Source organism: Chionomys nivalis, chromosome 13, assembly GCF_950005125.1.
Source record: "Chionomys nivalis chromosome 13, mChiNiv1.1, whole genome shotgun sequence".
In the NCBI taxonomy this organism is placed as follows: domain Eukaryota; kingdom Metazoa; phylum Chordata; class Mammalia; order Rodentia; family Cricetidae; genus Chionomys; species Chionomys nivalis.
The window spans coordinates 51,585,641-51,729,819 of NC_080098.1; the positions used below are offsets into that span (position 1 = coordinate 51,585,641).

Genomic DNA, 144,179 nt, shown 5'->3' on the forward strand with positions numbered 1-144,179 from the left:
CAGACAAAACTAAATGTCAAGATCTAGTTGGTGGGATATTAGGAAATGAAAGCCAGAGGTTTGAGGTCAGATAAGATAATGTAGACAATTTGGGGAAAAACAAATACAGTGAGTTATCTCAAATTAAAAACATATCCCAAGCCTGCTTTTAATCATTCAAAACGAAATGTGCCCACCTGAAAGCAAAATTAACCTTTACACATAGGTAGGGCCACCTTTACACATAGGCAGGGCAAGAATCTCATGCATATCATATTTCCCTAAAAAGCTCAGAGAGCCAGGTATTTTCCAATCCCAAACTATTTGGTGTCTAAAATCCCCCGGTAGTATTTAAGATAAACATATTCGATAGAGAGTTATACATTAATGCAATCACTGGAATAAGTAAGGTCTGGACAATTAGAAAAAGTACAAACCACTGTAGTAGCCAGTAGATCTACTAATGGTTTACAAAGTATTATCTCCAGGGAATATTTATAGCTCAGTAGTTTAAGAACCAACAAACTACCTGATCCATTGCAATACACATTCAGGGCTCTGGGGCTGAAAACTGCAGAAAGTAGCAGACTGCTAAGAAGCAGGGGCGCCATTGGGATCACTCAGGTGTGTGCCCCCCAGTAAGGCACCACACCCGGAGGAAGGGCTGGAAACAAGGACACCTTCTGTGACCTCCATTCCAGGGTCTGCAGCCTTAGCTTCCCGTGGGTAGGGAGGCGGGTCACCCTCCTCTCCTGACTGTACCAGGCTTAGTGGCCCAGGACGTCAGGGAGACCCTGGGGGTGGCTTGGGCTCTTACTCATCCGCCTCGAAGACCCACGTGTCCTGGCCGGCGTCTTCTTCCTCGCCTCCTGTCTGGGGCGCGGGTTCCTCCTCGTGCTGCGTCAACAGCTCGGAGGGCGCCGGCTGGGCCTCGGCTTTCCTGCGGCGGGAGGACAGGGAGAGAGGCGGCTGCGGGCCGCGGGCGCCCCCGGCGGGGTCGCACCCGGGCCAGGCCGGGCCGCGAGAGGACGCGTCGCCCAGCAACTACCTCGGAGCTCGGAGCGTGGCTGCCCCGCCCCTCCACGTTCCATCCAGACCCGAGCCTCCTGGGGGACACCAGGCCCGCGGGGGCGCTGCCCCAAGCCCCAGCTGCCCTGCAGGCGGTTCAGCCAATCTGACATCCCCAGTGCCCTACCCCTGTGGGGCCCCTGCTCCCCACTGCCTTCCCCAAGATCCTCCTGGGCCTTACTAGTCCTTCTTAGCTCTCTGGGAAACTCCTGGAGTCTTTTTGATCACTCCTGGTCCTTCCCGGACCCCCAATTTTGGGGACATTTTAGGCTCTTTAGGGCTTCCCTGGGCATTCCTTCTTTACTTTCCTTCCCTAGGTTCTGGGCTTCCTAGCGACCTGTGGGTCTTCTTGGCCCTGGTGAGGCTCCACAGGCCTTCTCTGGGTGTGGCTGAGGACTCTTGAAGTGGCCAGTAGGCCTGTGGTACCCAGATCCTGGCTCACAGACATCTATTCCAATATACCTAGCCTGTCTAGGATACATTTATATTATGAGTCCAGTTTTGTAACCCCGAATGAGCATCTCCTGCCACCTCTACAAATTAAGTGGAAAAGAGGTGAGTAATATATATAAATTTTATATAGTATAATTAGAACTTATACACATTAAGTAAGTGCCTTTTCTCAGAACAGTTTGGTATAGAGAAAATTTTTAAGAGCCACTCTCTATATAAGTAAATGACTATTAAAAATGCCAGTATAATGCAGTAATGACATTTGAGGGGTTTTGTTTGTTTTGGTTTTGAGACAGGGTTTCCTCTCTGTAGCCCTGGGTAGTCTGGAACCTGCTGTGTAGACCAGGCTGGCCTCGAACTCAGAGAGATCTCTGCCTTCCAAGCTGCTGAGTGCTTGGATTAAAGAGTTGTGTCACCATGTCCAGCTTTGAGGAGATTTTTAAAAATTGTTTGTTGATAATACTTTGTCTGATTATTGAACACCAGGCTCTAGACTCAAATTCCAAAAGGTTCAACAAATACACTGGCTCTGTAAGGGTTGGGAGCACTGCCCTTTTATCTTCTAGAAAAATACATACATAACAAACACTGAACATAATTTCAAGAGCTTTGAAGATCTTTGATGACTCCCCAACCCGGTCCAATAGATGTCTGTCTCCTTCCTCTGCACTTAGTCTCCTTCCTGCCCACCTTACCCTATTTCATAACCTTTTATGTTTATCCCTTTGTACAACTCGCAGTGTTGTTTATGAGCCTGCTTAATTGGCCTTAAAAATCATCTGTTTATGCACAGCAGTGAGGGAAAGGGCCTCATCTGCTCAGTCCATTATGTGACCAACTCTACTTAAAACTGCTTGGAACCCATAGTGGGGGCGTAATCAAGTGATGAAGAGAAAGACTCATTCCCCGCAGGCTTCTGGGAGGTCTAGCCTTCTCCAGGTTGTTTCCTGTCTCCCATAGTAGCTCTGACATATGGCTCGTCAGATGCTCTCCCAGGGCTTGAAGAAGGAAATTTTAATTCTTCAGTGCAGCTTGAAGTGGTTATTTCCACCTTTCCTCTCTAACTCCTTATACGTTTCAGTCACATTAGATAATTTCACTATTGTGCCCAACTCTCCCTTTTACCAGTTCTCCTGTTCTGTTCTAACCTGCAGGTTTGAATTGGAGTCAACTGCTGAGGAAAAATGAACAGCTAACCATTCACCCGAGACTGCTAGTCTGGGTTGTATTATAGTGGCTTGCTTAAGTCATTGATTAATGTGGTAATTTTTCATCAAAAGATATAAAATTTATCCTTTCTACATTTTGAAGACAAAATCTACCCTTATTCAATCTAGCAGAATATATGGCATACAGTAGGCACCCATAAAATGCTTGGGTTAACTGAATTACTGTCAAACAATAATTGCCGGCACGCACGGTTATGTTAAGGGTGCCAACCATGCTGCTGAACATTTTATATGAATTACCTATTTAATATTCAACTCAATGAAGCAGTTACTTCTAGTTGTCCTAATTTGTAACTGAGAAATATGAGCTGTAAATAATATTAAGTGGCTGTTTTCAATTTACAATTACTTTGAAAAATTGTGACTTGGGGGCCATCACTCCCAGCCAATCACTCCTAGGGTATATGTAGCTTGGAATTTTTCTTCTGTCTCCTCTGGAAACAGAAATTATATGTGCAGTTGTGTGTTGTGCATATGCCACATTCATGTATCTAGCTTACTTGGTCTCAGCTTCCTTGTTTAATGTCTCTAGTTCTGCCTTTTCTTTTCGTCTTCCAGGTTCCTAAGAATCACTCTGAGGTCTGTACACCCTCTAAGATTCTCTGTTATTCTCTGTGGCACAGGCTAAGCTCAACAGCCTCTCTTTCCCATTATCATCCCTACTCAAAGGCTTTTCCTTTCATGCTTTGATGACATCAAAATCATGGGTCTCTTTTCCTTTGTCACTAAATGTGAACAACTATAGGTAAGTATAAGCAGTTAAGTATAAGAAAGCAACTAGAAGTGTGGTACCTTCTCCAACCCCTTGGTTCTGATTTGACTCTAGTGCACACTGGGGAAGTTTGATAGTAGGCTACTTTCTTAGTAGATCAGATCTAGGATTAGTATCCACCATTGGCCAAAGAGAATGCACCTGCCTTCAAGGCCTTGGCCAGCATTCAGTTCTTAGACATAGTTTCAAGATGGCTTTAGTTTAAATTTGCACCTTTCTAGTTAATACAGAGGGAAACGTGTTTTTGAACCTGAAATAGAATAAGGTGAATGCCTCTGTCCCATAGTATTTGTCAATCTTTTCTACAAACTACAGAAGAGAAGATTTGTTATTAATTTACTTATGTTTCTAAAGAGGTCAAAGGACTGTCAGATTCCCTGTAGTTGGGGTTACATGGTGCTGTGAGCTTCCTGATGTGGGTGCTGGAAATAGAACTTAGGTCCTCTTCGAGAACAACACATGCTCTTAACCGCTGAGCCATCTCTCCAGTCCCCAGCAGAGGTTTGAATCAGAGGAAATGATAGCAAACCTTGGGTTAGGAGTTTAAGAATGTTCAGTAAGCCCACCTTAGCTTCTCCTCTTATGGCAGAGATAACAATGATCACAGAAGGATATTATTGTGGAAAGCACCTCAACATTTCTTAGTTATTCTTCATGGAAAAGATTTCCATTTCTGCCTGTCTCTCAGTGCCTTTCATATTTTGGTACTCATCTTTCAGGTATACATGACCTCAGAATCTCCTTCAGAAGGATTGTGTAAACATTTTTCAAACAAGAGAAGCACACACATCGGTGAATCCCACATCCCAGTGTGGTGCTTGGAACACGTTTTCTGTCACGTGTTTCCTATTTTATTTCACTCTTATGGCTGGACTTGACCCCTGGGATTGCATTTCTGCCTAAGCCTTCTGGTTCTTTGGATGCTGGTAGAGAGCTGTTTTCCTGGCTGTTTGGGATAAGCTTACTTTGAGTTTGGGTCTACTTTTTACTAGGGACTTACTTTCCGGCACTAGGACACGCTGAGCTGGGATCCTCTTTCTGGGAGTTGGGGCCCTCCAACCTCAGCTGCTGCGAGCCAAATACTCTCTTTAGGACGCTTCCTTTGAGAAACCTGGAGATGATCTTCTTTCTCTGAACGTTGCTGAACACTCTGCCTTCTGGGAGCCAGCTGGCCGTGTCAAATGCACAGCTGTGGTTTGCTGGCAGCGGAAGGTGCTCAGGAGACACAGGAGCCATCTTTGAAACAACAAAAAAGAAAGGAAATTGCCTGTTACCTAAGAGCTAGTTGTAAGAGAAGAAAAAACAACCCTGGGTGTTGCCCTGTCCTGCCCCGTGCTGCGGTATCAATTTATTTAGTAAGTCTGGTGGCAAGGCAACTCACCCTCATGCAGCAAAGCAAGGGCACTGGGCACAGCAGAATTCTCATGGCATTGTTCATTGGAGAAAAGAATTGGAAATAAGATTAAAAACACAAACATTGGCTGCATCTGGACTCAGAAATGCAGGCTGGACTCTGCCTAGGAGCATGAGACCAAGGCCATCATGCTAGCAGTCTGCAGTATGTGGCTAGTCTTCCAGCCTCACGGAGCTCCCATCCCAAAGTTCCTTCCACCACAGTATGCTTAGAAAAAAGCAAATGACAATGGCTCCTACAAGTCTTACTTATTGTAGAAAATCAGAACCAGGCCAAAAAGAAAAATTCATCTGATGGTCTGTTTCACACAAAGTGGCTCAAACATTATTCTAATGTGCATATGGACAGTTCTTTTTCTTTTTGACACAGGTCTCTCTAGGTAGATCAGGCTGGCCTTGAACTCATAGTGGTCTTCCTGCTTCTGCTTCTTGAGTGCAGGGGTTAAAGGCCACCAGGCTCCGCCTATGTACTCTTTCCTTATCCATTTATCTATTGATGAATGGCCAGCTAGGCTTCCTCCCCATATGCTGGCTATTGCCATAGTACTTTGAAGAACACAGGTATGCAGGTGTCTCATCATCATAAGAATCTTATTTCCTTTGGATTACCCAGAATTGGAATGGTTGGTTTTGGATGAACCTCAATACTGCTTTTCTCAATGGCTATTGTCCCAGTTACCATTTTTACTCACAACAAAAGGGGATTTTAAAGTTCCCATCTCTCTGCCCTCTTGTCAGCACTTTATATTGTCTTCTGTTTTTAGGGTTTTATTCTATTTAATTTTTTTATTTATATATATATATATATATATATGAGTGTTTTGCCTGCATGTATGTATATTCACCACACATGCCATGTCTGGAGCCTGAAGAGGCTCGAAGAGCGTGTGGGAACTCCTGGGACTGGAACTAGAAATGGTTGTAGCTACCATGTGAGTGCTGAGAACCAAGCCTGGGTCCTCTGCAAGAGCAGCAAATGAAGTGCTCGTGATGACTTAGTCATCTTTCCAACTCCTATTTTGTTTTCTTCATAATCAATAGTCATCTTTTTTCAAGGATAACTTTTTTTAAAAAATATTTATTGATTTATTATAGATAAAATATTCTGTCTGTATATATGCCTGAAGGCCAGAAGAGGGCACCCGATCTCATTACAGATGGTTGTGAGCCACAATGTGGTTGCTGGGAATTGAACTCAGGACCTTTGGAAGAGCAGGCAATGCTCTTAACCACTGAGCCATCTCTCCAGCCCTCAAGGATAACTTTTCATCATGACCTACTTTTGTTTCCAGTCAATGTCCATAGCTTCAGTTAACTATGAACATTCCACCAAGTGCTACTTAGAGTGACACTTTAGAGCATATTGTCAGTCAGGCATAGCTGTGCACACCTTTAATCCTAGCACTCATGAGGAAGAGGCAAGCAGATCTCTGCAAGATTGAGGTCATCCTTTCTGGTCTACATATAAAATTCCAGGCCAGCCAGGGCTACATAATAAAACCTTGTCTAAAAAACAAACAAAACATTGCTAGTCACTACGGTCAGGCAATCTTTGGAAACAAATTCCTATATCAACACAGCTTCAACATGCCATTTCCTTTATTATGAGCCCAAAGTTTATGAGGCAACATGCCCTGATGCATTCTTGTTCACAATTTTAGCCTTTCAAGCATGTGTTACACAACCTTGAGCTGAGCAAATGTGCCTGTCATCTTTCCTTCCTGAATTATAACCTTAAATGACGTTACAAGGAGACAGTCCCTTGTTTGTCCCAGCCACCCAGCTAGCTCACACCCAAAATAACCACACAGAAACTGTATTCATTAAAACACGCTTGGCCCATTAGCTCTAGTTTCTTATTGGCCAATTCTTACATCTTAATTTAACCCATTTCTATTAATCTGTGTATTGCCACATGACTGTGGCTTACCGGCAAGATTCTAACCAGTGTCTATCTTAGGTAGAAGATCCATGGCATCTCTCTGACTCTGCCCTTCTTCCTTCCAGCATGTAGTTCTGTCTTCTCTGCCTACCTAAGTTCTGCCCTATCAGGCCCAAAGCAGTTTCTTTATTCATTAGTCAATGAAAGCAACACATGAACAGAAGGACTTCCTACACCATTTCCCCTTTTCTGTTTAAACAAAAAGGAAGGCTTTAACTTTAATATAGTAAAGTTACATACAACAAAACAGGTATCAAATAAGAATTACAGTTATAATACTTATATTTACTTTATCTTTTATCATAACTAAGGAGAACTATAACTATGACTATAAATTCTTCAACTCCATCAAAGGCTCCAGAAGGATATAATATTACCTAAGTAAACAGAAAGTACATTGTAAGAAACTTCCAAAACTCTAGAAATGACAGAGACATCTCACTGCTTGGACAGTCACCCAAAGTTCTTTTGTACTATTGGGGCATCCATCTTTGGCCTTCAGGCCCATAGTACCTAGCAGACTTTTCCATGAAGCAGGAAATATCAAAGACAGTTCAATCACTTTCTTCTGTGTCCTGTAGAATGTCTGGCAGACTCTTTCATGAAGCAGGAACCCCGAAGAACCATCTCACCTTTGGGCAAGTGTAGCAGTCATCTCTCTGTGGGTACTGCATGTCCAGTGAAGCAGCCCAGGCAAGAGCAGTTTCTTGCCCAAATGGCTAGCAAGCTTCATACGGAGCCTCTTCGATGCCCATCTTCCTCTTGAAGTAGCTCGTACTGCCAGGAGCAGACCGTCTCATTGTCATGAAAAGTCCTAAGTTATTAAAAACATTTTAAATGCCATATTCTGTAGTCTTTGAAAGATATGAAGAATGCCTATCCATCTGAAATATATCTATGCATGTCTAGAAAATCTAATTAACATGATTACAAACTTGACTATTATAGATGATTATCTATAAACCTGTGTTTCTTAATTATACATTACATTTTTAAATGAACTATACAATCAATACCTTATTCAAAATCAGGAATACATATACACATAACAAAATTAACCTTAAATTCGCATCAATAAAGCAAGATCTATACCAATGCAAATTATTTATATCTATATCATATCCCCCTTTAAATGTAAACAAACAGTTATAAACAATATTTGGAAATATGGGTGCAGTTTTTTTCTATCCAAACTGCTTTGTGCTGTATGGGGGTGCTGTTAATCAGGTCTTTCATGGTGTATCCTGTGTGCTAGGTTCATCTCAGTCAGCAGTTGAGCAAAGTAATTTTTTGAGGGTGTTCACAGCAACCTTTCAGAGGGGCATGGTCTATCATACCATATTGATCTAGAAGCAATCCACAGGGTCTCATCTTCTGTGAAAACAAAAGAACCTCTTTTTCCAAAGCGTCATATCCTTAGACCCAAATTCTGAAGTCAAGATACATTTATAATATACATGTTGGTTTAGCTTAGCAGCCCATTCAACGAAATGTCTCTCTGTACTTAGCTCCTTTCCAGTCAAAATTTTTAAGGAAAACACAATAATACACAAAATCCAGACTCTCTGTGAATTTTCCATTTTCACATGGCTTATTTTTCTTTACTTTCTTTAATCTATGATTATCTATACTGTCTCTTTAAAGACTTTACGTTTTTTAAGCATTAACTTTATTTTTATGACTCTCTATACTCTTTTTCTTCTCTCTTCCAAGCCTACACACATTTATTCAACATTTAGAGGTTATGTCTGAATCTGTCCTATTGTGAATCTGTAATTCTTTACTGTCCAGGAGCACTTCTTAAAATGCTAAGCGCTTCTTAAAAGCTTAAATGGTGCCATTAGTAAGGGTAATACGGTAACAGCTGTTTGCCTGCCCAGTCTAACAACTGCGCTATTATAATGGCAAATATGGGAGTTCCTGCCCACATTCCACACATTTCAGCATGGCAGAGCTGCTTGCATCTCTGAGCCATGCACACTGACCAACTTCCAGGCACAAAGCTGGTCCACGTTGCCATCAAACAAGCTGCAGCAATCTTTTCAGAAACCCCATCCAGATGCTCTGTCTCCCATAAGAGACATAGGTTGCGCTGGTGGCACAGGCCAGAAAACTGGTATTTTAAAACCGCCACTTTTTTCCTGCTTAGGCTGCTGAGCTAGGAAAATCTCTCTGTAGTATGCTTCCAGAAAACAGCAAAAAGCTGTGTTAAACTCTATATTTGTATCTATAATTCCTTTTCAAGCCCTTTCAGGTTTTATGTGGAGTTAGTTGACCATGTTGAAGCACCAATTGTTACAAGGAGAGGGTCCCTTATTTGTCCAGGCTACCCGGCTAGCTTATACCCAAAATAACCACACAGAAACTGTATTCATTAAAACACTGCTTGGCCCATTAGCTCTAGTTTCTTATTGGCTAATTCTTACATCTCAATTTAACCCATTTCTATTAATCTGTGTATCTCCACGTGACTGTGGCTTACTGGCAAGATTCTAGCTGGCGTCCGTCTCAGGTAGAAGATTCATGGTGTCTCTCTGACTCTGCTCCTCTTTCTCTCAGCATTCAGTTCTGTCTTCTCTGCCTACCTAAGTTCTGCCCTATCAGGCCCAAAGCAGTTTCTTTATTCATTAGTCAATGAAAGCAACACATGAACAGAAGAACCTCCTACACCAAAACAGAGCTTGCTCAAGAATGTGCCCATTCTTAAAGTGCTTTTCTATATGAATATGTATCAGCTTTTCCAATGAAATCCATGCGTTTTGTTTTGCTCTAGGGGGATGCTGCTTTGGAAATAACCCATATTGTCCTGCGGTGGGTAGTAAGTCTTTCTCCATTCTTTTATTTCTTGGCCTTATGGTTCCCCAAATACAGACCCATATATTTCGTTACAATATAGGTCAATTTACACAGTGTATATAGAAGACATTTAAAAATGCTTTCTTCCTTTTCTATTTATGAAAATGAAGACTTAAGAGTTATGCATTCAACTTTGCTTAGAAGAAAGAAGCCAGGGTGTGTGTGTTCCAGTTGCCATCATATTTTGTCCACTTTCTCTGTCAATTCTTTTTTAAAACACTTATGCAAAATTGAGAAACACATTGCATTCAAGTGGTTCTTGTTAGTTCTATACAACATTTTAAATGGGTTTATATGGGTTTGGTTTTGTTTTTAAGTCTTCACTTTTTTAGTTTGAAAATTGAAGATAAAAAAGTGGAATTTCTTATTTCCTGCTCTGGACATAAACGATCTATGGAGTACAGTCATGTTATTTTAAGGTTTTTGCCCAAGGCTTTGCAGTGCAGCTAAAAAAGCTAACCAACATGAGCTGCTTAGGCTACCGAGAGTGTATGGCACATGGTCTCACTATTGCACTGTGACTTGCATTCCAGTTCAACAAGCATTGAGTAGTCATAGGGAACCCTGGTGCCCTGTCTGGCTAGTGAGCTAACAATCAAGGGGGCAACTCTAACCATGCTATTATTTATATTTTCATTGCAAACTGGGGAGCGGTTCTTGGTTTCTTCTCATTTGCTCCAGGTGGGCTATGAAGTTTGGGGCTTTGTTGGTATTTAGTACTTGTTTTACCCACTGCTCCTTGACCTACAGTGAGAAAAAACTAACAAGGTTTTATTTGTTTGTTTCTTTTGGCAATCTGGAAAGAAAAGAGTAAAAAGCAGACAGTCCCCTTACCTGTATTAATCTGGACATTTACTTAGTTTAGGACCGTAAAGCTCTTCCTCAGGTCTACAGGGAGCAGAGCTGATGTAAACACTCTTTTTGGGGCCTCCTAGGTCTATGAAGTCTTTATGCACACACCAGGTACAAGGTCTCTAAAAGGGGAGGATAGCACGGGCTATGTGCACACCAATTGATTTCCTTTCAAGAAAACTCACTTTTTCTTCTCAGAACTCATCCATATCCAGACAGGACACTGGAATTTCTGTGGAAAATCTCTAAATTATTTGGTAAGATACCTTCCCGAGGCAGCTTTTCTCTGCTTTGAAGATGCAGAACAAGTTCTGAGGGTTCCAGGCCAATACTTGGGCCATTGTGATGCTCAGAATGCAAATCAGTCAGAGACCAGAAAGCTTCTTCCATCACCTCCTCCTGGAGATGGCAGCAAGCTGAGGCAAAGACCAGTCACAAGACACACTGGCACATTTCGTGTGTTCTGCTTGGTTTTCTCTTTAACTTAACGAGCCATCATGGGAACAATCAACAACAATCCTTCATTCATAAACGTCTATGAGAAGATGAAAAATTATACCCAACCCGACACCCTGTGTCACACATTCAACCTTCTCTCTAACCTTCACAAGTTGCTTCCGAATCACTTGGTGGAAGTGCTTCATTCCTATAGAAGTGAAAGTGACAAAATCAAATGTAAGTGAGTAGGGGGCAAATGAGAATGCATATATTTGCATGATGTTATGAACCCTCTTCTGTTAGCTGTGAGCATTAACTTCTTTACATTACAGGTGCCATCAGTTCATGAGATACATGCCACATCATGGCTTGCTAAGTCTAAGTCTGTGTTCTCAGAACAGGCTGTGAATTTGCCCATGGGTCAGGGTCTCTCTCTCTCTCTCTCTCTCTCTCTCTCTCTCTCTCTCTCTCTCTTGATGTTTTGAGACAGAGTTTCCTCTGTGTAACTTTGGAGCCTGTCCTGGAACCCGCTCTGTAGACCAGGTTGTCCTGGAACTCACAGAGATCCACCTGCTTCCTAAGTGCTGGGGTTAAAGGTATGCGCTACCACTGCCCGCCAAAAATACACCTGTGGAAAGATGACCATGAGCCATGTACAGGTTTCCTCATTACAAATTAAGATGTGGCTTTGATGTTGAGATTGGTGCGAGAACTTTCAAGGTGAGGGTCAGATTACAAACTTCATTCCTTGCTTCGGTTCTCTGCTATTCCCTTCTTCTTTTGCTAGGAAGAACTTGGTTATTCCCCTTAAAGTAATTTTAAGTATATATTTTTTATTATTTAGTATTACTATTTTGAGATTGAGTCTTGATAGGTTGCCCAAGATCATCTGAAATTTCTGAATTTAAGTCATCCTCCTGCTTCAGCTTCCTGGGTAGCTGAGACCATAGGCATGTGCCACTCCATATAGTGAGTAGTCTCTAGCTTTTGCGGTTGGGAGTGGTCTGGTGGTCTTAAATTGGGTCAGGATGGTTGAGAATTTGATTTGTTGCACTTAATGAACCCCAACCTTGAATTGTTTAACTAACTGTAAGATACTGGTAGATGGCAGACACCTGTGCCCCAAAACTTGGAAGACAAAATAAAAATGTGCACACTGATTCAAATAAGGCAAGGACTGATGCATGTTTACCTGTTGGAACTAAATTGGTTGTATTCAATTTAATCCCTTTTTCATAATCCAGAGCATTATGAATAAACACATATATCTAAGTTACATTAGACATTCCACATTACATAAGGAACACACGCAGAATTTAAGGCACTTAGCACAGAACTTCCCAAACCAGCTACTTTTTTACTCTGCCCGTACCTTAGTTCTTCCTTTCGCTCCATTCTATTGACTTTTGTTGCTACCTTTAGGTGAATTACAGGCGAATTGCATAGCTTTGGGGAGTTATATTGCAAATGAAATATCAGTTCTGATAGAAGCTTTGAAATCCACTCTTGGCATGTTTAGATTCTTCCCACTTCCCTCTGCTCTGGTGTACTGAGACTCTGAAGCCAGAGGAAGGCAATGGTGATGTGCTGAGTCTGCCTTTTTCCTCTCTCAGCTTTTCCCTTGGGGAAAGGAAATGAAACAGGAATTGCTCATGTGAAGGGCAGGCATATGTAAGCGGTTCTGGATTCTTCTGTTGTGTCGGTGTACGGTCTGTGGATCTAAAGTCCTCCATAGACTGATGATTTGAATGCTCGGTCCCAGATGGTGGCACTATTTCGAGTGACTCCAGAGACCTAGCAAGTGGAATCAAACCGGAAGAAGTAGGTAACTTAGGGACACATTATTACTGGCAACTTTCTGATGTGCTTTTTGGTTCCTGGTTAGCTATGACGGAGACAGCTCTCTTATGGCACTTGTTCCTACAGCCATGATATTCTGCCCAAGCTTGTGGGATCCAGCGATCGTGTATCCAGACCTCTAAACCATGTGCCCAAATAATCAATCCTTCTTTTAGTTGTGTCTGTCAGTTCTGATAACAGGGTGTAAACCTTACCCTCTCAAGGCAGTTCCACATTCTGTCATCCTCGCTGCTGTGACCATCCAGAGTCTCTAGCAGTAAGAGGCAAAGGTCTAAATCCCAAGTCTCTGTTATTGGAGCTCCAAATGCAGAACACTTGTTAGGCCAAACAGCAGGAAGATGGCGCTCCAGATTAAAAGCAAGACTATAATCTCCACTCATTCCATTTCCTCTGGGAAGTTTCAAAATGCATGATAATAATAAAATAGTAATTATAACAATGGTATTACAACTTACTGTACTTAAGAAACCAACAATATTATCACTGGTCTTGGCACACTTAATGTATGCATTTTAGCGAATGCATCTCTTAGACTAAGATGATAAATTTTGCTGGGATAAAGGGGTGACAGAGCTGAAAGGTAATTACTAAATTGCCAAAGTACAGCTGGGGGAATACCTAACATGTGAGATCCTGGATTCCATCCTTAGGGCCCGGTACACACACAAAGACTTTAAAGAATCTTGCTGTGCAGAGGTAGAAATGAACACTGAATCATGTTAATACTTATTCTACCACCAGGTGAGAATTCTGAATTCTCTGGCATGGAAAAGGTCCTAGCAAGACATCAGTTGCCAAGAGAGGTTAGTCTATCTCCGAAGCCAAGCAAAATGCCCTCATGGAAAAGAAAAAATATCAACAATATCAGTGGCAACTGGAAGAAATGCCATATGTGGAAGAAAAACATATATGAACCACCCATGTGCACAGTCATTGCCAGGTAGGTGCTTGGGCTTTTGTCTCCTGCTTATGTTTAAAGAAACACAGAATGGTCCCAGAAACTCTTCATTCCAATCCCTCCAATAAAAGATTTAATTTGGCCTTTATGAAACATGGAGGCTATGGAAACTGGCCTTGCCTTCATAAGACTACACAGCTTCTGCTTTCCCATATCCCAAGTTACTGAAGAAGCCCTCAGTGCAAGCAGACTTGTGGAGGTGGGAATAGTGGTGTGTCACGGTCACCTGTGCCTGCTACCTCCTGGTCTAGTGTGCAGAGATCTGCAGGACTGCTGCAGGATTGCTGGAGAGGGACCCATCCACTCAGCACCGCCGTTAGCATGACCAAGGACCAGACCCTTGGCTTTATACCCAGTCTGCCAGATTTTTACACTGGGAAAGGAGAGAGTCATTGTAAGGATGGAACACGTCATTGTAAGGAAGGACTCAAGTACTCTCTGGCCTTCATGGAGATAGGCAGCAGCTGGAGCCCTGCTGGGAGCTTTTGTAGTTAATACCAGTGAGGAATAGCCGGTCTCAGGCTAGGTGAGAAAGCCAAGTCTTAAGCTCTGGTTACTCAGCAAGCCACCTTATTTTGAACATTTCCCTGCCCATGACTTCTGTTTGCTGCTTTCCTATTGCTGACTCTTCTGTACAAACTGTCACCTGGGCTTTGCACGTAGTAGGCATTCACAAACTGTTATTAGGCTGACAGGATAAAGCAGAGCCCTCCCTGATCTTAACAGATGTTAGGATGATAACAAACAGAGGTGCAGCCCATGAAGTTGCCTGTACTAGAAGCATCCTCTGAGCCCATCATCCTAGTTAACAAATCTCCTTGTCTACTTGTCCCCTGGTGTCCCCAGTGTCAGACCTTGCCAGGTAGATTTAAAATTCCACAGCTAGAGATTGGGTCTCCTAGCCATAGCATGTAAAGTCACACCAACATGGCTGCCCAAATGTGAGCTGAACAAGGATGACACAAGTGGACATGCCAAGGTGGACAGAGAAAAGCACACAAGGCCTCAACCCTGTACAAAGAATACAGGCATCTGAGGAAAGCTGGGAGTGGGAGAAGTGGTCTTCTCCAGGGAACAGCGCACCAACTGGTTGTCCAATGCCTAATGGTCAGGCCTGAAAACACACACACACACACACACACGAACACACACATATGTAACATTATACAGACAGAACAGGTTACATTTGGAAATACATGTATGTATGCAATAACAATTAGTAAAAAGAGACCTTGATTTTAAAGGAGAATGGAAAGGATTTTGAGGGAGGAAAAGAAAGATAGAAATAATATAATTAATTAAACTATAATCTCAAAAAAAAAAAAAAACCAAACCTATAGCTAAAGAAACTAAAGTTATGTTATAAGAGGACAGTGGTCATTAGAACCATGGCATTTTCAGGGTAATACAGCAACACTAAACTTTTAAAGGGTAAAAGTTATTTTAAAATATTCAAATTAAGATTATGTGATCATTTTTGGAGGCCTGTTTTTTTAAATCAAGTTTCAACATCATTAGAAGGCTGTTTGGGGTATGTTGCCTTCAAATGGAGTGACATGTCTTATTTAACATCCTAGCATGACCTATGGGAATGTGGCTTGACTATCAGCACCCAAGAGTGGATTCTTATCTTGACATATTTCCTTCTACAAACACACATCTGCTGTCCATGAAAGTGCGGTCTGTTTTGTTCATTTGTGGGTTTCATTTGTTGTTTAGGGTCTCTGAGCTCATATAGAAACAAGAGCACAAAAAATCAGCTGGTGGCTGGCAACATGACCTTCTAGACACTTGAAAACTCTATCATCCTTACTCTCTTGTGACTTAACTGGTACCCTCGAGAGCATCCATATTTGAAGGCAAGCCTAGGTGTCCCTAAAGAATATTACCAAGAACAACGTCCTTGTCTAAATGTTGTGTGTAGCACTGTTGGCTCTCCTGCCCTTGGTAATCTGTAAAATGACAAGATCTTATGTAGTGGGAAAAAATGGCAGGCAGAATTTTGGCAGGTATAACTTTCAGTGAGAATGCGTACTTTAATATGTGTAAATGTTAGACTGAGCCAACCACAGTAACCTTGAACTTAACACTGGCAAATGTGTTTAGTATTTAGAATCTGTATCTTCACTTGTAGAGAGGACAAGGCCTTTCCCTAATGAGGATTTAATCCATTTTCTATTGCTGTTGCAGAATACTTGAGACTGGGTAAGCTACAAAGAAAAGAACTCCATTTAGGCTCATGGCTCTAGATGATAGAAAGTCCAAGATAAGAGCCCGGCAGTAAGGAAACGTGGAAGACAGGGAGAAAGCAAACAGGGTAGCCTTTCTTAGAAACAATCTTCTCTCTGTGTGTGTCTCTCTCTGCGTCTCTGTGTGTGTGTGTGTTTGTGTGTGTGCAAACCAGAGGCCAAGGTTAGATGTCTTCCTCATTCACTCTCCAGCTTATTTTTGAGATGGAGTCTCTCACAAACCTGTAACTCTCTATCTTAGTCAGACTGACTGACCAGTGACCAAGGGACCTGCCTTTCTTCATCTCCCCAGCACTGGGATTACAGGCGTTTACCACACCCAGCTTTTATGTGGGCGCTGGGAATTGAACTTGGGACTCCATATTTGCAGAGCAAACACTATTGACGGAGAAATCTTCCCAAGCTGCAATGAAACTAGTTTTGTCTGGTTAGGATGAGTTAACATAGTCCCATCACATGGGCATGAATCTCTCTTACTAAAATCCCCACCACAATAGCATGAAGAATCAAGGTTCTAATTTATGAGTTTCTAGGGAGCACAGTCAAACCATAGCACATAGTGATGGTAGTCATAGGGTCACACACTACGTCACATCGGCTTTTGACAAAGATCTTCCATTTTGTTACGTAAACAAATCAGTAGTCCCCGAAGCCATAGCATGCTATAAAATAGACTTTCAAAGAATCTAGAATCACAGATGGTGGTGTATTATCCCTGCTGGAGAACTTGGCAGGATGCCAGAACTCACTTTTTTATAATATTGTAAATCCTTTCTGGAAACTGCATGTAAATTATAATTGTAAACGGCATTCCTTGGCTCACTGTGTCATAGTCATGGGCTCTGGGGCTCCTTTTCTTTTTCTTTTGGAAAGTGTGGCAAAGTTGTCTTGAATACAGGATGGCTGAATGATCCACACAGGGACTCTAGCTTAGATTCTAAACTATCTTTTTTATTAAAACAACACCGTAGTAATCAGAGACAAAGGTAGGTGAATCTCTATGAGTTTGAGACCAGATTGGTCTGCATAGGAAGCTCCAGGACAGTCAGGGTTACATAGTGAGAGCCTGTCTCAAAAGACAAAAAAGTGAGCATGATCAAAGTGATTATATGCTCATATGAAAATACCACAAAGTTGTTAGTATACTTAGTATGCAATTAATTAAGTACCCTAGCCAGAAAGAGGTAGGAAGCACAATATTATGAGGCTGCCACTGGTGTTGCATAGCAGCAGATCTACAGCAATGTTTTTAATAAGTAGAAGTACACTCTAACCCAATGGTAAAAATATACCATTGTAAATACATAAGCTAACAACATATCATTGTGAGGTATTACGTCCTGAACATAATTTTATGTGCTATGTATCACTGGTTGCATAGTAGATTTGTTGGCACCTACCTTAACACAAACTCATGGTGCATTTATTACAACTTTAGAATGTCCAAAAAACAAAGACTCACTGGGAACTTTTCAGTTCCATAGTGATCCTAGCATCATTGTACCTGTGGTCCTTCATGGACCATTACTAGTTGATAACTATGTATATCTATGTAAAGGTACTAGATACAGACATAGATGGATGTCATTCTCTATTTTTATAAAGAACCCTATCCCTTTCCATAAACTCAGTGTTTGTATAGTTATAACTGTGATTAAGTGGAGTTAATTTTATAGTGTAATAAGAATGGTCTCACTATGGAAATTAAGAGATTAAGCAGAATTATCTAATGAGTGGGAACTGAGCATTGCTTAAATAAAGAAGGCAAGAATTTGTTACCATGCTGTCCTTCTCTCATTGTAAAGAGTTGCTGGGTATGATGCTGGGGTGAGGAGTAGCTAAAGCTCTGGCAGAGTGGTACAGGGTTGGGATCTGGGTCACATGTTTCAAGGTCCTTGGCCTCTTATTCAAGAAATTGAAATAAAGGCTCACATAGCTTTTATTCAGAGAAAAGCTATAGAATAAGTCGGAACACACTGCAAAAGAGCAACACACACACACATGAGCAACAGGCCATGAGTGAAGATAGTCAAGGGCTTTGGTTATTGTTTGCATCTCTTCTTTCTTAGGGTTCAAGAGGAGGAGTTTGGTTACTAAGGGCTGTACCAAGGGTGTTTATTATGACTGATAGATTAGGTAATATGATCGTTTTTCTTCTGTGCATGTCCCTGCCTATAGTGCATCTGATTTTAATTATATATATATGCACACCCAATTATGCACAGACATTGGATAATACATAGGAGATTCTTTCTATAAATTTACTTGAGGATACAGTTTTGCCTTACTGCATACACAATATTAATTCATGCTGGACCAGCCTACTCATTCTTTGTAACTAAATACATTGGGAATATATTTGAATAGAAACTATTTGATTGTTGTTAGGGGAGGAGAAACCCATTCTACTGTTTTGAGAGAAGTGTACATGTAGCCTGATGCAGGTAGGGGTTCAAAGTTGCTAGATGTATTGTTTGGAGAGGGTGCATGTATATAGTATGTGTGGCATTATTAGAAGTGGGTGGTCTGGAGCCCCAGTGGTTAAAAGCAGGATATGCTCTTGCAGAGGACCCAGCTTCAGTTCCCAGCACCCACCTGTTACGATTACACCTTCAAAAAGAAGGGGGAGGAGGAAGAGGAAGTGTGCATAACCCAAGCCAGGTAGAGTCCCAGGTCATTATTCCTTTTGCTTGCCTGCATGCACAGTCACTCTGTGCCTGCTGGAGCCTCAAAAGACTACTTGAATTGCCATCTCAGGAGTGGGGCCCAGGTCCTGCCATTCTTAGAATGTTCTCTTGGTGAACAGAATTTGCAAGCAGGAATGACAGCCATTGAAGCCCTCCTAGCCATTTCCTTGTGCTGTGTAGAGTTTGCCATTTTCAACATTCCAAAAACAATCACATAGCATTGGGAAGATGCTAGCTACCTGGCTGCAGAAAAGCCATGTCCTGAAAAATGCCTTTCTGCTCTCAAAGTCACTGATGAGAACAAAACTGTCCTGCAGAAAAGAGGAATAATCCAGGAAGAGAACCTAGAAATGGAGCCCAGACCCTAAGGAAACAAACTTGTAGCCAAAAGTTTCTGGGAAAAGAAAATACATAGGAGCAAAATAGTCTTCAAAGATCAGACCTTAAGAAAGAGAGCTCAAAAAATACAACTGAAACTGTTACTAATTACATTTAAAAAGCCATAGAAAAGTTTATGTCAGAAGTCAGTAGAATGGTCCACATCTTGTTTCTTTTTGTTGTTTTGTGTGTGTGTGTGTGTGTGTGAACAATATCACATTTTACACAGGACTAGAATATAGAATCCAGATAGGTAGTGATAACTGATTTCATTTCTTTTGGATAAATACTCACAATTTGTATTACTGGATCATATAATTTCCCTGGAATCATTTTTAAGGGATAAAATATGATGGGCAGCAGGCACCAGCAACTTGTTCACATTTTCATAAAACTGAATGCTTCAGACTAAGATTATTGTGATAAAAAAAATTGAGACAGAAAAATGTACAGGCTTTAATAAGTTAGCTAATTGGAAACTACTGAATGAAAAAAATGAATGGTATTTAAATTTTTATTATTTTTTTAGATAATATAATTATATCATTTCCCCCTTCCTTCTCCTCCTTTCGAACCCTCCCTTATACCCCTCTACTCTCTTTCAAATTCACGGCATGGATCTAATAGGCAGGGGCCTCTGCGACCATCACAGTCAGCAGAGCAACAATCTAGGGGAGGCCGGAAGATAGTTCAGTTCAGCATGACTAAGCAAGTGTTGGTTCTAACTTCTGAAGTCTGACTCCAAGTAGTCTATTTTTAGGCATAGTTAAGCATAGCACAATATGAAAAAGTTTCCCAGTGATAATTATTGCAATCCTACGTGCACAACAAAGCTTTATGACATGACTTCGTAAAACTCTTTTTAAAGTACCAGTGACATCTTTCATAAAGATGGATTCTATAAAGTGGCCGAGACAATCAAGATCAAGATGAGGCTCTAGGGAGGACCTGATGTGGCCTTGGCCACACAGATATCACCAGAGCAGAAAGAAAGTTATACGCCTCTGCCTTTGAAGAGACAACCCTGTGTGTTAACATTCCTGCTTACTGTAGTTCTTTGCCTTGGGTTGAGATCTCCTGAGCTGTCTGTCCCCTTCCGTGTTAGCATGTCTATGGTGGTGTCATTGTTCAGATGTTTAGGCAGACATCATTGTGAAACGTCACAGGTATGTGTATCTTCTGACATTTCAAGGAAAGACAATCTCACAGAAAATTCCCCTGTTTCTCTGGTTCTTTTTTTTTTTTTTAAAAAAATATTTATTTATTTATTATGTATACAATATTCTGTCTGTGTGTATGTATGCAGGCCAGAAGAGGGCACCAGACCTCATTATAGATGGTTGTGACCCACCATGTGGTTGCTGGGAATTGAACTCAGGACCTTTGGAAGAGCGGCCAATGCTCTTAACCACTGAGCCATTTCTCCAGCCCCCATCCCCTGTTTCTCTGGTTCTTACAGTCTTCCTGCCCCCTCTTCTGCCATGATGCCTGAGCCTTCAGTGTAGGGTAGTGTTGTAGATGTGTCATTTGGGACTGGACCTCACAACTCTGCATTTTTGTCGGTAGTGGTTTTCTGTAGTGGTCTCCATCAGAAATATTCCTTTAAAAGGCAAAACTCCACGCCAGTTTTTGTGGGCTTCAAATAGATCGTGAAAGGCCTTGTCAAGTTAGGTTAGGCAGCTTACAGATGCCTCACAAAACACCGCCCGGGGAACATTGCTTTTCCAGTGAAACAATTCACTGTCCCCTGCTTGTGTAGGTGTGTACTGGGAGAGAGGTGGCAATGAATATTCTTATTTGTTTTCCTCCCATTTGCTCCATTTCCAGGTGGGCAAAAAAGAACATGCAACCCGTGGAGGACCTCAAGTCGGGGATCCAAAGACTTTCCGTACTAGGCCCAATTGTCTCAGTCACTCCTTGTGGGCGCCAAAGTGCTGTCGTGGTATTCAAAGACACGACCTCAGCTTGCAAGGCTGTGAGTGCTTTTCCGACCATGTCCACAGGCACTATGTTCCAGTGCTCATGGCAGCATCGTTTCATGTCAAAAAACGTAAGACTTTCTATTGCCGAAAACCTGGTTTAATTTTTAAGTAATTTAAAATTTTTTTGAAATTATAATCACATAATTTCCCCCTCCTTTGTCCTATCCCTTCCTTGCACTGTTCCTCATCTCTCTCAAGTTCATGACCTTTCTTTTTAATTGTTCTTACACACACACACACACACACTCATTTACTCACTCACAATGTGTGTGTGTGTGTTTGTGTGTGTGTGTGTATGAATGTGTAACTACAACCTGTTCAGTCTGTATAATGTTACCCATATGTATCTGATACCAGGGCTGACTACTTGACATTGGATAACCAATGTCTCCCACTCTCAACATTCCCCCAGCTGCCTATAGTTCTGTCTAGGGTTGAGGCTCCATAAGCTTTTCCCCTTCTAGCTCGGCATGTTCATTGGTGTTCATGTCTTTTTTAGGCAGCCATGTTGATAAGACTTCATGGGCGTAGCCTATCTTGACATTGTTAGGAGGCATGATCTTACAGCAAAATTCCTTTTCCTCTGCCTCTTATAGACTTTCCACCTCCTCTTCTGCAACTGTCCCTGAGCTTTAAACACGGGAATTGTTTTGTGGATGTGTGACTTCAGCAATAGGGGGAGTATCAGCTACTAAGTACCACAGGACCTGTTGTTCTCTGTATTTTGATCAGTTGAAGTTTTCTGTGATGGTGTCTGTCTGTTGCAAAGACAACTCTCTCTGATGAGGTGTGAGGGCTACCTGTATCTATGAATATAAGGGTAAGTATTTAGGATGTTCTTAGGAGTTATACTGGTTAGTAAGCTGTCAATAGTAGGTTCACCTCCGAGATCTATGACTTCACCAGCCCTTGATAGATGACTAGGTTTCCAGCACCAGTCATGGTTTTTCTCTTGTTGAGTGGGCCCCCAGCCTAACCAGAGAGTTGTTGATTACTGCCAAGGTATCTCTACTACTCTTAAGAGTACAACTCTGCTCTGTTATCATGACATGCTGGTCTTTGTTATGGTTCATAGGCATCATAGCTGGGTAGGAATATTGTCTGCTCCCCTCTCTTGGAAGCTTTCACGGCATCTTCTGGTACCATGATGGCTGGTCCTCAGGGAGGCAGCTTTCGGGTTAAGTGCAGTTTGGATCCTCGGTGCCCTGTGTCTTAAGTACATGGTGTCTTCGGCAATAGGGACTCACCTTCCACTTCTGGGAAACTACCGAGGGCAACCGCAATCGTGTATAACATTTTGCAAGTCTCTTGGACATCTCAAAAAGAGGTTATTTATGCTTATTTTAGGGGCTTTGTTAAGTAATTTACAGATCTTTGGAGGAACATGCATTGTCAGCTTAGATGTAAAAGTTTCATTTAAATTGTGTTCATATACCTAGACTCACATGTGTTCTGGGTCTTTTTAGGTAACTAAATAATAACAAATAAATAAATAAATAACATAGCTCCTTACAACTTTTTCAGACATCCTTTCTGCTATTCTACTCTCCCTCTCCTTCTTTGGTATTTTTCTTCTTCCCCTTCCCTAATTAGAGACCCCCATTTTTTCATTTTCCCATTCAAATCACTTGCACCCTAATATACTCCCATTGGTCCAGTGGTCCCCTTTCAGTTTCCTGGTTTCTATGGTTACTCTAGGCTATATACTCACATGCAAAGACTTGGAGCTAGGAATCACAGACTAGAGAGAACGTATGATGCTTGTCTCTCTAGGTCTGGTTTACCTCACGAAGTGACCTTTTCTAGTTCCATTACTTTGCCTGAAAAGTTTGATTTTGTGTTTCTTTATGGATGAATAGTACTCTATAGTATGTGCGTACCACATTTTCATTATCCACTGCTGGTTGAAAGATGTTTAGACTGTTTTATGGTTTGAATGAAAATGGCTCTCAGGGGCTCATATATTAGAATAAATGGTTCACATTTGGTGGAACTGTTCTGGAAGATTATGAGTGTGACCTTGTTGAAGATGGGCTTTGAGATTTCAAATGCTCATGACAAGTCCAATCTCCCTCCCTCCCCCCCTCCAACTTGAAGATCAGGATATAACTGAGCTACACCTGCAGCATAATGCCTGCCTATCTGTTGTCACGCAACCTACCATGATGATCATGGACCCACCCTCTCAAACTGTAAGCAAGCCCCAATTAAATTCTTTTATAAGTTGCTTTCGTTAGTCATGGCGTCTCTTCACAGCAGCAGAAAAGCAACTAAGACAGGTTGTTCCCATTTCCTAGACATTGTGAACAAAGCAGTAATAAATATGGCTGAGTGTATGTGAAATAGGCTGTTAAGTCCCTTGGGTATACTCTGAGGAGTGGTAAAGCTGTATCATATGGTAGACTTATTTTTAGCCTTTTGAGGGTTCTCCACACTGGTTTCCAGATTGTTTGAACTAGTTGGTTTTTTTTTTTGGTTGTTGTTGTTTTTTCAAGACATGGTTTCTCTATGTAACAGCCCTGGCTGTCCTGGAACTACCTCTGTAAACCAGGCTGGCCTCAAACTCACAGACATCTGCCTGCCTCTGCTTCCTGAGTACTGGGATTAAAGGCGAGTGCTGCCACTACCACCCAGCGTGTTTGAACTAGTTTTATGAGGCCCCATTTGTCAATTTTTGACCTCAATTCCGGGTTAAATGGGGTCTGATTTCAAAAGTCCTTCCCTACATTTATATCGCGTATAGCACTGCCTGTATTTTCTTCTAGCGGTTCCAGTGTTTCAGGTTCCACATTTAGGTCTGTGGTCCATTTGGAGTTAGTTTTTGTGCAAAGTGATGGGTACAGGTCTAATGTCAGTCTTCTACAAGTGGGCATTCAGTTTTTCTGGCGCCATTTTTTTGAAGACACTGTCTTTTCTTTTCTCCAGTGTATATTTTTGATACATTTGTCAAATGTTAGATGGCTACAGTTACCTATATGCATGTTTGGATTTTCGAGTTTGTTCTGTTGACATACGTGTCCTTATTGTGCTCACACCATATTGTTTTTATTACTTTGGCTTTGTGATATATACTGAGGACTGAAATGGTAATTCAATAGCATTTCTCTTTTCGCTCTGGCTCATACTGAGGTCTTTTGTGGCTCCATATGAAATTTAGAGCAATTTTTTCTATTTCTATGAGTAATCAATGGGAATTTTGACTGGGATAACATTGTATATATAAATGGCTTTTGGTGGAATAGTCATTTTTAAAATAGTCATTCCACCAATTCAAGACCATAGTTTCCCTTTCCATTTTCTAGTGCTTTTGGTCACTTTCTCTCTTTGGTCAGACATTTAAAGTTTCCATTGTAGAGATCTATGACCTCCTAGGTTAGATTTATTCCTGGATATCCTCCATAAATTCCTAAGGCTTGTTTTATGGAAGTTTTTATTTGTCATGACCAAGGCATTCTCACCATAACTTCTATGTTACTTAGAAAAAAACCACCGTGACATCCGTGTTGTTCAAGTTCCCAAAACGAGAGCTCACGGCACACCCTTCCTCTGAGAGGTCTAGCTGCTGCGGTGGACTTCACAGTTTTACTTTCCTGGATACAAACTTCAAGAGTGCGTTCGAGCGTTCTTCTGATGTCAGCCTTTCTTGGATGATAGTGCTCTCTTCAGCGTTAACAGCGTGTAGCTTTTGCTTCTCATTTTTTCTCATTAACTCTTTGGAAATTTTCATGCTCTGTTGCAATGAAACCAAGAATAAGAGTTATTCAAACAGGAATAATATTATATGATTCTTTTTTGTTTGTTTGTTTGTTGGAGGTAGGGTCTCTCTACATGGCCTTGGCTGGTCTAGAGCACCTATATAGACCAGGCTGGCCCCCAAATCATAAAATCCACCTTCTGGGCTGGAGAGATGGCTCGGAGGTTAAGAGAACTGACTGCTGTTCCGGAGGTCCTGAGTTCAATTCCCAGCAACCACATGATGGCTCACACCCATCTATAATGAGATCTGGTCTCCAGAACACTATATATACATAATAAATAAATTAAAAAAAATAAAATCCACCTTCTGCAGCTTCTTGAGTGTAGGAATTAAAGTAGCACACCACTATTCCTGGCTATTTCTAGTTTTACAAATTGTTTATTTGAGTGTATGTGTGTTTTGACTACTTGCATGTGTACGTACCGTGCGCATGTAGTGATTACAGTGGCCACAAAAGGATGCTAGGTCCCCTTGGACTGGGGTTACAAATGGTGAGCCACTATGTGGGTGCTAAAAATTAAACCGGGGCTCTCTGGAATAGCAGAAAGTGCTCTTGGCTGCTAGGCCATGTCTCCATCCTCCTTTCTGCCTTTTCTTCTTTTCGGTTTTTTCTTTCTTTTTTCTTTTCTTTTCTTTCTTCCTTTTTTTCTTTCTGTTTGCTTTTTGAGACAGTGTTTTTCTGTGTAGCTTTGGAGCCTGTCTTAGAACTCATTCTGTGGACCAGGCTGGCCTGAAACTCAATGAGATCCACCTGCCTCTGCCTCCCAAGTGCTGGGATTAAAGGCATGAGCTCCCACCACCCAGTTACTGTTAAATCTTTCTTAGATGTGCAGGCCTCTCAAGCCTGACTGTGTAAAGATGAACACAGTGAGTGTGAGGCATCTCTGTTATACATTTCTAAACAGCCCTAGATGGATACAAATCTTCTGGTTCCAGGATCACACACTCAACAGTAAGAATGTAAGATCAGCCACAAGCTACTACCTATACAAACTGATGTGCTATAGAGTGGGGTCCCCTAATTATACTCAACCTCCTCACCTCCCACCTGAATTCCAAAGGAAAAAAGCTGAGTGTCTACTGGCATCCTTCTGGAATCATCCCCACGAAGGATGTCCCATTTGACCTTATAACATGGAAATGAAATGTCTAGCTGGTAAGTTCTCTTTAAAAACATCACTATTCCCAACAATATAGTAACTTTCATCAAAATCTAGAGGTGCTTAAAGCCAGCTAAAGACATGCCTTGCCATCTTAGGATGTGTCCTCCTAAGGCACACTTTCCCCTTGGGAAATGATTTCCACATCCCCATAAGTAAAAACCAAATACTAACATTTGGTGAGAGCTTCGCATATGCTTTCAGCCTGGTCCAGATTTTTTTCTCAAAAGTGCTGTCAGGAAAAACTTCAGTGACGAAGCCTTGAGCACAGGCTTCTTTTGCTGTGAGCTTCTTCCCAAAGAGAAGCATCTCAGCTGCCTGCAATGCAAAGCAGGATGTAACCACAGCTTAATAAAGCAAGGCTTCAGCTGACTTCAGAACAGCCAGCCGCAGGGAGATGCAAATGTACTCATGGCTCTTATAAGGTTGCCTGACTTTCACAGGAACAGGGAAGCTAATGGCTGCAACTGGCCAAGGGTTTACAAACAGCTGAGACCAAAACTCTTGAGGGGAGGGACTGGAAGGCCAGCTGCTTCTGTGAGGGTCTGCGTGGGAGAGGCAAGAATGGGAATCTCAGGGCAGAAATGACTTGAACTTTTAGTAGCTGTGGTTTTCTATTTGTAAATTATAACAAGGTGGGGGTGGCATAGCAAAACTATGGCCATAGGGTCAAGCTTTTGAAACATTCAAAATTCCCTTGTCTGTCTGGTTGTCCTAGTGCTGAGCTCTGAGCATCTTCTTTGCCTGCACAGATACTCAAATTGCTTTTACAGGAATGACTTTTCTATAAAACTGGGGCCAATGAGCAAATGTTGTCTCTACAGTTGCAATTTCTCTTTTAGAAGAGTAAATACTTCTAACAATTGAAGTCTGAAAGACTGATACTATTCAACTTTTCAAAACTTTACTGATTAATATGTTGGGCTCTGTGATGTCAACATGGTAAAGTTAGACTATTGTATGCTGCTGCTAGAGACATGCATGGTGCAACCATTAGCAGCCACTGGCTGTGCTTGTGAAGGATCCAGGTTAGACTCCCTGAACCCATATGGTGGCTCACATCATATCTAATTCCAGTTCCCGGGGATCCAATATTGTCTTCTAGCCTCTGGAGGTCATGAGTGAAGCAGTGCATAGACATGCATGTAGGCAAAACACTGATATACATAAGATTAAAAATAAATCTTAAACATGTAATGTATGGATATACATTATGTGTGTGTGATGTGGGGGCATTTACAATAAAAAAAATCTAATCGTCAGCAAGCATTACTCCCACATACACCCCTGAAGATGGCAACCAATGTCTGCTAAGCCCTTCCCTCAGTCCCAACTCTTCAGTTCTGTCTCATTGTCTTTGGAGTCACTCTCCAGAGGACAGACAATGGATTTGCATGAATAGAGAGTTAGACCTGAGCAGCCAGTAGGCCACCTTGGGGGTCTCAACAGGAGTCTCAACACACAGTATAACAACTGGTAAAAGGCAGTTCTGACTGGAAGTCACAGTAACTATGGCTTCATGGGGCTGTTAAGAGCTGGTGACTTCTGGCAGTTTACATGGTCCCAAAGAGAAGATGTTACCATGTCATCTCAGAGGTTGTTGCTCGTCCACACAGTTAGGTGGCCCTGAGCTGACCACATCTATAAGGTTTCCTAGTCCCAGGCCTTCAAGGACTGTCACACAGCTGTGGAGGACAAGGTCTTCCGCTGCCACCAGTGCTCCAGCTCTAGGTCACCAGCTGTCAGACACGGTCCCTGCATCGTGAACTGCAGAGCAAATATCCTGACCCTCCCCTTACGTCGGTTCTCCCCTTGGTCTGGATTTTCCATATTGCAGAGCAAATAGTCATCCTGCAAACTTTGCCCCAGGGAAAGAAGACAGAGTACAGGATTGCCTTGGCAACAAAGACAACATACTGCATTTTAAGTTTTTCTAAGTTACTTTGCTGAGCCCATTATCTTCGGAAATGTGTAAGAGGAGCATGCTTCTGGGCCCTGGCCGAGGGAGGTAAACGGAGTATGAAATGTTGCCTATTTGAGATGAGGGGAGAAAAAAAAGCATTTTGAGTTACTATTTTAACTTCATAATTTTCTCTGTCTCTGTCTCTATCTCTGTCTCTGTCTCTCTCTCTCTGTCTCTGTCTCTCTCTCTCTGTCTCTGTCTCTCTCTGTCTCTGTCTCTCTCTCTCTCTGTGTGTGTGTTTCAGATAGTCTTGCTATGTAGTGCAGGCTGGCCTAGATGTCACTATCTCTACCTTAACCTCTCAGGTGCTAAAATTACAGATATTTATTAATTACTGTGCCCATCTCACAGTTCTTTTTTTAACCCTTCTTTTTTTTTTTTTTTTTTTTTTTTGGTTTTTCGAGACAGGGTTTCTCTGTGGTTTTGGAGCCTGTCCTGGAACTAACTCTTGAAGACCAGGCTGGTCTCGAACTCACAGAGATCCGCCTGCCTCTGCCTCCCAAGTGCTGGGATTAAAGGCGTGCGCCACCACTGCCCGGCTTAACCCTTCTATTTTTATTTTATATGAATGGTTGTTTTGCCTGTACTTCTGTGTACCACATATATGCAGTGACCAGGGACACAGAAGGTGTCATAGCCCTGTGGCTGGAGTTACAGATGGTTGTGAGGCACCATGTGAATGCTGAGAATCGAACCCAGATCCTCTAGAAGAACAGCCAATGTTCTTATCTGTGGTAGCTCACTATTGTGAATGGAGACATTTAAACTAATACTATGTGTTTATTCTATGCACATATTATGTGTATATATACATATAATGGGCATAGAATCTTTCTGTCCCTGGTGTCTTGTCTTTTTTAGAACATCACACACACAGAATCTATGTTCAACGTTGTTCCCCATCACATAGTGTAAGGTCTGGGAGTCACCCATGCATTGCATACTGGTTGCCTCTTTGTTGCTGATGCTGTGTGGTTGTGTCATCTTTTTTTAATCTACATGCACTCTTTCCAGAGTTGTGGCTATTATCAGTAGGTTTAGTCAAGAACCATAGACCTGCTTGATAAAATGTGTACGATTCCCATTTGTACATAATACCTCAATGAAGCTGAGAAACAAATCCTTTTCTGATTATGTCTATCACAGAAGTAGTTGTGGATATTTGTGTACACTTTCAAGTCTCATGGGTAATTCTCACCTTTGAGTAGAATCACTAGTTGTGAGAAAAGTGCATGTTTACCTTAAAGATGGTGCTGACCTCTTCCCCAGAGGCACTGTGATATCGACATCCCATTTTGAGATGTACTTGTTCAGCTTCTCCAGGAGCAGTTCTTGCAGCTTAATCAAGACACTCCATGCCTTGTAGTACCTCATGTTGTCAGTTTATGTCTTTTATGGCCAATGATGCTGAATATATTTTTTTGCATACTTAGTAGACGTGGTTATAACATCTTTGGTTATAGCTAACACGCTTCTCAATATTTTTAAAGTTAAATGATTTGCTTTAGCTGTGAATTATAAGAATTATTTTTAGACACAGGTTACAAGTAAATATCATGCAAAGATTTTTTACTGATCTGTGGCTTATCATTACTTTTAAATAAAAATAAAGGCTCTTGCTACATAGCACAAGCTGGCCTCAAACTTAAAGCAGTTCTCTGCTCAGCCTCACAGAAGAGTGCTGGGATCACAAGGATGAACTATCACACCCTGCTGGCTTGTTTTTTTTTTTTTTTTGGTGTGTGTGTGTGTGTGTGTGTGTGTGTGTGTGTGAAGGGGTAGTGGTGAGGAAGAGTGTAGGAGAGGGTCTTGTGTAGCTCAGGGTGGACTTCAATTTGCTGTGTGGCCAAAGATGACCAACTCCTGACCTTCTGTCCTCTCTGCTTCCTAAGCACTAGGAATACTCCCACACATCACTGCACACATCTCCATCCATTTCAATTTCAGTATGCCTATTTATCTATCTGTGAGTGTGTGTGTGAGTGTGTGTGTGTGTGTGTGTGCATACTCAACGACAAACGCCTTTGCTAGAGCAGCTGTCTTGCCCACTCCTCAGAGTTCTCTCTCTCTCGTTAATGTTCTCTCTCGTGGTTTAAAGAGCCCTTATGTTTCATTTCTTGTGTCTTTTTAATTTCTCCTCACTGCCAATTTTTACATGGATTTTTGACTGATTGCTTTATAAACATGTTCTTTTTTTCCTATACTTAAGAAAAAATTTTCATGAGACAAGGTCTTACTCTATAGCTCAGACAGGATGGCCTCAAACTCATGACAATCTTCCTGCCTCAGCTTTTTAAGTGTTGGTATTACAGGTAAAAGTCAACACATTGTTTATTTATATAGTTTTGTTGGATAATAAATATTATTAAAAGAATCACCGATGTAAGTAGACAAATACTTAAACTTAATTTTTAATGGTAAGACATGGTAGTTATTTTAATGCATATTTGTGAGAATATATGAATTTGGTAGCATATAAATAAAAACATAAAATACTCTCATTAATGTCACTTTTCTTTTTCACCCCAGAAACTTTGGTCAAGAAAACACCCTTAAAGAATATAACAGACAACGTAGCTTCAAGAATATAATCAGAAAAGAAACCACAGCTAATTGGACATAAACAGGTACACATGAGCATGGCAAGGAGCAGTTATTGCATTGCTATTTCCAAAGATGGAATGGTGGATGCAGTTAAGGGCTAAGGTTCTAGCAATGAAATGATTAAAAGTTTTGGGACAATCCCTTACCCTCTCTGTGACAGTTTCCTCTATCTGTAAACCTAGTATGACCTCATAGGGCTGCTGTGTGTATTGTGTAAAATGTGTATATGAATTAAGAGAGTACCTGCGCACTGTGGGCATGCATACATCTATTTGAAAAAATTTAAAACTCACATGGAAACGGTGCATTTGCCAGTAGAGAACCTACTAGCATATTTAGTTGCTAGTATTTAAGACCAGTATCCATCACAGACAACAGCACAGTGATAGGCATTTTAATAGGGTTGAATGTGAGCCTCTTGTTCAATACAGTATTTGTTTGTGAAGTCAATAAAAACCCAGGGAATCTCTTCAGTGGTTAGCCAGGAAACTTTGGCCCCTCCTAAGGAGAAGGCAGTAGAAGAACCTGGGGGCTGCTGGTCTATGATTCTGGGGTAATTACTAAGATAACTGTCATCACATCTGTGTTTACAACAACAAAACTCAGAAACAGCCTAAGGTTTCAGAAGCCAGGCACTGGTAAGATTGGCTAAGTTATAGAAACCAAATACTAGCACTGGTTTCCATCTAAGTGAGTTTTCCCCCAAATAATAAATTCCACACTGAGTATTTAAGGCTAGACAATGTGTTACTATGAACTGCACACAGTTAGTGGAACCAGTTAACTCACATAGTCGCCCCCGCAGCCAGAGACAGCTATAATAGATCTATTCACTTGGTAAACTTCCTAGATATAGTCCACTATTATTGACTATAATTTGTACACTGTACATTAGATCCTTTTAGTCCTATGTATCTGCTTTATATCCCTTACGTCACATCACTCCCACCTAACAAAATGGTTCCTGCCTTGTTCTTTTCCTTCTTCCCTTCCTTTCTTTCTCTGATGCTGCTGGGGGAGCCAAAACAGAGCCTTGCTCACATTAGGTAATAAATGTTCCATTATTAATCCAAACCCTACTTTCAATTTTTAAAACTTAAATCTTCTTCTTTGTATTTTGCATATGTTCAAAATATTTTATTTTTGGTCTCTTAATACAGTAAGAATAAAAATTAAAATACTAAATGCAATGGTGAACACAGGTCTAAACTGTGTTGTGGGCTCAGGACTGCTTGGGGCTTTAGTTCTTTGATAGGCAAGGGAGGGAGAGCAGTAAACGATCACAGTCCCTTCTCACTCTAGATGACTAAACACTAGGCTTCCTGAACTAGGAAAAGAGGACCAAGCAACCTGTGTGGAGGTTATAGCCTCTTCAGCAAGCTTTCAATCATCTCTGAGCATTTGGAGGCAATATTAAAAATAAAAATTGAATAAATATTAAACTCTGATTAAAATACAGAATCACCAGAGTTGGGGTTATGTTTATGGCAATATATGTGTTTAAGAAAATCAATGAACAAGCAAGGAAAAAACCCAAATTGTCAAGTTAGACTGAGTCTTTAAGAACTATCTAAATGACTGCATTCTACCACTGTCTTGCTGTGTTTTCTGTGGCTGTGATAAAACAATGACCAAAAGCAACTTGGAGAGGAAAGGGTTTATTTGGGTTATAGGTTACAGTTCACCATTGAAGGAAGTCAAGGCAGGAACTCAACAGAAGCAGAGGCAGGAGCCATGGAGCAGAAGTGCTTATGGGTTGGCTCACTATGGTTCACTTGGCCTGCTTTCTAGTACTGCCCAGAGCCACATTTGATGGGCGGCAATGTCTACAGCAGTCTGGAACCTCCCACTTCAATCCTTAATCAAGGGAATGCCCCATAGACAAGCCCACCGAACAGCCTGAGGGAGGCAATTCCCCAACTGAGTTTCCCTCTTTCCACGTGACTCCAGTCTGTGTCACAGATAAAAACTAACTGGCACAGCCCTTAGCCGCCATATGTTTGTCTCTAGTCAGTATAAAGGAGAGTCATGGGAGCTCACTCATTAGCCAGGAACAGAATTACCTTGTCAGATGCGTAGACAGCATCAAATAGTCCCAGAAGGGTGACGGCGGGTCCTATAGCTGGGCCATTTACTACTGCTACCAGAGGTTTGGGAAAGTCTATAAAACCGCTTACAAGTGCCCTACAGAAATGGAAATAGGAAAGCAATACATATTTCAAAGTAGTACTACCTAACTATAGAAAGGATTGTATACATTAAAGCTGACACCTCTCTAAAGGGTCACCTTCCCAGGCTAAACCAAGAGCCTTGTAAATGGGAGGTCAGACCATGACTCCTACAAGCTGAGCCTGATTCACACTGTTTCCTGGACAGTGAGTTCAAGGCTGTGGGCCAACTGTGGCCTGAGACATCATGATGGGTGACTACATGCATAACTGCATATCACAGCTCAGGGGGACTGAGAGACTTGGCAGAACTGGGATAGGAAGGTGAAGCCCCAACCCTCCTTCAACAGCTTTCAAGACTCCTTCCAGTGCACAGCCAGCATCTGCAGACACTGTCTATTCACCCTGCTGTGTGGGAACTCAGACCCCCTCTGCCTCTTCCTCACCGTACACTTTGCACTCAACCTCATGAGACGGCAGGATGAAGAGGGGGATCTATGGCGATCATGATTAAGTGACTCAGCACAGACAGTGACTGTTTACTGTTGGGGGATGAGGAGATGACTCATCATTTAAAACATCTGCCAATCAAGTATGAGAAGTGGAGTGAAGCTTGGGTCCCCAGAACCCACATAAATGCTGTCTGGGTGTGGAGACCTGCTTCAGAACTCTGGCCTCAGAAGGTGGAACCTAGAGCAAGCTGGCTAGCAGGATTAGCCATGTGTACGAACTCTGTATTTAAGGAAATGTGTCTCAACAAAGAGGAAAAACAATCAAAGATGATTCTAATGTCTACCTAGGACTCAGCATCCATATGTATATACATACCCGCAAACACCTGGGCCTACACACATGTGAAACACGTAAATGAACAAGCATACCATAAACACATAGGGGGAAGTGGGGTGGGGAGGAGAATGAATCCTTTGGTATGAGACAAATGTCACACTTACCTCAGTGCCATAGCACACTTTATAGCTAACTCCTGGATTTCACCAGTAGCATTAATCAAGTTATTTAGGTCATTCCCACTACAGTAATAGTCACCAGCTCCTGCGAACAGTCAATCAACAGAGCCACGATTCCTTCATGTTCCAACTCATTCTAGAGCTATGTGCATCTGCTGTTTGCAGGGCTCAGCCAGTCACTAGCAGAACACTAGTGAACCTCATTCACACAGTAGGGACTAGCAAGACATGGGTGTTAAAGAACCTAAGTCAATGCAGATGGTGTGACTAGAACATGACAGATGGCCACGTGGTATGACTATGGAGCAGGCTCAGTCTATTGTGGTGTTTAGAGTGGAGCTCACACAGGAAGGGGCAGCTGGACTGAGAGCTGAACAACAGGCAAGGCTAGCAGAGATGGGACAGTGCAAATGAGATTCTGTGTCTGTGGTCTCCAGGGTCTACACAACAGCCTGAAAGAAGAGCCCCCAGCGCTGAAGCAGAGAAAGAACAGGGTGCAGGGCGCGGCGGGGGGGGGGGGCTGCTATAGTCAAGATGAGTGGACAGACTGTGTGGGACTGTCTAGATTACAATAAAAACCATTATCTCTATCTTTAGACCCATTGAAGGTATGTGCTTATTAAAGTATAGTTTGCTTACAATGAAAAGGTTACTTTTTAATGAGTTTTGTTTGAGACAAGATCTCAAGGAGCCCAGGTTGGCCTCAAACTCCCCATGTAGCTGAGGATGTCTCTGAGCTGCTGATTTTCTGCTCCCACCTATGGACTGTCAGTATTGAAGTCCTGTGTCACAATACCCCTGCTGGGAATTAAACCCAGGGATTCCTGCATGATAGGTGAGCACTCCATCTCAGCCTACTTCCCTAGCACCCTAAATAGTTTTGATAACTGTAAACACTGGAGTGATCCCAACCCAAAACAAGACACAGTGATTCTCCCTTATTCACACAAGATAGATTCCAAGATGGTCCACAAATCCCTGAAACATGGGGATGGTACCAGGCACTAACGTATGTAGTGTGTTTTTCTCCTTTCCTATTTATCCTCTATACCCTCAGGTTTTACATCTATGGATTCAACCAACAGAAAACATTTGAGGACCAAAAAAAAAAAATCATTTGTACTGAATATTGACTGAATATTTCTTCCTTGTGACTGTTCTTTCCTAAACAATGAATACTGACATAGCATCATTCTGTGTTAGACATTGTAAGACACCCAGAGGGGATCCAAGATCCTTGGGATGTGTGGGCCTTCTATGCAAATACCAGATGATTTTATACAGGGAACATGAATGTGAAAATTACTATATTGATGAGAGTCATGGACTAGTTCCCAGAGGGTGCTGAGGGTGACTGTACGTGCATACCTGTGACAAAGTTCAACATATAGATTAGGTAAGATATTTACAGTAACAAACTTTAATAATAACAATATGCTATATAAAGTTATTTAAAACATACTGTGAATTTTCTAGACACTCCTACTTATTTTTAGACCAAGGGTACAACACATAACTGAAATTTTGGGAGGCAAAACAACCGAAAGGAGCATTCAGTTAAGAGGGGCTACTGCACAGACGCCTCAGAATGCTCCAAATGTTTTTTACCCTGCCATCCCAGCTGCCGGAGGCAGTCATATCCAGACTCCACCAGTCAACAGAGCAGAACCTCTCTCCAATATTGTAGAACTTGCATGAGTTGAGCCAAACAATGCATACTTTTATATTCTTGATTTTTCTGAATCTTGTTTTAAAGATACGTTTGATACACATGTTTTTATTACTGAGCAGAATTTATGGATAAACAAAAGCTGTCTATTCATCCGTTTTTGGACAGCTGAGTTGTTTTATGCCCTGACTTTTGTGACAGCCACAATGAACTTTACTATACCAGTCAGGTTGGGACATATGATTTATCATGAATAATTATCAAAGCATAGTTATTCTACATCCATGATGTTATGGTTTACTTATAAATTAGACCACTGCACACTGAAAAAGACCTTCAAACATTATCACTCAATTCCTTATATACTAAGAGACTTCCTAAAGAAGAAATTAAGTCTAGGAAAGTCTTACCTGTGAAAACAGTTATTGTTGAGTTATCCCTGCTAGCATTTTTAAGTGCAAGCATAATCTCCTGATACATCTATGTGAATGAAAAGGCAGATAAAAGAACAATGAAAATGAGCTCCACCATCCAGTGGACCAACACTATATCAGTCTGGAAGCCTTCTCTCAACAGAGTGCTAAACACTCATAGAGACTATGTTTTGATGCTAAAAAAGAGGCTGCCTGAGAGGATTCCCACTCCTCTAACAACGGCTGGGTGCACATGATGTACAGGTGCTGTGGCAGATGCACCAAATAACCACTTTGTCCAAAGGTGAGCAAGAGAGACTTAGTTCCTGAACTTTGCACTGGACAGTTACTGTGCTCCAAGAGGGATGGGGCGAAGGAGGGGCATGGAGTAGCACACAGCTTGCTAGAACTGCTGAGGTTGCTGCAGCAGGAGAGAAGAAAGGTGGCTGAGAAAACTGTCCCTGAAACAGCTTCTCAACTGTGGCTTTGAGGAAGGGGATGTATCCTGGGCAGTCTGGGAAACCACAACTAACGCAGAGGTTGGATTTCTCTGTGCTGGAAACAAGGGCACCAGCGCTGAACATCTCTGAAAATCTTGCTGCAGTTTTGTCGTGTTTTCAAAATTAGCATAGATTTTGCTTTAATAAGATTCAGTGTGGGAAAGAGTTACGAGGGGGTGAGTATTTGTAAAGACACTGGAATGTAGAAGCATGAACTTAATACGTGAATAATGATGAGACTGTTTCTTTCAAGGCAGGGGACAGGAAATAATTCCTGAAAATTACAGCAGCCAAGGTGTCTAGGTAGAGCCGGGACCAGGAAAGAGATGGATCAATGTAGATTCTCCTGCTTACCAGCTATAAGAACTTACCAAGTTACTTCTCAACCTGCTGAACTATTTCATTAAATAATGGTGATAAGGTCTTGCAAGCATATATAAATCTCTGTGCAGGAAGTCCTGATTCTTGTATGCTGTAGTGTGTAGCTGTAACTACCCTCCTTACAGAGAAGTCTCAGGGCAAACATGACGTTCTCAGAATTAAGTGCCTTATCAATTTGAAGGTTCACCAGCCACTTTACAAGATTCTTAAGGCTTCAAATGAGCATGCTGTCCCACACTGCAGATGGCAGCCTTGACCTCCAGTTCACCTCCAAGCATCTGCTAAATGATTAACTTATTATCAGTGTAGTTCAAGGAGAAATTTCCAATTGCCCTGGGAAGCAGTTCATTCAAATAAAGCTATTAATGTTCGGCCGAAAACCCCTCTCCTCTCCTCTCTTCTTCCCCCTCCCCTCCCTTTCCTGTAGAATGACTAATAAAAACCCAGAGACAGAAATTGGGGTTCAACTTGAAGGTTAGAAAAGCATTTGAAGCAAAGCAACCAGCCACCAGCTCCTACCTCAACATCAGTCTGAAATGGCGATCCTGCCTCCTGGAATCTCAGAATGAGACTGTGTGAGAGAGCTGTGTCCTCCCATTTTAGATTCCCCCCAATGCTGGGATTAAAGGTGCGCACCACTATCACCCGGTTTCCATGGCAAAATAGTGTGGCTACTGGGATTAAAGGTGTGTATCACCACTGCCTAGTGTGTAAGACTGATCAGTGTGCTTGTTTACTCTCTGAACTTTAGGCAAGTTTTATTTATTAAAATACAAATGAAATGCCACTACACTTCCCCTCCCTCTCTCCTCTTCTTCTGTAACATTTTTGCCCCCCCCTTCTTGTATAAAATTAGGGTTCACAAGCATAGAAAAGCTTAGAAGGCAGTGACGTAAAGACTCTTTGGGGAGGCTTATCTCCCTTTTGGGGTCTCTGTGTATCTCTACCAATACTCTTTTATTTAAACTGATTTAACTGATTTGTGTTTCCATTCATAGCAAAGCTTCATTGTCTCCTGGATATGTAGAACCTACCAGAATCTCCCCAGTTCTAAACAATGCCCAAATTGCTCAGTCAAGCCAAATACTTTAATCTCCTTCCACAAAAAATAGGAATAATGCTCAAATTCTACAGTTGTGTTAGTTAAAGAAATAGAAGAAAGAAAAGTGTGTCCGTGCCCTGGCAGGAGCATCACCTGGAAAGTTATGGCATTCTTTTTGGAGGGCCGATTGAACGTGATCTCCGTGATTCCATCTTCAGATGTTACCACAATGTCCTTAGACTCCTGGACTTTCGCATCAGCTCCACTTTTGCCCTGGCTAGAGGCTTCAGATGAGCGACTCACACTGTACACCAGATCTGCATAGTTCTGCCTGGCAGTTTCCTGTGGATGGCGAAGACCTCAGTCTTTAACCTAAACAACTTGAGAAGCATACTATGCTAATAAACACCACTATGCAATAAAGAGCAGAGTCTTTGATTCAATAGCGGTGCATCGCAACTTCAAAGGTGCTGGGACAGGTGACCCATATGTGTCACTCCAGCCACTGGGAGGCCGAGTCCTGATTGTGAGTACAGCACCAATCTTAGCAACAATAATGAGAAAAAGAAAAAAAAAAACTTCAAAAAAACTGAGAATAGCCATTCACTGAGAAACTAAGCCTGCTGTCCTATAGTCTATTACAGTAGAATAAGTTTACCTTCCATGCACCCTGCTTGGTTTTATTGTCAAAGTCAGGCACACCTGATTTAGGCATATTCCAGTGTCTTCTGCAGTCTGTAGAGAGCACAGGGGTGGTTGATATGCAGTATGCAAGAGAAAGCCTTTGAGAGGGTGGAGAGGGTGGTTCTAAGATCCTGAGTTCGGTAATTTTGAATTTGTTATCACAGCTTTCACAGGAAGTGAAAATGCTGAGCTAATTTTCAAAAGTCAGAACATTTGGAAATCCATATTGTATTCTAAAGTCCCATCTATGATTGCAACAGTTTCCAAACATTCACAAGAGGCTGCGTTACAATAGGTAATTAATCCAATAGAACACTTATTAAAATTTATATCACGTACTTTACCTACTTTCTTTTGTGCTTATTACGAGGGATCTAAAACATCCTACACACCGCTCTAATTCCACGTTGACTGTTTATTATGCATTTCTCAAGGTACATTCTACTTTGTAACCAATGGCACCATTAACAATAACCAGAACCCCCCCCCCAGATAATTTCTAAAACTCAGTCCAGATTCAAAGTTGCCCAATTTGCTAAAGTATCTTTTCTGTGGATTTATGCTAATCAGAGAGAATCAAACAAGGGCCAAGCTGTTAGGTCTTTTATTTAGTAGGGATATTCAGGGCTGTTCTGTACTTTAACAGTATATCAAGGCCTAATCATCATATAAAAAGCAAAACAAGCCAAGTAGTGGTGGCACACGCCTTTAATCCCAGCACTCGGGAGGCATAGGCAGGTAGGTGGATTTCTGTGAGTTCAAGGCCAGCTTGTGAATCTACAAGAGCTAGTTCCAGGACAGGCTCCAAAGCTAGAGAGAAACCCTGTCTCAATCCCCCCCCCCAAAGCAAAACAAAACAAAACCTGCAACCTGCATGTATGCACCCCAAAGTGGGTCAGCAATGCCACCCAAACATTCAAGTTGCATGTTAAAAGGAACTCAAAAAATTTTAAAGATATTTTTTAGGTATTTGAGTGTTTTTTCTGGCTGTGTGTGTACCAGGGGCATGCCTTGTGCCCACAGAGGTTTGGAACTGGCATTAGAGAGGGCTGTGGAAGGGGATGTGGGTGCTGAGAGCCAAACCTGGATTCTCTCAGAGGAGCAGCAAGTGCTGTTAACAGCTGAGCCCTCTCTCCAACTCCCTCAAAATGTTTTTAAGCAACACCAGATCTCAGGGTCACACTGCTTATCCAGTGCACGGTCTTAGCTTCACTTGGTTTCCTGAATCCTCTTTCAAGAGTTCCATTTGGTTCACTACATTTTCGACGTCCTGCTCACTGACTCTCATCCTCGGTTGCCAGATGCATCTGAGCACCCGGGAAGCTAAAGACTTGCAGGAGACTACAAACAGCAGTTTCTATTTGTCCCTAGCCCTTCATTTCTGCTGCAGGATTGTTGATTTGCCTCAAACCCTATAGAGCAAAATGCCATGTTTATCTCTCTTTTCTCTCTGCTGTCCCAGCAAGCCAGCTTCAAATGTTTCCTGAATAAAATCTGTCTACAGATTATTTTTTCCCTTCAAAAAATAAAAGTCTTCATTTTGTTTTAACCCGACAAGGGCCATTTTTCCAAGGAGAAAGGAAAGGAAGGTTTAAAATGTCCAAGAATGGCTCATGTAAACAACTTTCCACAGACTGGTACGAACTTGTTCAAATGAACCAAGGTAGGTTTTCTTTTAAGAAAGTCTCTCATGCCGGCGCTTTACTGCAAGCACCACGTTCCTGGCTTTGCTCCTGATGCGTAGATTATTTGTACTGTTACACATTGGTCACTCTGTCCAGCCACTTCTCTCAACATAGCGAACCAATTGTTTAAAACCTACACTGCTGATAACGGTCTGCCAGTGTGTAACTCCCAGCTAACTAGCAATCTTGGACACACGGCTCCGAGCATCCTAAGGAAGATCCAGGCTGGGTCGGCAGGAATAGGAGCTGCCGGTACCAGAGATCGCGGCTCATTCAGGCTTGGCAGTCATCCTGAGAAGCTCATCCTTACCCTTCGGGACATGCGACGTTACTCTTTAGAGCTCTCTCGCTGGAAAACCACAAAAGGAGTATCCTGCTTTCCTGCTAACCAGACCAGATAGAGCGGGCGACTCCGCGGGTGGGTGACAAACCCGGCTGACAACTTTGGACCAGACAACGGAGGCTAAAAGCTTACCTCGGACACCAGCACCGCGCCAATCTCTAGGTCGCGGAAGCTAAGGCCAACATTGAGGCAACCCAGAGTCCTGACGCTTAAGAAAGGCTGGAACCGGTGGGAGGAGCTAGGCAGGGGCGGATTCAGACGTGAGTCTGGGCTGTGAGTGAAACTAGGGTCTCAGGGAGCAGGGGAAGGTGGAGCCAGTAAGTGAGGCCTCGGCACAGGCAGGTTCGGGGTGTGGTCTGAGGTGGTTATGAGCGAGCTTTCCGGATAGGCGCTTGGTTGCTAAAGAAGCGGAGCAGAGAGAGCTGAGGCAAGCGCTTGGCTCTGGACTAGGAGGACAGGGCGCTTTGGGCAAGCAAAAGTCTAAGGGTGTAGAGTGCAGTCACCGGAATCTGGGAACTGGGTTCAGAAAATAGGGCTCAGGGGATAGGATGCAGAAGGTAGGGTGGGCTTTGGCGCAGGAGGCAGGGAACCTGGTGCTAGGCATAGAGGGGAGGATGCTGGACGCAGAGGGTGCTGGGCTTGCTGGCAGGGTTCTGGGTACAGGGGCCAGTGGGCAGGATGCTGGGATCACTGGTTCAATGAGGGAGCCCTATATAGAAGTTGAGGGCTCTTGGGCTCTTGCAGTTCCCTTTAAAACAGTTCAGTGCCGAGGCCAGTTGCCTTGTGAGGGAAAAACACTTCCCTAGACGGCATAAAGTCTGACAGCGTTGCCCAACCAACAGCAAAAGTTAGGAATCTGAAAGCAGTCTGAATTCCTTCATCTCACTGCGGGCTCCCTCTCTGGATCTGTTGTCCTTCCACAGCTGTTTCTTGAGTTTGTCTCCCCCTCCCCCACCCCACTCAGTCTTTCCTCAGGTCTCACTGTTTCTGCATTGCTGTAACTTGATCAGCCCTGACTGGCTTTGCTTTCTTCCCACCTCTGCAGCCTGCTTTCCTCCTGCCCTCTGACTGATCTCCCTACACTGTAAATCTGACAGCTGTGTTTGAACTGTGGCCCAAAGTTCTCATTTGGGAAACATCTCTCAATTCCTGTGTCGATGGCATTTGGGGACAAGACCTTTGAGTAGTGACTAAGGTGAGACATTAACAAACAGCATGAAGGCCCTGGCCGGTTGCCAGAACCTTGACAATTAGACATCCCTGCTTCCAGAATGCCGAAGTGGCTTCTGTTGTCTGTAATTTACCCAGTTGGAGGCTTTTGGTTGTAGAAACACAAAATGGACCAAGACACTGACATGACTCACGACAGTCTCTTGATCCTTCCTCTGTCACTGGAATCTTGAGTGGGTCCCTTTGCCTAATAAGTAACCCAAACCTCTTAGTGTAACACATGATGAAGGCCTTAGAGATTTGGCCCATAATGTCTACTCATCTCTCCTGCTTGCCCTTTCCATTCATTCATTCACACAGTCATTTATCCATTATGTTAGCTTTTTATGAGATAGTCTCACTGTGTATCCCAGGCTGGTCTCCAATATTTGGTGATCCTCCTGCTCCTGCCTCTTGAGTTCTAGGATTATAGGCTTGCACTATGGTGTACAGCTCTTTATTTTTTATTTAAAACCATTTGTTTTGAGGCAGAATCTCACTATAAAGGCCCTACTTGAACTTGTGTTGATCCTCCTGTCTCAGCCTTGGGTTGCAAGTAGACATCCCTGCCTGTTCTTCCTGTTTGGAAATGGGTGTCCAGCCTCTCTGGGTCTCTGCAGCCCATGCTTTCTCCATCCAGACACTGTTTGACGTGAGGTGTCTCTGACCCCCTGGTTCACTCTAGTCTCCTCCTATGATCCTACTCTCTCCAGAGCTGGCCTATTTCCTAAGACAGATGTCACTAAGTTTATCTCAGACTAGCAATTTGTTCAGCCCTCATCTGCTATGTCCCATCTCTGGGCACCCTGCTTGACAGTAAACACTGGCTGTTTGTTGTGTGTAAGTGAACTGTTGAAAGCTTCTGTCTGACCTGTGTGTTTCCACATCTGATGACAACTTCAGGTCAATTGTCACCTGTGGGTAAGCTGTCAGACAGTGTTAACTGATTTTATGCTCACAGGCATTTCTTTGTCTGTGAGTCACAGCGCAGGCAAAGGAATTGGACTTGTGCCAGGTTCCTGTGACGAAAGCACCAGGGAAAGTGGGACGGGGAAAATCATACGCACATATAATTGCAGGGGGAAGGGGCCTATTATGACTCAGTTAATCTCGAAAGAGTCTCTGTACCCTTTGTTCTCCCTCGTGTCTCCTGCTTCAGTTTCATGATCCTGCTTGAGATGAACAAACCTGTGTAACTGTGACGGAACAAACTTGGGTTCTGTTTCTATCTCTTACCAACCTTCCCTCATCTTTAATCTTGTTGTTTTGAGACAAGGCCTCATGCGTCTCAGGCTTATTTCAAAGTCTCTGCATAGCTGAGATGATCTTGAACTTCTGATCACCCTTCCTCCATCTCCAAGTTCTGGATTATTTGACAAAAACAGGTTCGAATCTAGGGCTTCATGTTTCATCGGTAAGCATTTTACAAGTCAAACCACTTGTAAAATGATACAATATCCACTGGATAAAAAAATCCGCTGATACCTTTACCACATTTTATTATTATTATTATTATTATTATTATTATTATTATTATTATTATTTTATTATTCCCAGGATGACCATAAAATCATCTTCCTGCCTTGAAATCACTAGAGCTGGAATTGCAGGTGTATACCATGACAATCTCGTCTCCTCTCCTCTTCTCTCCTTTCCTGTTCTTTTCTCTCCTCTCTTCTCTTCTCCCTTTCTCTTCTCTCCCCTCCCATCCTCTCTTTCCCTGTCTACTCTCTCTTCTTATTCCTCCCACCGCCCTTTAAGCTAGGGTCTTGAACATAGTCCAGGTTGGGTTCTAAATCAGGATAGTTCAGTCTTTCTGGGATTACAGTGTATGCAATATGCTTTTCTTTTGCTTCATCTTTAACAACCTGCCCCTCCAGAGAGTGTTCTAAGTCAAAAGAGGGACCTTGGTAATGACCTCTTACTTTCTCATTTCATGGTTCCAGCTGAAAAAAGTGAACGTGTCTTTAACACTGGTACCCAGAGAGCTAATTGATTTTGATGAGGAAGAAAACAGTTATTGGGAAGAAGATCCCCCTTGTGACGGGCTCTTGACCATTGTCTTAATGTAACCCCCATTTGTCTCATAAACCCCCTTTGTGCTGCCACACGCCCCTGAAGATGGAGATCTGAGGCAGGAGGGACTCTGCTGTTTTCCTCAGTGCCTGTCACTGGCAGCAGCAATGAACCCATGCAGCTGACTGGGTGACCTGATGATCATCCTCAGGGATGCAGGGGGCTCATCTGCTTGAGAGACACAAGAGCTCCTTCATGACTCAGGGTCCTCTACTCAGGAGACAGAAGAGTGGCCCTCAGACTCATTTGCAGGATGGTGGGAATGAAGCAGAAAGACAAGAGGACTCTCGGATGGAGTCGAGCGCCTACATCGGGAGAGGGATGTTATGTCTGTGCCTCAGCAGCAGCTGTGTGTGACCCAGGGACTGTGAGGCTAATCAGCTGTAGCTGAGTTCAGTGGTCAGGGACAGTGCGTGCTGCTGGGATCCCTGTGTTTTCTACAGGATTCTGCCCTTGAAGAGGAGACTGTTTGCAGGTGCTCTGTGCATGCTTGAAGCTTGAGAAGGGGGCACTAGTAAAGAGAAAACGTTCATCAATGGGGTTCTTAATAACACCTAGATCACAGGAGTGTGGACTAGGGCCTAGTCTTGTTAAACAGTCTTGTTTGAGATGCTCTCGGAAAGGCCAGCACAGCTCCTTTTCCAGGGTATGCAGCTCATTATGTAGAAGCTCCAGGTGTCAGCAGTGTGATGGAATTAGAACCAGGGGTTTGAGAGGAGGCTTCCAGAAGCTGCCCTCTCTCAGCCCTGTTTCCTAACAAGCTCTTCTGCCTCAGGCCACCAGGAGTAAATCTATTTCCTCCTGATTCTGTCTGACTTCCAGGTTTTCAGGACAGCAGCTAGCAGTCAAAATCTGAAATTCCACTAACACAATTACTAAGCATTTTTTTCCTCCCAGAATCAACTTGTTTTCTCTTTGTCTCTTTTTTTTTCTGATTATGCTGTGCATCTGTGTCTCACATCACAGCACACAAATTTATTCAATGATGCTAAAAATAGCATGCTGAATTTTACCCACTTCTGGGATCCTCCCTTACTCCAAATGCTTATAATTTAGAAAAGAAAGACATCTCAGAAATAAACATTGGCTCCATTTGCCTTCGTATTCCTCACATATTCATGGTTTCCTTGCCACAGCCATAGTAACAGATTTTTTGGGGAGTTGGGGAGAGGTCTCCCTGTAAATCTTCTGTTTACAGAGAAAACCAAGAATCAAACCCAAAGGTCTCACTTCAGGAAGTGAAGCAAGAGCTTAGTGATAGTCAGGGGTGGGAGGAACATCCTAACTCTGCAAGCTCCCTTCCCTGCACACAAGTTGATCTTCAGGGTAAACCCTCTCTGCTCTATCCTCTGGGGACTACAAAGATCCACATAGTTTCTTGAGACAACACCATTTGAGGAATTTTAGAAGCTGAAAAACATCTGACTGCCTTCAGATGCATTTTGGTAAAAGATAGAACGTGTGTTTATCATGCATGTAGATGTAACTCTCGCCTGAATGGAAGTGGCTGCAGAAAGCTAGGAGTAGCTCAGTGAAGTGTGAAATGGTCATGGAAACAACAGGCCTTCAGATCACTTCCAATCCTGAAGAACAATGGACCTAAAGTAGACATTCAGGTAATAATCGAGCTCCTACTGTGTCTAAGGTCCTAGAAAAAGGATGTTCCACAGAAAGGCTAGTGTTCAGGAAGACTAGAAGGTAGACCTTGATGTAATAAACTCTCTAGTGAATGTGAAGTCACTCTGGCAATAGCACAGAGCAGTGAGGGGGAAAGGGAAAGGAGCAGCTGAGGTAGCTTCTCTTATCCAAGGCTGCCTGGTATGAGCTGTGGCTCAGGTGGGAAGGACTTCTCCCTAGGGATGCTCATTGTGAGGTGTGGGGGATGGGCTATTGCAATTGCTGTGTTTGTAAACAAAGGCATCCTAGGTCTAGAAAGGACTTTGGTTGTCTTCTACTCTTGTTACTCATTTTCTCCCACACCAGAAACACTTCTATGGCACCCCCTACTGGCCATTGATGCAGTCATTTCCAAGTGCAGTAAATAAAGACCATTTCATGGTGTCATTATCTGTGGATTCCACCAACCATAAATCAAAAATATTTGCAAAATCCCAGTCGAACCTTGTACTAAATACGTACATAATTTTCTGTTCGTTAGTCCCTAACCAATAGAATGTACCAACTATTTGCATGGCACTTATAGTTTTTCTAGGTATTATAGCCAATGCATGGACCATTTAAGGTACATGGGATGATATGGGTAGCTGTTCCATTTTCTATAAGGGATTTGAGTCAGCACATTTTGGTATCTATGGGGGCTCTTGTATCACTTCCCTGGACATCTCAGATGGTCTTCCACATACACTGGACTCCAGAAGTAGGCTCTACTACCAGTGAAGGGAAGAACTTGCCAGCAAGAGAGAGCAAGCAGGCAAAGAGCAAGAGCTTCCCTCTTCCATGTCCTTTATATAAGTGCCATCAGGTGTGGCCCAGATTTAGGATGGGTGTCCTCACCTTGAATGACCTAACCAAGAAAAAATTCTCACCGTTATACCCAGCAGCTTGGGTTTTCATCAACTCCAGATATAGGGAAGTTGACAAACAAAAAGAGCCATCACAGCTACTATATTATGGTGTGTGTGTGTGTGTGTGTGTGTGTGTGTGTGTGTGTGTGTGTGTTTAGTAGGCATTATGCTTCAAACATGAAAATTTCTACCTGGCTTTACTTAATCAGCTGAAATTTCACATGTAATCACATGTGATTTTCCTGGCCATCTGGGACAGCTAGAAGATCTGCTTACTGTGCGACAGTTCCAACATCTGGGTAATCATGGGACTGACTCACCTTCTCCTTCTCACTGTGACTGGCCAGCCTTCCATATGCCAAATGAGTGTGGACCGTGTCATGGACACTGTGACTGTAACCCTGCATGGCCTCTGTTCTTGGAAACTTTCAAGTGGAGGACTGTTTTAGTAAGTGACTCAGACAACAGTTCCATTCTTGACTTCCTGTGAGTGGTGGTGATGGTCCCACTGTGACTTCCTGTGAGTGGTGTTGACCATCCCACTGTGACTTCCTGTGAGTGGTGGTGACCATCCCACTGTGACTTCCTGTGAGTGGTGGTGACCATCCCACTGTGACTTCCTGTGAGTGGTGGTGACGGTCCCACTGTGACTTCCTGTGAGTGGTGGTGATGGTCCCACTGTGACTTCCTGTGAGTGGTGTTGACCATCCCACTGTGACTTCCTGTGAGTGGTGGTGACGGTCCCACTGTGACTTCCTGTGAGTGGTGTTGACCATCCCACTGTGACTTCCTGTGAGTGGTGGTGATGGTCCCACTGCGATTTTCCAAGGCTTTGCTACGTTTGTTTGCATCTGTCCTGTGCATGAACCTGAGACTTGAGGTTCAAGCACAGAATCAAGGAGAATTTGTTTTTAAAAAAAGAAGACTCATTTTCATGTGTATAGATGTTTAGCCTGCATGAATGTCTGTGCACTGCATGTGTGACTGCTTGGATGCCCTGGAACTGAAGTTACAGATGGGTGTGAGCTGCCATATGGCTGCTGGGAATAAAACCTGGATCCTCTGGAAGAGCAGCCAGTGTGCTTCCACTAACCTATCTCTCAGTCTAGAACACTTTTTCTTAGCTTTGGCATTTTCTTCTCTCTTTAACCCTCAGGGAGCCCTTTATTTTGTTGTTGTCATTTGTTTTCTTGGACTAATGTCTAGCTGGACACATCATAGCCACAACAGTGTTCACCAAACAGAGCTCTGCTTTGGGAGCAAGAATCTCCTCCTCACTAGAGGAGCCAACAGTGCTGTGTTTCCCAGCCAGGGAAAGCTGCTTCTCTGTATTTGGGTGGCTTTTCATGATCCACTTTATAAGAATTAACTTATTTATATGGGTGTGTACTACATATGTTCCTGGCACCCACAGAGGCAAAAAGGGTACATCGGGTCTCCTGGAACTGTAATTACAGAAAGGTTGGGAGCTATGTGGCTGCTGGGAACTGAACATGGATCCTCTGGGAGAGCAGCCATATCTTTTAATCACTGAGCCATCTCTCCAGCCCTTCCTAATCCACTCCTAATTTAAGGATTGTAACATAGTCTCTTTCCATATGTTGTACGGAGGTTTTGTACTGAACAGGAGCTTTGGACAATAGTTGGCTCCTGGGGTGTGGTGGTCCTGGACTCTGCTTGGCTTCTTACTTGACTCTTTGGCACTTCCTAGTCTTTTTACTCCAGGAAAGCTTTACTCTTCCCGTTTTGGGGTCTCAGCCTGTGAAGACAGCAGTAGCAATCTCATCTTTGGTCCCTGGCATCATTTTCAAGGGATAAAATATGATAGGCATCAGGCACTAGTAACTTGTCAAAATCATAATGGTTATTTCTATTCACATTTTCATAAAGCTGAACACTGCAGACTAAGATTATCAGAATAAAAAAAAACAAAATTTAAAATACTTTCAGGTTTTGATATTATAGCTACCTAGAACCTAATTGTTGAAAGAAAGATAAAAATGTAGCAATATTTTATTAAGAAACATACGCTATTGCTGTTTTTATCTGTGACACACCAGTTGCACCTGAGTCTACCACTACCTCAACTGCTGACTAGGAATCTGCAGCCACTGTCACCTCGCTGCTGAGGCCGCTGCCCCAGGGGAGCCTTCCTGTCCCACACTGCTGCCCAAGCCACCTCCACATAGGGAGGAAAATGGGTTTTTTTTGGACTAAGTCTCCCTCTTTATATTTTATCAATGAAGTCTCAAGAGTCAGATGCTAGGGTGACAACCTGCTAGCTCAGAGAAGCAGAGAAAGAAGCTGGCTAACTTTTCTCCTCTGCCATGTTTCAGAAAGAGGGTTTCTTCAACACCATCTGAAACAAACTCCTCCAACTGAATGTCCCTTTCTTCTTCTTCTTCTCTCTCTCTCTCCCATCGTTATACTCTCTATAGTTCCTTCCAGTCAACTGGTTGCTTGCTCTGCCTCTGGACCTACATTTGATTTTATTTAAATAATGCAATCTTGGGGTTCACAGTGTGATCAAATATCCAGCAACATTCAATCCCAATTTTGTGGACTCCAACTAGCTCATCAAAGTCCTTATCAAGTGAAGTGGATGCCATTAATGAAATTGTCAAGTTAGAAGGTTAGGCAGCTCATAGGTGCCTCACAAAACACTGCACGAAAGAATGAGGAATGTAAAACCAACGAGGAACATTGCTTTTCTGAAGAAATGACCCATTGTTCCTGTCTTACATCTTCAATAAATTGTGTAGGTGTGTGTTGGGGAAGGGGTGGTATGGTGGTTTGAATAAGAAAAGCTTCTATAGGCGTACATTAGGAAGTGTGACTTTGTTGGAGTGGGCGTGTTCCTTACTGGAGGAAGTATTTCACTGGGGGAGGGCTTTGAGGTTTCATGTGTCTTTCTCTCGCTTCCTGCTGCCTGCAGATTTGGATATAGAACTCTCAGCTATTTCTCTAGCACCATGTCTGCTTGCATGCCACCATGCTTCCTGCCAATGATGACAATGGACTAAACCACTGAACTATAAGCCAGCCCCAATTAAATGCTTTCCTTTATAAGAGTTGTTGTGGTCATGGTGTCTCTTCACAGCAATTGAAACCCTAACTAAGACAAGAGACATTGAAAATTATTTTTCTTTTTTGCCAGATGGTTGAAAAAGGAAAATGCAACTCAAAGAACACTTCAAGTTGGTGATCCAAAGACTGATGGTGTTTGGCCCAATTTACTCAGCACCACGTGTGGATGATAAACTGCTACTGTGGTAACAGAGACATGATCTCAGCATGTAAGGATGTAGACATTTTTCAGAACAGGTCCCTGCTGTGGAACAATAGCTTTTTTATCCTGTCAATTGTATTATTTTTAATAAAATGATGATTGGCCAGTAGCCAGGCAAGAAGTATAGGTGGGGTGACAGCAACCAGGCAGGAAGTAGAGGCAGGACAATGAGAATTCTGGGAAGACAGAAGTTTGAGTCTGTAGTCGTGATCCAGATACAGAGAAAACAAGATGTGACTGCCTCGCCGAAAAACGTACAAAGCCAAATGGCTAATACAGACAAGAATTATGGGTTAATGCAAGTTCTAAAAATTAGTTAATAAGAAGATCCTGAGATACTAGGTCAATCAACTGATTGATTGATGTGATAATTAGATAATAATGTGAAATTAGATAATAATTGATGTAGACCTCTTTGTCATTTCTTTGGGGCTTAACAACTGCAGGATCAGGTGAGACAGAAACCTCGATCAACAGGTCCCCAAGTACACTGTCTTAGGGTTCATACATTCACGTCAAGAGATATAAGACTTTCTATTGGCAAAAACCTACATGAACTCTTAAGGCTTGATGTATGAAAGTTTTTATTTGTCAGCGCTGTGAGGCCTTCTCATCATAATTGCTGTGTTAGTCAAGGAAAAGGCACAGTGAAGGGTGTTATTCAAATACCAGAAACCAGAAAACACAGAAGGCACATCTTTCCTTTGAGAAATCTAACTGCTGTGATGGGCTTCAGAGCTTTGATTTTCTGGATAAGAATCTCTTGATAGCGTTGATGTATTCCTCTGACAGCGCCATTGCTTTGAGGGTAGTGCACTCTTCAGCATTAACTGCGTGGAGCTTTTCTTTCTCATTTTTTCTGATTAACTGTTTGGAAATTCTCATGGACTGATGAAACAAAACCAGCAATAAGTTATTCCAACAGGAACAGGATTAATTCATTCCTGTCATCCACTGTAATGAACTGATCCGTTTAGATTTTGCTAAGGCATATATATATATATATATATATATATATATATATATATATTTAATAGGGTTTATTCTTAAGGTACACAGAAATGACTCTAAACATCCCTAGATGGATACAAATCTTCTGGTTCTAGGATCACACACTCAACAGCAAGGATGTAAGAACAATCAGCTATGAGCTACTACCCATACAAACTGATGTTCTATAAAGTGGGGTCCCCTAAATATATTTAACCTCCTCACCTCCCACCTGAATCCCAAAGTAAAAAAGCTGGGTTCTACTGGCATCCTCCTGGAGTTATCACCATAAAGGATTATCATTTGACCTTGTAGCATGGAAATGAAATGTCTATCTGGTAAGTTATCTTTAAAAAAAATCACTATTCCCAACATCATAGTAACTTTTAACAAAATCCAGAGGTGCTTCAAGCCAACTGAAGACATGACTTGTCTTCTTAGAATGTTGCGGGAGGTCCTTCCGCTCCTCCAGCCAATGGCCGCTGAGATACCAGCCCATTGGGGCGTGGTCTCTTTCCCTTTAAAAAAGCAGCTACTTCCCTCCTCGCTCTTTTTACTTCCTGCTCTGGTTCCGGCGACTAGACTTCTTCCTAATTGCGCAGAGGGCTGTTGTCTGGGACGGTGATCTGTAAGTTTATTCCCCTTTAAATAAATACCACCCTATTAATCACAATTCCAAACTGGTGTGGGATTGTTTATGACTTGCGCCTTCATTAGAATATGTCCCCCTAAGGCACATTTTCCCCTTGGGAAATGATATCTACATCCCCACAAGTAAAAGTCAACTACTAACGTTTGGTGGGAGCTTCGCATATGCTTTCAGCCTGGTCCAGATTTCTTTCTCAAGAGTGCTGTCAGGAAAAACTTCAGTGACAAGGCCTTGAGCACAGGCCTCTCTTGCTGTGAGCTTCTTCCCAAAGAGAAGCATCTCAGCTGCCTGCAATGCAAAGCAAGATGTAACCACAGCTTAATAAAACAAGGCTTCAGCTGACTTCAGAGCACCAGCTACTGGGAGATGCAGATATACTCATGGCTCTTATAAGATTGCCTGTCTTTCACAGGAATAGGCAAGCCAATAACCACACTGGACAAAGGTTTTCAAACAGCTGAGATCATAACTGTTTCTGACTCCCTAGAATTTAGAATCGCAGGTGCTTCTGTGAGGATCTGCATTGGAGAGGCAAAAATTGGAAGTCCAGGACTTAAACCCATAGTTGGTGTAGGAGGTCCTTCTGTGTATGTGTAGCTTTTATTGCTTATTGACTACCAAAACTGTCTTAGGCCTGCACAGGGAATGGAGGTGGTGGTGGGGAACTAAACTGAATTCTGTGAGAAAGAAGGGAATAGTCAAAAAGAGAAGCCATGGAGTAGCCACCAGAGACAGACACGCTGAAACTTTGCTGGTAAGCCACAGTCTTGTGGTGATGCACAGATTAATGGAGATGGGTTACTAAACATGTAAGAGTTAGACAATAAGAAGCTATAGCTAATGGGCCAAGCAGTGATTTAGATAATATAGTATCTGTGTGATTATTTCAGGAGTCTAAGAAGCAGGAAAAACAAGCAGCCCTCCTTGCAACACCTAGTAGCTATTAAGCTCTGTAAATGATAACAAAAGGGAGCAGGGTAGAACAACAACATTCATAGGGTCCACCTTTGAGGTTTCCAAATCCATTCCCTTCCTGGTTACTGTAATGGTTGACTCTGAATGTCATCTTTCCCTGCACGGGTACTCAGACTACTTTCATGTGAATGAAGGGGCATGGGAATAGCTTACACTGCATGTCTATAAAAACCAAAGCCAATGAGCAATTGTTCTTTCTATAGTTGCATTTTCTCTTCAAAAAACATGAAAAAATTCAAATGTCTAACTTTTAAGAGCTGCTTCTGCTCAACTATTCAAACTTTAACAGATTAATAACTCAGGCTCTGTGACGACAGCACGGTGAAGTTAAAGTTTGTATGCACGTGTACTATCTATGTATGCATGTGGGGGATCCACAGAAAAATGTCTAATAGTCACCGAAGAGGCTCCTTTACCATACTGAGAGGGCAAACAATGTCTGCTAAGCCCTTCCCTCTGTCCTTCCTCTCCAGTCCTATCTTCTTGTCCTTAGAGTTACTACACAGAGGACAAGTGGATTTGCACAAACACAGAGCTAGCTAGACTTGAGCAGTCAGTGGGCTACCTTGGGCATCTCAACACACAGCACAATAACTGGTAAAAGGCAGCTCTGACTGGGAGTCACAGTGACTATGACTATGGAGCCGCTAAAAGCTGGCGACTTCTAGAATTCACATGGCTCCAAAGAGAAGATGTCACCATGTCATCTCAAAGGATGTTGCTCATCCACACAGTTAGGTGGCCCTGAGCTGACCACATCTATAAGGTTTCCTAGTCCCAGGCCTTCAAGGACTGTCACACAGCTGTGGAGGACAAGGTCTTCCGCTGCCACCAGTGCTCCAGCTCTAGGTCACCAGCTGTCAGACACGGTCCCTGCATCGTGAACTGCAGAGCAAATATCCTGACCCTCCCCTTACATCGGTTCTCCCCTTGGTCTGGATTTTCCATATTGCAGAGCAAATAGTCATCCTGCAAACTTTGCCCCAGAGAAAGAAGACAGAGTACAGGATTGCCTTGGCAACAAAGACAACATACTGCATTTTAAGTTTTTCTAAGTTACCTTTGCTGAGCCCATGATCTTCGGAAATGTGTAAGAGGAGCATGCTTCTGGGCCCTGGCCGAGGGAGGTAAACGGAGTATGAAATGTTGCCTAGTTGAGATTGAGGAAGAACCAAAAAGCATTAAGATATATAGAGGTTAGTCTATAATTCAACTCTGACAAAGTTATGTAATTACTATCTAATTTTAAATTCACAGTCTGGCCTAGAATTTAACCATCTCATGCCTCAGTCTCTTGAGTGCAGGGATTACAGGAATGTACGACTGTGTCTAGCTCAGTATTCCTAATTGGTGAGGATATTTAAATTAAACTTATGTGTTATACTATGAATACACAATTCATTTCTAGTGTGTTTTCAATGGGGTTTTACAAATATGTAAATTATGTTACCACCAACAATTTCAGCTGAGAAAATATTTAGTACATCAAAAGACTCCTTATGGCCCCCTGTGGGAAAGCTCTTCCTTCTACCATTCCCACGCATCACTATCTGCTCTCTGTCCTTGCTGTCTTGCTGTTCACCTCACCCCGTTTTTTTTTTTTTTTTTTTTTTTAGAAGGTTACATGCATGGAATCCTATATACAATAGATCTTTGTTTCTTGCTCCTGTCCCTTGGCATAAGGTTTGGGAGTCACTCATGCACTTTCTCACCATTGCTGCTCTTCTCATGTGTACATGGCATCACTTGTTGACCTATATCCAGTTAACGCTTTTACTAATGTTTCCAGTTTTATATTAATAATAATAGTTTTATATTAACTTGATCCAAGCTAGAGTTACCTGAGGAGACAGAACTGCACTTCAGAAAAAGCGCTCGTAAGGTTGGCCTGTAGGCAACTCTGTAGAGTAATGCCTTGATTGATGATTGATGTGGGAGAGGTAATCCCACAGAGAGTGGTGTCAACTCTTGGCTGAAGGTCCTGGGTGGTATAAGAAAGCAGGCTGAGCAAGCCATGAAGAACAGGCTAGTAAGTAGCACTCTTTCACGGCCTCTGCATCAACTCCCGCTGCCTGGTTCTTGCCCTGTTGGGGTTCCTGTTTTGACTTCCTTTAGTGATGGACTATAAACCAAATAAACCCTTTCCTTCCCAACTTTCTTTGGCATGGGGTTTCATCATAGTAATAGAAAATCTTAAGACAGCATAATTAGTAGCAAGTACCTTTACTACCTAAACTTTCTTACCCAGACTTCAGAGAAGCAGGCTATTTTTAATGCTCTCTTTCATGGTTTAAGGAGCCATTATGTTTCATTTCTTGCATGCTATTTATTTCTCCTCACTGTCAATTTTTATACTAGATTCTTGATCAATTGCTTTATAGATTTACTTTAAAAATATTTTGGAGTTAGCAGCTTTTGTAGGATGAGTTGAAATATTGTTTTCTCAATCTTCCATTTGTCCCGATTTCACCCTAGAGATCTTCTGGCTGGCTTCACATTCTACAGTTACTTTCAACATTGGTGGTTTAGATGATAAGTATGCTCATTTTTTTCTATACTTAAGAAAAACATGTTATGAGAAAGGGTTTTACTCCATAGTCCAGATAGGCTAGCCATGAACTCAAGATAATCTTTTTCCTCAGCTTTCCAAGTGCTTGTAAGAACAAGCCAACACCCCATCTATTTATATATTTTTTGAAGAATAATAAATTTATGAAAGAGAATCACTGAAATAGGTATACAGATACTTAATTTCTAGTAGTAAGACATAGTAGTTATTTTAATAAGTATTTGTGAGTACATAGATATAGGTAGAATAAAACCATAAAATACTCTCATTAATGTCTCTTTTCTTTACCCAGAAACCTTAGTAAGAAAACACACTTCAGGAATATAATCAGACAACCTAACTTTTAGAATATAATCAGAAAAGCTATCACCACTAAGTTAACATATATAGGTACATAGGAACTTGGCAATAAGCAGATCCTATTTCCAAAGATGGAATGGTGGATGAAGTTAGGGGCTGAAGCTCTAGCAATGAACTGATTTAAGGCTTTGGGACAGTTCCTTACCTTCTCTGTGATAGTATTCTCTATCTGTAGCTTTGTATGACTTTATAAGGCTGCTGTGTGTATTGTATAAAATGTGTATGTGTATTATGTGTATTAACAATGTACCTAATGCACTATGAACATGCAAACATCTATTTAAAAAAAATTAAAACTCACATGGAAACGGTGCATTTGCTGGTAGAGAAGCTACTAGCATATTTAGTTGCTAGTATTTAAGACCAGTATCCATCACAGACAACAGCACAGTGATAGGCACTTTAATAGGGTTGAATGTGAGCCTCTTGTTCAATACAGTATTTGTTTATGAAGTCAATAAAAACCCAGGGAATCTCTTCAGTGGTTAGCCAGGAAACTTTGGCCCCTCCTAAGGAGAAGGCAGCAGAAGAACCTGGGGGCTGGTGGTCTATGATTCTGGAGTAATCATTAAGATAACTGTCATCACATCTGTGTTTACAACAACAAAACTTAGAAACATCCTAAGGTTTCAGAAGCCAGGCACTGGTGAGATTTGCTAAGCTACAGAAACCAAATGCTTGCACTGGTTTATATCTGAGTGATGAAATGAGTGATTTTTCCCTAATTAACAAATTTTGGGATGCATATTTAAGGTAGGTATACACACACACACACACACACTCACACAGTAAAACTGTTGCTTTAGTGAAACCAATAAACTCATATATTCATATCCAGGTATACCAATTATCTATTCATTAGCCAAAGTTCTTGTATAAATTCCACTATGATTGACTACAGTTCTCACACAGCAATTTAGAGGCTTTGGCACCATGTATCTGTGACTATGTATCCTTTGAACTATATGTCCCTAATCCTCATACCCCCATCCATCATCCTATAGATTAGTAGATGTGAGAGTCCCCTCTGTGTGCTGTGATTACAATTAATGAATAAAGAAACTGCCTTGGCCTGTTGATAGGGCTGAACTTAGGTAGGTGGGGAAAACTAAACAGAATGCAGGGAGGAAGATGGCGAAGTCAGAGAGATTATAGGACCATTGCCAGAGTCAGCCATGCTGAAACTTTGCCTGTAAGCCACAACCTGTGGTGATGTACAGATTAATAGAAATGGGTTAAATTAAAATATAAGAGTTAGTCAATAAGAAACTAGAGCTAATGGGCCAAGCAATGTTTTAAATAATATAGTTTCTGTGTGATTCCTTCAAATATAAGCTAGCCTGGCGGCTGGGAAAAACAAGTGGCTCACTTTCCTGTAACAATTCGTTTTTCTTAAATGGTCCTGGGGATCCAAAACAGAGCCTTTCCCTTCTTAGTTTACTGATCAACACGCCCATTTCCCGTGTGTGTGTGTGTGTGTGTGTGTGTGTGTGTGTGTGATTCGGTTTTTCAAGACAAGGTTTTGCTGTAGTTTTAGCAGCCTGTCCTGGATCTTTCTTTTTTTTCCTTTTTTTTTTTTTTTTTTTGTAGTTCCTATACTTTTGGAAATTTCAAGTTTGGCCATAACAGAAAAGTACTATGGTTAAAAAAAATAAAGCAAAAATAAAAATTGGGCTTTGCCGCATCTACCTTTAATCTCAGCAACTGTGAGGAGAGACAAGAGTATTTCTGTGAGTTCAAGGCCAGCCTGGTCTACCTACATTGTGAGTTCTAGGAAAGCTAGTGTGACACAATAGGACTCCCCCCCCCCTCTCTCACACACACACACACACAAACACATGCACAAACACACATGCACAAACACACACATACAAACGGGAAACACATGCTAAATACAGTGGTGAACACAAGGCTGAACTATATTGAAGTTTCAGAATTTCTTAGGCTTCAGTTTCTTTTTCTAAAAAGGAAGGAGAGCAGTGAATAACCAAAGTCACTTCTTAATCTAGAATCCTAAATACTAAGCTTCCTGAAGTAGGAAAAGAGGATCAAGCAATCCTGCAAGCTGTCAGTCATCGCCTGACCACTTTTGAGTGATATGAAAACTGAAAATTGAACAGCTATGTAGTCTGATTAAAATACAGAACCATTAGAATTGGGGCAATGTTTGCAATGGCAGTGTTTAGAAAAAATAATTAACAATGACATAAGAATACAAATTGTCAAGTTAGACTGAGTCTTTAAGAACTATCTAAATGACTATATTCTACCGCTGTCTTGTTTTGGTTTCTGTTGCTGCAATAAAACACTGACCAAAAGCTACTTGGGGAGGAAAGGGTTTATTTGGATTATGGGTTACAATTCATGATTGAGAGAAGTCAAGGCAAGAACTCAAGAATCAGAGGCAGGAGCCATGGAGAAACAGTGCTTATTGGCTGTCTCCCTACAGCTTGCTCAGCCTGCTTTTTTACCACAACCCAAGATTACCTGCACAGTAGTGGAACTGCACACAGTGGGCAGGGCCCTCCCACATCAATCATTAACCAAGTAAATGTACCACAAACATGACCATGGTCAATCTGTTAGAGAAAAATTTCCCAGGTTAGTTTCCCTGTTTACAAGTAACTATTTTGTGCCAAGTTGACAAAAAACTAACCAGAACAACCATTAACCCCTTGTAATATATTGAGGGATAGTCACAATAAAGAATGGAGGTACTTACGGCTTGACCTGTGCTTGTGGAAGGAGACTTACCTTGTCTGATGCATAGACAGCATCAAACAGTCCCAGAAGGGTGACTGCGATTCCTATAGCTGGGCCGTTTACTACTGCAACCAGAGGCTTGGGAAAGTCTATAAAAGTGCTTACAAATTCCCTAAAGAAATGGAAATAGAAAATCATTAAACATCCAAAAGTGGCACCACTAACTATAGAAAGGAATGTAAGAATCTGATATGATATCACTCTATAGGGCCACCTCTCCTGATTGGCCCAGGATTCCTGTCAACCTAATGGAATCTCAGTTCATGACTTCTACAGGCTAAGGTCAGTTCACATCTTGGGTACTAAATTCAGGACTGTGGGCCAGTTGTGGCCTGAGACATCATGGTGAGTGACTACATGCATAACTGCATATCACAGCTCAGGGGGACTGAGAGACTTGGCAGAACTGGGATAGGAAGGTGAAGCCCCAACCCTCCAACAGCTTTCAAGACTCCAGTGCACAGCCAGCATCTGCAGACACTGTCTATTCACCCTGCTGCGTGGGAACTCAGACTCCCTCTACCTCTTCCTCACCTTACACTTTGCACTCAACCTCATGAGACTGCAGGATGAAGAGGGGGATCTATGGGGATCATGATTAAATGCATCAACACGGACAAGTGGTCATTTTACTGATGTGAGGGGTGGCGAGGAGATGACTCATTGGTTAAAGCATTTGCCACCTAAGTGTGAAGATTGGAGTAGAATTTGAATTCTCAGAACCTCCATAAATTCTGGGTGGGCATGGAGGCATACCAGCTAGTTATAAGTAAACTTGACACAAGCTAGAGCCTGTTGGGAAAAAAGCCTCTCAGCTGAGAAAGTGCTTCCATGGTTTTGGGCTATAGGCAAGTCTGTGGTGCATTTTATTAATTAGTGATTGATGTAGGGGGTCCAGACCATTGAGGCTGATTCCACCCCTGGGTCGGCAGTCATGGAAGTTATAAGAAAGCAGGCTGATCAAGGCAGGAGGGAGGAAGCCAATGAGCAGTACTCCTCCATGGTATTTGGATTGGTTCCTGCCTTCAGGTTCCTGCACTTGTTTCCTTTCATGATAGATCATCAGGTGCAAATATAAAAGGAATTTCCTCTCCAAGTGTTTTTGGTCCTAGTATTTTATCGGAGCAACGGAAACCAGAACTATGACCAAAAGCAATGCAGAAAATGTCTGGCATCAACCCCAGACTCCACATGCACATGCATGCACTATTCCCACACATATGCTCACAACAAAGACACATGAAGTTGGGGAGCAAAGAAGTAACCCTCTAGGATTGAACAAATGTGACTCTTACCTCAGAGACTCAGGACCCTTGTTAGCTACCTCCTTTATTCCACCAGGGACTCTTGTGAAGTTAGTTAGGTCATTCCCACTACAGTAATAGTCACCAGCTCCTGCGAACAGTCAATCAACAGAGCCACGATTCCTTCATGTTCCAACTCATTCTAGAGCTATGTGCATCTGCTGTGCGCAGGGCTCAGCCAGTCACTAGCAGAACACGAGTGAACCTCATTCACACAGTAGGGACTAGCATGACACGGGTGTTAAAGAACCTAAGTCAATGCAGATGGTGTGACTAGAACATGACAGATGGCCACGTGGTATGACTATGGAGCAGGCTCAGTCTATTGTGGTGTTTAGAGTGGAGCTCACACAGGAAGGGGCAGCTGGACTGAGAGCTGAACAACAGGCAAGGCTAGCAGAGATGGGACAGTGCAAATGAGATTCTGTGTCTGTGGTCTCCAGGGTCTACACAACAGCCTGAAAGAAGAGCCCCCAGTGCTGAAGCAGAGAAAGAACAGGGTGCAGGGGAAGGGGCTGCTATAGTCAAGATGAGTGGACAGACTGTGTGGGACTGTCTAGATTACAATAAGAACCATTATCTCTGTATTAAGAGTCACTGAAGTTGTGTGATTATTTAAGTACTGTTTGTCTACAATGAAATGGTTTCTTCTTAATCACTTTTGTTTTGAGACAGAATCTGAAGTAGCCCAGGTTGGCTTCAAACTCCCCATGTAGCTGAGGATGACCCTGAGCTGCTGATTTTCTGCCCCTAGCTATTGATTGCCAGTACTGAAGACCTGTGTTACAATACCATGCTGGGGATCAAACCCAGGGAGTCCTACTTGATAGGCAAGCATTCCATTTCAGGCTACTTCCTTAGCATCCTTAAATAGTTTTGATAACTGTAAATATCAGAGTTTTCCCAGACTAAAAAAGACATGGTGGTTCTTATTTATGTGCATAGGATACATTCCAAGATGGTCCACAAATCCCTGAAACATGGGGATAGTATCAGGCTCTCCAATATATATTGTGCATTTCATTTCCAGTTGATCCTCCATACCCTCAGGTTTTATGTCTATGGATTCAACCAGCAGAAAATATTTGAGGACCAAAAAAAAAATCATGAATACTGAATATTCGTGGACTTTTTCCCTTTGACTGTTCTTTCATAAACAATGTAATGAGTACTGACATAGTATCTTTCTTGTTAGGCATTATGACATCCAGAGTAGATTCAAGATACTTGGGATGTGTGGCCCTTCTATGCAGATACCTCATGATTCTACACAGGCAACATGAGTGTGAACAGCACTATTTTGATGAGAGTAGTGTAACTAATTCCCAGAGGGTGTTGAGGGTGACTGTACATGCATACCTGTGACAAAGTTCAACATATAATTAGGCAAGATATTTACAGTAGCAAACTTTAATAATAACTATATATTATATAATGAGTTATTTAAAACATACTGTGAGTTTTCTAGAAATTCCTACTTATTTCTAGACCAAGGATAACAACAGATAACTCAAATTTTGGGAGACAAAACCCCTGAAAGGAGCATTCAGTTAAGAGGGGCTACTGTTCTGATGCCTAAGAATGTACCAGATGCTCTCTCTACCCTGCCATGCCAGCTGCTGGGGGCAGTCATATCCAGACTCCATCAGCCAACAGAGCAGAGATTCTCTCCAGTACTAGAGGACGTATGTAATTTAAACCGAGCAATATTCACTCTTATGTTTCATAATTTCACTAAGCGATTCTGTATATCTGCATGTATAAAAATTGTCTTTTCATTGTCGAGCAGAATTCTACAAACAGTTAAAGGTCAACCTGTTTGTGGATGGATGAGTTGTTTTCTGTTGTGACTCTTGTGAGTCAGACAGCATGAGCTTTACTATGTTAGGTTGGGACTGACGAAAGAGTGGTTATAACATGTGCATGATAACATGGTCCATTTATACATCAATCCACTGGAGCGCTGGGAAAGACCTTCAGTGAGCATCAGTTCTCTCCCTAGAAAGAGACTTCCTAAAATAGAAAGTAATGAATCCATGAAAATGGTCTTACCTGTGAAAACGGTTATGGCTGAGTTGTCTGTGCTGGCGTTTTTAAGTGCAAGCATAATCTCCTCATACATCTATGTGAACAGAAAGACAGAAAAGGGAACAGTAAAAATGAGATCCATTGTCCAGTGGACTGAGCCCCTGTATCTGTCTGCAAGCTTTCTTTCAACCCAGTGCCAAAGTAATTTTTTTAAAGACTTAGTTATTTAAGTTTATTTCGTGAGTGTTTTGCCTTGTGTATGTTTGTGCACTGCATCAGACCTGGTGCTTTTGGAGTTCTGAAGGGGGTGTCAGCTCTGCTGTGACTGAAGGGACAGACGATTATAAAGCACCCTGTGTGTGGCTGAGAAACTTAGGAGACATGAGTGCTCTTAAGCACTGAGCAGTCTCTCAAGTCCCAATAATTGTACTTTGATGATGAAAAAAAGAGGCTGCCGGAGAGGATTTCTCCTCCTCTGACAAGGGCTGGGTGCACATGATGTACAGGTGCTGTGGCAGATGCACCAAATAACCACTTTGTCCAAAGGTGAGCAAGAGAGACTTAGTTCCTGAGCTTTGCAGCTGGACAGTTACTGTGCTCCAACAGGGATGGGGTGATGGAAGCCCATGGGGTAGCACAAAGCTTGCTAGAACTTCTGAGGTTGCTACAGCAGGTGAGAGGAAAGGTAGCTGAGAAAACTGTCCCTGAAACAGCATCTCAGCTGTCACTTTAAGGGAGGGGAAGTGTCCTGGGCAATCTGGGAAGCCAAAACTAATGCAAAGGCTGGATTTCTGGGACTCTCCATGCTGGGATACAAAGGCACTGGCCCTGAACATCTCTGAAAATCTTGCCATAGTTTTAATGTGTTTTCAAAATTGGTATAGGTTTTATTAAAACTGTACTAAAAAATTTGTATTGATCTTACTAATGATTCAATGTGGGAAAGAGTTATGAGGAGAGTGGGTATTTCCAATGACACCCGAAAAATAGAAGCGTGAACTTAATACATGAATAATGATAAGACTGTTTTTCTTAAGGCAGGGGACAGAAAATAATTCCTGAGAATTACAGCAGCCAAGATTACTAGGTAGAGCTGGAGCCAGGAAAGTGATGGATCAATTTAGATTCTCCTGTTTACCAGTTATAAGAACTTAGCAAGTTACTTCTTGTTGTAATATGAGCGGCAGGGCTGCGTCCCCACCACCCAGCCGCCCGCATGGCTAGCTTATGCCCCGAAATAATTACATGGAAACTGTATTCTTTTAAACACTGCTTGGCCCATTAGCTCTAGCCTCTTACTGGCTAGCTCTCATATCTAGATTAACCCATTTTTAATAATCTGTGTAGTACCACGAACTGGCTTACCAGGAAAGATCTTAACCTGCATTTGTCTGGAGTGGGAGAATCATGGCGACTCACTGACTCGGCTTCTTTCTCCCAGCATTTTGTTTTGTCTACTCCGCCTATCTAAATTCTACCCTATCAGAGGCCAAGCAGTTTTTTTATTAACCAATGAAAGTAACAGATAAAAAGATGTCACTCCCACATCAACTTCTCACCCTGCTCAACTAGTCTATTAAATAAGTGTGTCAGGGTCCCCTGTTCAGAAAAGTCCTGAGTCTTGTTTCAAAGTGTAGCTGTACTCCCCAGCTAACACAGAGGTAACCCAGAACAAGCAAATACCGAGTTCTCAGAATAAAGTGCCTTAAAAATTTGAAGGTTCAGTAGCTGCTTTACAAAATCCTTAAAGCTTCAAATGAGCCTGCTGTCCCACACTGCAGATGGCAGCCTTCACCTCCAAGCACCTGATAATCCCCTATAATCAGGGGCAGGGGAAATAGGAATAGGAATAGTGCTGAAATTCTACAGTTGCATGAAAGAATGAAATAAAGGAAATACAGGAGCATCACCTCTGAAGTTATGGCATTCTTTTTGGAGGGCCGATTGAACATGATCTTCGTGATGCCATCTTCAGATGTTACCACAATGTTCTTAGACTCCTGGACTTTCGCATCAGCTCCACTTTTGCCCTGGCTAGAGGCTTCAGATGAGCGACTCAAACTGGACACCAGATCCACATAGTTCTGCCTGGCAGTTTCCTGAAGAGTAGATGACAAAGACCTTTGGCATTTAAAATAAGCAACATGAGAAACATACGATGCTAATAAACAACACTATGCAATAAAGAGCAGAGTCTTTGATTCAATAGAGGTGCATTGCAACTTCCAAGGTTGTGGGAGAGGAGACCCATGTGTGTAATTCCAGCCACTGGGATGCTGAAGCAGGCAGATTTTTGAGTTCAAGTCCAATCTAGACTGCAATAGTTGAAGAGTCCAAGAATAAGAATATAGAAATGCAGATACCAGAAATAAGAATATAGAAATAAAAAAATACAAGTTGTAAGTCTAGGAGAATGAGAGCAGGCTGTTAGCAGCTTTCTCAACAGCTTAAAGATTAACTATTAATAGTGGATTACTTCATTTTATAATCCATAGCTCTACCTGAGAGGCTGAAGCGGCCCTTGCTCTGCAAACCGAGCGTCACTCTGCAAACTGAGGATCAGCTTTTAGTTAAATCCCTGGCCACTCATGACCAGCAACTGATGTGAGCTGAGTTAACTTTTAAATGATGGGATGTACGTGACTTTTGACTTTTTGGTTGTGTATTTTCCAATTCGCTTCCCTGCCACGAGAAACTGGCAGTATCAGGGAGGTGCAGAGCCTTGGCTAACACTATCAAGGACTAAATACAAACATGAGGTTAACTAAAATCTCTGTAAAATGAAATTGCAAAGAAGGGCAATATGTGTCTACATATTTCACCTCCAGATTGTAAAAACTTCTTTTTAGTGCCGAATACAATACTGTTGTGTCTCAGGTAAGGAGAGTCAGGAAGAGGGAGAAAAGTGGGAGGGGCAACTGGTAGGTGGGGCAGTTAGAACACCTTAGGCACTCTTCAGTTTTTGTTATAAAAACGGTGGGGGTTCAAAAAAATTGTCTTTTGCCACAGCCTTACAAGCCCAAACTCTGGCTGTGGTCTCAGCTAGCTGATAAACTTTTTGTGCCCCATAGAGATTTATTTTTTTAAGTTTTATTTTTTTTTCCTGGAATAAAGTTTGCTTCTGGATTAGATTTGGGTGGTCTGTCCCCATCTTTGTGTGAATTGCCGCCATCCCCCTGGTAGACCCAACATCGTGAGGGGGCAAAATAAAGGAATTAAAAAGACTCACTTAATGATTTGCTGGGGGTGGGGAAACATTTATTGAGCTCTGGTTAATAACAGGACACAAACTTACCTTTGGGAGGCTTCCAAGGACATTCCATGCTTCCCACTTGGCTTTATTGACTGGGTCAAACACTCCTGGCTTAGGCACATTACAGGGTCCATCTGTGGCCTTCAAAGAACACTTTGGTGATTAATGCGGAATAGAAAGCTTTTGAGAAAGTGGTCCTAGAAGCTAAGAATTCATCAGTTTTGGATCTTTGATCAGATGTTACAAGTGAAAACACTGAGCCAATTTTCAAGTCACAACATTTGAAAGTTCACACTGTCTTCTAAAGTCCTCTCTATGGGGATAGAACCAGGAATTTAGTGTTAAACTCCTGCTCACTGCTCAAAGGGCTGTAGCTGGTTCAGGTAGGGATGGGGTCTTTAGTTCCTGGTCCCCAGGAAGCTTAGCTGAATGGCACTCCAGGAAATACAAAAATTTTGTGTGAAGGCAGGTTGGGTGGGTATCCTGAAATGAATTAACACCCCACTCAGCTACTTTCAGAAGAGATTTTCAAATGATTTAAAATTTATAAATTTTGCCCTAGAGTCAGTTCATGGAGGACAGGGGAGTCTTGGAGATGACAGGCAGTGGAGGCTTCGCTCATCCAAAGTCACCCACTGTAGTCAGTCACCTGGGAGGTGACGGGGAATCGAGTCCACAAAGGGCTGCTGGGAATTCCCTCTACCAATGGGAAGCTAAGGACCTGCAGGAGATTACAGGTAGTGGCTTGTATTTGTTCCTGGTTCTTGTACTTCTCCTTCCCAACTGCTGACCAGTCAGTCCTAACTCCAGACAGACTGTAAAGCTTAGGGATGTGCAGTTTCTAAGACCACCTCAGCTCATATGCACTAAAAAGACTCACAGTACCCTTGCAAGCTGTGGTATTCATGGTTAAAGTTCCTCACAGGGAAAAAAATAGAGACTTAACTAACGAAAGGCAAAGACTCATAAAGTTCAGAGCTGAAGTCAATGTGACACTCCTATTGTCTTCTCTCCAAAGTTTATGAAAGGGAAATACCCAGACTGATGGATTTCACCTATATGAAAATATAGGTGGACTATTGCCAATGAAGAAGTTCTCCGCAGTTTCTGTGTCCACTGTTTGCCAGAGCCCCAACCCATAGGTAAACCTACCTACCCTGAGAGCAGCCTGTACACTAAATCCATGGCTAGACTCTCCGGGAAAACAAAGATGCTTGTGCCAAGCATGACCACTCATAGGCTTCGAGAATAACCCCTATTAGTTAAGGGCAATGTCTTTTTGGACAAGTAAAATTCTTGAATGTACACTTCCATTTTTCTATTGCTGTGATAAAAATACGCTGACCAAAAGCAACTAGGGGAGGATAGTGTCTATTTCAGCTCCCAACACTGAGGTATTACTGCATTGGTCACCGAAGTCTGGGCAGTAAATGAAGACAGGAACCTGGAGAAAGGAACTGAAGCAGAAGCCATGGTCAATGCAGTTTACTGGCTTGCTCAGTGTGCTCTCTTAGGCATTCCATGTCAATCATTAATCAAGATAATGTCTGACAGCTGTGCCTACAAGTCAATCTTATGGAGTCTCTTTCTCAATTGAGAGTCACTCTATCCAGATGACTCACGTTTATGTTAAGTTAACAAAGAAAAACAACCTGGACACCTCCACAGAGACACTCATGCTAATCACCTAGTAGAAATCTTAAAAATAATAAATTGTAACACAGGAGTCCAGGCTGGCAGACTTGGGAGTGAAGTCTTTCCATTATAACCTTTAGTTCCTCAGTGATTATAAAAATTTTCAAACATTCACAAATACATGAGTTGTAATATCCTATTAACAGTTATTAAATTTTATCTTATATGCTTCACCTATTTTTTTTTTTGTTTTTAATTTTAATTGGTTTCAAACATCCCAAACACCACATTATCCACCCTTAAATTACTATCAATTTCCCTGGAACACAAACATTTATTACATAAACATGGCACCATTAACAATATCCAGGATACCACTAAATAATAGTAAATCTCAGTCAATATTCAAATTTCCCAAATTGTCCCCAAAACGCGTTTCAGTGAGTTATTCTAATCAGCAAGGACTCCAAAGCAGGGGCCCAAACATGCAAACGTGAATGTGAATGTTATATCTCTGTGCTTTGAAAGTATATCAAGACCCAACCTAAAAAGCAAACCTAAACAAAGCCTGCATCACAAACCTCAAAGAGTGACAGCCATGCAGCCCAACCATGCAAAGCTGCCTGTTAGAAACATATCAACTTCAGGAATCATTTGCTCCAAATGTGTTTAAATCACATCTGACCTCAGCCCATTACCTGCTTATACAGCCCATAGAGTTGCAGCTTCACTTGGTTTCCTGGGTCCTTCTTCAAGAGTTTCACTTGGTTCACTGCATTTTCAAAGTCCTGCTGACTGGCTCTCATCTTTGGTCTGCTCAAGTGCACCTGAACCACTGGGAATCTAAAGACCTGTGGGAGACTACAAACAGTGGTTTTTATTTGTTTCTAGCTCTTCCTTTCTGCAGCAGAATTAGCAACTGGTCCCAAGCCTTATTAATCAGAATGACATGCTTATCTACAATATTTTCTCGAAGTAAACAACTTCCCACAGACTGGCACAAACTTTTTCAAATGACGTGTATGCTTTGCCTTTTGAGAAAGTCACTCATGCCACCACCTCTTTACTGCAACCACCAGGCTCCAGGCTTTGCTCCTGGGGTGCAATATCTTTGGGTTGTTTCATTTGGGTTGCTCTAACCAGCCACTTCTCTAAAGAGGGTTTGAAAACCACAAAGGGATTGCTCCTGTGCAGCGTTCAGAAAACTGGCAATCTTGGTTACAGTGCAGCCTTAGAGCCCTAAGAAGTTCCGGGTTCAGCCTGCAGGAATGGGCGCCTCCCAGAATCAGAGCTTGCAACTCTCCCTGGCCGACAGAAGTGAACAGAGCACTTCCATTCTTTTTCTTTCGGATTCAGCAGAGGAAGGACATTCGAGGTCCCTATTTAGAGCTCTCTAGCTGGGAAACCCTCAAAGGAGGATCTCGCTGTCCTGCTAGCCAGACCAGTTGACAGAGGCGGCTTGGGCTGGCGACAAACCCCGCTGGCAACTTTGGGCCAGAGAGCCCAAACTGCAGGCTTACCTCGGACACCAGCGCAGCACCACTCTCCAGATCACTGCCGCCAAAGCTAGATGCTTAAGATAGTGTGATCCCTGAGGCTTAGGTCCAGTTGAAACTGCAGGACCAGACCACGTGGCAGCTTAGCCAGACGTGGGCTCCAGGCATAGGCGGAGCCAGGCATCTTAAAGCAGGCAGAGCAGGGCTAGGGTGTGAGCCCTGGGGGAGGGGTGTAGCTGGCCTGTCCTACTGATCTGAGAATGGGCGGATATCAGGGAGGAGCCCAGAATTTCTGGACCAGGTCCAACTTGGTACGCAGGAGACTGGCACAAGGCTGTCAAAGACGGCTGGAAGCGAGAGTAAAAAGGCAGATCGCTGGGTTCTGGGAATTTTAATCAGAGATCCTAAAGCATATTCATGTAGAAACCGGATCATGTCAGTTAGGAGCACATTCCTGAACACACTCAGTTTAAGGTCATGGAGCACGCGTTTAAAAATTAAATGAACAAGAATGCCCCCTGGAATGCTTATCTTGCACAATAAAGTCTAAGAGGGACAAGGAAGGACACTGTACAAGTTGCAGTAAGGTAGATGTTTTCTCCTGAAAGTGTCAGCCTTGCTTAGCAGCTAACCATATGAGCAGGGGCCATGTCCTGTGAACATAGTGTCTGACTGAAGACGGGGTGGGAGTGGGCAGTTCTCAATGCAAGGGAACCACTGGGAGTTGGGCAGCACTTCCTTTAAGCATGAGGATCACTGCATCCTGGCTAAGGAATTCGGATTCTGTGCTAAGAATATTAGAAAGCCATAAAAGAGCTAATTGGTGGGGCTAGAGAGTTGGCTGAGTTGTTTGAGAACATTTGTTGGTTTCGCAGAGGACCCGCGTTTGTCTTTCCTGAACCTACATAGTGATTCATGGCCATTCATAATCCATAGCCAAAGGAATAGACCCCATCTTCTGACCTCTGCAGGCACCAAACACACAGATGGTGTTAAATGTGTACAAATAGGCAAAATCAACTACACATAAATAAACTAATAGATGAAGTTAAATTAAAAAGTTAAATACATTTTTTAAAAGATCCAATTGCCATGCCTTTGATCTAGTTCACAGAGCAGTCAGAGTTGCCCAGCACATCTCCCGAGGGTATTGTTTCTGGACCAGAATAAGAATGGCAGAATCCTCAAGCCCTCAGCAAGAGCTCTAATCTCTACTCTGTTGTAAGAGGACCAGGGCCTGCTTGTTCTTATGAAGACCTTGAGGGAAGTAAACTGATTCAATTAGATCTGACCTTAGAGGCTGGTTGCAAGGACCAGTGCTGCCTAAGAAGGGATTTGATAGAGTCCCAGGCCTAGTGGTCACAAGAGCCTAGGAAAAGTTTCAAGTGACACTGTATCTTGGGGGTTCTACTTTACCTTACATGCTAAGAATTTTGGCAGATGTTTCTTGAGATGGTGGCATGGAATCTATGGTTGATAAACCTGTCAGCCAAAGTGACTGTTTTTATTTTTAACATTAAAATCTCATAAGATTATATTATTATCCTGATATATAAAATTCTAGCACATATGGTGTCAGGACTGACTTTCATTTTGTGCAAACAACAGCAAAGGCTGGAGTATGAGAGGAGCCTGAATCCCTTCTGTCCCACTGCGGGCTCCCTTTCTGGATCTGTTGTCCTTCCACAGCTGTTTCTTGGCTTTATCTCCCCCTCCCCCACCCCACTCAGTCTTTCCTCAGGTCTCCCTGTTTCTGCATTGCTGTAACTTGATCAGCCCTGACTGGCTTTGCTTTCTTCCCACCTCTGCAGCCTGCTTTCCTTCTGCTCTCTGAATGATCTCCCTACAGTGTAACTCTGATGGCTGTGTTTGAACTGTGGCCCAGAGTTCTCATTTGGGAAACATCTCTCAGTTCCTGTGTCGATGGCATTTGGGGACAAGACCTTTGAGTAGTAACTAAGGTGAAATATTAAAGAGGATCATGAAGGCCCTGGCCAGTTGTCAGACCTTGATAATTAGACATCCCAGCCTCCAGAATTCTGAACTGGATTCTGTTGTCTGTAATTTACCCAGTTGGAGGCTTTTGGTTGTAGAAACACAAAATGGACCAAGACACAGACATGACTCACGACAGTCTCTTGATCCTTCCTCTGTCACTGGAATCTTGAGTGGGTCCCTTTGCCTAATAAGTAACCCAAACCTCTTAGTGTAACACATGATGAAGGCCTTAGAGATTTGGCCCATAATGTCTACTCATCTCTCCTGCTTGCCCTTTCCATTCATTCATTCACACAGTCATTTATCCATTATGTTAGCTTTTTATGAGATAGTCTCACCGTGTATCCCAGGCTGGTCTCCAATATTTGGTGATCCTCCTGCTCCTGCCTCTTGAGTTCTAGGATTATAGGCTTGCACTATGGTGTACAGCTCTTTATTTTTTATTTAAAGCCATTTGTTTTGAGGCAGAATCTCACTATAAAGGCCCTACTTGAACTTGTGTTGACCCTCCTGTCTCAGCGTTGGGTTGCAGGTAGACATCCCTGCCTGTTCTTCCTGTTTGGAAATGGGTGTCCAGCCTCTCTGGGTCTCTGCAGCCCATGCTTTCTCCATCCAGACACTGTTAGATGTGAGAAGTCTCTGACCCCCTCGTTCACTCTAGTCTCCTCCTATGATCCTACTCTCTCCAGAGCTGGCCTATTTCCTAAGACAGAGGTTACTAAGTTTCTTTCAGACTAGCAGTTTGTTCAGCCCTCATCTGACCCATTTTAAATGCAATGTCCCATCTCTGGGCACCCTTCTTGACAGGAAAGATTGGTTGTGGTCATTTGTTGCAGCGAGGTAGACTGACCAAGGACTTTCTCAGAGGCTCTGAACAAAGGACAACGGGAACTTTCGTTCTGGGTCCTTGGTAAGGAGTGAACTTGGCAAGGCCAGTGAGGCTAGAGCCAATGCCTTGAAGGAGTGAAGGTTGCAATTTCTGGAGCGGTGACTCTTCCCTCTGGGTTGTGAGTATCAGGTGATGTATGTCTGATGCATCTTGTGTTCTTTTCCCCAGCATTATCTGATTTGGCTCTCTGCTGACCTTGGTGACTATCCCCCGCTAATAGTATATAAGATGCTCAACTTCTTAATAAACTTCCTTGTATAAGTCGTCAGCTTCCTAGTTCCTTCCTTTTTGTTATCTTCGTTTCTCACTTCTGGTCTCCTATTCAATACCTTGTTCTTTGGGACTCTTATTCTGGAAGTTTCAGGTCAGTTTATTGAGGGCAATAAACTGTTGAAAATTTCTGTCTAGCCGGTGTGTTTCCACATCTGATGACAACTTCAGATCAATTGTCACCTTTGGGTAAGCGGTCAGACCGTGTTAACTGGCATGACTTTATGCTTATAGGCATTTCTTTTTCAGTGAGTTACAGTGCAGGCGAAGGAATTGGACTTTTGCCAGGTTCCTATGATGAAAGCACCAGGGAAAGTGAGACCAGGGAAAATCATATTCACATAATTGCAGGGGGAAGGCACCTATTATGACTTGATTAGTATCTAAAGAGCCTCAGTAGCCTCTGTTCTCCCTCATGTTTCCTGCTTCATTTTCATGATCCTGCTTGAGATGAATTAAACCTGTGTATCTGTGATGGAAGCAGCCACATTTACGCTTCTGTCTGTCTTTCCAGTCTTCCCTCATCTTTCCCCTAATCTTTTGTTGTTCTTTTTAGAGGAAGTTTTATGTATACCAGGCTTATTTCAAACTCTACTTAGCTGGGTATGACCTTGAACTTCTGATGCCTCCATTTTTCAAATGCTGGTATTAGGTGCAGCCCTAAGCACGGAATCGAGGCAAGAACTGTGCCAACTGAGCCCCAGGCCCAGCCACCCCACTACCACTTTTTTGTTTTGTATGTTGTTTTAAGGCTAGTTCTACTCTGTACCGTGCACTGGCCCCAAACCTCCTTATGCTGCAGCCTTCCTCTTGTGAGAGTTACGGATGTGCCCGGCCTAACCCTCTTTCTCTTGTCCCTTCTGTCTCCTTCCTCCTCTTCTTCTTCCCCACTTCCTGTCAAATCAGAGTGCTGCCACACAGCCCAGTTTGGCCTCTAAATCAGGATTGTTCAGCCTTTCTGTGATTAGTGTATGCGATATGCTTTTCTTTTGCTTCATCTTTAACAGCCTCCTCCACAGGGTGTCCTAGTTGAAAGAGGGACCTCGGTAATGGCCCCTTCCATTCACATCTCCAAAGGATTCTGCTGTAAAAATTGAATGTGTCTTTAACACTGGTACTCAGAGGTCAAGGGCTAATTGATCTTGATGAAGAAGAGAACAGAGTCATTGGGAATAAGATCCCCCCTTGTGAAGGGATCTTGGCCATTGTCTTAATGTAACCCCCATTTGTCTCATAAACCCCCTTTGTGCTGCCACGCCCCTGAAGATGGAGATCTGAGGCAGGAGGGACTCTGCTGTTTTCCTCAGTGCCTGTCATTGGCAGCAGCAAAGAACCCATGCAGCTAATTGGGCGACCTGATGATCATCCTCAGGGATGCAGGGGGCTCATCTGCTTGAGAGACAAAGGAGCTCCTTCATGACTCAGGGTCCTCTACTCAGGAGACAGAAGAGTGGCCCTCAGACTCCTTTGCAGGATGGTGGGAATGAAGCAGAAAGACTAGAGGACTCGGATGGAGTCGAGCGCCTACATCAGGAGAGGGATGTTATGTCTGTGCCTCAGCAGCAGCTGTGTGTGACCCAGGGACTGTGAGGCTAATCAGCTGTAGCTGAGTTTAGTGGTCAGGGACAGTGCGTGCTGCTGGGATCCCTGTGTTTTCTACAGGATTCTGCCCTTGAAGAGGAGACTGTTTGCAGGTGCTCTGTGCATGCTTGAAGCTTGAGAAGGGGGCACTAGTAAAGAGAAAACATTCATCAGTGGGGTTCTTAGTAACACCTAGATCACAGGAGTGTGGACTAGGGCCTAGGCCATCAGCCTTGTCAAATAGTCTGTTTGTGATGCTCTGGGAAAAGTCAGCACAGCTCCTTTCCAGGTTGTGGAATTCATTATGTAGAAGCTGCAGGGTGTCAGCAGTGAGATGGAATTAGAACCAGGGGCTTGAGAGGCTTCCCTCCCTCAGCCCTGTGTTTCCTAACTAGCTGTCCTGCCTCAGGACAGCAGTAGTAAATCTATTTCCTTCTGATTCTGCCTGACATCCCGGTTTTCAGGACAGCAGCCAGCAGTCAGGATCTGAAATTCCGGTAACACAATTATTAAACATTTCTTTTTTCCTAGAATCAACTTGTTTTCTCTTTGTCACCCCTTTTTTTCTGGTTAGGCTGTGCATCCGGGTCTCGCATCACAGCACATGTATTCCATGTGCACAACTTATGCTCAATGATAACCCTCAACTACTTTTTTGTCGCAAAGAAATTTCCCTCAGGTATCCTTCTCTAGAAAAATTGCAAGTATTATTTGTTACTTTTAAAGAAATAGACTTTTCCCCTAATCATCCATTTTTCTTATTTATACAAAGTTTAATGTTCACTCTGTTCAAATATATTTTAAAGAATGAGAATGGTGGCTATAGTTTTGTGATGGTTTGCTGAGAATGGTGTACCAGGCTTTTTTTTTTTTTTTTTTTTTTTTCAGACCACCAATCAGCTCCCAAATCATGACACAGATTCTTATTATTAGATTTGATGCTCCACCTAGCTTAGGCTTGTTTTTGGATAGCTCTTTTAACTTAAACTTCCTGTTTCTCTTTATCTACCTTTTGCCTTGGGGCTTTTTACTTTTGTTACTTCTGTATACCTTACTTTCCCTCCTTCTCATGTCTGGCTGGCTTGTGGCTGCCTGGCTTCTGGACCAAGGTATATCCTTCCCTCTCTCCTCTCTTCTCTTGTTCTTCCCTCTCTCTCTAGATCTCCTCATACTTATTCTCTCTACCCACCAGCCCTGCCTAGCCTTTCTCTGCCTAGTTATTGGACTTTCAGCTCTTTATTAGACGGATCAGATGCCTTAGGCTGGCAAGATGAAACAAATGCAATACATCGTTACATCACTAAACACACATCCTCACATCATTAAACAAATGCAGCATAAACAAATACAACAATCTTTACATAGTTAAGATGATATTTCACAACAGAATGGCCTCCACATACCCTTGTATTTGAATACTTGGATCCTAGTTGGTGAAACTGTTTGGGAAAGATGAAGAAGAGCGGCCTTGTTGGAGGAGGTGTATCACTGGTGGTGGAGTTTCCAACAGATTGGTACAGTTCCCAATGTGTTCTCTGCCTTCTGCTTGATGTTTGAGAGGTGAGCTTCAGTTAATTCTGCTTGAATTCTGTTCTCATTTTGGTTCATGATGGACCGTGATTGTGTAATGTAAACTGAAATAATTCTTTCTACCACTAAGTTGCCTTTGGCTATGGTGCTCAGCACAGTAGTAGGAAAGCAAACTAGAATAATTATTTAATTTACCCCCACTATTTCAGATGCAATACTTTTCCTAATGTAGTTTTCTGTGAGTTCATTATTGTCATGTGTGAAGACTGCTGGTTGTTATATGTTAATTTTGTATCCTTCAAATGTTCTTGTATTGTTTATAAGTCTAAGCTGTTTCTGGGAGAGAATAAAGGATCTTTTAATTATGTATCCATATCTTTTGAAAATAGGGATAATTTGATTCTTTCTTTTCTAATTTCATCCTTTGTATTGGAACACTACACTGAATAAGAGAGGTGCTAGTGGATATCCTTGTCTCATTCTTCATTGTTTTAGAAAGTGATTTTCATTTCCCCATGTAGGATAATATTGGGGACAGGTCATTGTCCATGGTGTTTATTACTTTGAAGTATGTTCCATCCATTCTTCACTTCTCCAGCACTTTGTCATGATAGCATGTTGAGTTTTATCAATTGTTTTTCCTGCATCTGTCCAGAGATCATGTAGTTTTTCCTTAAGTTTAATTATATGCTATATTGCATTTATCCATCTATATATGTCAAACCATCCTATATATCCAAGATGAACTCTATATGATGTAATCTTCATAATGTGTTCCTCAAATGTGTTTGTAATTATTTAGCTAAGAACTTGTACTTCTATGTCATCAGGGAAATTGTTCTGTAATCATCTGCTGGCTGCAGATTTGGATATAGAACTCTCAGCTACTTCTCTAGCACCATGTCTGCTTGCATGCCACCAAAATTCCTTCCAATGATGACAATAGACTAAACCACTGAGCCGGCCCCAATTAAATGCTTTCCTTTATAGGAGTTGCTATGGTCATGGTGTCTCTTCACAGCAATAGAAGCCCTAACTAAGACAAGTGGCATTGAAGATTTTTTTTCTTCTCCTTTGCCAGATTGTTGAAAAAGAAAATTTAATCAAAGAATACCTCAAGTTGGTGATCCAAAGACGGTGTTTGGCTCAATTTACTCAGTCACTATGTGTGGATGGTAAACTGTTACCGTTGTTAGAGACATGAACTCAGAATGTTAGGCTGTAGACATTTTTGGGAACAGGTTCCCAAGTACGCTGTCTTAGGGTTCATACATTCATGTCAAACAATGTACAACTTTCTATTGGCAAAAACTTTCATGAACTCTTAAGACTTGAGGTATGAAAATTTTTATTTGCCAGCGCTGTGAGGCCTTCTCATTACAATTGCTGTGTTAGTCAAGGAAAAGGCACGGTGAAGGGTGCTGTTCATATACCAGAAACCGGAACTCACGGCACATCCTTCCTTTGAGAAGTCTAAATGCGGGGGTGGGCGTCACAGCTTTGATTTTCTGGATATGAAGCTCATGATAGCATTGATGCATTCCTCTGACAGCCATCTTTCTTTGAGGGTAGTGCACTCTTCAGCATTAACTGCGTGGAGCTTTTCTTTCTCATTTTTTCTGATTAACTGTTTGGAAATTCTCATGGACTGATGAAACAAAACCAGCAAGAAATTAATCCAACAGGAACAGGACCAGTCCATTCCTGCCATCCACCATAATGAACTTATGCTTTTAGATTTTACTAAGACATGTATAATCGGGTTTACCTTTAAGGTACACAGAGACGATTCTATTATTTAAGGTACACAGAGAACTCTGTTATTATACATTTCTAAACAGCCCTAAATAGATACAAATCTTCTGGTTCCAGGATAATACACTCAACAGCAAAGATGTAAGAACAATCAGCCATCAGCTACTACCCATACAAACTGATGTGCTATAGAGTGGGGTCCACTAAATATACTCAACCTCCTCACCTCCCACCTGAATTCCAAAGTAAAAAAGCTGGGTGTCTCCTGGCATCCTCCTGGAGTCATCCCTATGAAGGATGTCCCATTTGACCTTATAACATGGAAATGAAATGTCTATCTGGTAAATTCTCTTTAAAAAAAAAAATCACTATTCCCAACATTATAGTAACTTTTAACAAAATCCAGAGGTGCTTCAAGCCAACTGAAGACATGTCTTGTCTTCTTAGGATGTATCCTCCTAAGGCACACTTTCCCCTTGGGAAATGATTTCCACATCTCCACAAGGAAAAACCAAATACTAACGTTTGGTGGGAGCTTCGCATATGATTTCAGCCTGGTCCAGATCTCTTTCTCAAAAGTGCTGTCAGGAAAAACTTCAGTGATGAGGCCTTGAGCACAGGCCTCTCTTGCTGTGAGCTTCTTCCCAAAGAGAAGCATCTCAGCTGCCTGCAATGCAAAGCAAGATGCGACCCCAGCTTAATAAAGCAAGGCTTCAGCTGACTTCAGAACAGCCAGCCGCAGGGAGATGCAGATGTACTCATGGCTCTTAAGGTTGCCTGTCTTTCACAGAAACAGGCAAGCCAATGACCACACTGGACAAAGCTTTTCATACAGCTGAGACTATAACTGGTTCTGCCTCTCTAGAAGTTAGAACAGCAGCTTCTTCTGCAAGGATCTGCATTGGAGAGGCAAGAATGTGAAGCCCAGGACAGAAAAGGCCTGAACCCCTAGTAGCTATGAAACACTGTAAACGATGACAAAAAAGAGCAGGGTAGAACAATCGCATCCATAGGGTCAACCTTTGAGGTATTCAGAATCCATTCCCTTACTGGCTGTTGTAATGGTTGACTCTGAATGTCTTCTTCCCCTGCACAGGTACTCAGATTACTTCAGTGTGAATGAAGGGACATGGGGATAGTTTTCATTGCACTTCAATAAAAACCAAATCCAATGAGCAAATGTTCTTTCTATAGTTGAGAAACATAAATAAATTCCAAAGGTCTAACTGTCTAACTTTGAAGAGCTAGTTCTGCTCAACTTTTCAAAGTTTAACTGATTGATAACCCCGGCTTGGTGACGACAGCACGGTGAGGTTAAAGTTTGTATGCACGTGTACTATCTATGTATGCATGTGGTGGCATCCACAAAAAAAAGTCTAATAGTCACCGAATAGGCTCCCTTACCATACTGAGATGGCGACCAATGTCTGCTAAGCCCTTCCCTCTGTCCTTCCTCTCCAGTCCTATCTTCATGTCCTTAGAGTTATTCCACAGAGGACAAGTAGATTTGCAGAAACACAGAGCTAGCTAGACCTGAGCAGTTGGGCATCTCACTACATAGCATAATAAGTGGTAAAAGGCAGCTCTGACTGGGAGTCACAGTGACTATGACTATGGAGCTGCTAAAAGCTGGCGACTTCTAGAATTCACATGGCTCCAAAGAGAAGATGTCACCATGTCATCTCAAAGGATGTTGCTCATCCACACAGTTAGGTGACCCTGAGCTGACCACATCTATAAGGCTTCCTAGTCCCAGGCCTTCAAGGACTGTCACACAGCTGTGGAGGACAAGGTCTTCTGTTGCCACCAGTGCTCCAGCTCTAGGTCACCAGCTGTCAGACACGGTCCCTGCATCGTGAACTGCAGAGCAAATATCCTGACCCTCCCCTTACATCGGTTCTCCCCTTAGCCTGGGTTTTCCATGTAGCAGAGCAAATAGTCATCCTGCAAACTTTGCCCCAGGGAAAGAAGACAGAGTACAGGATTGCCTTGGCAACAAAGACAACACACTATATTTTAAGTTTTTTCTAAGTTACCTTTGCTGAGCCCATTATCTTCGGAAATGTGTAAGAGGAGCATGCTTCTGGGCTCTGGCCGAGGTGGCTAAATGGAGTATGAAATGTTGCCTAGTTGGGATTGAGGAAGAACAGAAAAGCATTAAGAAATATAGGAGTTAGTCTATAATTCAACTCTGACAAAGTTATGTAATTACTATTTAATCTTAAATTCAAAATTTGTATTTTTGTGTTTAAGACACAGTCTTACTATGTAGCCCGTTCTGTCCTAGAACTTAACCATCTCATGCCTCAGCCTCTTGAGTGCAGGGATTACAGGAATGTACAACTGTGTCTAGCTCAGTATTCCTAATTGGTGAGGACATTTAAATTAAAATCATGTGTTATACTATGCATACACAATTCACTTCTAATGTGTTATCAGTGGAGTTTTGCAAATATGTACATTATGTTGCCACCAACAATTTCAGCTGAGAAAATATTTAGTCCCCTTCTGGCCCCCTGTGGGCAAATCCTTCCTTCTACCATTCCCACGCATCACTATCTGCTCTCTGTCCCTGCTGTCTCTCCCCGCCCCCCAAATTTTGTTTAGAAGGTTGCATGCATGGAATCCTATATACAATAGATCTTTGTTTCTTGCTCCTGTTCCTTGGCATAAGGTTTGGGAGTCACTCATGCATTGCACATTGGTGGCCTCTTTCTCATCATTGCTGCTCTTCCCATGTATACGTGGCATCACTTGTTGATCTATATCCAGTTAATGCTTTTATTAATGTTTCCAGCATTGTGGCCATTATCAGTAGGGCCAGTCACAACCATGGCCTTTATTGATATAACATATATAAAATTCCCACTTTTCAATAATACCTCAACAAAGCTGAAAAAAAATTCAGAATTGTTTTACTAAAAAAGAAGTAAATTTGAATAGAGTAGCCATGCATCAACACCCCATACTGAGACAGGAGAGCCCCACTTTGTCCATGCCCTTATTCAGCTTCCCCAAGAGAAGTCCTTGTAGCCCACACACATCACTATGAACATGGTGCTGTCTCATATGCTTTCAGTTCACACGTTAGCAGTAGCCTCAGAGTCCAGCTCTTCAGGCCACCTCCAGGGTACAAGAAAGAAACCCATACGGAAGCAAAACTGAGCTCATCCTTTCTATTTGAGGGGTAAACATTCATACACACGATCTGAGAGTCATGTTATTTACTGTTCTGTTGGCTCTAATTCTACCTCTGTGGCTTCTAGTTCTCCTTTGTTTTACTATTCCAATTCTCCCATGCTTCTTAGTTTGCTTAGCTTAAGTACATTTTTTTTTTTTTTAAACAGGAGGCTTAAGGAAAAAGGACCAAGTTACAAGAGTTACATCTCATTGGTCATAGCACACTCCTTAGGTAAACGATAAGGAGACAAGCCATTTACCATGGCACCTCAAGGTTTCAAGGTTCCAGGTTTAAGACTGACTAGGGGCTGGGGACACAGTGCCTGGGTGAGACAAGCTGCAGAGAGAGCTGCATAGAGAGTCGGGTCTTATCAGTCAGACTTAGCATAAGAAGGATTGGCATGGTCTTTTAGGTTGCTTTGTGTTAGTAACTTTGCTTAGACATCTGCAACTCTGACTGTGTGCATATCTGTAAAGTTTTTAACTTATGATCCATATACAGAAATATTTAGTCATGTTTGAACTTGCTCTGAGGTGAAAATGAGTTAATTGTGTATACTTTGAGTAAAAGGAACAAAACAGACTTATGTTTCATTTATAGTCCTGAGGGACATTGGATCTAGTTATGAAGCATATCCTAGTATACTTTCTATATATCAAAATTACACAGCTTAATGAGAACTTATCTTCCTGACCAACATGAGATGCAATTGTGAGATTACTTATACAAATCATATGAAATTACACACTACAGTGCAGATATTGGGGAGACACCATAGCTGCTTTAGCAAATGTGAAATTACAGATTAGAGCAACAGTTTCCAGAGTCAGTTGGTCCCGTAGGCCCTGCCTGGATGGGATTCTCCTCCATCAGAGAATCATTCCTCCAGTGGGTTGACATTTGAACACTAGTTTTCGCCTACATTCACGGCACTTGATAATATGGCCTTTATGACTAATGACGTTGAGAATGTTGATGTCTACTGGCTGTGTGTAGTAGCATCTTGGGTAAAGTAACTACTAACATATTCATCACTAATTTTTGTTTGTTTATTATTTTTGCGACAGGGTTTTTCTATGTAGCCCTTGCTGTACTGGAACTTTCTCTGTAGACCAGGTAGGCCTTGAACTGACCGAGAACCATCTGTCTTTGCCTTCTGAGTGCTGGGATTAAAGGTGTGTACCATCACCATCTGGCATTTCCCACTATTTTTAAAAGTAAATTATTTGCCTTCTTATATTTGAAGTGTAAGGATTCTTTATAGACACAGGTTATGAGTAAGTATTATGCAAAGAATTTTTACTAGTTTGTGGCTCAACTTTCTTTTTAAATAAAAACAGCGTTTTGGATAAAGGATCCTTATCAAATGTAGCATAGGCTGGTCTCTAACGTAAAGCAGTTCTCTTGCCTCAGCCTCTTAGAAGAGTGTTGGGATTATAGTGATGAGTTATCATACCCTCCTGGCCTTTTGGAGGTAGGGATGAGGAAGGGTGTGGGAGAAGATCTTATGTAGTCCAGGCTAGCCTTGTTAGATAGCCAAAATTGATCTTGAGTTCTTGATGGCCTAATCCTTCTTCTTTCTAAGTCCTAGAATTATATATATCTACTATTATAGCTTCTCTTTGCATTACAAAAACTTTAAGGTCCATTTGTTTATTTACATGTATATATGCATGGGAGCATACACATTTATATGGATGAAGGCCAGAGGTCAATTTGCTGCAGTTCTTTTTCTCCTTCCATTATGTGCAGTGCAGGCATTGAATTTAGGTTGTTGTGAGGACTAGTTTTATATTAACTTGATCCAAGCTAGAGTTACCTGAGGAGATAGAACTGCACTTGAGAAAAAGCTCTCATAAGGTTGGCCTGTAGGTAACTCTGTAGAGTAATGCCTTGATTGATGATTGATGTGTGAGAGGCAGTCCCACAGAGAGTGGTGCCACCTCTTGGCTGATGATCCTGGGTGGTATAAGAAAGCAGGCTGAGCAAGCCACGAAGAACAGGCTAGTAAGCAGCACTCTTCCATGGCCTCTGCATCAACTCCCGCTGCCTGGTTCTTGCCCTGTTTGAGCTCCTGTCCTGACTTTTGTCAATGATGGACTGTGATGTGGAACTGTAAACCTTTCCTCCCCGACTTGCTTTGGCATGGGCTTTTATCACAGCAGTAGAAAATCTAAAGACAGTTGACATATGAGGAGCAAGTACCTTTACTAGCTAAGCTCTCTTGCTCAACCCCTAGAGAAGCAGGCTATTTTTAATGCTCTCTTTCATGGTTTAAAGAGCCATTATGTTTCATTTCTTGTATGGTATTTATTTCTCCTCACTACTAATTTTTGTACTTGATTCTTGATTGATTGCTTTACAGATTGACTTTAAAAATATTTTGGAGTGACTAGCTTTTGTTGGATGAGCTGAAATATTGTTTTCTCAATCTTCCATTTGTCTTGATTTTGCCCCAGGGTTCTTCTGTCTGGCTTCAGATTCTAGAGTTACTTTCAATATTGGTGGTTTAGATGACAAGCATGGTCATTTTTTTTTTTCTATACTTAAGAAGAAACTTTTTTGGGACGGGTTTTACTCCATATCCCAGATAGGCTAGCCTTGAACTCATGACAATCTTCATGCCCCAGCATTTCAAGTGTTGGGATTGCAGGTATAAGCCAACACACCCATCTATTTATATATTTTTTCGAGGAATAATAAAAAGTTACGAAAGGGAATCACTGATATAAGTAGACAAGTACTTAATTTCCAACAGTAAAACATACTGGTTATTTTAATGCATATTGTGAGATTTGTGATATATGCAGCATATGAATAAAATATAAAATACTCTTATTACCGTCACTTTTCTTTTCACCCCAGAAACTTTGGTAAAGAAAATGCCTTTCACGGATATAATCAGAAAAGCAGCCACAGCTAAGTTGACATAAACAGGGATAACAGGGACATATGAGCGTGGCAATGAGCAGTTACTACACTGCTATTCCTAGAGGTAAAATGGTAGATGCCGTTAAGGGCTGACGCTCTAGCAAGGAACTGATTTAAGTCTTCGGGACAGTCCCTTACCGTCCTTGTGACAGTTTTCTCTATCTGTAACTCAGTATGACCTCATAAGGCTGCTGGGTGTATTGCATAAAATGTGTATATGTATTAACAAAGTACCTACACACTGTGAGCATGCAAACATTTATTTGAACAAATTTAAAACTCACATGGAAACAGTGCATTTGCTGACAGAGAAGCTACTAGTACTTTTAGCCACTAGTTGTATTTAAGATCAGTATCCATCATAGACAACAGCATAGCAATGGGTATTTTAATAGAGTTGAATGTGAGCCTCTTGTTCAATACAGTATTTGCTTGTGAAGTCAATAAAAACCCAGGGAATCTCTTCCGTGGTTAATCAAGAAATGTTGGCCCTTCCTAAGGAGAAGGCAGCAGAAGAACCTGGGGGCTGGTGGTCTATAATCCTGGGGTAATCACTAGGATAACTATCATCACACCTATGCTTACAATAGCAAAAACTCACAACCAGTCCAAGGTTTCAGAAGCCAGGTACTGGTGAGATTTGCTAAGCTACAGAAAGCAAATGCTGGCACTGGTTTACATCAGAGTGATGAAATGATTTTTCCCTAATTAACAATTTTTGGGATGCATATTTAAGGTAGATGTACAAACACACACACACACAAACACAGTAAAACTGCTGCTTTAGTGAAACCAATAAACTCATATATTCACATCCAGGTATAGCAATAATCTATTCATTTGCCAAAGTTCTTGTATAAATTCCACTATGATTGACTACAGTCCTCACACTGTAATTTAGAAGCTTTGGCACCATGTATCTGTCACTGTGTATTCTCTGAACTATATGTCCCTAATCCTCCCACCCCCATCCATTATCCTACAGATTAGCTTTTCTTAAATGGTCCTGGGGATTCAGCTCAGAGCATTTCCCTTCTAGTTTACTAATCAACACATCCATCTCCCATGTGTATGTATGTTTGTTTGTTTTTTAAACTAATCTTTTTTTTTTGTAGTTTATATATTTTTAGAAATTTTAAGTTTGGGCACTACAGAAAAATACTACGGTAAGAAAAAAATAAAACAAAAATACAAGTTAGGCATGGCGGCATCCACCTTTAATCCCAGCTTCTGGGAGGCAGAGGCAAGAGTATTTCTGTGAGTTCGAGGCCAGCCTGGTCTACCTACATAGTCAGTTCTAGGCCAGCAAGTGTGACACACTGAAAGTCCCCCCCCCCTTCTCTCTCTCTCCCATTCACACACGCACATGCACAAACACAAAAACTCAAAAACACACATGCTAAATACAGTGGTGAACACAAAGCTGAACTGTGTTGAGGACTCAAATTTCTCAGGCTTTAGTTTTCTTATCTAAAAAGGAAGGAGAGCAGTGAATGACCAAAGTCCTTTCTCTTTCTAGAAGCCTAAATACTAGGCTTCCTGAACTAGAAAAAGAAGATCAAGCAATCCTGCAAGCTGTCAATCATCTCCTGATCATTTTTGAGTAATATGAAAACTGATAACTGAACAGCTATGTAGTCTGATTAAAATACAGAACTGTTAGAGTTGGGACAATGTTTGCAATACTGGTGTTTAGAAAAAGTAATGAACAATGAAGGACAAACACAAATTGTCAAGTTAGATAAGTCTTTAAGAACTATCTAAATGACTACATTCTACCGCTGTCTTGTTTTATTTTCTGTTGCTGTGATAAAGCACTGACCAAAAGCAAGTTGGGGAAGAAAGGTTTATTTGGGTTACATTATTGAGGGAAGTTAAGGCAAGAACTCAAGGAACAGAGGCAGGAGCCATGGAGAAACAGTGCTTATTGGTTAACTCCCACAGCTTGCTCAGCCTGCTTTTTTTACCACAACCCAAGATTACCTGAACAGTGGTGGTACTACCCACAGTGGGCTGGGCCCTCCCACATCAAACATTAGAGAAGAAAATGCACCACAAACATGCCCTAGGGCCAATCTGATGGAGAAACATTCCCCAGTTGAGTTTCCCCTCTTTATAAGTAACTCTATTTTGTGTCAAGTTGACAAAAAAACTAACCAGCACAACCATTAACCACTTGTAATATATTGAGGGATAGTCACAATAAAGAATGGAGGTACTCACGGATTGACCTGTGCTTGCACAAGTAGACTTACCTTGTCTGATGCATAGACAGCATCAAACAGTCCCAGAAGGGTGACTGCGATTCCTATAGCTGGGCCGTTTACTACTGCAACCAGAGGCTTGGGAAAGTCTATAAAAGAGTTTACAAATTCCCTAAAGAAATGGAAATAGAAAAATCATTAAATATCCCAAAGTGTCACCACTAACTATAGAAAGGAATGTAAGAATCTGATATGATATCACTCTATAGGGCCACCTCCCCTGATTGGCCCAGGATTCCTGTAAACCTAATGGAATATCAGGTCATGACCTCTAGAGGCTAAGGCCAGTTCACATCTTGGGCACTGAATTCAGGACTGTGGGCCAGTTGTGGCCTGAGACATCATGGTGAGTGACTACATGCACAACTGCATATCACAGCTCAGGGGGACTGAGAGACTTGGCAGAACTGGGATAGGAAGGTGAAGCCCCAACCCTCCTCCAACAGCTTTCAAGACTCCTTCCAGTGCACAGCCAGCATCTGCAGACACTGTCTATTCACCCTGCTGCGTGGGAACTCAGACTCCCTCTACCTCTTCCTCACCTTACACTTTGCACTCAACCTCATGAGACTGCAGGATGAAGAGGGGGATCTATGGGGAATCATGATTAAATGCATCAACACGGACAAGTGGTCATTTTACTGATGTGAGGGGTGGCAAGGAGATGACTCATTGGTTAAAGCATTTGCCACCTAAGTGTGCAGACTGGAGTAGAGTTTGAATTCCCAGAACCTCCATAAATTCTGGGTGGGTGTTGAGGCCTACTTGTAACTGGCCTCAGAATAGGAGCCTAGAATGAGCATGTGAGTGAGCTTTGGGTTTGAGAGATCTAGTTTCAGTGAACAAAATGAAAGAGTATGCTGGCTAGTCTTAGGTCAACTTGACGCAATCTAGAGCCATTTGTGAAAAGAGCCTCTCAGTGGAGAAAGTGCTACCATAATATTGGGCTATAAGCAAGTCTGTGGTGCATTTTCTCAATTAGTGATTGATGTAGGGGGCCCAGACCATTGAGGCTGATTCCACCCCTAGACCAGCAGTCCTAAAAGTTATAAGAAAGCAGGCTGAGCAAGGCAGGAGGGAGCAAGCCAATGAGCAGTACTCCTCCATGGTCTTTGGATTGGTTCCTGTCTTCAGGTTCCTGCACTTGTTTCCTTTGAAGACGGATCATCAGTTGGAAATATAAAAGAAATTTCCTCTCCAAGTGTTTTTGGTCCTAGCATTTTATCACAGCTACAGAAACCGGAACTATGACATAAAACGATGAAGAAAATGTCTGACATCAACCTCAGACTCCACATGCACATACATGCACTTGTACACACATGTGCTTACCACAAAGACACATGAAGCTGGGGAAAAAAGAATTAACCCTTCAGGATCAAACAGAGGTCACTCTTACCTCACTAGCACGGCACCCCTTTCAGCTGCCTCCTCCATTCCACCAGAGGCACTACTGAAGTTAGTTAGGTCATTCCCACTACAGTAATAGTCACCAGCTCCTGCGAACAGTCAATCAACAGAGCCACGATTCCTTCATGTTCCAACTCATTCTAGAGCTATGTGCATCTGCTGTGCGCAGGGCTCAGCCAGTCACCAGCAGAACACGAGTGAACCTCATTCACACAGTAGGGACTAGCAAGACACAGGTGTTAAAGAACCTAAGTCAATGCAGATGGTGTGACTAGAACATGACAGATGGCCACGTGGTATGACTATGGAGCAGGCTCAGTCTATTGTGATGTTTAGTGTGGAGCTCACACAGGAAGGGACAGCTGGACTGAGAGTTGAACAACAGGCAAGGCTAGCAGAGATGGGACAGTGCAAATGAGATTCTGTGTCTGTGGTCTCCAGGGTCTACACAACAGCCTGAAAGAAGAGCCCCCAGCGCTGAAGCAGAGAAAGAACAGGGTGCAGGGGAAGGGGCTGCTATAGTCAAGATGAGTGGACAGACTGTGTGGGACTGTCTAGATTACAATAAGAACCATTATCTCTATATTAAGAGTCACTGAAGTTGTGTGATTATTTACGTACTGTTTGTCTACAATGAAATGGTTTCTTCTTAATCACTTTTGTTTTGAGACAGGATCTGAAGTAGCCCAGGTTGGCTTCAAACTCCCCATGTAGCTGAGGATGACCCTGAGCTGCTGATTTCCTGTCCCTCCCTACCTATTGACTGCCAGTATTTAAATCCTGTGTTACAATAACATGCTGGGGATCAAACCCAGGGATTCCTACTTGATAGGCAAGCACTCTATCTCAGGCTACTTCCTTAGCACCCTTAAATAGTTTTGATAACTATAAATATTGGAGTGATCCCACGCCAAAAGAAGATATGATGGTTCCCATTTATGTGTATAGGATACATTCCAGATGGTCTACCAATCCCTGAAACAGGGGCATGGTATCAGGCTCTCCAATATGAATTGTGTATTTCTTTTCCAATTGATCTCCCCCATACCCTCAGGTTTTACATCTATGGATTCAACCAGCAGAAAATACTTGAAGACCAAAAAAAAAAAAAAAGTCATCCATAATAAATATTCATGGACTTTTATCCTTGTGACTATTTTTTCCTAAACAATGTAATGTTTACTGACATAGCATCATTCTCTCTTAAGCATTATGACACCAAGAGGGGATTCAAGAGCCTCGGGATGTGTGGGCCTTCTATGCAAACGCAACAGGATTCTATACAGGAACATAAGTGTGAAAAATACTGTATTGATGAGAATCATGGAACTAGTTCCCAGAGGGTGCTGAGGGTGACTGTATGTGCATACCTGTGATGAAGTTCAACATATATATTAGGTAAGATATTTATAGTAACGAACTTTAATAACAACAAAATATTACATGACGAGTTATATAATATATTGTTATATATTATAACAGGCGACAACACGTAACTCAAATTTTGGGAGGCAAAACCCCTGAAAGGAGCATTCAGTTAAGACGGGCAACTGTACTGATGCCTCAGAATGCTCCAGATGCTCTCTCTACCCTGCCATCCCAGCAGATGGAGGCAGTCATATCCAGACTCCACCAGCAAACAGTGGGAAGCTTCTCTCCAGTACTAGAGGACTTATGTAAATTGAGCTGAGCAATATGCACTCTTATGTTTCATGAACTTCACTAAGCCATTCTGTAAGGAACATCCATATTCCTGCATGTATCAAGAATTTGCCTTTTTTATTGTCGAGCATAATTCTACAAACAGTTAAAAGTCAACCTGTTTGTGGACAGATGAGTTGTTTTCTGTTGTGGCGCTTGTGAGTCAGACAGCATGAACTTTACTTGATAGGGTCTGACTGACGACTTATCAGGGGTAATTATCAAGAGTGGTTATAGCATGTGCACGATAACATGGTCCATTTATAAATCAATCCACTGGAGTGCTGAGAAATACCTTCAGTCAGCATCAGTTCTAGCTGGAAAGAAATTCCCTAAAATACAAAGTACTGAATCCATGAAAATGGTCTTACCTGTGAAAACGGTTATGGCAGACTTGTCTGTGCTGGCGTTTTTAAGTGCAAGCATAATGTCCTGATACATCTATGTGAACAGATAGACAGGGAAGGGAACAGTAAAAATGAGATCCATCGTCCAGTGGACTGAGCCACTGTATCTGTCTGCAAGCTTTCTTTCAACCCAGTGCCAACGTAATTTTTTAAAAAGACTTACTTATTTCAGTTATATGCATGAGTGTTTTGCCTTGTGTAGGTTTGTGCACTGCATCAGACCTGATGCTTTTGGAGTTCTGAAGGGGGTGTCAGCTCTGCTGTGACCGAAGGGACAGACGTTTATAAAGCCCCCTGTGTGTGGCTGAGAAACTTAGGAGACATGAGTGCTCTTAAGCACTGGGCCATCTCTCAAGTCCCAATAATTGTACTTTGATGACGAAAAAAGAGGCTGCCTGAGAGGATTTCTGCTCCTCTGACAACGGCTGGGTGCACATAACGTACAGGTGCTGTAGCAGATGCACCGAATTACTATGTTATCCAAAGGTGATCAAGAGAGACATCGTTCTTGATTTTTGCATATGGACAGGGATGCTCCAGCAGGGATGGGGCAAGTGAGGGGCATGTGTAGCACACAGCTTGCTAGAACTCCTGAGGTTGCTACAGCAGGTGAGAGGAAAGGTGGCTGAGAAAACTGTCCCTGAAACAGCATCTCAGCTATCACTTCCAGGAAGAGGAAGTGTCCTGGGCAGTCTGGGAAGCCACAACTAAGGCAGAGGTTGGATTTCTGGGACTCTCTGTGCTGGGATACAAAAGCACTGGCCCTGGACATCTCTGAAAATCTTTCTGTAGTTTTAATGTGTTTCTAAATTGGTATAGATTTTATTAAAACTGTACTAAAAAATTTGTATTGATCTTACTAATGATTCAATGTGGGAAAGAGTTATGAGGAGGGTGGGTATTTCTAATGACACCGGAAAAATAGAGGCATGAACTTAATATGTGAATAATGATGAGACTGTTTTTCTTAAGGCAGGGGACAGAAAATAATTCCTGAGGATTACAGCAGCCAAGGTTACTAGGTAGAGCCGGAGCCAGGAAAGTGATGGATCAATTTAGATTCTCCTGTTTACCAGTTATAAGAACTTACCAAGTTACTTCTCACCCTGCTGAATTAGTTTATTAAATATGTGTGTCAGGGTCCTCTGTTTAGAAAAGTCCTAAGTCTTGTTTCAATGCGTAGCTGTCATACCTGCTTACGGAAGTAATTCAGACAAGCAAATACAGAGGTCTCAAAATTAAGTGCCTTAAAAACCAGAAGGTTCAGAGGCCCATTAAACAAGATCCTTAAAGTGTCAAATGAGCCTGCTGTCCCATACTGCAGATGGCCTTGACCTCCAAGCACCTGATAAACCCCTGTAATCAGGGGGAAGGGCTCCAGTGATTGACTTTTTATCAGTGTAGTTCTGTGGGAAATTCAAATATACCCTGTGAAGCAGTTCATTCAACAGGGCTATTACTGCTCTGCTGAGGATGGAGTCTCTCTCTGCAGTTCCCTTCAGGTGTACACAAGAATGGTCCACAGGTATGGAAAGACTCGGGATTTACGATACCCTTAGAGGTTTCTGTGCATCTCTATCCATGCTCTTTCATTTAGACTGATTTGACTGATTTGTGCTTTCATTCATAGCAAAGCTTCACCACCTTCTGGATTTGTAGAACCTACCAGAAACTCCCCAGTTCTAAACAATGTCTGACTCTGCTCATTTAAGCCAAATACTCTAATCTTTTTCTACAAAAATAGGAATAGTGCTGAAATTCTACAGTTGCATGAAAGAATGAAATAGAGAAAAGAAAATGTGCCCGTGCCCTGGCAGGAGCATCACCTGTAAAGTTATGGCATTCCTTTTGGAGGGCCGATTGAACGTGATCTTCGTGATGCCATCTTCAGAGGTTACCACAATGTCCTTAGACTCCTGGACTTTCTCATCGGCTTTACTTTTTCCCTGGCTAGAGGCTTCAGATGAGCGACTCAAACTGGACACCAGATCCACATAGTTCTGCCTGGCAGTTTCCTGAAGAGTAGATGACAAAGACCTTTGGCATTTAAAATAAGCAACATGAGAAACATACAATGCTAATAAACATCACTATGTGATCAAGAGCAGAGTCTTTGATTCAATAGAGGTGCATTGCAACTTCCAAGGTTGTGGGAGAGGAGACCCATGTGTGTAATTCCAGCCACTGGGAGGCTAAGGCAGGCAGATTTTTGAGTTCAAGTCCAATCTAGACTGCAGTAGTTAAAGAGTCCAAGAATAAGAATATAGAAATGTAGATACCAGAAATAAGAATATATCAATAAAAAAAATACAAGTTGTAAGCCTAGGAGAATGAGAGCAGGCTGTCAGCAGCTTTCTTGGCAGCTTAAAGATTAACTATTAACCGTGGTTGCTTCGTTTTATACCCATAGCTCTATCTGCAAGGCTGAAGCGGCCCTCTGCAAACTGAGCGTTGCTCTGCAAACTGAGGATCAGCTTTTAGACAATCCCCTGGCCACTCATGACCAGCAATTGATGTGAGCTGAGTTAACTTTTAAATGATGGGATGTACGTTACTTTTGACTTTTTGGTTGTGCATTTTCCCATACCCTTCCGTGCCATGAGAAACTGGCAGCATCAGGGAGGTGCAGAGCCTTGGCTAACACTATCAAGGAACACCAGGGGAAAATAACGGACTAAATACAAACACTAGTTTAACTGAAAACTCTGTAAATCGAAATTGCAAAGAAGGGCAACTTGTGTCTACGTTTCACCTCAAGATTGTAAAAATTCCTTTCTTATTGCCTAATGCTTATTGTTATAAAAAGGCGGGGGAGTCAAAAAGCTGCTGTTTGCCACAGCCTTACAAGCCTTAATTCTGGCTGTGGTCTCAGCTAGCTGATAAACTTTGTGTGCCCCATGGAGATTTATTTTTTAATTTTTAAATTTTTTTTTTTCCTGGAATAAAGTCTGCTCTGACTTAGTAGACTTGGGTGGTCTGTCCCAATCTTTCTGTGAATTACCCTGCCCCGTGGACCCAACATAGTGAGGGGGTAAAATAAAGGAATTTCAATGACTCACGCACAGAGATTTGCTGGGGGCGGAGAAACATCTTGTGAGTTCTGATTAATAACAGGACACAAACTTACCTTTGGGAGGCTGCCAAGGGCATTCCACGCTTCCCACTTGGCTTTATTGACTAGGTCAAACACACCTGGCTTAGGCACATTACAGGGTCCATCCGTGGCCTACAAAGAATGCAGCGGTGATTAATCTGGAATAGAAAGCTAAGAGTTCATCAGTTTTATATCCCTGATCATTCGTCACAAGTGAAAACACTGAGCTAATTTTCAAATCACAAAATTTGAAAGTCCACACTGTCTAAAGTCCTCTCTATGGGGACAGAACCAGGAATTTACTGGTAAACTCCTGCTGACTGCTCAAAGGGCTGTAGCTTTTCCTGGGGTCTTCAGTTCCTGATCCCCAGGAAGCTTAGCTGAATGGTACTCCAGGAAATACAAAGAAAACTGATTTTGTGTGAGGGCAGGTAGGGTGGGTATCCTGAAATGAATTAACATCCCACTCTGCTACTTTTCAGAAGAGATTTTCAAACAATTTGAAATGTATAAATTTTGCCCTAGAGTCAGTTCATGGAGGACAGAGGAGTCTCGGAGACGACAGGAAGTGGAGGCTTCGCTCATCCAAAGTCACCCACTGTAGTCAGCCATCTGGGAGGTGACAGGAAACTGAGCCCACAAAGGGCTGCACAGAATTCCCTCTGCCAATGAGAAGTTAAGGACTTGCTGGAGACTTCAAAAACACTGATGACAACTAATGCTGGAGACGATGTGGGGAAAAGGGAAAAAAGAACACTCCTGCATTGCTGGTGGGAATGCAAGCTCGTACAGCCCCTTTGGATGTCGGTGTGGCGATTTCTCAGAAAATTAGGAAACACCCTTCCTCAAGACCCAGTAATACCACTTTTGGGTATATATCCAAAGGATGCTCAACCGTGCCACATGGACATGTGCTCAACTATGTTCACAGCAGCTTTGTCATAGCCAGAACCTGGAAACAACCTAAATGCCCTTTGACTAAAGAATGGATAAGGAAAATGTGGTACATTTCCACAATGGAGTACTACACAGCAGAAAAAAAATCAACACCTGGAATTTTGCATGAAAATTGATGGAGCTAGAAAGCATTATTTTGAGTAAGGTAACCCAGACCCAGAAAGACAATTATCACATGTACTCACTCATAGGTGGTTTTTAAACATAAAGCAAAGAAAACCAGCCTACAAATAATAATCCCAGAGAACTTAGACAACAATGAGAACACTAAGAAAGACTCACATAGAGCTAATTTATATGGGAAGTAGAAAGTAGAAAAAGAAAAGATCTCCTGAGTAAATTGGGAGCATGGGGACTTTGGGGGAGGGTTAAAGGGGGGAAGGGAGAGGCAGGGAGGGGAGCAGAGAAAAATGTAGAGCTCAATAAATATCAATTTTATATATATATATATATATATATATATATATATATATATATCACCAGGACACCCACACAGGGACACTGATGCTAATCACCTAGTAGAAATGATAAAAATAATAAATAATAACACAGGAGTCCAGGCTGGCAGACTTAGGAGTGCAGTCTTTCCATTATAACCTTTAGTTCCTCAATGATTATAAACATTTTCAAACATTCACAAATACATGAGTTATAATATCCCACTAACAGTTATTAAATTTTACCTTATATGCTTCACCTATTCTCTTTTTTGTTCATTTTAATTGGTTTCAAACATCCCAAACACCACATTATTCCATCCTTAAATACTTACTTTCCATTTCCCCGGAACACCAACATTTTATTATATAAACATGGCAACATTAACAATATCCAGGATACCACTAAATAATAGTAAAACTCAGGCAATATTCAAATTTCCCCAACTGCCCTGAAACACTTTTTCAGTAATTACTCAGGAAGGACTCCAAAGCAGAGGCCCCAAACATGTAAACATGAATGTTCTTTCTTTCAAGTGTCTTTATTCTGGAGAGAAGCAGAGGGGCAACTCTGTGCTTTGAAAGTATATCAAGACCCAACCTAAAAAGCAAACCTAAACAAAGCCTGCATCACAAACCTCAAAGAGTGACAGCCATACAGCCCAACCATGCAAAGCTGCCTGTTAGAAACATATCAACTTCAGGAATCATTTGCTCCAAATGTGTTTAAATCACATCTGACCTCAGCCCATTACCTGCTTATACAGCCCATAGAGTTGCAGCTTCACTTGGTTTCCTGGGTCCTTCTTCAAGAGTTTCACTTGGTTCACTGCATTTTCAAAGTCCTGCTGACTGGCTCTCATCTTTGGTCTGCCCAAGTGCACCTGAGCCACTGGGAATCTAAAGACCTGTGGGAGACTACAAACAGTGGTTTTTATTTGTTCCTAGCTCTTCCTTTCTGCAGCAGAATTAGCAACTGGTCCCAAGCCTTATTAATCAGAATGACATGCTTATCTACAATATTTTCTCGAAGTAAACAACTTCCCACAGACTGGCACAAACTTTTTCAAATGACGTGTATGCTTTGCCTTTTGAGAAAGTCACTCATGCCACCACCTCTTTACTGCAACCACCAGGCTCCAGGCTTTGCTCCTGGGGCGCAATTTCTTTGGGTTGTTTCATTTGGGTCGCTCTAACCAGCCACTTCTCTGAACAGGTTTTGAAAACCACGCTAGTGATAACGGATTGCGTGTGTGCAGAGCTCAGAAAACTGGCAATCTTGGTCACAGTGCAGCCTTAGAGCCCTAGGAAGTTCCGCGCTCGGCCTGCAGGCATGGGCGCCTCCCAGAACCAGAGCTTACAACTCTCCCTGATTGGCAGAGGTGGGCAGAGCGCGTCCATTCTTACCCTTCCGGCTTCAGCAGAGGAAGGACATTCGAGGCCCCTATTTAGAGCTCTCTCGCTGCGAAACCGCCAAAGGAGGATCCTGCTGTCCTGCTAGCCAGACCAGGTGACAGAGCGGGCGGCTCCGCGGGCGGGCGACAAACCTCGCAGGCAAGTTTGGGCCAGAGAGCCGAGGCTGCCGGCTTACCTCGGACACCAGCGCCGCACCATTCTCCAGGTCACTGCCGCCATAGCTAGATGCTTAAGACACTGTGATCCCTGAGGCTTAGGCCCAGCTGAAACTTCAAGATGCGACCGGGAGAGGGCGGAGCCAAATGTGAGCTCCGGCTGTAGGCGGAGCCAGGGGATGAGCTTGGGCAGTGAAAGGAGCCAGGCCAGGTGGGGAGGGCAGAGCACGGCTAGACTGTAAGCCCCAGGCAGGGGTGTGGCTGGCCTCTCCTTCAGAGCCTGAGCTCTGAATGGGCGGATATCAGGGAGGAGCCCAGAATTTCTGGACCAGGTCCAACTTGGTACAAAGGTGACTGGCACAAGACTGGCAAAGACGGCTGGAAGCAGGAGTACGGAGGCAGATCGCTGGGCTCTGGGAATTTTAATCAGAGATCCTAAAGCATGTTCATTTAGAAACCCGATCATTTTTCAGCATGTTCAGTTAGGAGCACATTTTTGAGCACGCTCAGTTTAAGGTCATGGAGCACATGTTTAAAAGATTAAATGAACAAGAATGCCCCCTGGACATGCTTATCTTGCACAATAAAGTCTAAGAGGAACGTGGAAGGACACTGTTCAAGTTGCATTAATGTAGGCGTTTGCAACTGAAGGTGTCAGCCTTGCTTAGCAGCTAACCATATTTGGAGCAGGGGCCATGTCCTGTGAACACAGTGTCTGCATGGAGACGGGGTGGGAGTGGGCAGTTCTCAATGAAAGGGAGACACTGTGAGTTGGGCAGCACTTCCTTTCAGCATAAGGATCATTGTGTCCAGACTAAGGAGTTTGGATTCTGTGCTAAGAACACTAGAGAGCCAAAAAAGAGAGCTAATTGATAAGGCTAGAGAGTTGGCTGAGTTGTTTGAGAACATTTGTTGCTTTTGCAGAGGACCCAGGTTTGTCTTTCCTGAACCTACATAGTGGCTCATGACCACTCATGACTCCAGGTCCAGGGGAACAGACCCCATCTTCTGACCTCCGCAGACACCAAACACACAGATGGTGTTGCATGTGTACAGCTATACAAAATCAACCACACATAAATAAACTAATAGATAGAGTTAAATTAAAAAGTTAGATACATTTTTAAAAAGATCCAATTGGCATGTCATTGATCTAGTTCATAGAGCAGTCAGAGTTGCCCACAACATCTCCTGAGGGTATTGTTTCTGGACCAGAGTAAGAATGGCAGAATTCTCAAGCCAGAGCTCTAATCTCTACTCTGTTGTAAGAAGACCAGGGCTTGCTTGTTCTTATGGAGACCTTGAGGGAAGTAAACTGATTCAATTAGATCTGACCTTAGAGGCTGGTTGCAAGGACCAGTGCTGCCTAAGAAGGGATTTGATAGAGTCCCATGCCTAGTGGTCACAAGAGCCTAGGAAATGTTTCAAGTGACACTGTATCTTAGGGGTTCTACTTTACCTTACATGCTAAGAATTTTGGCAGCTGTTTCTTGAGATGGTGGCATGGAATCTATGGTTGATAAACCTGTCAGCCAAAGTGACTGTTTTTATTTTTAACATTAAAATCTCATAAGATTATATTATTAGCCGGGCGGTGGTGGCGCACGCCTTTAATCCCAGCACTCGGGAGGCAGAGGCAGGCGGATCTCTGTGAGTTCGAGACCAGCCTGGTCTACAAGAGCTAGTTCCAGGACAGGCTCCAAAACTACAGAGAAACCCTGTCTCGAAAAACCAAAAAAAAAAAAAAAAAAAAAAAAAAAAAAAAATTATATTATTATCCTGATATATAAAATTCTAGCACATATAGTGTCAGGACTGACTTTCATTTTGTGCAAACAACAGCAAAGGCTGGAGTCTGAGAGGAGCCTGAATCCCTTCTGTCCCACTGCGGGCTCCCTTTCTGGATCTGTTGTCCTTCCACAGCTGTTTCTTGGCTTTGTCTCCCCCTCCCCCACCCCACTCAGTCTTTCCTCAGGTCTCCCTGTTTCTGCATTGCTGTAACTTGATCAACCCTGACTGGCTTTGCTTTCTTCCCACCTCTGCAGCCTGCTTTCCTTCTGTTCTCTGAATGATCTCCCTACAGTGTAACTTTGATGGCTGTGTTTGAACTGTGGCCCAGAGTTCTCATTTGGGAAACATCTCTTAGTTCCTGTGTCGATGGCATTTGGGGGCAAGACCTTTGAGTAGTAACTAAGGTGAGACATTAACAAACAACATGAAGGCCCTGGCCAGTTGTCAGATCTTGATAATTAGACATCCCAGCTTCCAGAAGGATGAGCTGGCTTCTGTTGTCTGTAATTGATCCAGTTGGCAACTTTTGGTTGTAGAAACACAAAATGGACCAAGACAGACATGACTCACGACAGTCTCTTGATCCTTCCTCTGTCACTGTAATCTTGAGTGGGTCCCTTTGCCTAATAAGTAACCCACACCTCTTAGTGTAACACATGATGAAGGCCTTAGAGATTTGGCCCATAATGTCTACTCATCTCTCCTGCTTGCCCTTTCCATTCATTCATTCACACAGTCATTTATCCATTATGTTAGCTTTTTATGAGATAGTCTCACTGTGTATCCCAGGCTGGTCTCCAATATTTGGTGATTCTCCTGCTCCTGCCTCTTGAGTTCTAGGATTATAGGCTTGCACTATGGTGTACGGCTCTTTATTTTTTATTTAAAGCCATTTGTTTTGAGGCAGAATCTCACTATAAAGGCCCTACTTGAACTTGTGTTGACCCTCCTGTCTCAGCCTTGGGTTGCAGGTAGACATCCCTGCCTGTTCTTCCTGTTTGGAAATGGGTGTCCAGCCTCTCTGGGTCTCTGCAGCCCATGCTTTCTCCATCCAGACACTGTTTGACGTGAGGTGTCTCTGACCCCCTGGTTCACTCTAGTCTCCTCCTATGATCCTACTCTCTCCAGAGCTGGCCTATTTCCTAAGACAGAGGTTACTAAGTTTCTTTCAGACTAGCAGTTTGTTCAGCCCTCACCTGACCCATATTAAATGCCATGTCCCATCTCTGGGCACCCTGCTTGACAGGAAAGATTGGCTGTAGTCATTTGTTGCAGGGAGGTAGACGGACCAAGGACTTTCCCAGAGGGTCTGAAAAAAGGACAACAGGAACTTTAGTTCGTTGTCCTCAAAGGAGTGTGTAATGGAAAAATTAAAAATGTTGCAGGAATCCTGGCGGCGGCAGACATCAGAAATGCTTTAGATCCCCAAGCAGTAGCAGCCGGTCATGTGGCGGCAGGCAGGGGGCAGTGGGTCCCCCGTGCAGCCAGTCCCAGGCAGGGATGGCATAAGAGACCATGAAGCAGGTCCTCGAAGGTGGTTGGTCCCTGGCAGCAAGCCATGTCAGGAGGGAAAAGAGATAGAAGTCAGGCTGGAAGCTGAAGATCAGCTGGTCTTAGCAGACAGGGGAAGGAGTGGGTGTGGCTTGTCTCAAAGAGGCAGAAGAGTTTGTTACATAGTGCACTTGGCAAGGTCAGTCTGAGGCTGGAGCCAATGCCTTGAAGGAGTGAAGGTTGCAATTTCTGGAGCTGTGACTCTTCCCTCCGGGTTGTGAGTATCAGTTGTTACACAGCTGATGTATGTCTGATGTATCTTGTGTTCTTTTCTCCAGCATTATCTGATTTGGCTCTCTGCTGACCTTGGTCATTATCCCTTGCTAATAGTATATAAGATGCTAAACTTCTTAATAAACTTCCTTGTATAAGTTGTCAGCTCATACAAGACATCCTAGTCCCAGGTATTGCTTTTGTCCTCTTCATTTCTCACTCCTGGTCTCCTATTCAACACCTTGTTCTCTGGGACTCTTATTCCTGAAGGTTCAGGTCAGTTTATTGAGGGCAATAAACTGTTGAAAATTTCTGTCTAGCCTGTGTGTTTCCACATCTGATGACAACTTCAGGTCAATTTCACCTTTTGGGAAGCTGTCAGATGGTGTTAACTGACTTCATGCTCACAGGCATTTCTTTGTGAGTCACAGCGCAGGCAAAGGAATTGGACTTTTGCCAGGTTCCTATGACGAAAGCACCAGGGAAAGTGGGACAGGGAAAATCATTTTCACATATAATTGCAGGGGGAAGGCACCTATTATGACTTGATTAGTATCTAAAGAGTCTCAGTACCCTCTGTTCTCCCTCGTGTTTCCTGCTTCATTTTCATGATCCCGTTTGAGATGAACAAACCCTGTGTAACTGTGATGGAAGCAGCCACATTTACGCTTCTGTCTGTCTTTCCAGTCTTCCCTCATCTTTCCCCTAATCTTTCATTGTTCTTTTTAGAGGAAGTTTTATGTATTCCAGGCTTATTACAAATTCCACTTAGCTGGGGATGATCTTGAACTTCTGATGCCTCCATTTTTCAAATGCTGGTATTAGGTGCAGTCCTAAGCACGGAATCGAGGCAAGAACTGTGCCAACTGAGCCCCAGGGCCAGCCACCCCACTACCACTTTTTTGTTTTAAGGCTTAGTCTACTCTGTACCGTGCACTGGCCCCAAACCACCTTGTGCAGCAGCCTTCCTCTTGTGAGAGTTACGGATGTGCTCGGCCTAACCCTCTTTCTCTTGTCCCTTCTGTCTCCTTCCTCCTCTTCTTCTTCCCCACTTCCTGTCAAATCAGAGTGTTGCCACACAGCCCAGTTTGGCCTCTAAATCAGGATTGTTCAGCCTTTCTGTGATTAGTGTATGCAATATGCTTTTCTTTTGCTTCATCTTTAACAGCCTCCTCCACAGGGTGTCCTAGTTGAAAGAGGGACCTCGGTAATGGCTCCTTCCTTTCTCATGTCAGATCATTTCCTCTGCAGAATAGGAATGTGTCTTTAACACTCGTATCCACAGGTCAGGACTAATTGATTTTTTGATGAGGAAGAAAACTTAGGAAAAAAAAAAAGAAAACAGAGAATTAATGGGAATAAGATCCCCCCTTGTGATGGGCTCTTGACCATTGTCTTAATGTAACCCCCATTTGTCTCATAAACCCCCTTTGTGCTGCCACACGCCCCTGAAGATGGAGATCTGAGGCAGGAGGGACTCTGCTGTTTTCCTCAGTGCCTGTCACTGGCAGCAGCAATGAACCCATGCAGCTAACTGGGCGACCTGATGATCATCCTCAGGGATGCAGGGGCTCATCTGCTTGAGAGACAAGGGAGCTCCTTCATGACTCAGGGTCCTCTACTCAGGAGACAGAAGAGTGGCCCTCAGACTCATTTGCAGGATGGTGGGAATGAAGCAGAAAGACAAGAGGACTCTTGGATGGAGTCGAGCATCTGCATCAGGAGAGGGATGTTATGTCTGTGCCTCAGCAGCAGCTGTGTGTGACCCAGGGACTGTGAGGCTAATCAGCTGTAGCTGATTTTAGTGGTCAGGGACAGTGCGTGCTGCTGGGATCCCTGTGTTTTCTACAGGATTCTGCCCTTGAAGAGGAGACTGTTTGCAGGTGCTCTGTGCATGCTTGAAGCTTGAGAAGGGGGCACTAGTAAAGAGAAAACATTCATCAGTGGGGTTCTTAGTAACACCTAGATCACAGGAGTGTGGACTTGGGAGGCAGAGACAGGCAGATCTCTGTGAGTTCAAGGACATCCTGGACTACAGAGTGAGTTACAGGAGAGCCAAAGATATATAGAGAAATGTTGTCTGAAAAAAAATAAAAGATGAAAAATAAAAATAAAAGAAATAGAGTTTAAAATAAAACCACATAAAGATGAAAAACACACAGAGAATCTATACACTATATGTTATTGTATTGTCTTTGAATTGTTTGATGGCTGAGGCAGGAACAACTGCTAAAAGACAGTTGATTATAAATGCTGCTGAATTAATCCAACATAACTATTTTGAAAATGCCTTTTCTCCAAAATTTAAATCAAAAGGCATTTTATTTGGAGAAGAGGTTTTGCTTTTGTTTCCACAGGAAATGAGAGGCTGTGGATTCCTTCTGGATTATGAAAAATCATGTTTGATCAAGGAAGACCCCTCTGAGAAATCATCTCCAATAGGAGCAGATGGCCCAGATGATATAACATTTCAGAGGACCTCTGTTGGAGTTTTCTCTGAGTTCTACATCCAGAACAGGTTCAAGACTGCTGGCTGAGATAATCAAGCTTCACAGAATTTTCAAGTCAGGACTTGGCCATAATCTTAAATTTTCTTTAGGTCCCTATAAGATTATCAGTGTCCCCAATCAGCAGAAAATAGGAAAACTATGCTCACATTCCGCCCCCCCCCAAAAAATGGATTATGGATATTTTCCTTTGTTTAGAATGTTGGTTACAAGTTGTTATGGATAATGTTCAGGAGAAAAGCTAAACAAAGGATAGTAGATTCAGAGTTCTTGTTTTTATTTTTTTAAAGGAGGGACAGTGATGTGGGACAATGGTCTTGTACCGTGTAAAGATTAGTCAGTTGTATTGTAGCCAGTCAGGAAGTATGGGCAGGGTGACCAGGCAGAAAGTATAGGTGGAGCAACCAGATTAGGAGAATTATGGGAAGAGGAAAGTCAGTCTGCAGTTGTAACCCAGATGAAGAGGAAGCAGGATGAGAATGCCTCACTGATAAAGGTACCAAGCCACATGGCAACACTGGCAAGAATTATGGGTTAATGTAAGATATAAAAGTGAGTTAATAAGAAAGTCTGAACTAACAGGCCAACCAGATTATAATTAATGTAGACCTCTGTGTTTTTCTTTGGGACTGAATAGCTATGGACTGGGCAGGACAGAAACCTCTGTCAACATACCTCTGCCCAATATTTATATGATTTTATTGTAAGAGAAAGAACTCAGAGGAAACAGTATATGGAATTTGGAGAGAGCATTTATTATAAAGCTAAAATACTCAAGGGGTAAGTGTGAGTGTTCTCAGCATAAATCACTAGCTTTAGGCAACTCATCTATGAGCAAATTTTAATGGAATATTAATGAGTTCAGATAGAGTGGAGGGACAGACAATTCTGAAATTGGGGAGATTGTGTTTCCTACTGTTGGTATAGAATTTATTCCCCCTTTCTGCCCAAAACATCAGATGCATGATGGGAACAGCCAACACTATTGACAGGTAATTTTAATATTATTCTGTTGGACATAAGATGTCTAGCCTGCCCCCAGCATCCTGGCAGTGGTTTCTGTTTGTTTTTCTTCATCTGGGGACTCCACATCACATATACCAGACCGGATGTGATTCCACTGTGTGCAGAACTTGGGGTCAACCTTTCTTTACTGTCAGCACTTGAAAGATTCTTTTGCATTCCCAGCATGAGTTTGGATGACTCCTCCATGCACTCTACTGAATAATTTTGAGTTGTTACTCCCTGGACATACGCATCTTCTTGCTGCAATATTTTCTAAGACTTCTTTTTCTTCTTCTAAGATCTCTCTGTTCCAGCCAGAATCTATGTTACCCAGGCTGGTTGGTATCTTGCCATCCTCCTGCCTCAGCCTCCCAAGTGCTGAGGTTACATATATCCAAGCTATCATTTTTTCCCTCTGTCTTTGTCCCTCAACAGTTTGGCTTTGATGTAAGCATTATGTTCTTTAGAGTGTACCTTGTTTGGGGGTTGCTGAGCATCTTAGATGTGTGAACTTTTATCTTTCATCACGTTTGAGAAAGTTTTGGTCGGGAGTTCTTTAAATATCTTGTCTGTCTCAACCAATGTCTTTATCTTTTACTCTGTGCATACAGTGATAATAAGATGCCCAGCCCAGTTCATGTAGTTGTTTTAAAATTTTTAATATCATTTTGATGTTTTTTTCACATTAGCTAATTTCTACTGATCTGTTTTCCACTTTACTGACATCTTTTATTTTCTCAGTTTACTGTGGTTCCTGCATTATGCCTTTTTAAAATTAGAGATATTCTTTCTTCTTTTTGTCTTATTTATAAATATTCCTTTTGGCTTTTAAGAAAATAATTTCTCAGGTAGCGGCTTGTATCCATCTTTCCAGCCTAATAAGCCCACTTACACAATATGCAAGATGATGACGATGACTGCTTCATATTATCAAATCCGGTAAGTTTGTGCCGGGCGGTGGTGGCGCACGCCTTTAATCCCAGCACTTGGGAGGCAGAGGCAGGTGAATCTCTGTGAGTTCGAGACCAGCCTGGTCTACAAGAGCTAGTTCCAGGACAGGCTCCAAAGCCACAGAGAAACCCTGTCTCGAAAAACCAAAAAAAAAAAAAAAAAAAAAAATCCGGTAAGTTTGATTTCGTGCAACACAGGCTTGGCACTATGCACTTGAACTCCTCAAGTTCTCCTGCCTGCATCAGGATTCCCTTTGCTGCATTATCCTAATCTGCACAGGGAAGCTCCAGAGACATGACTCAGGTCCCCAACTGAAGTATAAGTTCTCTTACCCAATAGTTTCTTCTTCAGTTGTGGTAATTAACTCAAATCATGTTAAAATAATGAGTTCACTGATAGAAAATTCACAGGCCCATCCAGTCAGTGGCATAGTCTATTACTTATTATTCTCTTGATAAGTCTTTTTTTAATTCTAAGTACCCGTAGAGTTTTGTGTGAAAGTCAACACTCATTTCATATCCCTCAAGATCTTAAGCCCAATTATTACTGAAGATAATCTTCATAAATCTAATGACACGCTGCACTAAGATCTCCTGGGAGGCCAGATGGAAATAATGTATTAAAGGATTGCTATCAATCATAGGCCAACAGGACTTTAAATAACTCATTAATATGATTCATATGAGATGACATCGCTATTCATCTATCACACACAGATACCTGCTTCAAGGAGGTGCTGCCAGCACTGACAAGGTTGGCACATTGGCAACAATCATTCATTCGTAAATCATGTCCCCATTTATTGATCACTCTTGGGTTCCAGGTATTAGCAAAGGTCACTAGAATGAAGTTGAGGCTTTAATGATTTAGCTATGAACTCCAGATCCTTGCTCCTCTTGCTATACAGAGGACAGTACATTTCCATCTGTATCAGTTCCAGGACGCCACACGATGAGGATTTTGTAATGTGGGTTCACACCTTTGTTATATAACAGCATTAACCAGTGTTCACTAATGCTGAAGTTCAACAAGTTAAGCTCAGCATCATCAATGATCCACTGTTTTCCAGAGTACACTGTTTTTGTTATTTTACTGACATGAAATTGAAATTCAGAGTCTGAGGGGAGTTCAAGGCTTCAGGCTCAAGGTCTCAGAAACAGTGACTCTTTGATGTGGTAGCTTAAGATCATTATCAAATCGGTTAAGTTCTCTGTTAATTATTCTTGTGAGTGAGAAGAGTCAATAACCAAAATTTCAATGGAAACATGAGGTGTTTCTGGGAGGCAATCTTTTTTAAAAGGTTAGAAAATATAAATGTATCAAAATTGAAATCACCTATTATTTTCATGCTAAACAAATCTAATCTATGTAAGATTGAATTTAGATAAATGAATTCAATATTGTATTTGGGTTCTCTAGAAAACAGAACTGATAGAAAGAATATTACAAGTGGGATTAATTACATTGTCAGACAGAATGCACACTGGGTAGTCCAAAATGGCTGAATGTGCACTGGAGAGGCTTAGAGCCCAGTAGCTGCTCATCCGATGAGGTACATGGCCTCAGGAGTTCCATCTAGTGATGAAGGTCAGGAGGATTCATGTAGAGTCCCTAGTCTTCATTATCAGTGGAAGATAAGCTGGATTCTATCTACTCAAGTGGACTAGGGCAGCAGCAACAGAGTAGATACAGTCCACTCACCAGCAGGGGGCAAAGGAGAGCAGGTAAAGAAGCAATAGTTTAACCTAGGCCCTTCCCATAGCTGAGGCATACAAGGGAAGGTCCTTATGAAGGTGCTTCCTTCTAGGGAGGTGGGACTTTTTCATATAATCCATTCTGGAAATACCCGTACAGTCCTATCAAATGGTTTATTTCTTAGTTGATTCCCAATCCAATCAAGCTGACAATCAAGATTAACCAACAGGGATGTTAATGCTAAATTTAAGATACTGAAAAGATGTGATAGAAAAACTCTCTCTCAAAAAAAACTTGAATTCAAGATCAATTGATATTCTCAGGTGCAGATATTTTTCGGAAAAAAAAAACCAGCATTTATGAACAATGAATCATGAGGGTATTTCTTTTTTTTGGTAAAACATGCATGATAGCAAGTTTATCCTTTTGAATATTTTTACGTGTACAGCTCAGTAGTGTTAGTGTTAGGAACCTGCAGAGTGTTGCACACTTTATCTCCAGAACCTTTTCAGCCTTCAAAGCTGGAACTGGAACTCTGTCCCCATGAACCTGCAACTTCCATTTTTTCTGCTCCCTCCCCTCTAACCGCCATCCTTCCATGATGCTCTACGAACCTGACTATTCCAGCCATTGCTGTGTCATATTTTGATTTTTTTTCTTACCAACATTCCCCACATATCTGTCGAGTCCCTTTCTTAGAAGATAAGCTTTATATGTTTAGTAAGGGGGAGAACGTTTGCTTGTTTGTTTTCTGCTATGTCAGAATTTTCTGGAATGTCAGTCTCTTGGTTTCCCAGTTGAATGAGCTAGCATTTCTATTACAGAAATAGCCGTTCATCAACTCAACCCAACCATAAAGTTATGAGATCAGTAACAGTCAGCCCCAGAGCAGGTCATGAGAATAGAGACCCTCTGATTTGGAGACTGTGTCACCCTGTATGGACAATCAGCTAGAAGACACTGTATTCTGGGAGTTATTGACTCTCAGTTTAATAGAGGGTAGCCATAGACAACTCTAGAGGACAGCCTTGAGACAGGGAGAAGCAGAGAGGGCAGGCTCCGGATTTTCCTAGTACTGCATTTGATGGAGAGCACAGGGCTGGAAAGAACATTGGGCCAGTTTCTCATCTCAACTTCTGTGAGATTTCTATTTCTTTTCAAATTTGGTCTGAGGTCTTGTTTGTTAAGGTGAGGAAAGCTGCCAGCTGTCACACACATCTGTTATATCAACACTTTGGAGGTGGAGGGAGAAGATTAGAATTCAAGGCCAGCCTCAGCTATATAGCAAAACTGAAGCCAATCTAGCCTGCATGAAACTCTATCTTGAAAAATTCAAAATCCAGTAGCCTCATTGGTTTGGACCTCTGCAAGGATGATGTCAGGGTAAAACAAGTAAGTAAGACTCCTTCAAGGAGCCCACTCTCGCTTAGGAATTGTATGCTACCTTTCCCTATGTAACCTCCTGTCTAGATATTTAATCCGCCAACTTGCCTCACTGTGACTCGTGCTGAAATTCTTTTCTATGACACCATCAAGGAGCTGGCTACCTTGAAGGGATGTTCCCGAGAGGCTAGTGAACTCTTTAAGTTACAGGTGGCTATGCCTTCTTGATGTCACTGACATTCCATGTCTCCCTAGTACTTGTGATTTTTGGAAAGTCCCTCTTCTGGTTCTCCAACTTGTAGTTGTCCATCCCTGTGCCTGCAGTGCTGTGCTAGGAAAAAAGAGAGAAGCAGACTGCTCACTTTCTTTCACAGCTCAGCACGGTCCCCACTGCTTGACAGAGCCCACTGGACTTGCCCTTAGCTCATCCTGCTGTTTCTCAGCCTTTTTGTCCAATCCTTACTAATCCCATGCTTCTTCAGCTTGGCTCACATGGCAACACAGCTCTGTGTGCCTCTGGCCACCCTCCCTGGGAGCTCACCAATATCTTCTCTCTTACGTAGAGACCTCGGGGCCTCATGCATGTGTGTCAGCCCTTTATCCCTCTTTTTCAGGGCCTTCTATGAACTCTGAGACTTCTTTAATCCTTTGTGGCCTGTGGCCATTCTGTAGCCTACACACATACATATTACTGGGTGACGTGTGATATGTTTGTTACCTGTATGTTAATCTAAGTTTTCTTAGTCACTGTTCTATTGTTATGAAAAGGCACCATGACCAAGGCAGATCTTTTTTGTTTTGTTTTGTTTTTTTGTTTTGTTTTGTTTTGTTTTTCGAGACAGGGTTTCTCTGTGGCTTTGGAGCCTGTCCTGGAACTAGCTCTGTAGACCAGGCTGGTCTCGAACTCACAGAGATCCGCCTGCCTCTGCCTCCCGAGTGCTGGGATTAAAGGCGTGCGCCACCATTGCCCGGCTCAAGGCAGCTCTTTTAAAAGGAAGCATTTAACATGGGGCTTGCTTATGGTTTCAGAGGTTTATAGGTTGTGGCAGAGCATGTGGTATGAGAACTACATCTTCATCTGTCGGGAGGAGGAGAGAGAGAGAGAGAGAGAGAGAGAGAGAGAGAGAGAGAGAGAGAGAGAGAGAGAGAGAGAGAGAGAGAGACTGGGGATGGTGGGCCTTTTGAAACCTTTTGAGCCAACCCCTTGAGATACACTTCCTCCAACAAGGCAGCATTTCCCAATCCTTTTAATCCTTTCAAATTGTGCCGTTCCCTAGTGACTAAGCATTCAAAGATATGAGTCCATAGGGCCTTTCTTATCTGAACTTCTACATTAGTAATTAGTAATAAAATAACCAATGTTTGCCAATGGCCATCTATCAAGGGGAAATGGGACAAGTAGGCAAACTGCAGCCAACGACACCAATACAGATATAGCTTCTGATTTATTGCTATTAAAAAAATCTCACATTGTGAAAGACACAAATGGTACTGTTTATGGCGTAAGCATAATCCTGACAAGGTCTCAGGACACAATATCATTCATTGTGATATGTCATATAATCACTTGTCTGTCCTTGGGAACATTGAAAAGGGTGAGGGGTTAAGTGACAGATGATAAAACTCCACTTGGTTGTGATTACTGGGAGAAGTAATTCCCCTGGGCCCCGCTCAACATATTTCTGTTAATACCCAGACATTATACTTCAACATTTGACATCTAGGTAACAGCGTCTATTGTGAACTACTTTCCTTGGGGATCAAGATATATTTACTAAGATAATCTCGGTGTCTCATTTCACATGGAATGAAGTGGTTGCTCTTGGGACAAATGTCATAGGCATAATGACAGATTTTTCAGAAACGGGAGAGAGGAGGTCTGTCCTGCCAAACCTTCTGTTACCGAGAACAAAACTAAAGATTTCACTTTAGGAAGTCAAAAAAGCGCCACCGATGGTCACATTGAGTCACATGGTAACTCTGCAAGCTCCTTTCTCGGCATACCAGCTGATCTTTGGGGTAAATCTCTCCTGCTCTATCCTCTGGGAGCCACTAAGATCCACATAGTTAGTCCCTCAAGACAACATCATTTGAGGGATTCTCAAAGTTGAGAAGAATGTGACTATCTTCAGGTGCATTTTTGGTAAAAGGTAGAGAGAATGTGTTTTCTTTATCATAGTTGTAACTCTCTTCTGAATGGAGTTGGTGATGTCTCTCCTGAACCTTGCAGCAATAAAATTTATGATATAAAGAATTTACTAATAGGCTTGCTTGCTTAGGAAATATTATGAAGGCGTAAGTCACAAACAATCCCACACCAGTTTGGAATTATGATTAATAGGGTGGTATTTATTTAAAGGGGAAAAAATTTACAGATCACCGTCCCAGACAACAGCCCTCTGCGCAATCAGGAAGGGGTCTAGTCGCTGGAAATGGAGCAGGAAGCAAAGAGAGAGCAAGGAAGGAAGTGGCCTCTTTTTTAAAGAGAGAGACCACGCCCCAATAGGCTGGTATCTCAGCGGCTATTGGCTGGAGGAGTGGAAGGACCTCCCACAACATTAGATTACACAAAGTTGAATTTAGCTATAGCTCTGCCTCAAATGTGGCTGGCAATAGGTAGTGTATTAGCCAGGTTTATCAGAGACTGTAAGAAAGAAAATTCTGTATCATAATTGGAGTTTGGGATTGCTGATAAAGTTTCCGCTTATGTTTATTAACCAAGATTGATTTCCAATTAGGCTTCATTTCCACAACAAAGGACACAACTGTTACTTATAATCAGCCATTAGTCCCTTCCCATAGCAAAGAAAGTGCCTGGAAGGAGCAGCTCAAGGGCTGCTAAATCCCCTGTGTTTTTATCAGGAGAAGTGTAATTCTGTCAGTTGTGCAAGATGAACCTAGGTACCAACTATGGGTAAAGAACATCACTGGTGAATTTAAGAATTAATTCTAATTCTGACAGTCTTTGCTTTGTAAATCATTTGCCCACATGACCAGATATGCAGTCTCCCTGTCTTTGTTTAAACTGTTCAAAGTGTAATCTGGGACAAGGGTCTAAAAGATACTTAAGGATGACAGTGTATGTGGATATTGTAATGAGGCTGATACTTCTGGGTTCTAGGGGTCATGCAAGTGCAGATAAGCCCTTAGGCAGAAGTGCCTAGTGGCTCCCTGGGTATGTTAAAGGGTCCAGTGTGATCCACATGTACATAATTTTTGGTTCATTTAGTCCCTAACCAATAGAATGTACCAAGTACTTGCATGGTACTTACAATTTTTCTAGGTATTCTAGCCAATGCATGGACCATTTAAGGTACATGGGATGATATGGGTAGGCTCCACGAAAATACCCGCCCTTCTCTTCATTGATCCTGTATTAAGGAATAAAAAAAATCTTCCTCTGGGAACAGTGTAGGGCAAGAGTGAGGCCAAATTTGAATTCTTCACTTCTTTGTGTATTTTTCTTCTGTGTTGTTTGTTCTATCTGGTGTGTATGTACAATGTCTGTCTGTCTCTGCTATCTGTCTGTTCATGTTATCTCTGACAAAGATTTGGCTCTGTATTTACTGTGTAGGAAACACCGTGTGGGAAAGGAATGAGGGAATTTACCCCCCCCCCATCAAAATCTTTAACAGATTTTGCAAGGGAAAGCTGACTCAAAATAGCGCTCAAAACCTCATCCTATATCCACATATTGCTTCCAATATTCACAAGATATTTGTGCTTTTATTTATGTATTTATTTATGTTTTTGTTTTTTTAAGACTGTTTTCAACCTGCTGGCTGCTTTCACCAAATAATTACCCCAACACACACACGCACACACACATACACGCACACACACACACACACATACACGCACACACACACACACACTTCTAGGTCAGAGTCACAGAAGAGTACTTAGATTAAAATTAAAGCTATGCACTTAGTTTAGGTTGTAAAAACTGTTTACATGGGAAGTCCAAAGGTATGGTAAAGTTGGTTACATTGTTTTCTTAAAGGCAGGTTAAATTTAACTAGGCTGATTACACAGCATTGAGTATGTTGTTTTAAACGATCTCAAGGCCTGGCTAAAGTTCTGTTTCTGAAAGCAAGAGACATTTTCAGAAAAAGCTACTTAGGTCCCTACAAGGGATTTGGTCAGCACGTCCTAAAGGAGTAACTGGAGCTACCCCTCTGGGGAATCTCAACGGACAGCTCTGCGTTCTTGGGGCAAAGGTTAGAAAATTAGGGACAAAGATTTTTGGTAGTCCGAGTAGACAGAACTGAATCCGAATTAATATCTGAGGGACAGAGGACACACAGGAGCCCACCAGCCACCAAACTACTCTTCAGTAACACCAAGGAAAGTGGGTGGGGCAACTGCACTTGGGTCTGATAACCTCTTTGCTGCCTGTTCCCGCAGCAATTCCCGCCCACATACTCAGTTGGCAGTGGGCTGTAAAGTCAGGTCCACGATTCCGGGTACTTACTTTCAGCCTGCTGTATTGCTTCGACGCATCTGAAGCCACGACGAAAATCCCTTCCGCTGTCCACCAGCAAAACACAACAGAGATGGAGTTGTCTCCCCTCCCCCAACCCTTCCAAAGCCAATGGTCAAAAGTCACGAAGCCCCTCTGCTGCCTCCTGGTGACGTCACATAGCAACTACATGGTGTTGGCGGGAAAGCCTGCAATTCTCTAATACTACAGTTTTACTAGAATTAAAAACATTACCTTCCTAGAAATTTAAAAGATCTGCTTATAATGAGTTTGTCTTTACTTTAAAAACCCAAAAAACTGTTTAATGGGAGGTAGAGCAAGAATAGGGGACAAGTTTAAATGGGGATATGGTTGGGTGGAAAGGACAGAAGAGGGATAAATAATGCTAAGAATATTTGAAAAAAATCATGTGCAAACCTATTATTTGATAAGCTTTATATATATATATATATATGTTTAATTGGAGTTACCCTACACAGAGGGTAATGTTTCTCTCAGGAGTCATAAATTCCAAACTAGGTGTGGGACCCCATCTATGGAACTGACCAAGGAAGGGGATGTCTTAGGTACCTCACAACATTGCAGGTTTCTGCTGGGGACTGTGCTTTCTTAATCTCTGAGTCCATTGTCTCAATACCAGCCTGCAACACGAGGTGCTTAGTAAATTCTTATGACCGGGGCTGACACACTGAATGGTCTCTTTTAGGGGTGCCACAGATGGTTTGGGTTTGATTCGACATTTTGTTGAGGTATCTTCCTGCCATTTCTCCAAATTAAATGGAGCTTTGTTTGAAGCTTGTATCTTGCCGATTGGTTGGCAAAGGAAATAAAAAATGTTCTCAGAGAGCCACATGCCATCAAGCTGTTGCTGACTGCCTGTTTCCTTCCACCTTTCCTTCTGTACTACAGATGGCAGGTTCCAGAAACAGTGATAGAGATGGCTGCAGGTCTTAGGGGCAAATGTCTGGACAAAACTGCTAGAAAGAACATGAATGCACTGGCCAGTGTTCTCTAGAAAAGTAGAACCAACTGAAGGAGAAGGACAGAGAGAGAGAGAGAGAGAGAGAGAGAGAGAGAGAGAGAGAGAGAGAGATTATTTAAAAATTTCATACAACTTATTTTGACTATATTCTTTCCCCTCCCCTAACTCCTCCCAGATCCTCCCCCACCTTGCTAGTCACAATTTCATGTTCTTTCTCTTTCTCTCTCTTTAAAATAAAAACAGAAAAAAACAACGAAAAATGGAAAATCAAAACAGACAAACTAAAATAATTTAAGAAAACAAAAGAATACCAAAACAAAAAGTGCACACAAAAGCCAGGGAGTCCATTTTGTGCTGGCCAACTGCTCCTGGGCATGGAGTCTGCCCTGGAATATGACTGATATACTCAGTGACAGGCCATTGGCCAAAACGGATTTTCTCTTACCCAACAGTCATCAATTGCAAAGAGCTTCTTGGTTAGGGGTGGAACTTTGTGTGTCCACTTCCCCCTTCTCGGTGCCGGTACTGTGTCTGGTTTGTTCCTGTGCAGGTTTTGGCTTGCTCTCACAGTCTCTGTTCCTTCATATGTTCGCACATCCTGCTGTGTCTGGAAGATGAGATTCTTGGAGCCATGAGGCTCAGGCTCTTACAATCCAACGACTGGATTCTGTAGTTCAGTCAAGTTGACATATGAAGCTAACCACTCTGGCAAGGTACCAGGGAAGCACCTAGCATCTCTGTTTTCACAGCTCTCATCAGAATGTGTTCTTCAGGTCAGACAGGAGCCAGCCGTCCACACGCCAAGACTGTGCTCTGCTCCTGCGGCCAGGCAACTGCAAGGACCCTTGATTTCACAGCCCACATCTTTGGTTGATTATCACTACTTGCAAACTCTTCTCCATTAGTTTATGCATAGCAATGTTGCATATACACACATTTCTACAGATATGTACACATTTAAAAAGGAATAAACTTGTTTTATAGAAATAAGAATGGAATTATAGGGAAAATGAAAAATAATTCCATTTCTTCCCAGGTTAAAGGTATTTGTAGAGTTGAAAATGTTCAGTTTGGGGATCCCAAGAAAATGACCCCAGGAGTATACTAATAATTAAAATCCATCTCTGTTTTCTGCCCGATGCTGACTTTGGATCAGATAACAAAAGAGGAAGCTTGTTTAAGCAACCACACTACACTTGCATTTACGAAACAGCCCATTACCTCCCTGTACTGTACGCCTCGTTCCTTTGTCTTTACTGGCCAGCGACTGACTGTTTGACGAAGGGGATTGTCGTTAAACGTTTATAACGAATAAGAGATGGTGCTGTCGTCTTTGCTGTTGTTTATATTTGACTGTGTAGGACTCAGAGTACTAAGACCCCACTAGAACCCCAGACTTGACAGGTCCCACATTGAACTCCCCTTTTACCCTGATTCCATCTTTTTTCAAGGTATAATAAGCCTTTTGTTGACTTTAGGCAGCCTCTTTCCTCCTGTTTCCCACAGTGGATGGTAGCTCCTAGAAGAGACTGCATCTATGCTGAAGGTCCTGCAGACTAACTGGGCCAGAAATTCATAATTAAGGAAGATGGAAACTTGTACATGTGGCCAAACATCTTCATCTATAGTCCTCTTAATGGTCGTTCACTACTAACTGATGTATCTGACCTAACATCTCCGTGATGTCAAGTCAAACTCTGGGAATGCACTGTAAATTTAGCAGACCACTAGCTGCCACCAATCCCACGTTAAGAATGCCACAAGGAGGCACCTGAAACCTACAGAAGAAATCCCTGCTCCTCTGTCATAACCCACCTACCTGATGTCCCCACCAAGTAATTTGGTGCATGCATTGACTTGTGACTTTCTTTCCTTCTATGACCATAAATGTTTAAGTGACTTCTTTCTTAGTGGAGGAAACCATTCAGGGGACCCGGATCAGTGTTCCCATGCTACAGCTTCATCTTGGCTCAGGATCAACCATTACTTACTTCCTTTGGAGAAAGAGCTATGGTTTTCATTGATACTATGCTTAGCCATCAAATCCTAGGGTTCCATCTTCAGTCGTTCTTGCCACTTGCCCAGCCCCTCATCACCCATGCCTGGAGTCCCCCGTAGCTCTTTACTAGGTCTGTCTACCTCCCAGGCAACTCTGCTTCTTCTGGGCGGTCTTTGAGAGATGAACACCAACTGCTCAGTGATCCCTCAGACTGCTTGGATAAAGTATACATGGTGGTGGGGCCCAGAAGATGCCCTGTGCCTGGTCCTTGTCTACTCCTCTAAAACAACCTTATACCCATCCCCACTGGTCCTTTGCTGCAGTCTTACCATTTACCAGTTCTCCATAAATACACAGAGCTCTCCCCCTTGCTTTCAGGGTTGCCAGACATTGTTTGTTGTTGTTGTTGTTGATTTTGGTTTTTAGTCTACAATCCATAGCTCTTCCTCCTTATTTTTCAGAGCATGTGTTCTCCCCATTACGGTGTGAAATTACCTGGTGTGAGTGAGAAGGAAACACGGAATACAGAACAAACTCGCTTAGGAGTTTATTAGAGGGGGTGTGTACAGACCTGGGGGAATCAGTGTGCAGAGAGAGAGAGAGGGAGAAGGTGCTGGCAGCTTTTAAAAGCTGCCTAGTGCATGCACACAGGGAGCTGACATGACTATGTCATATGCAGATGATGAGGCTCACGCAAGTGTGCAAGGGCTTAGCTGAGTCATATATCGATGATGCAACCACGCAAGTGCGTGGGTCACGAGGGGCCCTTTAATATCCCCAGGGCCATTAGACACTTCTGCCTGAGGGCTTGTCCGTACCTGCATGGCCCTAGAACCAGGAAGTGTCACCCTTATTGTGGCTGAAACCGTAACACTGTGTGCTGAGGCTGTGGGGATGCCAGCTGTTCTTGACTGGCCAAGGAGAAAGAGTGTGACTCTGCCTGGACTACTGGGTCCCCGTCTTAGATCTGGCAACATGATTAAAGTGTCACAGGAAGTACAACCTATGCCAGGAACTCTGGGTTCCAGTTGCCTGGTCAGTGAGTCCTTGCTGGCTGGGTTCCATGATCTGCCATACTTCCTGCTTGCCTGAGTCAGCCTTCACTGTCTTCTTTTTCATCTGTTCCATTTTGTTTGAGTTGATTAGAAGCAGTCACTACCATATGAATATATTTGTCTCCCCCCAAACTCATGTTGATGTCTGATCCTCTGTACAATGCTGTGAAGAGATGGTAGAACCTTGGGAGGTGTTCATCATGAAGCAGATCTGGCTTTATGCATAAATTAATGTCATTTTTATTAAGGCACTCCTTAATTTGGGAGTTTTACTCCCTCTTTCAACTTCTACTCACTAGTCACGAATTATTCTGACATATAAAGCCTTCCACTATACTCTTCATATTTTCCATCACAATGGCCTCACCAGAAACTGAGTATCTGCTGGCACCATGATTTTGAATGTTTAGACCCATGATCCATTTAGTCACAGGCTCTGCAAGACAGCAACAGAAATTGGAATCAGATCTTGAATTTAAAATATAAAAACCCCAATTAATTCATCTCTTGCCCTTTATAACGAAGCTCCTCGAAGATTTTCAACCCCTATCTTGAGCTAGAACCACTCTCCTTTGTTTCCAAGGGTAGGGATGATATAGTTGAGCCTGTACTTCCTTTCTTTACTTGAGTCATAGGCTTCTCTGTAGCCCAAGTATGTCAACAGCCTGAGGCTGAATGTCTGGCAGTGTCTCTGTCCCTTGACTGTCACATGATGGACACTGCTACATCCCCTCACTAAAAATAAGCAGAAGGCCCAGGAAGCACTTTGTATAGAAATCAGAGAAATTGATATTTTTCAGAATCAAATAAAACATTTTCAACGAAAATCTTGCAATCTATAAAAATTCTCTACATTAAACATTAAACAGAGTGAATTTTCCCCTTTTGATGGTTCAGAATATAGCTGGTTGCTCTGAGCTGACAAGCAATGCTGCCCTTGGGACTCCTCAAGAGGCCCCTGGAGCTGCCTTATGGTTGCTGGAATGTGGACTTTTCCTGTTTGCTGCTGTCCCAGCATTTATTATGCATGTTTCTTTGGTGCATTATTAAAGAAACACCTATTGATCACTTGCTACTTGGCAGCCGCGGGGTTGAGATTAGCGTGCATGCCACAGTTACATTCTGAAGGGCGCACATCTGGGACTGGGGATGGATCAATGAGAAATGATTCAAGGGTGATGCTCAGGAGCTCATCGGTAGGGGTCCTGATCTACAGGGGATCAGAGGCTTTTTTTTTTTTTTCGGTTCACCCTTACAGAAAAATGGACATTTTCCAGGTGAAGAAGAAGGGCGTATGTATGAGTAGTGTATTGTATGTGTAGGGTATATATGTGTTTGTGTGATGTATGTATGTGTAAATAGGGCGTGTGGTCTATATGTATGTGTAGCGTGTGTGTGAGTTGTATGTGTAGTATGTGTATGTGTTTAGTATGTGTGTGAGTTGTGTGTGCAGTGTGTGTGTAGTATGTATGTGTGTGTAGTGTGTATGAGTGTGTGTGGAAGCATATGTACTACGTGCTTAGTGTGTATGTGTGGGGTGTATGTGGTGTGTGTGTGTCTGTGTGTGGTGTGTGGGGGGGTTATAAATGTGTAATGTGTATGTAGTGTATGTGCACAAATCTATTGGGTGTCCTACTCCATCAGTCTTGGCCACCGTCCCTTGAAATTGGGTCTTTAGAGCAGTATTTTGACTAGTTAGCTAGCAGGGAAGCAAGCCCAAGTGATCCTCTTGTCTATGCCTTCCACACAGCTGTGGTTATAGGCTTGTGATGGAGGAAGGTCATTTGTCAATAAACAAACTGCCTTGGCCCATTTGATAGGCTACCCCTTAGGTGGGTGGAGTAGACAGAATAGAATGGTGGGAGGAAGAGGAAGTGAGCTCAGATGCAAGGCAGCTCCTCTCAGAGACAGACGCCATGCTCTCCTCTCCAGAGCAGACGCGATGAAACTCCAACCCAGGATGGACGTAGGCTAGAATCTTCCCGGTAAGCGCACCTAGGGTGCTACATACATGAACAGAAATGGGCCAAGCAGTGTTTAAAAGAATAGAGTTTGTGTGTCGTTATTTTGGGGCATAAGCTAGCCAGGCAACCATAAGCCGGGCTGTGGGAAGAGGCCCACAGCCCCTACTACAGGCTTGTGTGTGTGGCTAAACCCGGCCCTTTAAAAACCGAAACTCAAACCAAACCAAACCAAAAACAAAACCCCAAACTCCTCACAGTGCTGGGAATCCAAACTCAGTTCCTCAAGCTTACATAGCAAGAGCCCTTACCCAATGAACCCTAAGGAAGAATTTTCTGAACCTGCCTTTGGCGTTTGTATATGGGACTGACCTGTGTTTGGAACTGATGCTTATGTCTTCCTTCCTTCCTACCATGGCTGTTCCTCTGCTCCAGTTCTGCAGGTTGGGTATTGCTGGGCTCCTGGAGAATGACAAGTGAGGGTGATACGGCCATAGGTAACTGCTCAAGTGGGCACACTAGCACAGTGAGTCTGTAGAGACAGTCTCTAGAGGGCTCTAAATCACCAATGATGGCCCTCTGTGGAGGTCAGAACAGTAGGATGTGAGGCTCCAGGTCTCTTGCCTTGTGGCAGAAACTCCACCCCAGGGAGGGAAAGGGTTGGAGTCTCCTTCAGGGAGGTTCAGGGAGAGATGAAGGGACCTGGGGCAAGGGCATTCTTATTCTTGCTGTCATTAAGACTCAAGTGCATCCTTGCTCTTCTCATGTCTTGTGGATTAGTCTGTTTCCTGCTTTATAACGAAGTACCAGAGGCTGTATGAATTATAAAATAAGAGGTTCATTTACCTTACCATTTTGGAAGTAGTGGCAGTTATTCTGGAGAGTGTCACACTTTCCTGGCTGTGTCACAGCATGGTGGATGACATTGTGGTAGGGAGCACATGGGAAGAAGAGATCATGTAGTAGGACAGGGGACCAGAGATGGGTCCCACGAAAACTACAATAACCCTCAGTGAGCCAACATCCTCCCACTAAGTCCCAGCTCTCAGAACTCCACATTGAGCATTGAGATTCCACAAATGAGCCTTTAGGGGAACAAACCACACCCCACCATAACAGATTGCATGGTTAATGACAGAATCATCTCATACATCCTGAATGAGTCAATGAGTAATTTATAATGAAAACTAACTTGCCAAGAAGGAGCCCAAGCTATTCTCTGTGGGTTTTCCATCAAATATATCAAAATATATGTGACAACCACAGCATTCGATCTCTGCCTGTGCATTTGCCATGAGTTCACAAACACTGGAAGGTACACACTCTTGCTCATTGCTCTTCCTCATGGGGGAGGATTATGGTCAAGACTAATTGGTATGGTCACTCTAGCATACTTGATGTTCATATAGATTTACAAATTTGAAATATCAGGCCGTATTAAAAATAAGAGGATTAGCAGTGGCAACAGTAAGTAAAGATGCCAGATACTCTGCAGCCATTAGAGGGAGGCAGGCAGACATTGTGCATAGACACCTGCGCCTCTTATATCCTGGGTACCACCAGGCTGCCCTCTGACCTCTTATTTCTTCTTAGACTTTGTTTCCTGTAATATAAGACTGCACCTTGCCTGGGATCCCCACATCTCCCTCGCCCAGATGAGAACTGCTTACTTCAGCTACTTCTCCACAGGCCAGCCCTGCTGGTGCTTTCCTGGTACCTGGCCACTCCCTGGAGTCTGTTCTGTCTTGTTAGTCCAGACTGGAAACCTGAATGTGGCTCTGAGCCGCGAGGAGCTGCATGCTAAGCGGCTGAGTATGAGACAGCCAGATTCTCGCTGACTTTAAAGGGACTTCTTCCTCATCTTTAGACTAGCAGAGACCCAGTGCGATCTGGCAATGGGATGTTAATGGAATCGGCAAAATGCAAAAAGCAAAAATAGCTCAAAGGAGAAACATCTAAGCCTGCCAACTCAGTGTGGAGCATGTGACCATGCAGGAAGACGGGATCTCGGGCTGCTGGGGACAAGTCCTGATGTAAAAGTCATAAGATCCCGCGGTCCTGGAAAATTTAGTCTAACATCAGTTTCTGTTCTGATATCCCCCAGGCATTTCTGTGAGCATCCAACCCAGCACTTGAGCTCAGCTGGGTCCCAGCGCTGGTAACGCACAGCAAAGACCTTGCCCTCACTCCTCTGTGGCAGGAATGGAGGTCAACACCCATGCTGACTCTGTTTGTTCTTGAACTTTGCTCTCCCACTCCAAATCGCTCAGGGCCACTAAAAGGCCCGGGAAAACAGCTGGCTCTTGACACCTGCATTTCAAAGTGCTTATTTCAGCAGGCTCTCAGGGGTTACATTTGCCCAGATGAATTGTTACCATGGATGCTTTTGATTCTTGTTTAGCACTTAGGAGAAACACAAACCGTTTTCTTACTGCTTCGCAGGGTCCTCATGGAAAGCGCCTTAAACTGACAAGATGAGGTTTGGCAGATTGGTTGGGCCAGCGGCATCCTTCCTCATTTAAGGACATATTCATTTCTTTCTGACTCTAGGTCTTTCATTAGTCCACATTTGTCCTACAAAACTTTTGAAGGAGAGATCAGATACAAACATTTTTGATGACAGCCTTTAAACAGAGCCAATTCTCCTTTGAGAGAAAAGAGCCCTGGGAAGACATGGAACTGGAATATGGAGGGAAGGGAGCAGCCAAAGGGAATGGGAAGGAGATGAAGTCAATCAAAGCTTGGTGCTGGGACATGGAAATTCTGTGTCACGTTCCAGGAAAGATATCAAGAAAACATACTCCTCAGGTTTCTGCAGAAGCTTGAGGAGGGTGGTATACAGGCCATCCTTGATATGGGCCATGTACCAGATCCTTACTGAGGTTCTGCAGTCTGGATCAAGAGATAGATTGGTCTCCATGCAGGTAAGGCCACAGAAAGCCAGCTCATTTTGTAGTAGTCAAATTAGAATCCCTGGCTGAATGACAAAGTCCCCCCTGGCTTCTTGAGAACATGGCAGTGTTCCAAGCAAGCCTTGAGAAGGTCTGATCCTTGGAAAGAGAGGCAAGGGTACTTTTCAAAATAAATCATGAAGAACCTGATGATCCCTTGTCGTGCTAAGATTGTAATTGAGGGGAGGCAGACGGTAGAGCAACCAGGGTTGAGCTATTTCACCTTTGGGAGCTTTAAGAGACCCAACAGTTCTGGGAAGCTGCCCTACTTCCAGCCCATAATCCAATACCTCCCCAGGTTTATTTGTCAAGAGCATCAGGTTGCTGTATGGATCCCTCAGACACCAAGAAATGAACTTTGTGCCCCATCCTTAGCCATCTTGGAGACCAGCAGTCTTGACCTCCAGTCCAGAGGCTAGTGGACCTCTATGAACAATACCAGAGTAGTGAGGGACACCACAGCTTCTGGGTAATGGCTCAAGAGGGCAGTGATGGAGACCTGGGATCCTCAAATTTTCACACAATTGCTAACACAATTCCCTTGATCTACTGTGATCTCCAGTGAAAAGTCTTTGTTTATTATCCCAATAATTACCTCCACTTCAGTCCTATGAGGAGTCCCAGTCTTTGCTTGTTGACCTCAGTCAGCCATTTCAAGTCAACAAATATATTTGCCCTGGTGTGCCCCAGTGTGCCCTGGTGTACCGTGGCATGCCCTGGTGTGTCCTGGCATGCTCTGGCGAGCCCTGGTGTGCCTTGGTGTGCCATGATGTGCCCAAGTCTGCCCTAGTGTGCCCTGGCATGTCCTGGTGTGCCCCAGTGTGCCCTGACATGCCCTGGTGTGTCCTGGAATGCTCTGACGAGCCCTGGTGTGCCCCAGTGTGCCCTAACATGTCCTGGTGTGCCCCAGTGTGCCCCAGCATGCCCTGGTGTGTCCCTGTGTGCCCTGGTGTGCCTTGGTGTGCCTTGGCATGCCCTGGTGTGCCCCAGTGTGCCCTGGCATGCCCTGGTGTGTCCTGGCCATGCTCTGGCAAGCCCTAGTGTGCCTTTGTGTGCCCTGGCAAGCCCTGGTGTGCCTTGGTGAGCCCTGGTGTGCCCTGGCATGCCCTGCTGTGCCTTGGTGTGCCCTGGCGAGCCCTGGTGTGCCCTGGCATGCCCTGGTAAGCCCTGGTTTGTCTTGGTGTGCCCTGGCATGCCCTGCTGTGCTTTGGTGTGCCCTGGCGAGCCCTGCTGTGCCTTGGTGTGCCCTAGCATGCACTGGGGGCCCTGACATGCTCTGGCGAGCCCTAGTGTGCCTTGGTGTGCCCTGGCATGCCTTGGTGAGCCCTGATGTGCCCTGGTGTGCCCTGACATGCCCTACTGTGCCTTAGTGTGCGCTAGCATGCTCTGGTGACTCTGGCATGTCTTGGTGAGCCCTAGTGTGCCCTGGTGGCCAGTGCTTAGACTACAACTTGTTTGCTGGTTGGTCCAGCAGTGCTGAATCTGCTCTTGCTCAGAGCTTCCCGTCACTAGTTCTGTGGCAAAGAAACTTGTGGCAGAACCTTCAGCAATTCCCAGAAGTGAGGCCAACCAGATATTCAGCCTTAGAATCCATTGCATCCATTTTCCAATAAGAATTTCATTGTTGAAAAATCAGAAGAGCAAAGAGAAAAATAGCAACCTATGTCTATAGACCAGGCGGCCTTCGGACTCACAGAGGTGCTCCTACCTCTGTCTCCCCAGTGCTGGCATTTAGAGCAGTGGTTCTCAGCTTCCTAATGCTGGAACCCTTTGAGTTCCTCATGGTGTGATGACCCCCTCCAGGCATAAAATTATTTCATTGCTACTTCATAACTGTAATTTTGCTACTATTATGAATCATAATATAAACATCTGAAAGGGTAATGACCCACAGGTTGAGAACCACAGATTTAGCATCTTATGTTGTAAGTATTTTAATTTATGGCTTTTTTTCCCCATATTTCACCTTTTCTGCTTTCTTACTTTATCAAAGTGTATTAGTCACTTTTCTGTTGCTGTGATAACACACCAAGGCCAAGGGAATTTATAGGAGGGTTTATTTCGGCTTACAGTTCCAGAGGCTTAGCGTCCACGATGGCAGGGACAGCATGGCAATGGGCCGCAGGCATGGCAGCAGAGCTCAGACACTGAACTGAACACACACAGCAGAGAGAGCACACAGAAAGTCTTTAAATTCTCAGAGCTGGCCTACGGTGACATACTTCCTCCAATAAGGCCATCTGTCCTACACTTCACCAAACAGTACTACCAGTTGGGGACCAAATGTTCAAAAGCCTGGAACTATGGGGGTCATTTTTCATTCAAGCCACCAACAAAATAATATGAGCATATATGTTAAAAAATTTGAACTGGACATGGTGGTGCACACCTTTAATTCAGTACTCGGGAGACAAAGGCAGGAGTATCTCTGTGAGTTTGAGGGCCGCCTGGTTTATAGAGCAAGTTCCAGGACAGCTAGGGCTGTTACACAGAGAAACCCTGTCAAAAAAAAAAAAGAAGAAAGAAAGAAAGGAAGGAAGGAAAGAATAAAGAAAGAAAGAAAGAAAGAAAGAAAGAAAGAAAGAAAGAAAGAAAGAAAGGAAGGAAGCTCTAAAGGACTTATGTAAAATCTAACAGCGTGGACCCTTGCCCACTGTCCAGGTGTTCACACTATGGACAAGCACTTCTGATTCTGTCTCTGAGCACCACATGTGGAATCACTTCCAAACTGTAGACATTTTCTATCTGCTTTATCTCATGCTAAATAAATAAACATTTGGGTTCCTCACATTGTCTCTACCTCTGAATCCTTTCCCTTACCCTCTAAGTGCACTGCATTGGTAGAGAATTTGGTAGAGATATTCACAACATCATATACTGGTCCAGCTAACCTTCCCAGCAGAAGGCAGAGAGTATCACTTCCTCCTTCTGGCTATCTCCCTGACAGCACCTTGGGCTCATGTCTTTATTTACTTGTGTGTTTCTTGCTGACTCTTTGCACACATCTCATAGCCACTCAGTGCAGTTTTTGTCCAGGAGACCCAGGCAGAGTGATTCTTCAGTTCTACACTTCCCATATTCAACCCCTGCTTGCCCCTCGGGAACAGCCGGTGCAGCTGTAATCCTGTTCTTTGCTGGGGTTCTTAGAATTCCCTGCTGTGTTCCTTGCTGCTCTCAGACCTTTCTTTCTTGCTGGCTGTACAAATGATGCTGTGGTGGCCATTAATGTTCACGCCATTCGCAGTATGGCTGAGCGCGTTTCTCTTGGGTGGCTATGGAGGAAAGAAACTTTGGCACATTAAGAGATAAGTTTTCCCTCTAGCCAGTGGGTGAGACATGAGATCTTACTGTTTTTCTAATTCCCCTGGGTCTTATTAATATTGACTTTGGGTGTTGATTTCCTTTCTTGGACATTCTTATTTGTAGCCTTTGTTCAGTTATCTGCTAGCTGTCTGCATTTTCACCCACGGAAAGGGCGCCTTGGTGGATTCCAGATTCTACCTTTTGTTCTATTTCCTGGCTCCTAGCTTCATTAAACCTGTGAGCTGGTTCTTCGCGATACCTAACAGTCCATATTCACCCGCATTTTACTTTTTATAATGGTAGAAACACAAACATTAAATTTACCACCTCTAAATTCATTCATGATATTATGGTACATACATTTAGACTTTGTTTTCCAAATGTTTTAATTATCTGAGAAAGTCAATACCCATTTTCTTTTATAATCTATGGCTTCTATAGCTTTAGAAATCCTGCTAGCCGGGCGGTGGTGGCGCACGCCTTTAATCCCAGCACTCGGGAGGCAGAGGCAGCCGGATCTCTGTGAGTTCGAGGCCAAGCCTAGTCTAGAAGAACTAGTTCCAGGACAGGAACCAAAAAGCTACGGAGAAACCCTGTCTCGAAAAATCAAAAAGAAAAAAAAAAAAGAAATCCTGCTATGTAGTATATATCTGTCCATGCTTTTTCTATGTTATTCTTCTTTTGTATCTAAGTGTTTTACCCATCTGTGGGTCATCATTCATCCCAACATCGCTTATTGAACAATCCATTTTCTCCTTGTTTGTGGAGTTACTGCTTTCACATGAGGAAGATAACATACACAACAGTGTAATTCCAGGCATCCCCTGACTTTTCAGTTGCCACTGCTGAATCAGTGCTCTGAAGATCTTGTCTAGAGCCACAGAGGCTACGCGATGGGGAATCAAGATCCTGTGGGAGCCATTCACGGCCTATGTCAAAGGAACCGGGCTCCGAATACCCCAGACCTCATCTCACGTAGTCCCCTGATGCTGGTTCTGAAGAGATGGTCCTGAAATACATCTTAACACCTCACAGGACATGGTTTTCCCATCCCCTACTGGGATTGCTTAAGTGGTTTCACCCTTTTTAAGTGTCTTTTCTATCAGCTCACTTCCTAACACCTTCCTAAATAAGTTGTTTACACTCAAAGGAACTGGAGGGAGTTTCAAATCTATGGCTCTTCAAGGCCCAATCATTCTGTTTGTCTGTCTTTGAAGCATCTAGCCTCTCATCCTCGTATTCTTCAGCAGGCTCACGTAGAAACAGGCCTCCTTCATCCTCTTGTGACCTTCTCATTTGTCCTCTGTTAAGTGTTTTCGGGGTTAGCATTCGGCTTCATACCCATTCTCCTGGGGCTCCCGCATGATTCGCTCCCTAGCTTCCTGACAGCTGACTCAGTACACAGTCGCGGCTCTGTGGGACTTGGGACTGACTTCACCAAAGACAGCTTGAGTTTTCATTCACACTAAGATTTTTTTCTTATCACACACACACACAGAGAGAGAGAGAGAGAGAGAGAGAGAGAGAGAGAGAGAGAGAGAGAGAGAGAGAGAGAGGTGGGGGGGAAGAGAACAGACAATTGGAAAAGGATGCACACAATTAGTAATTTATCCACACAGTGTGCCTATTATTGTCTCTTGGATTCTTTTACTGTATCTTGAATAAGTTACAATCACGGTGTAGAAAAAAAAGTAGAATCATGCATCGATTTTACAAGTTATTTTTTTAATTGTATACTTTCCAGTCAGTTTTTTTTAAAAAAAAATATTTATTTTTATTATTTTTAAATTACATGTTGTACTGGCTGGTTTTGTGTGCAAATTTGACACAAGCTAGAATCATCAGCGAGGACGGAGCCTCAGCTGAGGAAATGCCTCTATGAGATCCACTTGTGAGGTATTTTCTAAATTCTCTCTCTCTGTCTCTCTCTCTGTCTCTCTCTCTCTCTTCTCTTCTCTCCTTCTCTCCTTTCCCCTCCATAAAGCACTCATGGCGTGCCTATCCATGTCTCTTGTCTCTCGCTTGCCGCGTGGCTTCCTGCCCCGGACCAGCCGCCTTCGGAGACCTGCGGTGTGGTCTTGTGGAGGGCCCACAATAACCGTGGCTCTTGACACTGACAAGTAGGTTTTACTTTTTTTTTTTTCTGGTTTTGCAAATTTGACTGAAGCCATGAATCCATTTAGTTTGTTTGCTTGCAGCCCTTTATCAGATCTTAAAATGATTTTTCTTTGTTTTTTCTGCTTCGAGGCTCTGTGCTGCAGTTTTATAGGTGCTTTGGAGTTCAGTAGCAAACTGATCAGTAGTGACAGCTCGGGCAGATTTGCCCCTGGTGTTTTCTCTGTGGATTTGCAGTTTCTGAGCAGAACTGGAACTCTGCTGTGGGCACAGCAGTCAGGTCACAAGCACACACTCAGCCTCAAGGACTGTCCCCACAGGCCCTGCTGTAAACCTACCTCTTCTTCCTGCTCCAGTTGCATAATTACACCTTTGTCCCCTAAAGGACCTTTGTCCGAACAGTGTGAAGTCATTCCTCAGGAAAAGTGCTTGGATCCCAAAGCACTGTTGCTAAGGAGCAGGGGACTCCTTTGCAGGTGGTTGAATGGCCATTTCAGAGACCCTGGAGGGCATGCCCATAGACATGAACTTGTGTGCATTTCCCTCCTAAAACCCAATCTTCTTGCCTGCAAGTCCTTTCCTGGATAGTTGAGCAGTTTGAGTGGGAGTTTGAAGGGATAGCCCGGCAATCATGCTAGGATCTCCGCAGGCTCTTTATCAGTCCCGTGATACAGTGCAGCACCCATGACCACTGGCCGACCCCACAGCTCAAGGCAGAGCTCCTGCAGAACTGACCGGCTGTGTCTCCGCATCTCCCGAAGTTCCACGTGCTCACGAGGGGTCATCACTACCGAGTGCAAAGCTCCTTTTCTTCCTTCGTTTCTCCTTTTGTCTCTTTCCCCTGAGCACGAAGGATAAAGGTCTCTGCGCCATACCACTCTGTTCCTACCTCCACAAAGAACACTCACCTCGCCATTTTGTAATTATTCAATTGTTTCCCCCGTTTCTCCGGGTCACATGACCACACTCAAGGGTCCCAGCGAGACCTTTCTCAGAGGAGCTAGTTCTCCTTTAAGCTGTAACTTATCTTTCCTATTACCTTGGCTTCTTAAGCTTTTCTTCTGCAGCCAAGAAGTGTTCTTGGTGGTCAGCTCATTTCCTCTTCTTCTGTCCAGAGTGATAGCTTCATCAGCCTTGAGAATTATCTTGTGTCTGGCATGTAGCAGCCACTGGCGAATCGTCATGATTAAACAGAGAAAAAGCAAGCATTTCTGTGTCACTTTTGGTTGCTTAAAATTGGTTACTGTAATCAAGCTACCTTCTCATACCAATTCTAAGATCCTAAACTGTGAACCCTTATAAATGCACCAGGTAGGCATGTTTATGGTAAAGAGACCTTCAAGGTGCCCTACCCTAATCCATGTATTGTAAACAGTGTTTATAAAGTTTGTGCCTCCCACCAAGACTTAGGTAAATAGATAGATCACTCCAGCAGCTGAGTGACCCCACAAATATAACTATGTTTGGCCATAAAACAGATTTTTGTCAGGCATGGTTGAAGTACATTTTAATCTTAGCACTTGAAAGGGAGAGGCAGACAGATCTCTGAGTTCTAGGACAGACTAATCTTCATATCGAGTTCTGGGCCAGCCAGAGCTACACAGGGAGGTCCTTTTGCAAAAACAAAGAAAGAAAGAAGCAAATCCAGACAACTTGAGTTCCTACAGCGAAGGTTGCAAGGGTTATAGATCACCGTGCCTCAGAATCTTGCACATAGCATCCTAAATGGTGAGTCCTGGCAAGCAGTAAGTACCTCGGGTGAACTTGGCACCTCTCCTTGGATGGCCATCCTTCTTTCCATCCCACCAAGCCTCCTTGGATCATTCCTGGGAGTCTGAGGATTTCTTTGCATTTGAAGACAGGCCCCGTTTCTCTCGTAAAGATAATGAAGAATAAATAGCCTTACCTTGAATCACTGTGACCCCTTGTGGAGTGCCTGGGAAGTGCATCTCAGCCTCAGTTAAAAGATTTTTTTTTCAGCCTTCCGGCCAGTCTGAGTAAATTAATACAAACCTTCAATTAATGTTGACACCCTTCCTCACCTTAACCCTGAGAGAGGAAGTGGCCCAGAGCAGGAACATGCTAAATTCATGTGTGTTTCACTCAGTGTGACCAGATGATTCTGGACATTTATTTCTGTCTGGAGTTGGGGAACAACGAGGATTACAGCGAACAGAGCAAAGCATTGCCGCCTGTAGATGCCAAACTGGACTGGAGACACACTCATTTCCCGCTGGAGTTGGTGTGAGTCTCCCTTACTCTCGTTCTAGCCTCTTTGGCAGCTTTTTCACACCAGGAGGTAAATGGGGACATTATGATACTCTTTTCACAGCAGGTACCCACTGGAGACCGGTTTCCATGGAGACCAAACCCAGAGGGACCTTTCTGAAGAGGCAGTTTGTCAAGCAAGGTGTGCAAATACTGAAAGAGGGAGGTGAGAAGGAGTTCCTTATGGCTTGTGCGATGAAAGGCAAACACACATGCGCAGAGGAAATGTGCAGGGAAGCACATTTAGTTCAAACAAAAACAAAACAGCAAAACACTAGAGTGTTGCTACTCGGCACAGGCAAAAAGCTCTAGAAACCACAGGTCCACAGAGTACCCCGAGAGCATGAAGTGAGGGGAGCATTCAGGTAGCAGATTGTGACCTTGTCTGGGAGATGCATCCCCTTGGGAATGGAGCTTGCAGACAGTAACACAACGGGCAGGATGAAGGAAGCTATGTACCCCAGCAGAAGGCAGGCCAGAAGGGGCCAATCTGTTTTTAACTTGACTGCTTTATTGCTCTAAAATAAACAGCAAGGAGAACATGCTCTTTTATGAATGATGAATGGAACTAGGTCTATAGCTCTGGTTCTCAACCTTGGTCAAAGGAGAAGTTTAAAATATGGGAGTCAGAGAAGCATATTGCAGCAGTGATGAGCTAAGAGAAAGAAGACAGTGTTTTACAGCCTGGGCTAAACCAGCCCAGTCCCAGGTGAGTTTTGACCTCTGCTCCTTTCTGAGGGACTGATGAACTTGAAATGGGTCCAGACAGCCAGAGCCCTGGGATATTAAATTGTTCCTCTGAGGATTCCACTGAGCTGCCAAGTTTTAGAGCCACTAAAGGACAGCCCCCATCAAATCTTCCTCCTCTAACTAGCGGGAACACATGCACACAGACACACAGGTATACAGACACGTAGACACACACAGACAGACAAGCATGCACATAAGCTGCTGAGGATGTCAGCTTTGCAGCAGAATGGATTACATGTAAACGCACGGGAGAGAGGTTTCAGGATACTCGAGTCAGCAGGGGACCGAGTATTTGTTTAGTATGCTAATGAGGGGATGCAGTGGGCTGTAGGCCACAGTGGATTTGGGGAGAGATTTGGATTCAGTAGTTGTATGCCCCAACCCTTGACACAATCCACTCAGCAAGTGTAGCTCTGACTTGGAGCCAGTTTTACTGGTGCCACGTCTGTGCCAAAGGTCATGAAAATAGAACTTGGGTTTCAGTGTCTGCTCTGACATATCACGTGCCTTCTCCCCAGTCCCAGTGCCCCAGAGGCGGAGGCTGTCTCCACTGAGTGCTCTCCTTTCGCTTACGATTTTCTTTCAGACCCTATGTTCAAAGTCAAGCACACGAGAGCAGGGAAAGATAACTTGTTCCATTTCCCTGCAGCAGTGACCTTGTGCCCACAGGGGAGTAAGATGCATACTCTGTGAAATGTGTGGGTCAAGGAAATATTACTATGACTTATTTTACAAGTTGCTTCCATGACTTGCTTAGAAGTTTTAGACTCCACCTAGCTCAGCTGTGGGGAAGATGTCTGATGCAAAGCCACTGCAGTATTGATCATTGAAATTTGTCCCCCAGGAACTTTCAGGTAACCTAGTCCAACATAACCCAATTGAAGTCACTAAATTCGTTGGTTGATCAGTATTGGAGCAAGCTGTTTCCACATTATATTTTATTATATTTTCCCTCCTTTTAGTGTTCCCATATCTTCTTCCATATCTTTATCTACCCAATTTCATGTTCTTTCTCTCTTCAAGAAAAACCCAAACCCAAAACAAAACAAAAAGCATACAATGATGGGGTCTGTTTTATGTTGGCTAACTACTCTAGAGAATGGGGCCTGCTCTGGAGTGTGTTCTATCAACACCAGTGTTACACCATTGAAGAAAATTAAATTTCCCTCTTGAATAAACTATTGTTTGTGAATAGCTTTTTGGTTATGGCTGGAATTTTTGTGCCCACTTTCCTACCTTCATGCTTGGATCTTTTCTGGCTTGAGTCTGTGCAGGTCTTGTGCATGCTAACACAGTCTGTGAGTTCATATAGGTAGCAACCATGCTGTTTCTGGAAGATGCTGTTTGGTTTGACATCATCCACCACCTCTGACTCTTATGACCTTTCCATCTCCTCTTCCACATATATCCCCTAAAGGTCAGAGTTTGATAAAAACATCCTATTTAGGACGGAGTGCTCCAATGTCAAACTCTGCACATTGTCCAGTTGTTGATCTCTGTTAATTACCATCTACGGTAAGAAGAAGTTCCTTTGAGGCCTGAGGGATGCACTGATCCACATGTATCATTTCAAATATTTCATACTTTCTTATTTCTCTTTGTATTTATTTTACATTTAAGTAAATAATTAGTTTTTCTGAGCTTTTCGAAGACATGGTATAGTGGTTTGAATGAGAATGTCCCCCATAGGCTCTGGCGTTTAAACACTTGGTTCCCAGTTGGTGGTGCTCTTTCAGAAGGTCTATGATATACTGTTTTGTTGTAGGAAGTATGTCACCAGGGCCAAGCTTTTGAGGTTTCCATTCTCAAGTCATATTCTCTGTTTTATGTTTGAAGTTCAAGATGTGAGTCTCAGCTTGCTTATTAATCCTCTGAAATGAGAGGATTAATAAATTTCTAAAAGTTGCCTTGGTCATGGTGTTTATCATAGAAATGGGATACCTAAGACATCATAGGCTCTCTGACAAAAGTCATATGTTATTTAGTAATAAAAATGGAAGAGAAAGCTCTGATAACTTCAGGGAACCAACCCTGACTGAGTGGAGACGCTGTCCTCTAGCATCCATCCCTGACTGAGTGGAGACCCTGTCCTCTGGTGTCCATCCCTGCCTCAGTGGAGACCCTGTCCTCCACTGATAAATTGCTTTGAATCTCTGGTTATGAAGGCTTCCTAAAGAATTGTTCAGTGTCGCTGAGGTTGAGAACCAGAGCTAGCAATTATGAGGCAATGTGACTAAGAGAACAGTCTTGATTTAATAAATACTCTGTGTTCCATACTATTCATATCTCACCTTATGTGTTGAGTCAAATCCCCTTTTCTCAGTTCAATTCAGTATTCTCCTACTAACCATGGGCACACACACACACACACACACACACAACACACACACACACACACACTTCTTTTCATGCAAGCTGTAGAAGGGATTCCAGTTCCAAACTGGAGTGTATTTTGTAGATGCCAAGGTCAAACACAGGTGGAGCATCACTCATGCAAAGCTGCAGTGAACCAAACAAGGTATGATTTGAAAGGCAAATCTTAGGAGAGACTGAATTAAACATTTGGCAGAGAGTTTTCCATACAGAGAAAGAGGAGAGCAAGAGACAATTTGAGGGTATTGTCTGGGGATGGGGACCAGATGGTTAAGGAATTTTATAGTGCTTTAACGAGGCTGGGTCCATGAGGAACCAAGCACACAGAGATCATTAACCTCTGAAATTGTGGATAGAGGTTTTTCCTCTTTGTACCAACCTTTTAAAAAACACTTCAGTCAAATTTTGGAAAACACACAAAACTAAAAGAGAACACACCAAAATTGAGATTTTTCTTTCAGCTTCAAAAACTAATCTAAGATTTGACACAAGTCAATCCTTGTTTCCACCGAGCAACAAGCAGGTCTTGGATAAAGCCTGCCTACTTCCAATGGAACTGGGAGTCTTCAGTTCACCTTCAGTCCCCAAAGGGCTACATGCTCTTACTTAGTGGCTGCCAGTATCAAAGCATGCTGACATTTGTGGCTTGAGTTTTAAGATGGCAAACCAGCCTGGTCAGTAAGTTGTCACTGAATATCAAAATTTCATTAATCTATTTCTGCTTTCTCCAAAATTTTCTTCAAGATGGTAGAGGTGGCCCTTTTGTTAGAGAATGGGATTGGCTACCCAATGCTAGAAGGTGTGTGCTCTCATCTCTCAGAGGTGCCATCTGCCTGTTCACTCTTGCATGCTGTCTCTCTGTGCAGCCTGCATTTTGGTGTTCAGTCTGATCAGGGAATGCTCCATGGAACTTCCTATAGGGTGCTCATTTCTCCCCCAACTCTGTAGTATTCACTGATGTTTACTAAATCACAGCATGCTCTACCCAAGTGGGCTACATTAATATCTGTTTTTATTAACCACATTTCAGAGTACATGCAGAACATTTTGTTTTGTTGTTCTGAGTTGGCTTTCCCTGGAAATTTGTTCCTTAAACTTTCTATGCTAGTATCATCCTGTAGAAACTTCCTCATCCAATAGCCTTTAAGATACTGGCCCACTTTGGGCAGGGTCACATGTACTATCTATGCAGATGCAAAATTATGTGTGACTCTTTTTTATTTTTTTGGCTGCTTGATTTGATCCCAGTTCCCTGCCCACACAGAGGGCTACTGATCACTGCCTTTTCTGTGGGTCTACCTCTAAATAATAAATAAACCTTTATTATATTCCATTCTGAGCTTATGTGGGACTATTTTATTATAGGCTGAACCAGCATCATAAGCATCTCCCTTACCTTTGACAGACAGTTCAAGGAATGGTTGGAATGTTCCGGACCTTCCATCCCTTCTCATGAGCACTAATTTCTCTGAAGACAGCAGTAAAAATGTGAAGGAAATAAGATGAGATAACTTCTGCACTTCTTCCTAGGTGAGCAAGACAAGAGTCTCTTGTTGTGAAAATAAATAAGCAAATATATCAATACATATATAGATCACAGGGAAAGTGATTGCTATTTATAGACTGAAAACACTAAATCTTTAAATTAAGATGCTTAAAACATGTTTGATTTATTTCATTTGATTTATTGTACATTCCTAATATGAAGAAAATTATCCAAACCTACTATGTTTAAGGAAGACCATGTCACATTTGAACATTATCTAGAGTGATTGACTGCTTGATAGGGTGCAGATTCTGTGAAATGAGACACTAATTTATAGACTTAGCAGTGGAAATGAATGTTAAATTTTAAGTTTCATAGTTGGAGACTGCCCATGTGTTTCCCAGCTGCCCACACCCAAATAATCACACAGAAACTATATTAATTACAACACTGTTTGGCCAATGGCTCAAGTAAATTTCTATATTTCTCTTATAACTTAAATTAACATGTAATTCTTATCTATGTTTATCCATGTGACCTGGTACCTTACTCAGTGAGGCATACTCATCTTGTTTCCTCTGCATCTGGCTGGTGACTACAGACTGAGCCTTTCCTTTCTCAGAATTCTCCTAGTCTGGTTGCCCCACCTATACTTCCTACCTGGCTACTGTCCAATCAGCATTTTATTAAACCAATACAAGTGACAAGTCTTTATGGGGTTAAAAGCATGATCCCACGCATTTCCTCTTTTCTTCTTTTCAAAACAAGAACTCTGAATTGAGTCTCCTTTGTTTAACTTTTTTCCTGATCGTTGTCCATAACAACTTGTAACCAACACTCTAAACAAAGACAAACATTCATAATCAATTCTGGGGGGAATGTTGGTATAGTGTTCTAGGCTACTTCTTGCTGATTGGGGATACTGATAATCTTATGGGAACCCAAAGAAAATTTAGGATTATGGTCAAGTCCTGGCTGCAGTATTCTGTGAGCCTGGATCATCTCAGCCAGCAGTCTTGAAGCTGTTCTGGATGTAGAACTCAGAGAAAACTGTAACATAGGTACTCTAAAACATTGGATCATCTGGGCCATCTGCTATCAGAAATTTTCCAGGGGGTCTTCCTGATCAAACCTTATTTTTCTTAACCAAGAATGAATCCACAGCCTCTCATTTTCTGTGGAAACAAAAGAAAAAATTTTCTCCAAAGTAACATATTTTTTTAATTAAATTTTGAATTCAAAGCATTTTCAAAATATATATGTTGGATTAATCCAGCAGCATTTATAATTAAATGTCTTTTAGCAGCTGTTGTTTCTTCCTTAGCAGTCAAAAAATTCAGAGAAAACACAATAACATATAGTGTCTACACTCTCTGTCTATTTTCCATCTTTATGTGGCTTTTTAAAAACTCTATTTCTTTTACTTTTATTTTTTTTGAGAGAGGATTTGTCTGTTTTCCTTGGTTGTCCTACATCTCATTCTATAGACCAGGTGGGCCTGAAACTCACAGAGATCCACCTGCCTCTGCCTTCCAAGTACTGGAATTAAAGGTGTAGGCCACCACACCTGACTATATTTCCTTTTTAAAGGACTTTCTTTATCCTTTTTTTTTCTTTCCCAAGCCTATGTATATTTTTAAACATACTGCAAACCACAATTAAGGTGTTTTTTCCTTCTGTCTGAATCTGTCTTTATTGTATAGCTTTATTTTTTTCTCAGTACATGAGTCTTTAGTCTGCTAAGTGATATGGTTAGGATTAAAGCTGCAGCTTTGGTGGCTAAATTTACCCCACTCCTTGGTTTCCTGAGAGTCTAGCTTCATGGTCGATGCACTGGCAGGAACCACATTTGCCACAACTCTGGAATTTCTAGGCCTATGCCACCACTAAGAAGCTTGCCACCGGCTGCCCATAACCATTTAAGTGTTTGGTTGCAGAGCCTCTCTTAAAGGAGCTATACCTCTACTTGCCTCTAGCAAACAGAGCCCACCCCAGACAATGTTGTTACCAAGAAGTTGTGCTTGACTCTGTTCTTTTGTCTATATAGATTATTTAAAAAAAAAATAAAAAAAATAAAAAAAAAATAAAATAACTTTTCTCAGGTTTTATGTGGAAATTCTTGCCAAATGTTTGGGTGCCATTTTGTATCCGGAAGTTTCTGCTCCATCTGATCCTGCAGCTATTCAGTCCCAATGAAACACACAGAGCCTTATATTAATTATAAATTCTTTGACCTATTAGCTTAGGCTTATTATCAACTAGTTCTCACAACTTAAATTAACCCATCATTCTTATCTGTGTTTAGACATGTGGCTTGGTATCTTACTCAGTGAGGCATTTTCATCTTGCTTCCTCTGTGTCTGGCTGGTAACTCCAGACTGAGCCTTTCCTTTTCCCAGAATTCTCCTAGCCTGGTTGTCCTGCCTATACTTCCTGCCTGACTACTCACCAATCAGCATTTTATTAAATCAATACCAGTGACAAATCTTTACAGGGTCAAGAGCATTATCCCACAGCAAAGTTGATTGCTAATAGTGGCACAATGACATAAACAGCATGCATGAGACTGACTACTACATAACATTTTCAGGAGGATTGACTTCTGCCCAATAATGTTTCTATAATTTCTATTCATTCAAAAAGATAACCAGGCATAGTCAGATGGCTCACTCCTGTAAAGCTCCTGCCCTACAGTTTTGATAATCTGAATTCAATCCCCAGAACTCATATTGGAAGGAGAGAACTGGTTCCCGAAAGTTGTCCTCTGACTTTTACCCGTGCACACATGCAGGCTTGCATTCATACATGTAACACACACACACACACACGTGCATGCACACAAACACAGAGTTGCAATAAATAAAAATTTAAAAGCTACAAAGGTTATGGTTTTATTGCCCTGCTGGTCTGAAACCAATTTTCTTCCTCAAGGATCTCTTTCCAGCACTCTTTCTTTTGAAGTCTAGCCATGCTCAGTGCCTCCAGTGTCTCTTGCATCAGCTTCACAATTCTGCTACTGTTTCATTAATGAATAAAATGAATCATTAAAAATGTATTCACTCTAGATTTGTAAGCATTTGTGTCTTCTACTTCTCCAGCATTTTACCTGGCACTAGCTATATCCCCAAAGGAATTTCAGATGGCCTCCAGGCCTTGGTCACACTTAGAGCCTTTTGCCTTGGTTACTGTGGGCTGCATGTGGTAAAACTTGGCCCATTCTTTCTGTAGTGAATAAGGAGGGCAATTCTTTGTTGAGAAAGAGAGAACTTGTCAAAGAGATCCAGATTAGGAAAGGAAAGAACACAGAAATTATTCCTCAGTAAAACAAAAGCCATTGATTGAGATGTCCCTCTACACCACAGATGACCTCCATCCCTTCCATGGAAGCTCCAGGTCCACATTTTCAGGGGGGACAGATGGTTGCTGTGTTTTTATTTACTCCTCTGTGTGTTGTCCCTGCATCCCAGCATCCAAGAGAATAGGCTTGTAAGCCCCTGGGTTATACTACTGCAGGGTATGAACAAACTCCCCCAGTAAAGATGTCCTGAAAATTAAGCCTAAGTTTTGAAATATAGCATTTCAAACAAGTTAAATGCTTCCTTTATTATACAGAGAATAGCTTATTTAATACCTGCAGAAAAAAAATGATTACATAGCTCTATTCTGAATGTGGGTTGGTTCTGTTTAGAAGCCTTCAAACATATCATTTAGGGAAAATATATTGCCTTTCTAAGGTGGATTCAGAGAGAAAAACAGTAACAAATTATATTTGAAATGGTATAATAAAAAATGAAAATGCTTTGCAAGCTAGGTGGTGTTATAGCTTCTGAAAGATGTTATTTATTGATAGAGGAATTACAGCCTAGATATTCCCAAGTCTACAGACAGTGGTGCTGACACCGTTCCTCTGTAATCAAGCAAAACAACCCGAGTCCTCATCACCCATGTGACTTTGGGAAATATAGTTCCCTCTTTAGATTTCTGAGAAGTTTCAGAAAACATTTGTCACCTGCACGCTCCCACAGTTGAGTTGCTCAAGGCCGCTTCTGGATGTTTGCTGGTTTGTCTCTTTGGTGTTTTGGTCACAGACCCTTATTGCTGTTTTTCTGTGGTCCAGTTGACCAATCAATAAGATCATAGCCTTCTAGCAAAATGCTAAATAAACTAGGCACCAATTTAGTAAATCAAGATTTGCTAAAACCAATGAAGACTACTGGAAAGGACACAAGACAAGGTATTGGTCAAATACATGAGAGGAGGCTGTAGGCTTTCCCCCTCTAGGGTCTGTGATCTCCACAGTCACAGGCTTTTGACCAGGTTTACAGTGCTGGGTGTGACGTCTGTCCTGTGGAGCAGGCTCATTCCCAATCAGACAGTGTTTGATTGCTCATAGGTTACATCTATGAACTTTCCATGCAGAGACTGAGGCCAACAATTGATATGGGATCTCATGAAGTTTTGGAAGCTCTGTACAGAAAAGGAAATGGTGAATGAAGAGCCGGCACATGGAATAGGAGAAAATCTCAGCCAGCTACATATGGTGCAGGGGATTAGGTCTAGAATATACAGTGATCTCAAACAGCTAAGCTTTGAGAAAACAAACAACTCAACTGAAAATGGACTATGGAACTGAACAAAAAGTTCTTGAAACAAGAAATATAAATGACTGTAAATACATTTTAAAAATAAGCAGGTCAATATCTTTTAGCTAGTAGGGAAATGCAGATTAAAGCTACTTTCAGATCCCATCCTGCCTCAAGAATGGTCAAATTGGGAATCCAAATGACAACAGATTCGGGTGTGGATGTCAGGGAAGGGGAACTCTTATACTTGATAGGAGCATAGACTAATACAGGAACTGTGGAAATCAGTCTGGAGATTGCTCAAAGAACTAGAAATAGAACTACCATATGACCCAGCTTGGGCATATAGCCAAAGGACTTTATGTTACCCTATAGAGATCTGTGTTCACTGCAGCTCAAGTCACAGTAGTTGAGAAATAGAATCCACCAGCACATCCATCAACTGGTGACTGGATAATAAAAGCATAGTACAAACACACAATGGGATATTACTCAGCTGCAAAGGAAAATGAAATCATGAAATCTGCAGGTAAGTGGATGGGAACTGGAAAAAATTATGAGTGGGGTCACGATGGATCCCAACTTTTAATCTCACTCCTGATTTGTGCCATGCTGGGGATGGAACTCAGGCAAGCACTTGACCAATGATGCTATACCTCCTGCTCAGAGCCAACTTCTAGACTGTGTTCGACACCTCTTAACTGGATTTATATATTAACCATACATCTAATCAGCTTATTGAATTTAGTTATTAGATTCAATAGTTTGAAGGTTATTGGAATAATTTATGATATAACATGTTGTTCTCAAATGAGGGTTTGCATTTTTTCTATACAAACTCTAGACCCTTTCTTTATTGTTATCACTTCCTTTCAGTGACTGAGACAATTCAGCTGCAAGAAGGGACAATAACAGGCATGCCTGGTCCTGAACCCCATGGAGAACTTGGAGATTGAGTGTGAAATACTTGGCTAGCTCCATTTTTTAAAAAAAAAAATCACACTGAGGAAGTACATTTTTAGTTCTAGCTTGCTGAGGGTTTTCTGTGGTGTGTGTGTGTGTGTGTGTGTGTGTGAGAGAGAGAGAGAGAGAGAGAGAGAGAGAGAGGAGGGAGAGAGATTGTGTGTATAAATATGGGAGTATATGTTTGTGTGCGTATATTTGTGTGTGCAGAAACTAATGTGGGTGTCTTTTTTAGGAGCTGTCTACCTTGATTTTATGAGGTCGCGTTGCTCCCTGGGACCTGGGAGTTGCCAATTAGTGTTGCTTTGTTGGTCAGTGAAGGCCAAAGATCAGCCTTTCTCTACTTCCTCAGCACCAGGATTACAAGCGTGTGTCACTGGGCCTAGCTTTTTTCATGGGTGCTTGTAGGAGGAGGGCCTGCTTGTTGGTTCCATCCACCTGGCTAGCTTAGCCCCAAACAGCTACACAGAAACTGTATTAATTAAATCACTACTTGGCCCATTAGCTCTAGTTTCTTATTGGCTAATTCTTACATCTTAATTTAAACCATTTCTATTAATCTGTGTATCACCACGTGGCAGTGGTTTACTGGGTTAAATTCCCAGCATCTGTCTCTGCTTTCTTCCTCCTAGAATTCAGTTCTGTCTTCTCTGCCTACCTAAGTTCTGCCTATCAGGCCAAGGCAGTTTTTTTATTCACACTCATCCACATGCTTGTGCAACAGGTGCTTTACCAACTGAATCATTTCCCCAGCTCCTGCTAAGGTTTCTTTTCTTTTTAAATTACTAGTGGGTATAGCATTATCACATGTCATTTAAAACCTAATAGTTCTTATTCATCCTTCTTCTTTTAACAGGGTGAGTGATGTCCACAGATTGATTTTTGAGTGCTAAACAAATCTTGGATTCCTTTGATAAGCCAGATGTATTAGTCACTTTTATGTTGTGAACAAACACCTGACGGAGACAGTCTAAAGAGGAAGGGCTTGTTTGGGGTCACTGCCAGGAGGTCTTCATTCATCATGTCACAGAAGGCATGGCAGGAGCGGCTGGTGACGGGAGTGTGTGGTGGAGTATTCTCCGATCAGAGCAGACCAAGAAGCAAAGACTTCAGCCTGGAATCAGGGGTGGGTACAACCTTCAAAGGCTGGCTCCTGGTGACATTTCTACTATCCAGGTCTCACCTGCTAAAGATGTCACAGCCTTTAAAACATCACCACACACTGGGGGTCAAGTGCTCAAAACCCAAACCTGCGGAGAATACTCCACGTTCAAGCCATGGCACCACATTGATGAACTGGGGTCGTTAATGTTGGTATTTTGTATCTTAGTGTGGTAAAAATTGACCTATAATTGTTCCTTCTTATACTACCTTTGATAAGCTAAAGTATCAAGACCTCATAAAATACCTGAAGAGGGCTCCCTTACTATGTTTTAAGAGTCTGTATAAGTAATGGTTATAATTCTTCTATAGACATTTGTAAGAATTTTCAGTGCTACATCTGAGACTAGAATTTTCTCTGTGCATTCAATTACTCTGACAGACATAGGATTATTGGAATGCTTTTGTGGGACATTGTTGATATTGTGTTTTTCAAGGAATTTGTCTAAGTTGACAAATATGCTGGTACAAAATGTTCTTAACAGCCTTTTATTATCTTTCAACGTGTATTGACTGATGGCATCAGCAGCTGGGGTTCCCCTTTCCCAGTTGTTCTCTTTGATGGATTTTCTAGGGAGTTACCAGTTTTCTCCTTTCTTTTTGAGGAGCCCGCTTTGACTTGGAGGTTTTTCCTCTGTTCACCTGCCTTCTGTCTCACTGCTTCCATGCTAAGTTGTCTTGCTTCCTCTCTTGAATTTAATTTGTTTCTAGCTTGCTGTTTCTTTCCCCTGGGTTCTAGATCTGGATATGCTTCCTAGTTTTCTGTGACAGACAATGTGTGCTGCTTTGCCAAGCGTCTCTGACCACCTCCAGCTGCTGTCTTCATCAGGACCAACCTTGGTTTCATGTTCTTGGAGAAAGCTCCTGGCCAATGTCTGAGTAAAGTGGTGGTAACAGTCACACTCCTTCCAGGGGAGCTCCCAGTCTAAAGGAGATGCTGGGGTGAAGGCCGTTGCTTCCAAATGCAGGGCTTTGCTAAAGTATGGCCTTTGCTCTGCAGTAAGGCTGGGAATCTGATCTTTAGCAACACATGTGTGCATACACAAACACACACACACAAACATACAGAGAGAGAGAGAGAGAGAGAGAGAGAGAGAGAGAGAGACTATTTATATCCATGCATTATTACAAGCTAATAAGGCAAAGATGAAAATAATTTTAAAAAGTTAGGAGATAGGGTTTATAATCCAGGCTTTGCCATAGTGTTCAGAAAAGCCTGAACATGGAGCCCGGGATTTGATGGTACTGGTCTGAGTGACTCATCCCTTCCTTTCATAGCTTAGCATTTCTCAGAGCAAGACAGAAAGGTAACAGTTGTCACTTCCCCTCCCCTCTGCTGCCAAAGTTAGACCTGGGGTTAAACTGCAACAGAGGCTACTCAGTAACGCCTGGGTCGCCTAAGGGAGGAAGTGTCCATAGCTGCTCAGCAGTCAGATGGCTTCTGAGCACAACCAATAAAAAAGGGAACCATAACATCATCCAGGGAAGTCTGTTCCTTAGGATAAGCTGGGGTGCAGGCAGTGCACGCAAGAAACAAGACAATGGCTGCCAGGTTGTCTCCTGGCTCAGAAACATCTCATCTGAGAAAGGCTGAAATACTTGCTTCCCTGGTAGATGGCAAAACAAGGGATAACCGTTTGAGGAAGTGGGTGTGGAGTCACCCAGCCCACCAGAAGATTACAGACCATAAGAAGGAAATACACCATATATCAAAGCCATCTCCAGTGAGCCTGTGAGGGGAGACCCAGGGGACAGGACCAGGGTGGCTGGCTTCTGTGGGCTAGAACTGAAGGCCAGGAACAGCAATTGGGATAGTTTGTGATCACACCTACCAGCCAGGACAGACTGACTACCCAGAAGCCTGTTTTTGTTTGTTTTTTTTTTTTCTCAAGGGTGTGTGTGTGTGTGTGTGTTTGTGTGTGTGTATGTGTGTGCCTATTCAGAGCATTTTCTGATTCTATATAAATTTAAGACTTGAATTTTATATTAATTTTCCTGATGTTATTGCATATGAAATTGATTTTCATTTTGTATAGTTTTTGGGAAGGTAAAGAAGTACAACTGATTTTTGTGTGTTTGTTTTGTATCTAAAATCTTTGTTGAATTTGTTGCACACTCTAATATTTGTTTATGAAGTTTTAGGATTTTCCACAAGCTGTATCATGTCACCAAAAGTAGCAATGATTTAGCAAATTCTTTTTTATTGATTTAAATGCCATTTATTTCCTTTCCTTGGTAGACTCCTTCAGTACTAAGTTGAACAGAGTGGGGAAAGCAGACATTCTTGTCTTGGTCCTGATCTTAGAGGGAATGCTTCAATGGTCTCCATGAGTAGAACGCTGGCTGTGGCTTTACCTGTTATGGCCCAGATTTTCTGGGTAGCATTTATCTTCTTTATTGTATTTCGTTGAACTTAGAAATACTTGGATGATTATATTTGTTCCTTTCTAACTAAATAAGAACCTTAGAATTTCATTAGTTTTATTAACTTTGGTCTCACCTGATAGATTATATTTCTCCAGCACATTAGTTTCCCTCACCCACAGACAAATTCCAAAGGTCTACAGGAACCGTGTGGTCGGATTCATTCACAACAAAGCAGAGTTTCTCTGACACCATTTTCTATATTAGCTAGGTCTGCACGGCCGTGGCTAAGTTCCTGACAGGAACAGCATAAGGAAGGGATTATTTATTTCAGCTCACCATTTCAGAGGGCTCAGATCGTAGTTGCTTGATTCTGTGTACTTGAGCAAAAAACATCATGGGTCAATAATACATGGCAGAGGAGAGCTGTTCTCATCCTGAGCAGCATCCCCGTGAGAAATGTACGCCAGTGTTTGTACAACACAACACACACACACACACACACTAAAAACAAACAACAAAACTCTAGAATGCCTGCTTTGTACCCTGACCCCACCAATTAGGAAGGTTTGTCCAGACAATAAACCTGTTGTGAAAGCAGCAAAATAGCTGACAATGGTGGACGTAATGGTGGCATGCCTGCAATTCCAGCACTGTGCTTGAGAGGATTGTAGAGCAAGAACTCGTTTAAACCAAACCCCCACGTAATGAGAATGAATTAAAGGAGTCAGAATGTGTCCAGTTTTCTTATGTTTTGCTCTTTCTGAATCCTCATTTTTTTTAATTTATCTTTTTTGAAATATTTATTTATTTATTATGTATACATTGTTCTGTCTGCATGCCTGCAGGCCAGAAGAGAGCACCAGACCTCATTACAGATGAGTTGTGAGCCACCATGTGGTTGCTGGGAATTGTACTCGGGACCTTTCGAAGAGCAGGCTGTGCTCTTAACCGCTGAGCCATCTCTCCAGCCCCTTTAATTTATTTTTTTATTGAAAAAATTTCCGCCTCCTCCCCGCCTCCCATTTCTCTCCCCCTCCTCCCACTTCTCTCCCCCTCCCCCCACTCCATTCCCCCTCCCTCTCCAGACTGAAGAGCAGTCCGGATTCCCTGCCCTGTGGGAAGTCCAAGGTCCTCCCCCCTCCATCCAGGTCCAGGAAGATGAGCATTCAAACTGGCTAGGCTCCCACAAAGCCAGTACATGAAGTAGGATCAAAACCCAGTGCCATTGTCCTTGGCTTCTCATCAGCCCTCATTGTCCGCCATGTTCAGAGAGTCCGGTTTTATCCCATGCTTATTCAGTCCCAGTCCAGCTGGCCTAGGTGAGCTCCCAATAGATCAGCCCCACTGTCACAGTGAGTGGGTGCACCCCTCGCGGTCCTGACTTCCTTGCTCATGTTCTCCCTCCTTCTGCTCCTCATTTGGACCTTGGGAGCTCAGTCCGGTGCTCCAATGTGGGTCTCTGTCTCTATCTCCATCCATCGCCAGATGAAGGTTCTATGGTGATATGCAAGATATTCATCAGTATGGCTATAGGATAGGGTCATTTCAGGTTCCCACTCCTCAGTTGCCCAAGGAACTATCTGGGGACATCTCCCTGGACCCAAAAAGATGAATATGGGATGTACGCACTCATAATTGGTTTCTAGCCATAAATAAAGGACATTGAGCCTATAATTTGTGATCCTAGAGAAGCTAAATAAGAAGGTGAACCCAAAGAAAAACATATAGTCATCCACCTGGATATGGGAAGTAGACAAGATTGCCGGGCAAAAACTGGGAACTTGGGAGTGGGGTGGGATGGGGGTAAGGGGAGATGGGGAGAGAAAAGTGAGAAGGGGAGGATGGGGGGAGCTTGGGGGAATGGGCTGGTTGGGATAAAGAAAGGGTGGATATGGGAGCAGGGAAGTATATATCCTAATTAAAGGAGGCATCTTAGGGTTGGCAAGAGACTTGACTCTAGAGGGGCTCGCAGGTGAACTCTCATTTTTATTAGAAATTGATCTATCTATAGGTATCCTGTGAGGGCCCTGCTGATCTTGAGTCTCCCCCTGCTGGTCACTCTCGAGTACTACGCATTGAAGCGGACCCACCGTTAAATTAAATTTCCTTTTGAAAGTTTGCCTGTTACAGACACGAAGTCCAACTTGTGTATGAATTTTCGAGTAATTGTCTTAGCTTCTCTTCTAGTAACCCTAAGGCTGAGACAAGCGGTTTCTCTGTTGGTCCCACTCTGCTCAGTGGGGAGCTTCACCGTCGATAAGGGCATTTGGAGTCCTCTCGGTTTACAGAAATCTCATTGCTCTTCTTCAGTGCATTAGGCAGCGTTCTCTAGCGGAACTGAAGTGGTAGAACGTATATAAATAGGAGGAAGTTTATGAGACCGAGTCACACAATAGGGGCCAGATAGTCCAAAAATGACAATATGCATGCCGAAGAGTCTGAGAACCAAGTAGCTGCTTATGGCCGCCTTGGCACTCTCAAAATGGTGCTGAAAGCCCAGACGATTCCTGGAGAGCTGTACTAGCCTTCAGCTCACCCTGGAAGGGGAAAGAAGCTGCAGCCCTACACTAGTAGGGGATGGTGGCGGCAGCAGCAGCAGTGGCAAGAACAGCTGAGGTAAGAGGAGGAAGGGGGAGGCGGGGCTGGGTTTTCTTCCCTTCTCTGTATCAACGCCACCTGCTAATAGGGGCCTCCCAGGTAGAGAGGAGCTTTCAGTCCTGGATACTCCTGCCCAGAGCTGTGCCTTTTATTTGACCCCAGATCCCATCAAGCTGATCAAGTTTAGCCATCTTATCCACCTTGAGTATGACCTTGGTTCTACTTTCTTCTTTCTGCCCCTCCCACAGAGGTTGGCACTGAAGCTCATGTCTCCAAATGTGGTAGAACTCTCAAGGTCAGGGTAAGCTTTGGCACTCCCAAAGTTTCACGGAGTCTCATTTTTCTGTGAGGATTGGCATATACTTCACTTTTACACAACTATATTACAGAATCATATGTTAAAACATTTCTTGTCCAAATTAGGGTCATTTCTATCAGCAAAAGAGTTAGGATATTCAATCCATCATACTGCAGGAAAAAAAAACCTACTGTATTTGATTTTCTTTTTTTCCCTAAGATCTATTTATCTTTACTTTATGTATATGAATGTTTTGCCTGCTTGTATATAAGGGCGCCAGGTACATGCCTGGTGTCCATAGAGGCCAGAAGAGGGCATCAGATCCCCTGGAACTGTAGTTATAGACAATATGAACCATGCAGTTTCTGAGAATGGAACTCAGGACTTTTGGAAAAGCAGCCAGTGCTCTGAAGAGCTGAGCCATCTCTCCAGCCCCCATATGATTTCCTTAAGGAAGCTCTTACCTTTATAGCTTCTGAGCTGAGTGTGATGAAGTATTAACCATTACTCCAGCTGGAATTATTACCTGCTCCCCCCCCCCAATAGCTTAAGATTTCTATTTTCAATTTACTGTCAGTTTCCTTCCTTCCCCTTAACCCTATTTTATGAAACAGATTGTTGAAAAAATGAGCCTCTAAAAAGCCTACTGGCCTGGTGTGGTTAATTGCCATGAAAATGATGGAATTTTTTTTCCTTTTTTGTTTTTGTCTGTTTGTTTGATCTGTTTTGTTGATTGTATAATCACCCTCAGGTTCTTCTGGGCTGAGATTTAGAAGAGGGAACTTGGAGATCAGAGGTAATTCATTGCCTTAGTTTCACATAGAGTAAAAAGAGGAAGCCACTGCTCACTTAGCCAGAAACATTTAAGAGAAATGTTGTCTTGCAAGAAGTAACTGAGAATGTGGGGGGTTAGGAAGGCAACCTGGATGCCGAAGAAAGTTTTCTCCAGCAAGATTAACACAGTTCTTGATGTGGGAGTCCCCTCTGTGTGCTATCATTACCGTTAATGAATAAAGAAACTGTCTCTGGCCACGAATTCATGGTGTCTCTCTGGCTCCACCCTTCTTTCTCCCAGCATTCAGTGCTGTCTAATGACAGCACACAGAGGGAACTCTCACATCAAGTTCTGGGACATAATTACTCAGTGTGGAGAAGATAGCTTTCCTCTGTATCTGACGATTAGTCTGGAGTCAGGCTCTGGAGAATAGCTTGGGAAGATCCATATGCGCATACCTGTGCACATTCCCCAACACACAGACACACACATGCACACACACTAGTCACAGATAAATGATGATGCTCATGTAGCTGGGGCAATATGGTTCTGAATCATTGGATTTGTTTCTCGTTTTGTCTTTCAAATACTTCTTCCCCCCAAAAAAGCTAAGACAGTGACAACAATGGATGTATTTCTTCTCTTCTTTTACACTTAATAAACACACACCAGCTTGTATAAATGGTTATATTAAACCCTGCTTTCCTCCTTCACCTGGAACTCTATATGAAACTCTACTTCTGTGTCTACAGAGCTTTAATCCCAGCCAGACAGTCTTCACGTGGGTGGCTCACACTTTCCCTAATATCTTTAACCAATGAAACTGTCCCGTTCCTTTCAGCAATTGAGTCACTGTTCCCTCTCTCGGTACTAGAAATATATTAAAGATCACTTTCAAATGTGAGTGAACTCTCCGGGTCATTCAAGTTCAGGCATTGGTCCATTATCCCAGCGTTCTCCATGGCGACATGTCCCCCTTTCCAGCTTCCACCTTCACTTTAGACACAGCAAACTTCCTGAAAGACTTCTCTCCACCTAGTTCACCCCGAGAGCATGTCCACA

At 42.7% G+C, this 144,179-nt stretch overlaps 3 protein-coding genes across 5 annotated transcripts; all 3 read right to left on the minus strand.

Moving 5' to 3' along the window:
• Positions 1-24,612: 24,612 nt before the first annotated feature.
• Positions 24,613-46,670, minus strand: LOC130885534 (enoyl-CoA delta isomerase 2-like). The gene is made up of 8 exons (XM_057787069.1): positions 46,584-46,670; positions 40,586-40,672; positions 37,895-38,083; positions 35,816-35,885; positions 33,722-33,821; positions 32,664-32,784; positions 26,208-26,351; positions 24,613-24,846 (listed from the first exon to the last, which is right to left on the minus strand). Exons 1-8 carry the CDS (start codon positions 46,668-46,670, stop codon positions 24,691-24,693), a joined length of 954 nt encoding a protein of 317 aa, XP_057643052.1. The 3' UTR covers positions 24,613-24,690.
• Positions 46,671-50,126: 3,456 nt separating this feature from the next.
• Positions 50,127-67,781, minus strand: LOC130885733 (enoyl-CoA delta isomerase 2-like). Its single transcript, XM_057787451.1, has 10 exons — positions 67,599-67,781; positions 66,777-66,939; positions 64,486-64,584; positions 63,101-63,289; positions 61,215-61,284; positions 59,154-59,253; positions 57,850-57,970; positions 53,227-53,316; positions 51,336-51,479; positions 50,127-50,440 (listed from the first exon to the last, which is right to left on the minus strand). The coding sequence occupies exons 2-10, from the start codon at positions 66,882-66,884 to the stop codon at positions 50,285-50,287; spliced, it is 1,077 nt and encodes a 358-aa protein (XP_057643434.1). The 5' UTR covers positions 66,885-66,939; positions 67,599-67,781; the 3' UTR covers positions 50,127-50,284.
• A 7,376-nt stretch (positions 67,782-75,157) lies between these two features.
• On the minus strand, positions 75,158-93,746 carry LOC130885756 (enoyl-CoA delta isomerase 2). Of its 3 annotated transcripts, none has more exons than XM_057787499.1 (10): positions 93,571-93,746; positions 92,735-92,897; positions 90,619-90,717; positions 89,318-89,506; positions 87,456-87,525; positions 85,373-85,472; positions 83,965-84,085; positions 77,634-77,723; positions 76,121-76,264; positions 75,158-75,490 (listed from the first exon to the last, which is right to left on the minus strand). In XM_057787499.1, exons 1-10 carry the CDS (start codon positions 93,612-93,614, stop codon positions 75,335-75,337), a joined length of 1,176 nt encoding a protein of 391 aa, XP_057643482.1. In that variant the 5' UTR covers positions 93,615-93,746; the 3' UTR covers positions 75,158-75,334. The 3 variants fall into 3 exon arrangements, with proteins under 3 accessions (XP_057643482.1, XP_057643480.1, XP_057643481.1); XM_057787497.1 differs by having other exon boundaries at positions 93,387-93,653; XM_057787498.1 differs by having other exon boundaries at positions 92,735-92,887; positions 93,571-93,593.
• Positions 93,747-144,179: the final 50,433 nt, after the last annotated feature.

Bases quoted from the DNA above. Each gene is read 5' to 3' on its own strand.
- LOC130885534 (XM_057787069.1), bottom strand. From the start codon at position 46,670: ATGCAGGGTTACAGTCACAGTGTCCATGACACGGTCCACACTCATTTG. The intron at 40,673-46,583 runs GTGAGTCAGTCC...CACCGGTTCCAG, and splicing joins GTCACAGTGAGAAGGAGAAG to CCTTTCTTAAGCGTCAGGAC. The intron at 38,084-40,585 runs GTAAGCTTTTAG...CGCCATCCACAG, and splicing joins GCGCGGTGCTGGTGTCCGAG to GAAACTGCCAGGCAGAACTA.
- LOC130885733 (XM_057787451.1), bottom strand. From the start codon at position 66,884: ATGAGAGCCAGTCAGCAGGACTTTGAAAATGCAGTGAACCAAGTGAAA. The intron at 59,254-61,214 runs GTAAGACCATTT...GACTGTTCGCAG, and splicing joins AGCCATAACCGTTTTCACAG to GAGCTGGTGACTATTACTGT. The intron at 51,480-53,226 runs GTAACTTAGAAA...TTTGCATTGCAG, and splicing joins AGATCATGGGCTCAGCAAAG to GCAGCTGAGATGCTTCTCTT.
- LOC130885756 (XM_057787499.1), bottom strand. From the start codon at position 93,614: ATGGCGGCAGTGACCTGGAGAATGGTGCGGCGCTGGTGTCCGAG. The intron at 92,898-93,570 runs GTAAGCCGGCAG...CACTGTTTGTAG, and splicing joins GTGCGGCGCTGGTGTCCGAG to TCTCCCACAGGTCTTTAGAT. The intron at 89,507-90,618 runs GTAAGTTTGTGT...TCTACTCTTCAG, and splicing joins CCCTTGGCAGCCTCCCAAAG to GAAACTGCCAGGCAGAACTA.